The sequence below is a fragment of the Nothobranchius furzeri genome, chromosome 3, assembly GCF_043380555.1.
Source record: "Nothobranchius furzeri strain GRZ-AD chromosome 3, NfurGRZ-RIMD1, whole genome shotgun sequence".
Lineage (NCBI taxonomy): Eukaryota > Metazoa > Chordata > Actinopteri > Cyprinodontiformes > Nothobranchiidae > Nothobranchius > Nothobranchius furzeri.
The window spans coordinates 86,208,990-86,319,959 of NC_091743.1; the positions used below are offsets into that span (position 1 = coordinate 86,208,990).

General features: G+C 42.8%; 1 protein-coding gene across 1 annotated transcript; it reads left to right on the forward strand.

Annotated features, from left to right (window-relative positions):
- The first annotated feature begins 27,073 nt into the window (after positions 1–27,073).
- LOC107384695 (fibronectin type III domain-containing protein 5b) lies at positions 27,074–96,024 on the forward strand. Its single transcript, XM_054734308.2, has 7 exons — positions 27,074–27,292; positions 66,457–66,572; positions 85,084–85,185; positions 87,424–87,526; positions 91,251–91,340; positions 91,415–91,581; positions 95,818–96,024. The coding sequence occupies exons 1-7, from the start codon at positions 27,205–27,207 to the stop codon at positions 95,857–95,859; spliced, it is 708 nt and encodes a 235-aa protein (XP_054590283.1). The 5' UTR covers positions 27,074–27,204; the 3' UTR covers positions 95,860–96,024.
- Positions 96,025–110,970: the final 14,946 nt, after the last annotated feature.

Genomic DNA, 110,970 nt, shown 5'->3' on the forward strand with positions numbered 1-110,970 from the left:
TGCAACAAAAATAATAAAATCATACAGTATGTTGAGGTTTTTGCTCTATATCTTCTAAACCTTCCTGTATTATCTCTGGTCCTGCTGCCTTTTAATCTGCTTCCATCCAGATTTTCCAATCCAGCCCAAATCCACTCCTCATGTCAGATGGACAGTTGTGCAGAGCTTAATCTGACATTATTAGGGTTGGACGGCAGCAGCCGAATGTTTAAGGGAGCTGCCAGCAGAGCTGGATTAGGGGCGATGCAAACAATAACGACCATCTTTCACCTCATTGTTGATTGTTCTCACAACGCCGAATCCACGAATAATAAAATAACCAGACAGTAATATAGGGCTTTCATTTGTCTACCTACACTAAACAAGCCTTTACCTATCCACTCGAGTGTAAAACCGCCCATGGGATAAACTACAAATAGAGCATTAAATGTGTTCCACATTGAATCATAAGAGTGCCACGTCACACAAAATCTGCTCTATATTCCAACAACGCCGCTGGCTTGTTACCAGAATCCCAGAAATATTGGTGGAAGCCATGGTAACAAGGATATTTTATGTAACATTCTTATAAAGCCATATTTTCATTGTTCAAGGCAAATATTCTCAATTCATGCTTTTCCTGACAAATTGACACATAATCTGTTAGAATTTGAACAGTGATGAACTCATGGAGAGGCCATGTTTGAGTTGTTACAAGATTAGATTTCAGATATTGGGAGGATGAAATGCAGCCCTCAGTCCATCTCAGATGAGTAAAATCTAAAATCATGGTGCCGAGAACAGCTTCATGGTCAAAGATTTTGGGAGAAGAAGCTGATTCTCAGTCTTGTTCTCCGGGTTTCTAAGCTGATCAACCCCCGACCTGCGGGAAGAAGGGTAAAAGTTGGTTTATGCTTGACGGGTCCGCGAGGTTCACACGGCTCCGCGCGGCGAAATTGCGTCATTTTAACAACCACGCCCCTCCGCCGCGCCTCCGCACGGCCCAAAATTTCCGCACCGCGCACCTAGGAAATTTTCTAACCACGCGGACAGTCGGACGCGGAAAAACATGGCGGACTGGCAAGAACTAGTATGGCAGAGGTTCGTAAATGCAGACATTTGTATGATTCAGCTCTCAGAGATCACCGTGATCAACATGTTGTTAATAATTCTTGGAGAGAAATAGCTCGCACTGTCGGAAAAGACGAGGACACTGTTAAAAAATGCTGGAATGCCATGTTGTAAACAACAGTAATTTTTACTTCTACTATGGTGTAGTGTTAGATGCATGCTGTAGAGCTCCATGCTGCCCCCTACAGTTTGGGAGAATATTGGCTCACCGCAGAGACAAGCCGCATGAACCATAAACGCTGCGAGTTGTGAAGCGCGTTCCATCCACGAGCCGCATCACCAAGCGGAAAGTAAATGCGTCAAGCATAAACCAAGCTTAAATGTGTGTGTGCTAAACAAAGGAGTAATACACAGGACATACACACCTGTGCCGTTCCTTTGTGCTTTCACGTCAAAATGTCTGCTGTTAAATGTTGATTCTTTGTGCACACACTTCATTTCTCTGTTCTCCTCTTTCTTAAGGTATAAAATCTCCGGAAGTGTGGACTCGAGTCACATGACTTGGACTCAAGTCATGTGACTCGAGTCATTATTTTAATGACTTTTGACTTGACTTGATAAAATCTATAAAGACTTGTGACTTGAATGATTTGCATCTGTTGACTCGATGATGACTTAAGCATATTTGATATTTTAGCATAAAAGTGGCACGACATGGACAAAAATCATGAATCATTCTCGGTTCTGGGTTTGATTTACTGCTAAATGCAGCAGAATGTTGTTTATAATCAGTTTCAGCTGCACTTTCTGCTTGTTTGAGCACATAAATGAAGCTTTAAGAAGCTTTATTTCTGGAATTTATTTATCATCATTTTCATTAAATTGAAGTTGGACAGATTACTTGATTATGGCTTGAAAATTCAAAGTTAAGGACTTGGATTTGACTTGGACTTCCACATCATATACTTTGGACTCGACTTGGACTTGATTGTCCTGTGACTTGGACTTTACTCGAGACTTGACTGGAAACACTTGTGACTTACTTGTGACTTGCAAAGCAGTGACTTGGTCACATCTCTAAAAAATCTCTGCCCTCCTGTACACAAACACACCATTGTTGGAAATTCAAACAACTACAGCAGCGTCATCTGCAAACAACTTCATAGATTTACCAGTAAAGTGTCTAAAATGGGAGTACTGTGTACAGGGATGGGCTAGGTCAGGGCTTTTCAATTCCGGGCCTCGAGGGCCGGTGTCCAGCACGTTTTAGTTTTGACCTGACAAAAAGGCCCCTTCAGAGATTGACAAAAGCTGTTGTCACCATTTCCGTATTAATGACCAAAAGCAACACACCTCATTCATGAACGTGCACCTCTAGCAAGGCAACAAAGCTAAAACATATAGTTTAACCTTTCTTATTTTATTCTTATTTTGTATATTCATCTAAATATATTTTTAAAGACTTATTTGTCAAAGAGAAAGGTTGCCAACTCTGCATCTAACTAAATATGTGCTCAAATGTGATTGACATACTGGATGTCAAATACTGTTGGCTAATCCTGAATGGTAGTCAACTGAAATTGCGTAGAGCATACAGGGCGGGCTTTGCAAAAAAAATAAAGCTGTATTGCCTACATTGTATTACAGCACAGGGTCAGACTATCACTTTAGAAATTCTAAAAAATTCGTACATAATTCCTTAAAGAGGGGAAATTCCTTGGGCGCACTTGGGAAGTTTAGGACCAAGATGGCAGACTGGGGGCACACTGAGTGATGGAGCAGCTTTAATAGAATACTGACGGCCCCCACCACCACCACCATCCAAATCTATCTATTTGGCCTCCAGCAAGGTGATTAACCCAGGCTGGTCACTTTCAATGCAACTTTACACACAAGTCCCATCAGACTAGCAGGGTCCTAATGAGACTAGATGGGCGTGAAGGAGAAACAGAGGGAGAAGACCATTATGGTCGATTTCTGATTGGTAGTGAGCTCCAAAGAATGCGACACATGAGGAAATTATTTTCACATGTTAATTTTGTGCAAGGCAGATAATGTTATGCTGATTTATTAGCAGTATTAATAGTTGGGGTCGCTAATTTGAATTTGTTGGTCAAAAGCTGAAAAGTTTGAGAACCCTAAATTTAAATGATAAATAAACAGAAATGTGGCGCAACAACAATTATGGAATAATTTTAAGTTTGAGCTCATGTAAGAAAATCCAGACAGAAGCAATCTACGTATGTAATCAATGGTTACTGGATTAGAAGGTCTTAGGAAAAGTAATTTAGAGAGCAATTCACCCCAAATCAATTTGATAAACTGCATAAATGAATATCTAATAGAGCTGTGTCATTATTTTGGCATTTTAGAGCATCTTGTTTAAAACATAAATATTCAGCTTAAAACTGCCAGCTTAAACCTCCTCAGGTTTGATAGTTTGCACAAGATCTTAATTTTAATCAGTTATTGCTATTGGCTAAGCGGTTAGCCAGTTAGCCAGTATTTATGACATGGCTGCAAAGCACTGCATGCCTCAAACTGGCTCAGCACTGGTTGCCTTGGCAACTTACAAGCCGAAATGAAATGATACAGCTCAGCTCCTCCAGTCACTGCCGCAGCCCTGCCCTCCCGATCCACCAGGCAATGCCTTCTTTCGCCAAATTTTTCAAACAAAAAGCGTGGTGAGAGTAAAGACCCCAATAGTAAGGCGGAGGGGGGTGATCTATTTTCTCACGAGTGGAGTGTTACAGACAAAGGATCACAGATGCAGCTATAATGCCTCGCCTGATATTAAAACTTTATTAGATTGGCTTTTGGTAATTTTTTATCCCAACGAAAATGGAGACAGTAATTAACTCATTCACTGCCAATGATGACTAAAGTCATCATTTGCATTTTTTTACTGTGTGGGCATCGAAACGAGACCCCGCACCGTGAGAACAAACATCTCAGCTCTAAAGCCGATCTTCATCCACATACGTCACACGTCACGTGATCAGGAAGCAGAAAATCCATGTGTTAGGAGATCGTTTTGGGCCGCTGCTGGAACAAAAAGTGAGGTGCGATCCAGAAAAGCTTCTGCCGATCACAATTCAACAACGGATTATGAAAGAACGGATAACGCTCGAAATGCGCAAATTCTTCCTGACGTAAGAGGTGAGTCTACTCTTTGGTTTGGCGTCGACATCATCCTAGCGCACAACGTTCTTTGACTCTTAAACAGTAAAAACAGTGAGAAACGCTGGCAGCGAAGGGTTTTACCGATCAGGAAACGGCTGGCAGCGAATGACTTAAGGGGGGAGAAGGGGGCATAGAGAAAACAGGGGGTTTAAAGTTTACAAAAAGAAACAAACACAAGAGGTTCAAAGATTTGCTCCTAAGGGCACACAAAAATACAACAAAACCAAGATATCACAGCACCAAACATCATATAGATATATATTAATAACAACGTTATTATTCATGGTGCATTTAGTGCCAACCACAGCCCAACATAGGTCTAATGTGTCAAAAACACCTGAGTCCATGCATGTGAGAACACTTTGTGCACTGTGACCTGTGTGTTTGTGTGTGTGTGCTCACATGCTTGTGTACAGGGTTTCTCCATATGAGTGTGCAATAGTGAGTGTGAGGGGCAACAAACCTGACCCCCAGGAACCAAGAAGACATGGAGAAGATCTGAGCCCAGACATCCAGAGGTCCCCCCGGAGTATGGGAGTGGGAAAGTATGGGAGTGCTCTTTAAACTAGACCTAATAGATATCAACAAAAAAAGATCAAATTTTTTTCCAGTATTCAACAATTTTTCCATTAGCTGAAGTCAAAACTGGTATCCCACTTCCTCTGTCTCTGACTTCATGCATTTTCTTTTAAAATCATTTCACTCCCACAAAACTTACAGAAACGTCTTTTTGTGACATCCTGGACATTGTTGGGATTTAGTTCAGCTACAAACTTTGGGTTTAAACATGGTGAGGGCCATTAGTTTAAAGCTTCATCATGTGCCGCCTCTCGTCACTCACTCAGCCCAGAAGGTTAACTGCTTAGGATTTGCCTTTGAGTGGTGTTACGTCCCCTCTGGCATCTAGGAGTGGCGAGGGAAGAACACAGAGTTAATAAAATAACGTGAGATAAAAGACTGATAAAAGCAACTAGTGTGATGTAAACAAGGAGTTGATGTTAAAATGTTAGTTGGTAATTTTTTGTAATCAATGTTGGATTTCCATCCGTGAACATGTGATCAGTCAGAGAGTAAAGCAATGTTGGTCAACTAAGAAAAAACACCAAATGAATCTGACACTACTGTCTAAATTTGGTCAGGATTATAAGAATGTACACAAACACAAAAACCTTTTCCATTAGAATTAGGAGGAGTAATGATTGTTTTATACTGCAATAATTTGGTGGATCAAACTGGCAAACAATGTGTTTTTCTTTTTTTTTATCTTGTTTGAGAAAAATGTCAACAAAATGCATCTGGAAAAAAGATTTGCTCTAAAAAATTAAAAATGTAGAGTTGTCATTATCTCAAATAGGACGCATACTAAAAAGGCTCACATAGTTAAATCTGTTTTTTCTTACTTGTGGGCTCCAACCGGGTCACTCTTGTGTCTCCGGAACAATGAATCTCTCTTAAAAGTGCATCCTCTAAAAGCCTCCAACTCTGAAACCCCTGCACACAAAAAACAACTCTGTGTTCCTAATGGAAAATATGGCCAGATGCTTTCTGTTCCTATGGTCAATGCAGTCAGTAATGGGAACATGTTGCCTCCTGGCCAAAACCAATGATGAATAGACTTCTGCTGGGTGAGGAACTTTGACCGTGGCTCCTCTGGGCTCAGACGCTGTGCCTTTATTAGCACACAAAGCAAAAGTAACATGGTTATACTGGTGAGTCTGGTTTAGCTGTTTATACTACCCACATATTACATATTTGTGACATTTAAATCATCTGCAAATATTTGCCAACTAAAGCTTTTGTATTATCCAGCTTTGCTCATTTCAGGTAGACATAAAAGTAGGAATTTACATGATAACAGAAGTGATGGAAGGAAACAAAGGAGCTGAAATAAAAGAGGAGACGAATAAAAAAACTAAATGTGCAAAAGTACTTCAAGAAATCAGGCTGCTAAAAACCCAATAATTTTCACCTTTATGTGACAGTTTTCTATGCCTATCAAAAGAAAAAAGATGAATTCCTAATTAATGTACAACAATAATATTCTTGTTTTAAGGAAACGGACTTGCCTTGTTTGGCTCATGTACAGTCTATGGTTTGGCTATAATAAGATCACGTTTGTGGAAATTAACATTGTTGCACGTCAGCATCTCTGAGGGCTTCAAGTCAAGGATTACCTTTGGCGCAATGAGTCACAGCAAATACTGCATGATCTATTTTTAATCACCGCATCCCATCGACACATGGAACAATCACGAAGGGATTTAGACTCAGACCCTCCAATGAGATGCTAAGATGTGGAGGAGATACAGCTGTGGAATCAGGCGAGGACGATGATGAGCAGGGTGAACTACAGCGATATGAGCCGAGGGATAATGGCTACAGGGACTGCAAGGCACAAGAATACACATCTGGAGCTGATTTTCATCACAGGGAGCTCATTATGGAGAAATCAATGGACAGATGGATTCATGAGCAAAAGGAGGGCAAAGAACATGGGTTCATAAGTGAATGGATGAGCGAGTAGATGATTACAGGAGTGAATGGATGACTGGTGCACTGCAGAGGCAGAACAACCAGTTTTCTTAGCCTGTCTGAGGAGAGCGGTGATAAAAATTGGACCTGACCATCCCAGAGGCTTAAGATGAGACACGCACATTTGGAGGAACATCATGGAACCTAAGGACAGTTTTTGATGCCAGCAAAGTTAGAGGCCCTCTATCGCACCAACACTCAGGGCTTTGAGTACAGGCGACACAGTCAGAGTGGATTTATGAAACGTCAAAAGGTTGTAATTTCATTTTGAAGGCGTGAAATTTAGCTAAATAAAAACAGCAGCCGACAAAAAAAATTGTTAAGTTTTAATCATTGTTCTTTGAAGGGAAGGCTCTTATCTTTTAAAGTAGATTCATGTGGAAAGATGAGAAAAAAATTATATTTGGAGAAACAAAGATTATTGTTGAGCTAACACAGTCACTGTAGGTGGTTAATGGCCATTTAACATAGTAGATTCCTGTTATCTGCAAAAAACTTCAGTTACAAAAGTTTTAGATGTTGTTGTTTTTTTTTTTGCAAAAGTTTTTTTTTACAAACCTTTGTGACGGTCATTGCAATTAAAAAAAATCATTAAATTCCTGCATCATGACAGCTATGGTTAGTTGCTGCTATTGCTGTTAGCGTTTGAAAATGAGTTTAATATAAATAACCACAAAGTAACATAGGCAAAAATGTAGAGATTTCTGAAACCAGGTTTACATCACAGTATTATATGTTTTTAGACTGATAGACTGGAGCTCTTTCACAATGACGCTACGCTGCGATCCCCACTAGCATTAGCCGTTAGCTCATTTATTTGCTGTGAACTCAGCTGTTTTTCTCATAGGTTCCTAAACATTTTAGATGCTGACCTCCAATTTTACAAAAAAGGCTTTTGATCCCAAATTTGTTTGGCTGAACTATACAGAAATTACTAAAACATTAGATTAATAAATTTACGTATCACTGGAGCAAAACAGGTAGTACATTTTATGTTCTTAGCTATTATCTTTACTTTTATATCAATTATTAATAAAATATTCTGTTAAATTTTTTGGATTTAAGTTTTATTTGATTTCTAGAGACTGGTTTTCCAACAGCACCACTCACAGTACAGTGTGGGTTAGATGGGGTTTAGTGGGTACGCTTATCATAGGGGGGGGGGGGGGGGGGGGGGGGGCTCGCGATCTTTGTCTGACACAAAAGTAGCTTGAGATGGTCAGTAAACAGCACACGGTCAATCGCTGACTTTTTTTCAGACTCCGAAACTTGAATCAGCTGCAAGCAGCAAAGCAACAACTGCCTCCACCCCCCCCCACCCCCCCCCCCCACCCCCCACCCCCACCTTTTTTTTTTTTTTACCGTGTCCTGTCTGGCTGTGAAGCAATCAGAATTAATGTCTGAATGCTGGTGACAAGCCTTACAGATTTACTCTCAGGTGGAGCATCAAAGCTTCTGCTTTTAATGTCACGCCTGATTCTTAAAACTTTATTGTTATTGTTTTTTGAATGCGTGTGATTCCAACTGGACACGGAGACAGAGGTGAAAGAGAAAGGAAGAGACAAAAAGGGGGGGGGGGGGTGATTCCACAAAAACAAACAATCAATGATGAACAAGAGTCTGCTTCTAGACCTGCAGAAGGAGAGAGAGAAAAAAAAGAAAAGGGACACTCAACAATACAACAGGAGCAAGCTATCACTGTGTCAACCTGATGAGGAAATATAAAACCATTGTTTTACTGAACAATCATGATAATAAATCACAGTGCATTAAGTGCCAACCACAGCCAACATGTGTTGAACGTGCCCAAGTCCATACTTATGAGAGCACCATGTGAGCACCTGTGTGTGTACACACGCTTGTTTATGTAAGGTTTCGCTATAGGAGCGTCCAATAGAGAGTGTGAGGGGCCACAGATCTGCCCCCTAAAGATTTGTAGGAGATGGAGGGAGCTCCAAGTCCCAGAGATCCAGGAGCTGCCCCAGAGCACAGGAACCCCAGGGCGACTGCGACCAGAAAACCCCCTGCCCCCCTCAAGAGGCGCAGAGGATTGCCCCGGAGGGCCACAACCAGCAGCCGGCAGAGTACCGGGGGATATCAGCGGCAAGCCCACAGGCCCGCCCGCCCGCAGCCTCCCACCCCCAAGCCGGCCGAGCCCGGAACCCAGAGACCCGGGACCCAGGGGCGACCAGCCCCGCTGAGAACCCAGCAGAGCCCGGGACCCAGATATCACCAGGCAGCCACCGGGATTGGTCAGGCAGATGCTAAAAATCTTAAACCCCCCTGACCTGGGAGCCGCGAACACTCAGGCAGACCAAGGCACCACACTCCACACCAGGTGTGGGGGGTGGGGGAAATGTATAGCTGCAAAAGAAGTCCCAGGAGAGGGGAGGAGTCAAAGGCCCCACCTGACATATACAGTCATACACAAACACAGTCACACACTCCCTCCCTCATGCTCACACATGCACATACAACCTAAGACTCACAAAAATGCACTCCAGACACCCACTCATGCTCCCCATACACACCCTATTCACTCTGGTCCCGGTACTGCTGCACAAAGGGTACAACCATCATCGGGTGCCAGAGTTCGATCCTTTCTGCTGGGGTGCTGATGAACAGGCTACCCCGCCCAACTCCAAGCAAAGCGACCCAGATCCCCCTCCTAGCCTCCAGCCCCGGGAAGCCAAGCGACAACAGAGGTCTCCACTCCTTAGCAGAACAGTGACCAACAGTCGCAGACGTTAGGGTTTTCGCAATGGCTCAGTACGCTATGAATCACAATGAAGTAAGTCCTAAAAGAGTCGGAGGAAAAAAACCAAACTGTGCTGTTAGCAAAGGCTTTCAAATCAATCCAAGTTACAGTGGGATGTGAAGGTTTGGGCAGCTTCATCTTCATGATTTTCCTCTATTAATCGTCGGTTGTTACAATCAAAAAGTTCAGTTAAATATGAGACACACACAGTGATGTTTGAGAAGTGAAACAAAGTTTATAGGATTTGTTTAAACTAAACTAGCCAGGTGCACAAATCTGGGCACCACAAAAAAGTGATTTCAATTTTTAGTAGATCCTCCTTTTGCAGCAATAACAGCCTCTAAACCCTCCTATAGCTTCCAATGAGAGTCTGGATTCTGGTTGAAGGTATTTTGGACCATTCTTCTTCATCAAACATCTCTAGTTCATTCAGGTCTGATGTCTTACAGGTCTGTGGACTGAGATGACCATTCTAGAATGTTCTACTTGTTCCTCTGCATGATTGCCTTAGTAGACTTTGAGCAGTGTTTAGGGTTTGTTGTCTTGTTGAAAGATCCAGCCCCGGCACAGCTTCAGCTTTGTCACTGATTCCTAGACACCCACCACCATGTTTTACTGTAGGTAGCAGGTGCTTTCCTGATAATGCTGTGTTCTTTTTCCTCCATGCATCACGCCCCTTGCTATGCTCAAATAACTCCGTTTTAAGTTAAAGTTAAAGTCCCATTAGTTATCACACACACAGGTGTGTGTGCGAAATTTGTTCTCCGCATTTGACCCATCCCCTGGGGGAGAGGTGAGCTGCAGACACGCCGCGCTAGGGAACTATTTGGTGGTTTAACCCCCCAATCCAACCCCTTAATGCTGAGTGTCAAGCAGGGAGGCATTGGGTCCCATTTTTTCAAAGTCTTTGGTATGACCCGACCAGGAATCGAACCCTGATCTCCCAGTCTCAGGGCGAACACTCTACCACTAGGCCACTAAGAAAGCTTCATCGGTCCACAGCACCTTATTCCAGAATGAAGCTGGCTTGTCCTGATGGCTTTAGCAAACCTCAAGCAGCTCTGTTTGTGCTGTGGGTGGAGAAAAGACTTCATCAGCATCACTCTCACATGCAGCATCTCCTTGTGTAAAGTGGACCGAATAGTTGAACGATGCACAGTGACTATCTGCAGCAAGATGTTAGTGTAGGTCATTGGTGCTGGTCTGTGGGTTGACTCTGACTGTTCTCCATTCTTCACTTCTGTTTATCTGAGATTTTTCTTGGTCTGCCACTTGGAGCCTAAACTAAAACTGTGCCTGTGGTTTTCTATTTCCTCAATATGTCCCTAACTGTGGAAAAAGACAGCTAACTCTCTGAGACAGCTTTCTGGATCCGTCCCCTAAACCATTGTAATGAATAAGATTACGTTTAATTAAGGACCATAAGACATTAAAAATCCATATCTAGTATGAATCCCATCTTACGGACACTGGGTTATTTAAATCAGAAGATTGGATCTTTTTATTACAGGGAAATTAAATAAACACTTTGCATTAACTGAGAGACAAGAGAAGAGAGAGAGACTTTCAACGTTTAAGTAAATTTATTACTAAATAATTTTGAACAATTTAACAAGACTAACTCTATCATGATGGATGTTCTGTTGGAATGAAGTGTGAGGTGAATGGTGTGTGTGAATGATGTTAAGTTCAGAACCTTCGCATCCGGAGAAGCAAAGTTTGAGTGGGAGATGGTGTTTTGCTCCTAACTGATCAGAGTTTGAGACTGGTAGTCATAAACACATGAGACGCCATATTTGTCGCATCCACATACCCTCAGTGAGACCTCCAACAATGGATCCAGAATGCCAGGTCCTCGGACCTTCCTTCCGGCACTGGAGCCGGTGGTACAGCGTCACAGCACGACAAACCAGTCTTTGGATTGTCTCCAGGTAAAAAGCGACAGGTGTTTCACAGCGTCTAAAAGAGACCCTCCTTGGGTCCGCGAGTTCAGCTTTTATTCTGAAGGAACCGTTGCTTGTTGGTAAAAACAACAGATTTTCCCAGCTTGAATGGTTCTCAGCTTAAAAAGAGAAGTATAGATGGCCGGTCCAATACTTCACTTAAATTGCGGTGAACTTAATGGGATCTTGAGAACTGCGTCTTGAGAACTGAACTTAAGATGACGTTGGAACTGTTTTATTAATCTGGATGTTTTTGATTCTGGACGAATCAAAGCTGACAGATTTATAAACACCACAGAGACTCTGCCACGCTTCAGACTAGGAAGGTTCTGATTGGATCAGTACAGCAATGTGTCATGTGATTATTTACCTTAGTGTGTCAGTGTGTCTAGTGACTAAAATGAGTCATTTACTTATTAAAACATATTAATCATAGTATTGTGATTTCACAGATCGGTCACATTGTATTATTGATTAACAGTTGTTTTGATTAGCTTTATTAAAAATAGAGTTCTTTGATTTTGATAAAAGAAAAGTCTTTTCATCTTCTGTCTTCATTGCTGGAAAGTAAACAGTTTAGAAGTGAATGCATGACCTTGAGGCTGTTTCATGCACTCTGGCGCTGTGTCAAAGGCAACTGTGGAAAAGGTTAAATAACCTTGAGGAATAGCTCCTTCATCACGTTACACCATGATGGAGAACAATCTTTGTTTGCAGCTCATGTGAGAGTTGTGAGGCCTCCATGTTGCTGCTCTTCAGAGAATATTCAGAGGATGGAATCTTACAATTGCCCCCCTTAAATACTCTCTCATAACTGGATTCACCAGTGTATGGAGGTCAAGGGTCACTGAGCTTTCCACACAATTGTGAGCTCCAATAATTAGATGTAAAAGTTTTGGAATCAATTAAATGAGTGACAAATTTGCCCAAATTCATGCACCTGTCTGATTTAGTTTGAACAATTATTGCACACTTTCTGTAAATCCTCTAAACTCAGTTTCACTTCTCAAACATCACTGTGTGCGTCTCCTATATGATAACTGAAACTTTTTATTGTAACAACCAACAGTTTATACAGAAAAGTTTAACAAGGCTGCCCAAATTTTAACATCCAACTGTTCTGCTGCTCCTGACACCAGCTTCGGAAAGCCAGTGGTATAAAATAATGTACGCTATTAAACGGTGGTGTCATTATAGATAACTTTCAATTGACAGTTTCAGAGATGAATTATATACATTTTATATCTATTTATTTCACCAGTCACTAATAATCAAGTTGAAGTTTTATGATTTCTTGTTTAAAACTCACCATCATCCAGTTTTAGGTGAGTTACTCGTCTGCTAAATATAGAGAGCACACAGATTTCCTTCTTTTTTCTTTCCTCAGATGTTTTTGAATCTTGATGAGACATAATAAAAATCAACAAGTCCATTAAAAATGAGGAGCCACAGAAGAAAAATGATCATTGAGTGTCTGCGAATAAAACGGGTGAGAAAGTGCATTAAGAGCTAATAAAAATCAACCTCATGTATGTTGCAGAGGCTGGGAAGGACTCACATTTTACACCAGGGCTCTGAATTCAAAAAGGTTTTTCCCTCTTAGATGATTAAATGTAAGATTTCCAACCTAAATAATTGTTTTTCAGTCTCCGCTGGGAGAATGTTCCTTTGGAGATGACAGATAAAGAGCTGATGCATCTCGTCTCCCTTGTTGCTAGGAGACACTGTGACTGAAGAATATGTGTTAATCAAATGTGAAGACTCTGAACACTTTAAGGTTTTATGTGGCTGAAGTTTGGCGGGTTTGATGATAATGTACGTATGCACACACACACACACACACACACACACACACACACACACACTGATCCAGCTGCCTCATAGCCAAGGCTGCCATTGCTGCAGAACCAGTTGCTTCGACAAAGGACAGACGTTCCCCTAGGTGTCAGTAGGAACGGAGCCTCACTGCCCTGACTATACCCAAAGTGTCACCGTTTGCATGTCTTGCTTCTTCGTTCCAGATGTAACAGATTCAAAGGAAGGGAAAACATGATGTAAATGATTAGACACTTAACTACAGCGTCATACACGTGCTCCTGCTCACGTGGGAATACCAAAGCATGTTTAAGCAGATTTATGGATTCTGATCTAACTGTGTAAAAACGGAAGGAAAATCCAGGATTTTAACAGATTAGGACAGTATTTTGATTTCCAGACATCAGCGGTGCAGTTTATTCAGTTTCATTTAACATTTTCCTGCACTTTCTTTTTTCCAGATGTGAGTGTAGCAGGAAGGTTGGCATTCTTCCTGTTGCATCTCATCAGCTGTTTTTCTGTTTGTTGATGTGGAGTAAGTAAACCACATGTGGATGTGTGATGAGATGATTTGTAAACTGGGTTTTGGTGGGAAAAAGGACTGTGGAATTCTGTCATAGACACATCACTCCCCAATAATAACAAAACCCTACCAAGCTAATAGGCTCTATGAAAAGAATTAGTATCTCAGACTCACCAGATAGTAACTTGTACTGGCCAGAGAGTATCATACTCTTACTTATATTTTGTACTTACTGTGAGTGGGTGTCTGGTGAGGACTAGCTGCTCACCACATATGGTCTGGTAACTTGAAAGTGCCAACTCCGGGTCGGGGGAGAGGTCCTACCTCAAGTGGAGGAGTTTAAGTATCTCGGGGTCTTGTTCACGAGTGAGGGTAGGAGGGATCGGGAGATCGACAGGTGGATTGGTTCGGCGTCTGCAGTGATGCGGACGCTGAGCCGATCTGTCGTGGTGAAGAGGGAGCTGAGCCAGAAATCCAGGCTCTCGATTTACCGGTCGATCTACGTCCCAATCCTCACCTATGGTCATGAGCTTTGGGTAATGACCGAAAGAACGAGATCGCAGATACAAGCGGCAGAAATTAGTTTCCTCCGTTGGGTATCCGGGCTCAGCCTTAGAGATAGGGTGAGGAGCTCGGACATTCGGGAGGGACTCGGAGTAGAACCGCTGCTCCTCCGGATCGAAAGGAGTCAGTTGAGGTGGTTTGGGCATCTGGTCAGGATGCCTCCTGGACGCCTCCCCGGGGAGGTGTTTCGGGCATGTCCTGCTGGCAGGAGGCCCCCGGGTCGACCCAGGACACGTTGGAGAGATTACATCTCCAATCTGGTCCGGGAACGCCTTGGGGTCCTGCCGGAGGAGCTGGTGGAGGTGGCCGGGGAGAGGACGGTCTGGAGCTCCCTAGTTGGGATGCTGCCCCCGCGACCCGGACCCGGATAAGCAGAGGAAGACGATGACGACGACTAACTTGAGAGTATCTTGGGCTCATCAAGCTGAAAGAATGTTACGCTCTCAATACACAGATTTTTTTCCCGGTGCCTCCCGAGAGGAGAGTTACTTCTCCTTATGTTTTTTTTTTTTACCTTTATTTAACCAGATGAGTTGATTGAGAACTCTCTCATTTACAACGACGATCTGGTCAAGAGGCAGCAGCAACAGATTCACAGTTAGCTTTACATCAAAGAAAACAGGTAAGATAAAAAAAAATACAAGACAAAAATAAGATAAAACATTTAGGCATGAAGACAATGGACTATTCTCATTTGCAATATGTACAAGCAGTCAAAACAGACTTTAAACAGTCTTTAAGTACTCAGAAGCACATTGATCACTATTGATTGTAATGAATTATTGAAGGTAGATGATGGAATAGTGAGTATTAGTGATTTTTGCTGCTTATTCTAGTCATTGGGAGCAGTAAACTGGAATGAGGAGCGGCCAAAGCAGGTGTGAGCTTTGGGAATAACCAAGATTAAGTTACTGGATGTAGGGTTATGAGATTGGGGTGTTAAATTATGAGCAATAAGATGCGATTATTCTAAATAAATATAGAATATCAACCTGAATGATCTTTGAATGTTTAACCAGAAGAATTTAGGATTTTTTGCTTATGCAGGGACCATAAACACACTTCGTATTAATTCAGACAGAGTCAGGTATATAATTAAAATAAACTTTATTTTCTAGACTAATTATAATACATGACAAGCTATGAATAATGATGTGTGATGATGGAATGTGATGTTTATAAGAACCTTTGTACCTGGAAGAAACTGCAAGTTCTGGGTGTAAAAGAATTAGTTGTATGCTATAAACTAGGGAGTTGATGATTTTTAGAACGGCATCAGACGCAATCTTGTTGTGTCGACGTACCCTTAGTATATGAACTGAAACCAATGTAACACCTGCAGGAATACAGTGATGGCCAGTTAACGGGTGAGTTGAGCGCAGATCACAATGATGAGTAGTGAAAGGGGCACCAGTGAGGAAACGGATTGCTGAGTGATAAATGACATGTCATGTTCTGGCTAAGGCCTAGTCCACACGTAGCCGGGTATTTTAAAAAACGAATATCCGCCCCTCCAAAAACTTGCATCCACACCACCTCGTTAAAGAAAACTGTCCACACGTACCCGGATAAATACGTTGTTAAGGACATGCCAGACCTGTAGGCGGCAGTACTTCCCCCGTTCTTAACCTCGTCCTTCGTCTGTGGTCTTCCGCAAGGAGCAGTAATTCCGCTTGCAAAAACAAACAAGCAGAAAGCGCTTGGACAATTGATAAAGCGAGCGCAGCTCTGAGGGCATCCATGATGTCGGCTAGTGTAAACACAGGTCGCACACGTGATGTCAGCATTTTTTGTCGCGGAAAGTGACGTTGCGGACCTTAAAACTCCGGTTTTGTCCGTCCACACGCAGACACCCAAAACGGAGAAAACGCAGATCTTCACTTTGGCCGGAGTTTTTAAAAAGATCCGTTTTCGTGTGAAAAAACTCCGTTTTCGTGTGGATGACAGGCCAAAACGTAGAAAAATATCTACGTTTTGGCAGATCCCCGGCTACGTGTGGACAGGGCCTAAGTCTCCTGAGGTGGGGTTGTCTCCCTTCTCCTTTTAAGCACAGACTGGTTGATGCAGAATCTGCTGCAGCTGCCCGCTCCTCGGCTCCACCCACCTGCAGTTGAGCACTCACACAGGTTATGGTAGATCCACTCACCTCAGATCCCGACAGACATCGAGTTTATAAAGGAATTTTTTGGAAGCAGTTCTATAAATGATGTCACCGTAATCTAAGATGGGAAGGGTTGTCATTTAGACCAAGGTATGCTTTGCAGAATGAGTGAAGGATGACCTGTTGTGGTATAGAAACCCAATTCTTGACTTGACGTAAGAACGTAATGAATTAATGTGAATGTCAAATGAAAGTGTGCTGTCAAGCCAGATACCCAGACACTTCTGGAACATCCAGAGAAACATACTTGGGTGGAAAGTTGTTAGTCGGACCCCGTGGCTAAATAAAACACTCATCATGTATCCATCCATCCGTTTTCTGGACTGGCTTGTCCATACGGTCTCGGGGGTCTGGTGCCTATCTCCAGCGACCTCTGGACAAAGCGGCGGGGTACACCCTGGACAGGTTGCCAGTCCATGGCAGGGCAACACACAGACACACAGGACAAACAGCCACGCACGCACAAGGGCAATTTAGAGGGACCAATCCACCTGACAGTCATGTTTTTGGACAGAGGGAGAAAGCCAGAGTACCCGACGACAACCCACGCGAGTACATGGAGAACATGTAAACTCCATGCTAGTGACCCCAGGTCAGGATGCGAACCCAGGAAGGATCCCCTTGCTGCAAGGCAACAGAGCTAGCCACTGCGCCACTGTGCAGCCCATAAACACTCATTTGACAAAAAAAAAACACCTCGTGTCTAGAAATGACTTCCAACAAGTTAGTTTGACATCACAAACCCCCAAAACACACTAAAACGCTGCTTCACAAGTTTTTAAAATGTTATTTAGGTGAAAGACGCATTTGTTTGAAAAGGACCTTGTCAGAATAAAAAAAATCTACAAATAAAAACATCAAAGAACCCGCCAAGGTTAGACGTTGCTGTGCTGAAAGTATAATCGATTCTAAAATAAGAAGCTGAGGTCACAGAAGTAGCCTTGGTCATTTTTCATCTTTCACCCCGAAGTTCTGCAGTCTGACTCAGGTTTCTCACAGAGCGTAGAGTTATTTTTATCGACCTTGATTCATCCAACTGATGAGCAGACCGGTGAGTCCTCCAGGATGGACATGGGCACAAAGAGCAGCGCTGCTCCCTGAGACTGACTCTCCTTGTGGCTGCAGCACCATATGTGGCGCTGCTCGCTCAGCCCATGCATGGCCGGCTCCCATCATTAGCAGAGAATTATAAGAGACAAACGAGGACTTGTCTTTGCCCTTGAGTGAAGATCCAGAGGTTTGGGATTGTGTTGGCTGCGTGAAAAAAATCAAAAAATGTTATTAAAAAATAGAAGTGATCTCATTAAAAATTCTAAGTTTGCATTGTTAAATTTCTTTATATTAACTCCTGAACAGTTTTGTATTAGAATGTATTGTTATGATGGACAATCTTTTTATAGGAGGACCCCTGGAGTTTTCTGTTTTTATTATATTCATATTTAATATCAAAGAGTTTTTTCTTAAACAGATAAATAAACATAACTAATCACAACCTCACGCCTTCAAGTTAATAACCCAGTCTGATCTGCTGGTTGATGGCGCCCCCTGCAGGGTGAAGCTTGCACTTGTAGAAAGTGTGGATTCAGTCAAGAAGATTGACAAAATGCATCATTTTGATGTTATTTAAGGCTAAATGTATTTTAATATTGATCATTAACACAGATTTGGTCTTTTTAACATAAAAACCTCCAATAAATACAGTCATAGATGTCATAGATGTGTAGTTATAATGACATTTTTGTTTTTAGACATTTTAAACTGCATCATAAAGCTTTTTCTGTCAGTCTATTTACTTCTGTTTTTACTATGTCGGCTCATAGAGCCAAGACCCTTCTCTTCCAAGACACATTCCCCAGCACATCCTGGAGGATCTCAAGGCCTTCACCAAATATAAAGTCACTCCAGAAGGTTCTGGACACACCTAACCCTGACCCTCCACAGGGAGGAGACGGGAAGCATTAGTTAAACATCACCACCACCTCAACTGGCTCCTATTGAAGAGGAGGAGCAGCAGCTTTACTGAGATGATGGATTTCTTCTGACCCCATGTGAGGCAAAAACTCACACCTAACCTCAAGGTAAAATAGGAAAGAGTCTATTTTGTTAACAGAATGATTGCTTTTAAAAACGTAAAGGTTTAGTTTCTTTAGATGTTTGAAGACTCCGTCTCTCTACCAACCTGATTATAAACATTGTTTTGCAGCAGGAAGTAATGTCACTGAGGACGCATTAGAATAAATCACACAATTCTAATAAAAAGCACCATTTCTGCTTCATTTTGTGACTGTAAATGAAACCTGAGGAAAGAAAAGCTCAGTCAGTCTCAAACACCAAAAGCAAACAAAAAAAAGCTTGAAAGACTTTGATTGTGTTTTTATTCTAAACGCAGGCTTCCTTAATCCTGTCTCTAAGTATTTTTGGCTCCAGGTCTTTTCTCTTCTGCTCGTTTCACAGCTTTATTCTGCACACGCGCATTTGCATTTTGACGTAAACGTGGAGGTTAGCTTTCATTTTGTTATTATTCCTGCAGAGATTTAGGGAAGCTCTATTTTATTCACAAAGCAGGATTTGAGTGTTTTCCACAGCTGCTGACTTTAAAATCTGTCTTATTGTAAAACATCATGTGTGTGTGTGTGTGTGTGTGTGTGTGTGTGTGTGTGTGTGTGTGTGTGTGTGTGTGTGTGTGTGTGTGTGTGTGTGTGTGTGTGTGTGTGTGTGTGTGTGTGTGTGTGTGTGTGTGTGTGTGCGTGCGTGTGTGTGTGTGTGCGTGTGTGTGTGCGTGCGTGCGTGCGTGCGTGTTTGTGTTTGTGTGTGTGCGTGCGTGCGTGTGTGTGTGTGTGCGTGCGTGTGTGTGTGTGTGTGTCGGAGGATGAGTGTTGTGAAGGGTTTTTATTGTCAGACTGTTCTTAAAATTCTGGGGGTGGGAGGAAATGTGGGCATGCGGGGTCTTTTGAATTTGTTAAGCACTTTGAGTTGCATGTATTGCATGATTAAGTGCTATATAAATAAAGTTTGATTGGTTGGTTGGTTGATTGATTGGTTGGTTGGTTGGTTGGTTGGTTGGTTGGTTGGTTGGTTGGTTGGTTGATTGATTAGGGGCAGCAGTAGCTCAACAGGTTGAGCGGGTTATCCAGTAATCGGAAGGTTGCAGGTTCGATCCCGGCTCCGGATAGAGAATTCTGCTGTTGTGTCCTTGGGCAAGACACTTAACCCACCTTGCCTGCTGGTGGTGGTCAGAGGGACCGGTAGCGCCTGTGCTCGGCAGCCTCGCCTCTGTCAGAGCGCCCCAGGGCAGCTGTGGCTACATTGTAGCTCATCACCTTCGGTGTGTGAATGGATGAATGATACACTGTAGTGTAAAGCGCTTTGGAGTCCTTACTCTGAGAGGCGCTATACAAGTGCGGGTCATTTATCATTTATCATTGATAGGGTGGAGGATGCATTGACTCCCAGACAGTTCCATGGCCTTCACCAAATCACAGTATCAACCAGGCTGGTGGGGAGGAGAGGGTTTCTCTTTCTGTCTCTTTCTGCAGTCACTGGTCTGTCCACATTCCCTCGGTGGGGACTTTTTTCTTCAGCCTCAGACTGAAGACTCAAGGGCACCAGATTCTGATATGATGAATTGTTTTGAGACAGGCAGAGATAAATTTCCTCCCTGCCTTACAGTTCCGTTGGTCTCACCTCCTCCAAAAATCTGAATAATGGTGTTTAAATTATTCCACGTCATGCAGGGGACCACTCTCTTCTGTCTCTCTCTTCTGAATCTTGTCGGTCGCGTTGTAAGACCAACAGACCAGATCCATGTTTTAATCATTTCCAGATTTCAGAAGCATTGCAGAGAAGCACTGTGGAGACAGGCGGGCAGGACAAAGAGCCTTAGGAAGATAAGGGAGGTGAAAGAAAAAGTGACTGCACCCTCCAAGAGGTGGAAGAGAAGAGTAATATTAATATATTTGTTTTAATATAAATAACATTTATAAATGGTGCAAAAGCAAGCTTATGATGAAGGATTGGAACAACTGGGTGCAAATTCCAATTTAAAGACCAAGTTCACTCATTTTGTCAACACATTTGCAGTGGTCTCTAGTATAAATGAATACCTTGTGAGTTTGCTTTGCAACATCAATGTTTTATCTCCTCAAATAACAAGCCAGGAGGAGTTCTGCCATGTTAGAAGTTGCTAATGCTAATGGTTAGCTTCTACTAGCTGAGACGCACTCTGCTCGCTCCAGGATACTAAGCAACAGCTTTCCACACAGCGAGCCAAGATGGGTGAGTCCATGAATGTTAATTTCTATGTGAAGTAGACCTGACCGGCTCATCTAATCTGAGCGTTTCCTCGTCTATTTTCTATCTACGAAAATGCAGGGAATAGGGATAGAAAGCTATTTTCACGTTTAGCCATCACATTAAACTCAAGAGTGACTGATCACAATTCAAATGATTTCTCAGTGAACTTGGCCTTTAATCAAAATTGGTCTTTAGTGAGGCTAAATAGAAAAAAATTGAACTTCCATATCTGTTGCACAGTTGGGGGACTGACCTGAAAACGCCCCTGCCTCCGTGGATCAGACCCATATTCTCCTGCAGATGACTCAGGTTTGTGCAGGAAAAATGGGGAAATTATCCCAAGGTGTTCCCAGAGCAGATGTACTATTTAAACCCTTCGGCATGTTCTTCATGTTGTTTTTCCCTGCTAGTGTTTCAGAATAACCGCCACAGGGAGGCATCCTGGAGGTGCCGTGAGCAGATGTCTGAGCATGTCTGCAGGCTTCTGTTAATAAGGACTCTGTAGAACATCTGCAGCAGAAACACTTACATTCAGCATCAAAATACTCAAGAACTATCAGGGAGAACGATCAGGCTGTGCTCCGATCCCCCTTCTCCACAGATTCCGTTCATTCACTTAGTAAAATATACATCAACTGTTGTATTAATATTAAACGCACCTGGATTTGAGTGTTCTGTTGAAGTAGGATGCGTTGCCAGTTAAAGTAGATCGTTGTTGATGTCTTGAGGTGTCAAACAACAAAACTAAAGTGTCATAGTTTGAGGTTTATTCAAAGAAATAGCTTTAAACTGTTCACGTTTACAGAGTGTTCAGAAAACAAACAAAAACAACAGAAATCTACAGCTACAATATGCATATTTTTTGTTTGTGAATAAATGTATTTGTGATCTAGATGCTCCAAGAAAAGGCAGGAACTGTAAAGGGCACATTTTAGTAATGAAAAATAATAACACTTAGTTTTTCTACTGTTTTATTTTTTATTGATTTGATTCCACTGAAATGAAGAAAGCTATATTTTGGCTTTCAGTAAAGCATTCAGATGGAGTGTCAGGGTTAGTACCTTAATCATATCGTCATATCCAGCCCTATGTGTGTATACTGCCCTCTGGTGGAGGATTGGCAGGTGGTGGTGGCCTGTTTGATGTCATTATTAGTTATTTGTTTGTTGTACAATTACATTTTAAAGTAAAAGTAATTATATCTTTACATTAAACAAAAAAATCTGTTTTTTTTTTTGTTTTGGCGAAGTCAGTGACACTTTACACATACTTGAGGACTTTTACTCAAGCCCCCACAATGCGGGTGAAAAATTGAATCCAACACGGAAGTGAAATAAATTGCAGTTCCAACCTCATCCACAGGACAGATGAGGCCCTGTAGATGGACGATGGAGTGGACAGTGAGAGGAAGCGTCCCAAAGCTCTCTCTGCAGACCGTCCTGTATGATGTTCCTCTGGCCAGAAACGTCCAGCCACGGGTCTGCTCCAGCCCTCCATCCACGTCTGGATCCTCCTGCAGCAGATCCAGCTGCACTGTTAAAGACTTCCTGCTCGCTCAGTTTAAATAAATGATCCAGGAAGAGTCACTCAGGTTAATCCTGCTTTAACCGTACAAAACTGGTCCATACTGGTTTTGATCTGTAAATAAGTGTAACTATTATAAATAATCTTGTCTCCTTACCATCTCTTCATTTTCTGTTCATTTGAAGATTAAATAGCAGCTGTAAGGTGGTTTTATAAGTATTTCCCCACACCTCTATACAATAATTGAGGTATGGCAGAATAAGTGAACAGTACAATGTATGCAACACGTTGATTTTTAGGAGATATTTAACTTTAGACAGTAATCCTATACTTCTTAATTTTGCAGTAACCTGTTTGATTTGTGGTTTCCAACAACTCGTGGTTTCATGCAATTCAGAGAGACAGATCAAAGTAAAAAAAGAACAGGTACTGCACGGGTTCTTACTGAACTGGCCTTTTAAACCATTTCCCCAAACTGAGCTCATTCAAAAAGCTATTGACAAAAGACAGTAGTCATAACCTTTCCATAAAAACCCCATTTCAAATATCTGAACAGACTTTCCACCACAGTATAAATTTGAAAATACAGATTTGGCAACTAAACAGCGATGAACTGCAGAACATCTTGACCTTGATGTTTATAATTTACTGAAGACATGCCTCTCAGCCCCCTGCAAGTCTTTTATTCCATGTCAACTGGCATTTATCCCAGATTTGAGTTGGTGTCGAACACTGATACCCACCTTCTAAAGTCCTGTAGGACACCAGCTCCGTCACACCTCCTGTACAGCATTTGATCTGAACATTATTTATTTATTTTTTGGTGCCTTCTCAAGCGTCTCACTGCAGCATCAGACATTATTAACACGGCGCTCTGACTGGAGATCAAAGGCAAAGTGAGATTTCCTGGTATCACACTGAAGTAAGTGTCATAAACTTTTTAAAAAAGGCAGCAAAGTAAAAGGCGACTTCCTTTTGTAAAAGCAGTTAGATGTACATGAAATCTGGAATGCCATTAAAGGGATACTATGCAACTTTTTCATATTTTAAAATAATTTTCTTGAGTCAGTATGTGCTAAAATGACCCTTTACGGGGTTATTGAAATGTCACCCAGACCCGCAACGCCCTCTCTAGCCAGAATACCGCACTTGCAACTTCTGGTCTGGTCCCTGTTGAACTTGGAAAAACTATGGAGCTGACATACTGCAGTCTGGTTTCAGCACATTTCCTGCATGTTTTAGATCATGAACACAGCTGATTTGTTTAATTTAGTGATGAATCACTCCTGTAGACACCAATGAAGACTGAGGAGGCAATTTAGCTGTTAAAAAGATGACCGCACAATGAGGAGATAAGTTTCACTTTTGTTTTGACCACAGAGAAATAACGACAGTCACTAGGGGGTGCTAACAGCAAGCAAAACTACCAAGTGTACCATTGGGAAGATGTTTGGGAATGCAACCTGGGTAAATTTACATGGTTTGGATGCTAATTAGCCTCAAATATGCTTCTTAGATACACAAGTTAAATCATATGGAATGTCATAATGAAATGTAACAGTGTAACTCAAATACATGGGGTAAAAGCATCAACATATAAATATTGGACAATGAGTTTCCATAGCCTCCAAAAACACGTTTTTGAAGAAAAATTGGAGGTGGCCACCACCGCCATTTTGACAGTGTCACAGGTTCCGTCAAGCCCAGACAATTCCACAAAAGGGAAGAGAGGTGGAGCTGAGGGTGGGGCTGTAAGGCTGGGATCAACTGACGACACCCGGTCGAACTAGCTACAAGCTAACCCGAAGCTAACCCAAAGCTAATACGGAGGTGGGAGCTAAGCTAACAGAGGTAGCAACCTAGCTACAACCGGAGTTAACTGTGCACAACACCAGAGGTTCTGAGTCAGAGATACGCCGGGCTGACCGCTGGGTAAAACCGGGTGGAACACAGAGGTCTCCTGAGAGCTCCACAAGCCGATAGTCGAAACCCAGCTCTACCAACATGTTATATTTCAACCCATTTTCTAAAGTGCAGCATTATGTTAAATGCACTGGGTTTTACCCTATTACATTTAAATTTCACGGTTAAACAGTACATGTTAAAATCTTAGCTCAGCTCGGCAGTGACCTAAAATACATAAATATAATTTTACTAACTGAAAAAAAATGAAGTGGAGACTCCTTGGACGCTCTATTAGTGCAATTAATACCACAGCAAGTCATTTTGTCCAACAATTGCACAAAATATATCCAAAAAAGAATACAAAAACACAGAGACTCAAAATCCCGGAACAGTTTCCAGGCCAGACCGAGGCTCTACTGAGGCCTTTCCACGTAGCTCTGTGGTCACGTGGGTCTGATGCTCATTAATTATACAGAATTTTAGGCTTTTAATACACTTAAACAGAAGAGTGAGAAAAAAATTCACCCCCCTCAGAGTTGTCATGAGTGTAAACTAGATCATTTAAACCAAAAACATGTTTTGGTACCAGGCTGTAAACATGTTTATTTCTGCTGTGAAATTGGTATTTTTAACATGGGAGTCAATGAGGATTTGCTCGCTTCTGACACCAGCCCCTAGTGGATGAGGGTGAAACTGCAATTTTTGGTACTTCCGGGATTGCTTCAATTTTTGAGCCGCATTGTGGGGGCCTGCACCACGGCTGTGACGGGACCTACGGGCCACCATAGAGGTGAAGGCTAGACTGTCCAAATTCAGAGCCGCTGGGTTCTAGTCTTAGCGAGACCGGCGAGGACCCGTACTCATAAGCATCCTGCCCGTGAATTCGGACACACCCATAGTCTCCTTTCCCCTAGCGTAGCTGCTACTTACCACATGACCAGATTTATGGCGGTTCTTTCCTCCTGTGGGAAGTTTGCTGAACTTACAGCCCTTTTCCCTCAGTTTTCTCCGTGTCTGGTTCGATGACGTCACTTTCGTGAAACGCATTTGTAGTGCTGGACTTATTTTCACACAAAACCTAAAATGTTGTCATTGTCGTCCCCTCCCCTCCATATAGGCTCTACGTCATGCCCATCTACTTCCGGACCATGGATCTCCTACTGCCTGGAAGTCTATGATGAGCCAATAAATTAATTTTCTGGTCCCATTTATTACGTGCCATGAATTTAACATATGATGTTGACGAATTTGAAAGATCACAAGAAGGTGCTTATTTTTGACAGGTGGAAAAGTTATTTTATATTTTGCCTCTGTCAGTGCGGCTGTGGCAACATCGTAGCTCATCCCCACCAGTGTGTGACTGTGTGTGGGAATGGGTGAATGACTGATTTTGTTTTTACACGTATATTTTTAAACGTATTATGTGTCACGTTCTGCCCCTGCCTTCCTGACTGTGTCTCTCTCCTGCCCTGATTAGCCCTTATTGTTCTCACCTGCCCCTCGTTAACCTGCCCATGTGTTCCTGATTTCCCTTTATACCTCCCTCCTTGTACCAGTCTTCGTCGGATCATTGTATGTGCATGTGCTTGTTTGTCCTGTCGTTCCCGTTCCACCATTAAAATCATTTTTATTTTTTCATCCGCGCCTGCTCTCCTGCCTCCTGAACTCTCCACCACACATGGTCTGCCATCTCCACTCCTCCCAACATGACATTTGTCAAATTTCTAATACATGCTCTTCTTGGAGAAGATTCTGGATTAGTTCAGCACACGAAACGCAGTCGGTGTGAATGACAGTCAGTCCAGCAGCCCCGAAAACTGGACTGCATCCAAACTGGACAGGCAGACAGAATATGGTGGATCTGACTAGCCTAGTGAACTAGACCAAATTCTTGCTTTGCAAAGTTTGGTCTAGGCATGCTCCACTGGAACCTCCGCAGCTCCTACCAGGACTCTGGCTAGCCAATCACAGCTCTCTAGAGGGGTTTCAAACACATAAAGAGCTGTGATTGGTCCATAATGGTGGGCCAATCATAGTGCTCTATCTGCTTAGTGAACAAATCACAGAGCTTTATCCGCTTTGTGAGCCAATCAGGGCACTCTATATGCCTGGTGGGTGGGATGATGCAACAGAGAGAAACAAGAGTATGTCACATTCATTGTCCAGTGGAATGCGGAGATCATTTGAAAGACAACGGTAGAACCCGCCCCACAACCGAGAGCCGTCAATGGAGCGTGGCCAGACTAAATAATACATTTATTTAGTCTGGCTTGCCAGGCTAGGATCTGACTGGAGTAGGAAATACTCCTGTTGATTGAATTGACTTTGATGAAAATAAACCTATTTATAGTAAAATGGGGTATTTGTGATGATTTAAAACCATTTTTGCAGTGACTTTTGATTACATAATCAACAGTTGGTTGAGGTGTGAGGACTCCTCCCTCCCTCTCCTGTCTTCTTCCTCCTCCTCCTCTTCCTCCTCCTCCACCATGCTGTGTTTGGTGACAGGATTTCAGTTCCGACCCGCTGTGTGTTTTTCAGACTGACTGGATGAGTTAACGAAGCTCCTGCAGACATTTTATCATCTTCAGAGCTTCCAGCAGACACGGACCACCTCATCGGCTCTCAGCGCTGACGACACCGACGTCTCCTCGCCTGTGAGCGCTGAACGCGGCGTTTTAACTCCGGTGGTTTCGCGGTCAGAGAGCCGAGGACAGGTGGAGCTGCTCGGGCTACCTGTTTGCTCCCCCCGACCCCCCACCAGGGCTGTCGGGTTCGGGTTTTGGGTCCTCCTGCTGCATACCTACTGACCCACTTCTCCGTGAGTTCATAAACACCGCGGTGTCTGCGTTTTAAGGAGATGAGTGGTGTTGTGGAAGCCGTGGTAACCCGGCGGGGAGAGCGCCAGTAAAAAGCACAGACGAAGAATCAGAAGGGAGGAGAAGAGCCAGCGATGACCGCATCTGCTCACCTGGAACCCGGGCTGCTGCTGCTGCTGCTGTTGGCCTGCTGCTGGCAGACACCCGGGAGGGTCGGTGGAAGTAAGTCTGCTGCTCTTAGTGGTTTTTCCTCATCCTTGATATTTATAATGTCATATCATAATTATATATGTATATATATATATATATATATATATATATATAAAATGTGAAATCCGTTCACAGAACGGGTCAAGATTTGGTATCTTGTTCATTTATGTTTTAATTCATAATTTAATATAGTTAATTATTTTTGTTTTATTCGTTGCTGTATTTATCTATTATTTATTTTTTACAAATTTAGTTCAGCTCTAGTTATTTTTTTAAAACTTATTTAGCTAAAGAACTAAATTATACACTTGAGGTAATTTTAATTCCTTTAATCAGAACCTGGGGTGTTATATAATAAAAAAAATACATCTGCTGGAGTCCTGAAGTTATTTATTTTGGGCTCATTTTAAACATGGAAATCAATAATTATTTTTCAACAATTTAAAATGTTAATTATTTTAAAACAATCGTTTTTATCCCCAGGGAGGACCAGACACTCTGGAGGTTAAATACCTTAGGGAAATCTGAAGAACTATTCATTAGGGCCATGGGACTCTGTTTTCTGAGGATATGTGGCACTTCAAAAGTCTTTTCCTTTTAAATCTTACTGAAAGAATGGAACCATGTTCAGGCTGCAGGTGGCAGAAGGCTTAATGATTTAGTAATAAAGCTGCAACATTCTGGGTTTCTTATCTGATTTCAACTATTTCACTGGATTAGTCATTTATTTTAAATAATCCGCTGGCTGCTTATGCTCAGTGTCACGTTATTAGCTTAAAGTTTAACGTTAAAGTCCCACTAGTTGTCACGCTGTGAAATTTGTTCTCTGCTTTTGACCCATCCCCGTGGGGAGCAGTGGCCCGCAGACACTGCTGCGTTCAGGAACTATTTGTTGGTTTAACCTCCCAATTGAAACCCTTAATGCTGAGTGTCAAGTGGGGAGGCATTGGGTCCCATTTTTAAAGTCTATGGTATGACCTTATTGTGGATTTGAACCCATGAACTCCCAGTTTTAAGGACAGACACTGAGCTGGGCAAAAACCTCGATCCTTTTTGGGACCACTTTAGTTCTTGGTATCATAGATTCATCAAGGTGTTGTAAAAGTTCCTCCAATGTTCTGGTCCATACTTACGTGACATCATCACACAGCTCCATCCATCATGGAAATCTTCAGTTCCACCACATCCCAAAGGTTCATGACTGGACTGAGATCTGGGGACTGTGGAGGTAGTTGGAGTTTGGTTAACTTAACCAACCTTACTTGCTGCTGGGGGTCGGAGGGACCGCTGTCGCCTGTGTACAGCAGACTCACCTCTGTCGGTGCGCCCCAGGGCAGCCATGGCTACAATGTAGCTCATCATCACCAGGGTGTGAATGGGTGAATAACTGATTGTGTTGTAAAGCACCTTGGGGGGTTCCAGGACTCTAGAAGGTGCTATATCAAATACAGGCCATTCACCATTTTCACCATGTGAATTTTTTTGTTCTAGAAACCAGTTAGAGATGATCCAAAATGGTTCAGATGAAAGCAACTGGACTTCTTTGGTTACTTGAGGATGTTTCGCTTCTCATCAGAGGAGCTTTGACAATTCTGCATAACCGAGCACCTTCACCAGAGATGATCTGAGTTTAGTGACATGGTGATTTATCCTGTTGGAAGTCGCCATCAGAAGATGGTTCCACTGTGGTCATTAAAGGGATGGATATGGTCAGCAACAGTACTCAGGTAGGCTGTGAGGTTTAAACCAGGCTCAGGTGGTAGTAAGGGGTCCAAAGTGGGTCAGCACCCCACCACCACCATTTTATCACCAGCAGCCTGAAGCATTGATACAAGACAGAATGGATCCATGCTTCATGTTGGTGACACCAATTTCCGACCCGACCATCAGAATGTTGCAGCTGAGATCCAGACTCATCAGATGAGGAAGGGTTTTTCCAGTTTCAATGGCCCCGTTCTGTAGCCTGGCATGCCACTCTATATGTCAATATGTAGTCTGGCCACAAGCCATTAAAAAGCACCCAGTTGTGGGGTGGAATCTACGGTGTCAAACTACTTTTCCATGCAGTTGGACAGCACTAGGACCAATCAGAGCAATGAACAACATGATATACTCAACACTACGAATGTCAGTCAATGGGGTAGTCCACCGTAGACTATTAAAAAACAAACAAATACTTTCTCTCAACTCATTCACTGCCAGCTGTTTCCTGATCGCTAAAGGCCGTCGCTGTCCGCGTTTCTCGCAGTTTTTACTTTTTTTTAAGAGTCACAGAATGTTGCGCGCTAGGATGATGTCGACGCCAAAACAACCAAAACAAAGTGGAGACTCACCTCTTACATCAGGAAGAATCCGCGCATTTCGGTTCTTTCAAAATCCGTTGTTGAATTGTGATCAGCAGAAGTTTTTCCAGTTTGTGCCTCACTCTTTTTTACAGGAACGGCCCAAAACGATCTCCTAACACATATATTTTCTGCTTCCTGATCATGTGACGTGTGATGTGTGCGGATAAAGATCGGCTTCAGAACTGAGATGTTTGTTCTCTTGGCGCGGGGGCTCGTTTCTGGTGCCCAAACGGTAAAAAAATGAAAATGACGACTAGTCGTCATTGGCAGTGAACGGTTGGATCTAAAATGACGACTAAAGTCGTCAATAGCAGTGAATGAGTTAAGTCTAAATCATTCAAAGTTGATGCCAGAGCCATTTTAAATGAGCGCCATTCCAAAGCCGACACCATCTTTGGAGGTTTTCTTCACCGTCGTTCTAGCGTTAAACCTGCCCAACAAACACAGAGCGCTGTGATTGGCAAGACACAAAACAGCTGGGTCCAATGGTAGAACTGCTGAGGCTAGACCAACCTACAGAGCTAAATCAGATAGTTCAATGTCCATTATTGGGATTTTGAGAGGTTGGGGACCAACAAACTGTAAAACAGAGAGGAAATGATCTCTGTTTGGCCCCAAAACAATTTCTAATCGGAATCTGGCGTCCTTGAGCCTGCAAGGCTCAAACGAAAACTCCCCTCTCAGAAGATATGTGGAATGTGCCGTCGCTATGGCAACTCAACTCTGTCTCCTTTCCCAGCCTGGGTGGGACTGCGGGAAGGCCGCTGAAACGTTCCAGGGTCACTGCAACCCTCCAACCCTCAATGCTCCTCCCCCTATCCACACTGAGGTGACATGCGCTGCTTCTATTGTGGCTGCAGGAACTGAACCAACCCACCACCCCACCTAGTGGACACTTATGTTGTGTGTTGTCTGAAGTCTGTTGCATATCTGTCTGAGGTGTTTTTTTGCAGAGCAAAGTTGCCCTCCTGGTGGACGGTAACTCTGAAGTGCCTTTTTTTTCCTCCACCTGACTCAATCCTCATGTAACCCTCTGATCTCTATTAAGGTAGCGCGACTCGGGGTTGCGAATGACCACAGTCACCAATTCTTGTCATGTGTCTTGCCCATGTATGTCTGATCTCTGAATTGTGTGTACTGTAACTCTTAATTTCCCTCTGGGATTAATAAAGTATATTTGATTGATTGATTGATACTGATATGGTTGGTCTAGATCTCTAGGCTACCAGTTCTGGTGATCCTGTGTGAATTGTATCCTCAGGTTCCTGTTCTTAGCTGATAGACATGACACCTGGTGTGGTCTCCTGCCGCTGGAGCCGATCTGGATCAGATGTTGTGCTTTAAAGATGCTGTTCTGCAGAACTTGGTAGGAGCCAGTGGTTATTAGGGCTGTTTTCCTATTATCTAGAAACAGTCTGACCTCTGAGCTCAGTATTGATCTGCTGCAGTGCAATTGGCTGATGAAATATTTGTGTTTACTAGCTATTGAACACATGAATCTAATAAATTGGCTATTGAGTGTGTGGTGTTTAAATGTGTTAAACAAAAGCCGAAGTTCAAAAGTTGAACTGTCGTTTAAGAGCTCTCTTTTGTGATTTAAACAAAAACATTATGAAGCCAGTCTTTTATTTGTTTGATTTATTTTTCTGTGGTTTTATTGCTAAATGATGCCATCGTAGAGCGGGTCGTGGAAACGGTTTAGTATTAAATCGAGCAGGTGCAGCGATCAGCCGTAAAACCATAACTGTTGGTCTGCTGAGGAAACCCTCGTCCTCACATGGATTTTATTTTGACACTCACCACCTACCTGAACCCTTTTAAAGATTAATCACACCCACACATGGCAACAGCACTCTACGCCAGCAGCAGCAGTTCACCCCCAGAAAATACAAGCCATAAATCCTTCTAGTCTCTGCGACTGTGCTTTAACAATCTCATTACTACACCAGCAGGACACAGACCGGCTTAGCGCTCGTTTTTTTAGACTGAATGTTGCTTCTATTTGTTTTTATTTGTTGTGTCATGAGATGCTTTTTTATGCGGCTTAAATTCGTCAAACCTCGTCTAACTTACAAAATATACTTTCAGGGACATTCTTCAGTTTTAAATATTTATTTATTTTTTTCAGCCTTTTCTGAGGTGTTAAACAAACCAGTCCCAGCCATGGAGTGGGCGATATTTTGTCTCCAGTGTTTCAGTAATTGGGAACTCTGTTAATGACATCAGCTTTTCCCAACTAGTACGTGTTAATAAGAGCTGTGCATGCCCTCTTCGCAGTCAGAAACACACTTTCGTGCCTTTTCCACACGCCACAAAGGTGGTCAGATTTCTAGACCACCTCAGCTGACTCAGTGAGGAGGAGGAGCTGCCCTTGGATAGTGGAGGTCCTATCTCTTATGGCCCCTTTCCAACTGCACCACTGAGCGTGACTCGGATTGGTGCATTTCAGTTTTTCCCCCTACTTTCCATCATCTTTTCATTCCAGGGTATCCGCGGGTCCTTAAAAAGTCTTAAATTAGCTTTTCCAAATTTAAGGCCTTAAAAATCCTTAAAAATGACAAATAATCCTTAAATAGAGTTTCCAAATGTCTTAAATTACCAAAGACCCAATAAACAAGATTTTTATTTCTATAAAATTTTCGTGAATTTCTAGTTGGTGTTCAGCATTTTCTGTGTATGATGTTGGCGTAAGCGGAACCGTACACATTCAGTTGGTTGTGAAAGGGGGCTATTTTTTAGATGAGCACATTAGCTGGTTAAGCTAGTGGGAGCTTGCGCCATGGGGAAGTGCAAGTTTAATGGTAACTGGATGGCTAATCCCACGTTCGTGACGTGGGATTAGCACCGTTTCCAGGCAATAGCTGTAAATTATAGCTTAAATTTAATTAAAAAAAATAGCTTAAATTTGGTCAAAGTGGCCTTAAAAAAGGTCTTAAAAAGTCTTAAATTTAGCTCCCTTAAACCTGCAGATACCCTGTCATTCGGTACTGCACAAAGACAGCTGGTGTGATCAGCTCTGGAAAGCATTGATTTGCAGATCACGTTTATTTTTCACGGAGATCGACCGCGGTCGGCATTCTAGGAATCGAAATAAAAAACTTTGAATGATTCCAGGAAAAACTAACAGTTGGAACCGGTTCCAATCGATGCTCGAGGCCAAACCCTAGTCAACCCACCCTGTACCGAGCAGTTAATGGCTAAGTAGTGCTGTTGGAAAAACTGCTTAAAGGTTGGTTTATGTTTGACGCGTCCGCGAGGTTTGCACGGCTCCGCGTGGCGAAATTGTGTAATTTTAACCACAGCGTCTCCGCACGGCCCAAAATTTCCACACCGCGCACCTAGGAAATTTTCTAACCACGAGGACGGTCGGACGTGGAAAAACATGGCGGACCGGCAAGAACTAGTATGGCAGAGGTTCGTAAATACAGACATTTGAATGATTCAGCTCTCAGAGATCACCGTGATCAACACGTTGTTAATAATTCTTGGAGAGAAATAGCTCGCACTGTCAGAAAAGACGAGGACGCTGATAAAAAATGCTGGAATGCCACGTTGTAAACAACAGTAATTTTTACTTCTACTGTGGTGTAGTGTTGGATGCATGCCGTAGAGCTCCATGCTGCCCCCTACAGTTTGGGAGAATATCGGCTCACCGCAGAGACAAGCCGCATGAACCATAAACGCTGCGAGTTGGGAAGCGTGTTCCATCCACGAGCTGCATCACCAAGTGGAAAGTAAATGTGTCAAGCATAAACCAAGCTCCTTAAAGCCTGGTTCACACATAATTTTTCAGCTGTCACAAAGAGCCACACTATGTCACACTCTGAGGACTTTAGAAAGGTTGCATCAGGTGTTGCTTTGCCAGGACATTTTCCATTTTTAACCTTAAATTTTTTTTTTTATCAGTGACGGAAAAATCTGAAGGCTGCCCATCATTTTGGACCAATTGCAATTCACACCCGAGGTGCACAGATATTTTAAACGTTACACACACAAAGTACATCTCAGAGGTACTTTCCAGAGGTCTGGAAGCCCAATTTCTGTTTATTTCATTTGGTGAAATGTTTCTGATTTTAAAACTTTGGCTGAAGTAGCACCTCATTTAAGCACCCATGAGCCTGCTGAGGAAAAAGTCCAGAACCTCATGACTGCAGCCTCTGCAGCAAACCCCCATAGACATGTGATTAGGCACAAGCAGAGGAATAGTTCAGGTATACGCCAGCAGAAGCAAGGTGAATGTTCCTTCTTTAATTGAAGTAATTGAAGGACATGTTCATTTGGGGCACTCTGGTGAGCTTCTTTTGTACATTCATTCTGTGTGTTTCATCTAACTGCATTACTTGGTTCTTTTATTTAACACCGCTGGAGTTGTTTTTACCTTGTTTTTGCCGACGTTTCGACTAACACTGTAGCCTTCCCCAGAGCTTTGCCACTGTTGGTGGCATCACTGTGGCCTAAAATCAATATCACGATATATTGAGGACTTCACCTCGATAACGATAAATAGACGATAACTACAGGTATGCTCAGAAACAAAAGTTGTCCACTAGATGGGGCTGTCACATGAATTGCATTGAGTCCCATTTTTACGTGACTCAAGGCGGTACAGCTTCTTAAAAGGACATGAACTTTGCCAACCTACCAAGCCCCCATAATTCAGGTCTGAAATAGAAGCCAACAAGGATGTGAAAAAATTAGCAGTTCCAACCTCATCCACTGGGGGCTGGTGTCAGAAGCGAGCAAATCCTCATTGACTCCCATGTTAAAAATACCAATTTCACAGCAGAAATAAACATGTTTACAGCCTGGTACCAAAACATGTTTTTGGTTTAAATGATCTAGTTTACACTCATGACAACTCTGAGGGGGGTGAATTTTTTTGTCATTCTTCTGTTTAAGTGTATTAAAAGCCTAAAATTCTGAATAATTAATGAGCGTCCGACCCACGTGACCACAGAGCTAGCTCCGGGGAAAGGCCTCAGCCTGAGCCTCGGCCTCGCCTTAAAACTGTTGCACAATTTTTAGTCTCTCAACTTAGACCATTAGTTGTAGCGTTTGTGCGTTCATTTTGGATATTATTTGTGCAATTGTTGGACAAAATGACTTGCTGCGGCATTAATTGCACTAATAGAGCGTCCAAGGAGTCTCCACTTCATTTTTTTCGGCAAGTAAATATTACCTCCCCGGCGCTCTAGGAGAGATGAGAAGGGGAGTAATAAAATTAGTTTGTGGGTGAAATAATAAAAGTGCTGTGTCGCTTAAAAACAAAGGATTTTATTACAAAATGAACGGAATATGTACAAAGAACCTAAAAACAATACTATATACAAAACCAAATGAGCAATATTTAAAAGGGAGAAATGAAAAACGCCACCCCAGAAGGGGGTGGGAAGAAAACTGAGAATAATAAATATATCTATACTTTCAAAAGGGGAGATCCTAAATCGAGGTCAAAAGCCGGTCCGAAGTCAAATTAGCCAAACGATCTACTGCCAAATCCAAATACCAAAAATGAGTGAAATATCAAAGTCTACCAAGCGAACAAGTTAACAGAGAACGAGAAGAAGAATAGTACAAACTCAGCCGAGTCTGTACTACCCTTGGACCTTCTCCAAGACTGAGGGAGGAGAGCAGCTTTTAACAGCTGCTCCCTGATTACGAGCAATTACAGACACCTGGTACACCGGGAGACAGGCAAGGCAAAGGCCACTGAGGCCATCTTGTGGCCGAAAAAGGACACAGTACGTAACAGTAAAATTCTAAACACAAAAATAAACAATTATGAACAAGAGTCTGCTTCTAGACCTGCAGAAAGAGAATAGAAATAAATGGGACACACATCAATACATCGGGAGCAAGCTATCACTGCGTCAACCTGATGATGAAATATAAAATCAACATCGTTTGACTGAACAATCACACGATAATAAATCATAGTGCATTTAGTGGCAATGACAGCCTTAAGACAAGTGTTGAACGTGCCCAAGCCCATACTTTTGAGAGCACCATGTGAGCACCTGTGTGTGTACCCGCGCTTGTTTATGTAGGGTTTCACTATAAAAGCATCCAATAGAGAGTGTGAGGGACCACAGATCTGCCCCCCCAAAGATGTGTAGGAGACGGGGGGAGATCCAAGTCCCAGAGATCCAGGCGCTGTCCCAGAACACAGGAACCCCAAGGAGACTGCAACCAGAAAGCCCCCCGCCCCCTCGAGAGGCACAGAGGATCGCCCCGGGGGCCACAACTAGCAGCCGGCAGAGTCCTGGGAGATATTCAGCGGCAAGCCCACAGGCCTGCCCCCAGCCTCCCACCCCCTAGCCTGCCGAGCCCGGGACCCAGGGGCGACCACCCCCACCGGGGACCCAGCAGAGCCCAGGGACCCAGACCCCACCAGGCAGCCACCGGGATTGATCAGGCAGACGCCAAAAATCTTAAACCCCCTGACCCGGGAGCCATGAACACTCAGGCAGACCAAGGCACCACACCAGGTGCGGCAGGGGGAGGGGAGACGAAGATCTATATCATCAAAAGAAGTCCCAGGAGAAGAGAGGAGTCAAAGGCCCCACCTGACATATACAGTCATACACAAACACAGTCACACACTCCCTCCCTTTTGCTCACACATACACATAAAACCAAAGACTTACAAAAATGCACGCAGGACACCCACTCATGCTTCCCATACACACCCTATTCACTCTGGTCCTGGTACTGCTGCACATTGGGTACAACCATCACCGGTTACCAGAGTTTGACCCTTTCTGCTGGGGTGCTGATGAGCAGGCTCCCCCACCCAACGCTGAGCACAGCAACCCACCACCCCAGATCCCAACCAGACGGCCAGATCTCCCTCCTTGCCTCCAACCCCAGGAAGCCAAGCAATAACAGAGGTGTGCTAAGACCCCTAGTCTCCCTCCGCCTGCTCCAATACAGTGTTGTGTATTGATGAGGTGTATTCCATGGCTGTGGTAAGCGGGCAGTGCGGGCATCGTCTGGCCTATGCCAGCTGATGCCACCGCACCACCCCACTTGCACCCACAGCCCTCAGTGTCTAAGTGCAGTTAAAAATTGGAAGTGGGCACCGGCACTCGGGAGGAGGCTGAGAAATCCCCCTGCCAAGTACCGTTGAATGTGCTCACTCCAAAGGCCCTAAGTGTGTGTTTGCGTGGAATGTCGTCGGTGGAACCGTATAAGGTGCAAATAAAATTGGGGGGCAGGTTGCCACAGGAATGCGGAAATGGGGTCCATACCCGCACTCCCTGGCTTGTCCACCCCCAAGGTCCTATGTGCATGTTTGTGTGATGATGTGAGGGACCAGGAGAAGAAAAATATGCGGGGATGGGGAGGAATGGCTGGTTGAGCTTAGCCCTCCAGGGAGCCAGCTCCCCCACTGGCCCCAATAGGCACCTCTGTTGTCAAATTGCCACCCAGGGCATGGAGACCCCTGCCCATCCTGCCAGGGCCCAAAGCAGCAGCATTGCAGAGCCTCATGGAGTCCGAGGGTACCAACCCAGCCCCACCCCAGCAGAATATCTATGCCCATCCCTGCATTTGCACAACTTCCAGAATATATAAGACATAGGACATCCAGGTAAGGTTGGGCCCTCCCCCTCCTGGACCTCCCCCTCCCCTGTGATGGGACAGCAGAGGAGCCAAGGTCTACCCAATGTCTACCCGAGGCCCCTGAACCCGGGCCAGGCACTGCTGCAGTGGAGCTTAGCTCCCACTTCCGCATTAGCTTTGGGTTAGCTTGTAGCTACACCGCTTCAGTTCGACGGGTGTTGTCATTTGATCCCAGCCTTACAGCCCCACCCTCAGCTCCACCACTTTTCCCTTTTGTGGAATTGTCTGGGCTTGACGGAACCTGTGACACGGTCAAAATGGCGGTGGTGGCCACCTCCCATTTTGGCTTAAAAACTTATTATTGGATCCTATGGAAACAAACTGTCCAGTATACATGTCGATGCAACCTACACACACCTTTTCTTTTTTTTAATCTATTGACATGGTAAAAATTATCCAGATGAGAGTCAGAAATTCCAAAAACGATACATTTTCGATTTATTACCCAGCTCTGAAAACTCTGATCTTAACCAAGATGGCACAGCGGAAAGAACACAGAAAGCACGACTCAGAGAAAGGATAAGAAACATCATAACCAAACAGAAACAAGTAGAAAACGAACTGGAAAGAAGACACCTGGTCCTCAAAAGAAATGACAAATTAGATGAAAAACAGAGGAACAAATAAAAGGACACATGATGGAACAACAAGAAAAAGAAATTACACAAGTAAAACAAAGACGCATGAGGAAGTTAACCATATTCATCAACAATGGGACTGTATCATCGGCGAGGACAGTGCGGGCAGCAGAGTGCGACATCGTCCTCTGCTGTCTGCCATAAACGGAGAAGGAAGTGAAGCTCCTGCCAACAGCAGTGAAGCTCTGAGGAATACTACAGCGTTAGTCAAATCGTCAGAGAAACAAGGTAAAAACAACTCTTGTTGTGTTTAAAAAACAAGTAATGCTCTCTGGTGAGCTTGATTGGACTATTACAAATTAATGAAAATTAAATTATATTGAATGTTTATTTATCATGATTTAAAAAGTGAAAGTGACCGGAAAACCCCCCCTGCAATCCTGACCATTTAATGTTTTTTAAACCATGTTGGTCAAAAAGACAGACAACAAAAATGTCTAGTGTGACCTCTGGGTGGCACTGTACAGTCCAAGATGTCAGTGAGCCAAATTGCACGACAATGTCTCACTTTAGCAAGACACGCCAATGTCGTGAGCATACTCGCTGAAAAGCAGACACCCATGACAACAATGATGAAAAGCGAAGGAAGCACTAGCGTGAACACTTCTTTTATTAGACTCTGAACTGAACTTTAAAAAGAAGTGGTCCATATTTCCTTGCGTGTTGCCTTTTCTGTTGCTAATGCTACCTCGGCATCTCTAACCACTAATTGTTTGTCTCACTTCCTGGGTGTATTTTCATTGGCCAATTGCAGACCAGAGTTGTAGTTTTTCTAACACAGCTGGAAGACTGTTGGAGGCCGAATTTGGTCGAGAGAGTACTCCATAAGGAACCTAAACCGGGCCCTTTGATTCAGCTTCTTCATTATCGGTTCATCCCTCACTCCATCCTATATTCATCCATAGGGAACCTAAGTCACGCCCATCTACTTCCGGACCACGGGTCCCCGGAAGAACGAAAGAATGAATGCAAGTCAACGGGGCTAAAAACACAATTTTCTAATCCCACTTGTAATGTGCCATGGATTTCACATATGATGTTTGTGTATTTTAGATAAGCTTTTTGTTACCAAGAACACTCTTATTTTCCAACAGGGGGAATTTCATTATAGGTTTTGTGTGAAAATAAGTCTAGGACGACAAATGCGCATCACGAAAGTGATGTCATCGAACCAGACATGGAGAAAACTGAGAGAAAAGGGCTGTAAGTTCAGCAAACTTCACACAGGAGGAAAGAACCACCATAAATCTGGTCATGTGGTAAGTAGCAGCTACGCTAGTGGAGAGGAGATTATGTGGTGACGTCACAAATGCGACGTTCCGATTTCTGGTGTGTAGTCATGCTAATTACAAACTTTTGCGAGCTGATAAATCTCAAAGTACGTGACAGGCATGGTCGAAACACCCATCATTACTTTTCATTTAAACTGAAGTACAGCGTATGTGCGATCCAGGGCGTAAGGCAAAGCGGATTAGAAAATAACGTTTTTAGCCCCGTTGACTTGCATTCTTTTTGTCGTTCTTCCGGGGACCCGTGAGCGGACCGGAAAGGGAGGAGACTTCTGTAGGTTCCCTATAGTGACACAGAACTGCACAATCTGACCCTGAGTGTTCCTAAACCAGACCACTCCATAAACCCTGGCTAAGGGAATTCTACATGAAGGACAGGAAACTCAAAAAACAGAACAGTTTTATTTGAACAAAACATAAGGTACACTTAATGTGCTAAAATCTTTATATATTCACACATTTGGTTAATAAAAGTAAAAGAAGATCCCCATTTTCTGGTCTAATAGAGTCATTATTGGGACGGCTTTATTTCTGGAGCATTGCTTTGCTTCTGTTTACGCCTCATGCTTCAAGCGGACAAACATCTGTGGTAAAAGTGTCAAATGGAGTTCCTATCAGCTGTTTGAACACAGCCTCTTCTTGGCTCTCTGGTTAATTATCTGTTGCAGGAATGCTTTTAAATCAGCTCAGTGCTCGTTCCTCCGCTGTAGAAGCTCACGTGAGGTTTAGTGCTAATCAGCCTTCGGAAAACAACGTTGAATCAACAGTCTTCCTTTATGGCTGAATAACAAGCAGGCTAATCAGACCTCACGAGGCTTTGCTTTGATTCATAAAGCAATGTGGACCTTTTATTTTCCCCTCAGCTTTAACCTCCTCCGCTCATGTCATAAACATCTCGTCTTTACTGCAGCTTATCGTCCTGCTGCTCGAGTTCAAATGCTTTTCCTGCAGGGAAAAATGAACATTCTCTCCATTATCTCTACTTAGATAAACCACAAACATCTGCTCGTACACGGCAGTTCAGGACAGAGTCATGGATTGGAAGCAGCTAATGCTATTACAGACTGAGAGCTTCCCATCTGACGATAGATTTGAACAGAAATGTTTATTTTATGAGTTTGTGTTCGGAAAATCTCATTTTTAATGCCTCAATAATACATCACCTGCAGCCAGGAGGCTGTAATCTATGAGTTGCCTTATTATTTATGTTACGTCCCCGACAGGAGTTGTTAAAATGTGAAGGATGGGGATAACATAAGAACTGGACAGTGGATATTAAAAGGGTTTTATTGTAACAAAAAGGTTCTAGAAACGTGCAAACAGATCTCTCTAAAAGGTTAACATCACAACGACAAATTATCAACTATAAAAACACCTGGTTAAAACTTTGTTAAAAGCTTAACCGTACGAAGGTGTTCTAAAAGCACGGCGAAGTTGATAAAAGTCTAAAACAATCTACTGACTAAAACACCTGGTAAAAACTTATAGTAAAAGTTTTACCACAACGAAGGTGTTTAAAAGCCCAAGTCAGTAAAATTGCACCACACCAAGTTAACCTTTAAAACCAAACTGCAAAGAGATCCCACTGGATCATCCAAAAAACTTATCACTAAGAGTTAAAAACTACCAAAGTTTAAAACTCATCCAAACGAAAGGGGTTGAAACCAAACAAAACCAGGAAGACAGCAGAAGCCCTGCACTGCTAGCCTGGCAAGCCAGACTAAATAAATGTATTATTTAGTCTGGCCACGCTCCATTGACGGCTCTCGGTTGTGGGGCGGGTTCTACCGTTGTCTTTCAAATGATCTCCGCATTCCACTGGACAATGAATGTGACATACTCTTGTTTCACTCTGTTGCATCATCCCACCCACCAGGCATATAGAGTGCCCTGATTGGCCCACAAAGCGGATAAAGCTCTGTGATTTGTTCACTAAGCAGATAGAGCACTATGATTGGCCAACCATTATGGACCAATCACAGCTCTTTATGTGTTTGAAACCCCTCTAGAGAGCTGTGATTGGCTAGCCAGAGTCCTGGTAGAAGCTGCTGAGGTTCCAATGGAGCATGCCTAGACCATTCTTTGCAGCAAGAATTTGGTCTAGTTCACTAGGCTACTGCACTGCTGCCTCCCAGACTGCTGAAGGCACAGCCTTTTTATGCAGGTGTTGGCTCATCAGGAAGATTCAGTTCAGCTGTGCTCCTCAGCAGCCCGGGAGAGAGAGGAGGAGGGGCGGTGTCAGGCTGTTTCTCTATAGCTGGGTGATCCTGGCTCCTGCGCTTCACTGGCCAGACTGGCAACCGTAACAATTTATGATCTTTTGGTTTTTTGGCATTGAAATCAATCTGATAATCTGACCCGTTGTTTAACTGGTATTGTTTCTTGGATGTGTTTCCTTTAAGCCTCAATTATCAGACGTGGGGTTAAACATATTGAGTTTATATGAATTTTAGGTTTATTCCAATGTGTCCAAATAGTTTCCAAAACTTTACAAATGTTAAAAATGTAACATTATAGTTGTGTGAACAGATTTTCCTTAGGCATTTGGAAGATGCTCAAGTCAAGAGGTTGGAGACGCAAAATTGTGAGAAATTCTACAGATTTCAGTTGAAATCGAACTGAATTGGACAGGGAAGCATTACGGCCATATGAAGAACAAAGGAGGAGAAAGGGTGAAATGTCCAGAAAACATTAAAAGTTGGCTTTCAAAAGAACAGTTAAAGGCAACTCTCACATATTGGTAGTAGTAGTAGTAGTAGTAGTAGTAGTAGTAGTAGTAGTAGTAGTAGTAGTAGTAGTAGTAGTAGTAGTAGTAGTAATTATAGTAGTAGTAATTATAGTAGTAGTAGTAGTGGTAGTACTAGTAGTAGAGGTAGTAGTTGAAGTAGTGGTAGTAGTAGTAATAGTTGTAGTAATAACAGTAGTAGTACTAGTAGTAGTAATAATAGTAGTACTATTAGTAGTAGTAGAGGTAGTAGTAGTAGTAGTAGTAGTAGTAGAGGTAGTAGTAGTAATAATAATAGTAGTAGTAGTATTAGTAATTATAGTAGTAGTAGTAATAGTTGTAGTAATAACAGTAGTAGTACTAGTAGTAGTAATAATAGTAGTACTATTAGTAGTAGTAGAGGTAGTAGCTGTAGTAGTGGTAGTAAGAATTGTAGAGGCAGAAGTAGTAATAATAATAGTAGTAGTAGTAATTATAGTAGTAGTAGTAGTAGTGGTAGTACTAGTAGTAGAGGTAGTAGTTGTAGTAATGGTAGTAGTTGTAGTAGTGGTAGTAGTAGTAGTAGTAATAGTTGTAGTTGTAGTTTATTATGTGAAGTGCCTTGAGACGATGCTTGTCGTGATTTGGCTCTATATAATTAAACTTGAATTTAGTTGAATAGTAGTAGTAATTGTAGTAGTAGTAGTAATAGTAATTGTAGTAGTAGTAGTAAGTAGTAAAAGTATTAGTAGTAGTAGTAATATTAATTGTAGTAGTAGTAGTAATAGTAGTAGCAGTAGTAGTAGAGGTAGTAGTTGTAGTAGTGGTAGTAAGAATAGTAGAGGTAGTAGTTGTAGTAGTGGTAGTAAGAATAGTAGAGGTAGTAGTAATTGTAGTAGTAGTAGTAATAGTAATTGTAGTAGTAGTAGTAATTGTAGTAGTAGTAGTAGTAGTAGCGCTCCTCTGTGAGAGCGGGGGTGGGGGTGGGGTGGTTGCACACGTTCCACTGTTGTTTCTCGGCAGTATCAGCTGATGGAGGGCTCTAGTTTCGTTGTGCAGTTCGTGTCAGCAGACATGGTAGGGTCGGGGAGGGGGGCAGGGCATGACGCTTAGCCTGGCGGGTGGGCAAGCAAAGCCTGACAGGTCGCCAGACTTATAAAACCCTGGAAGTGCTGTTACATGGGGCATTTGACATCGTTACAAGAAAGTTAGCAGCAGTCACGCAATTGTTCTTGTTGCAGTTTGTTCACAAACTGACCGAAATTTAGCCTAATTCACATATAATAAATTTTAAAAAACTGCTACGGGTGGCCTGAGGCGCCTTCTGGGCATCTCTGAAGACACCAAAGTGGTACTAAGGTTGGCCAATTGCCCCTGTTGCTACCTACTCCCAAGGTAGTTTTTGCCTTATCTGAAACCAGGTTGTTGAGGATTTCACATATGCATATTTTATTTGCCATTTCCATCTTTTACACAAGCTACATTTATTTGTGATGTTTAAAAAAAGTCAGTACAAGACTGAGGGTAGACCATCAATGCATACTGACCTAAAAACACGTGCTTCTGTTGTTACCATTATGACCCCCACATAGTCTGTGTTGTGGTGTGTATAAATATTACTCCATACAGTTCTATTTCCAAAAGTTATCAAAGTTTTTTTTAAACATTTACTCACTCCGTAGAAGCCTTTTCCCTGTTTTATTGACAAAACACAGTGCCCTCTATCTGCGATTGGCCCCAACTCTCCCATCTGGAGACTAGTTTCGTTAAAATGTGAACTCTAGATATTTTAGACGTTATATAATCAGAAAGTGTCCAGTGTTATCCAGACAAAGGCTATTGCTGGGAATTTCTGAGAAATACAACTAGATGAGAATGGAAAGGTGGTAAATCAATAACAGTCTTGCTTTGGGTATCTTCTTATTTTAAGCATTCCGTTTGTCGCCAACAATCGCAGCCCTGTGAGACACCTGTATTAATGAGAAAAACATAAAAGAACGTGATCATGGAAGTTTGTTCTACAGATGTTATGTAATGAAAACAAAGAACAAAACTGTTCAGCATGCCGGATTTTGTAAAGACAAACCTTCAGTGGATGCTGGAGGTCCGTATTGAAATGCAACAGCGTGAGGAGCATCCTCTTTTTCTGCAGGGAATCTTCTCTTTATCTTACCCGCCGCGGCTTCTCATCACTCTTTTGTTCTGTTTTGATTGTCACAATGTGCTCTGGCAACCTCTTAGCAGGTTCGTCCTTGTTTTTTATTTTTTCTACGAAATTTGTGTACCTTTTATTTAACAGCATGGGCTCCATGGGCTGCCAGCTTGTCGTGGTGGAGGGGTTTGAGTGTCTCAATGGTCCTTGGAGCTATTGAGGCTTTATGCCTCAGGCAGGGTCACCCATGGAAAACAGGTCATAGGTGAGGGATCAGACAAAGTGCTTTCCCAAGTGCCCCTTATGATGAATACTATGAATGGAAACAGTGGGCTCTTGGTATGTGACATGTCATCTCTGTGGTTGCGAAAGAGCCTGAGTTGGTGAGTGAGGTTGAGAGGTTCCAGCTAGATAGTCAGACTCACCTTGACGCGTGGCTCTGGCTCCAGAACAGCATCCCGGATAGGGGTTGGACACTACCACTCTGGAGTTGTGCCTACTGAGAGGCACCTAGCAGGGGTGGGCATACTTGTTGCCCCCCGTCTTGGTGCCTGTATGTTGAAGTTTACCCCGATTAGTGAGAGGGTAGCCTCCCTTCGCCTACGTGTGGGGGGATGGGCCCGAGCTGTTGTTTGTACTTATGCACCAATACGTGCTCATAAATTGTTGCTTTATAAAGGTAAAACTTGTAGTGGGATAAATCTACCTGCATGTTATTTTTCAAGAACTTTGTTTTGTTTTCTTGGTTTTTAATTTCCTATTTTCCTGTTGGGTCTGTCTCTGATCTTCCTGCATCTCCTCTCAGTCCTCCAGAAAAACCGCCACCTGACTTCCTACTTTTTCGCTTCACGGGTTACTTTTTAACTAAGCAGATCTAATAGATCTACGACGCAAAAATAGCGGAGTGTGCGCTGCCCGATGATTTCCGATTACTAGCGATGGGTACCGAATTCGGTACTTTTTAAGGTACTGACCGAATTCCATAGTACCAACTGAGCACCGATTCACGTCATTTGAAACGGTGCCTCGTCTCGGTACCCGTCCTTCATAACGAGAACTTGCCTAGACAGCTGCGCATGCGCAAGAGCGTTATGTCGTCGGTCGCTGCGAGCCAGTTGTAAACAGCAGCATGGTAGAAAGAACGCACGCTAAAGCTTGGGTCCACTTCACTAAATGTGATGGGTAACTGGGTGATGATGAAACCAGCAACAACGATCTAAGTGAGACATCCTCATCTTAATCTGCTCCGGTAAGTGATTAAAATGTTTAAGATAACATTAGCTTGATATGTTAGCTTCCGTTTCGCTAATGGTGCGTTCGCTTTCTCCTCGGAACTCCGAATTTCTGACTAGAAGAACATGAACCCGCTCTAAAGTTTGGCTTCACTTTACTAAATGCGACGGGTGATTGGGTGAAGATGAAACCAGTGACAACAATTTAAGTGTGAGGCATCATCGTTTTAATCTGCTCCAGCAGCTAAATAAACTGTTTAAGATAACGTTATTTTGATAAATTAGCTTCCATTGCCACCATTGTTATCAGCTAATGGTGTGTTTGCTTTCTCCTTGGAAATTCTAACTTCCCAGTAGGAAAAATCAAATGAAAAAGGAGGGCAAAAGGAATGAAGATACACAGTAAATTTAGTTCACAGTAAAGATGTTTGCTTCAGTTTAATTATCAGCTTATAAAACTACAAGGACGATTTTAAAATACAAACAGTTGAATGTTATTTATTGTAATATTCATCAAATATGGTTATATATTGAGAAAAATATATATTTAATTATAAAAGAGAATTAAAATATTAAACACTCAAAAGTATCGAAAATCGGTACCGTTAAGTACCGGTATCGATTCCTAGGTACCGGGAATTAGTACCGAATCGATTCAAATGTCAAAGGTACTCATGCCTACCGATTACATGATCGGATCTGGACATTCTGTCATGTTCTGTGTCCTGTTGGCCCCAGCTCCACCCATGTTTTCCCCTTCATGTCTCCCTTCCTTGTTAGGTCATTTATTTAAATGAGTCATTTTTATCCCCTGCCATTTAGTTTTGTAACCCTTTAGGTCTTGACTTCATTTTTCTCTTGTTCTCCAACTTCTTTTAGTTCTTTAGTGTTTAGAATTATTTGTGTTCATTATGTTTTACAGAGTTTCAGGTCTACTCTCCTCTGCTTTGTTTTACTCCCCCCACACACACTCAGTTAAAATAGTCTCACCTGCTCCTTGTTCCCTCAATCACCCAGCCCTCCAATGTCTCTAGCCTTGTAGTTTTTATTTGCAGGTTTTAGTTATTCTTTGAGTTCTATCCAGCCTTTAAATTTCCCCTTTTAGTTTTATCTTTACTTCCCTGTGTGATTTATGTATAGTTTGTCTCATATTCTGGTTTATTGTGTTTCCTCCCCACTCTGTTCACACCTGCTCCCTGTTTTCCCTGATTACTTCCCTCGGTGTATACAGCCCTGCCTTGCCCTTCAGCGTTGCTCCTTCTGTGCTCTCCAGGTTCCTACTCATAAGTTAGAGCTTTTGTTTTGACTTCCAGTGTTTTGTTTGCAAGGCTTAGATTCAGGTCCTTTGGATTTTTTGCAACTCCTCTTGAATAAATGATTAGTGTTTTATTTTTTATTTTTACTCAAACTCTGTCAGTCTGGGTTTCCTGCACTTTGAGTCCAATCCTCTACTCATCGTGACACATTCCTGATGCCATCACACATTATGCACTGCTCAAATAAGTAGAATGCAGCAAATGACATCATTCACAATAAGAGACGGACCAGCCTAGTCACGTGGACGCATTTTGACTAGTTAACACTGAACACAAAATAAGCAGCTGCACCAATTATGACGTTGAGCTAGGGTTTTGCTAACGCCGGAGAAAACCATAGATTTTTTAATACATTAATTAAATTTTTGCTCTTGAACCAGAAACACCCGCTGGAGCAGCAGGATGTAACGTTTTATGATCCCACACGAAAGCAAGTGTGAAGCGCATGGAGACACGTGCAAGTGTCCTGACACAGAGCACAAAACCCCAGAAAACACGAAACGGAAAGGGAGAAAATGATGGCACAAAGGCAAAAAAATGTTACAGGGTATCTGCGGGTCCTTAAAAAGTCTTAAAAAGTCTTAAATTTGGTTTTCCAAATTTAAGGCCTTAAAAATCCTTAAAAATGACAAATAATCCTTAAATACAGTTTCTAAAGGTCTTAAATTACCAAAGACCCAATAAACAAGATTCTTTTATTCCTATAAAATTTTCATGAATTTCTAGTTTGTGTCCAGCATTTTTTGTGTACGATGTTGCCGTAAGCGGAACCGTACACATTCAGTTGGTTGTGAAATGGGGCTATTTTTAGATGAGCACATTAGCTGGTTAAGCTAGTGGGAGCTTGCGCCATGGGGAAGGGCAAGTTTAACGGTAACTGGATGGCTAATCCCACGTTCGCGACAAGGTTAGCACCGGTTCCAGGCAATAGCTGGAAATTATAGCTTAAATTTAATTTTAAAAAATTGCTTACATTTGGTCAAAGTGGCCTTAAAAAGGTCTTAAAAGTCTTAAATTTGGCTCCCTTAAACCTGTAGATACCCTGAGAAAAAGCAACAAATGATGAGACAAACACAATAATCACTGAAAATGACACAGACACGTGTGTACACACACACACACACACACACAGAAAGAGGGAGAGTTTCTACAGGCTGGCAGTGTTTGACTTTGTGTTTGATTCTTAAGTGAAATAAAAGTGTTGATGGGTTTGGTGTTTCATAATCCACTCACAGGACTTTTAATCAGTATGCATATTGTCATTATAGTAGATTGAACGCACGCATGCACACCCACACACACACCTTGCCATCCATCTTCAAAAAATGGTGACCAGCCATTACCCAGATTATGCTGTCCAGGTCTATTAGCCAACTGTTACATCAGAGTGATTTACCTCTGACCATCCGGCTACTCTCGTATTTAGCAAAGTACACAACATCACCGTCAACATGTTTGTTCTCACGCTACCTCCGGCTGCGGGGAAACCCTCAGCTGATGGCCTTTTTCTGTGGATTTAATGTTACAAATAATGCATATAAAAGTGAACCATTTGCATGTGCAGAAGCTTAAAAGTCTTCAATTCTGGATTTGTGCATTTATTTGATTTATTAATGACAGAAATTAGTTCATTTGAGTTGAGTTTTGCTGTCATAACATCTGTCTGTTGTTTCTCATGAAGCAACAATGCATGAAATTTAAACAACCGTTACATCACATCAGGGTCAAATGACATAGATGACACCTCGGGGATAGGAAGAAGGGGTATTCATAGGTAGTTTCAGCTCGTTAAATAACAATAGACAGCTACAGTTTATAAAAGTGGCTGTCCCATAATGCAGTAAGAATTGACAGAGCTCTTCGGATGAGAAGTGACATGTTTTCAACAAACCAAAGAAGTCCAGTTGTCTTCATTCGAACCCCTTTGAATTTTTTTATTTGAATAAAGCACATATTATACACTTAAATTCACACCCAAAGCATCTGTTTTGTGCCAAAGCTGCAAATAAATTACAACATTCATGCAAGCTAGGGCTTGTTGATATTGGCTTTTTTACCGTTATCTACTACACTGATGTTGTCTGACTCTTGATTTCCAATAACGATAAGTGTTGTGTCCCCCTTTCATAAAAAAAGAAAAACTAAAACACTTTAGGTTACTAACGTCACATATCTTCCGGCTCTTGGAGGGTGCAGATGCTTTTCTTCTCCTCTCCTCCATATCTTATCCTCAAGGCCTTTGTCTGTCTGTGTGTGCTGGGTGCACGGCTGCTTCTGCATTTTTTCTGGAAACTGGAAACTGAAATTCACTAAAATGGATCTCGTCAGTAGGTCACTCAACGCGGTTGATAAAATTTTTTCAACGATGAGAACGGGAGAAGGGGCTCCCGGATGCCCCGCCGGGACAGACCAGCTGTCTGTGGAGGACTCTGAAGATGTGTGGATATTCGTGGTGTTGGTGTCGGGTTTCCTGCTCATTGGCCCTGGAGGTTACCTGGCTTACCAGAAAATAAACGAGCTGTCGAGGAATAGTGGCCGGATCCCGGAGCTCAGAGATGGATTGCACTGTGCTGTGAGTTCAGACTCACATAATTGTCGAGATGAATCGTAAGCTTGGAACTTTGGCCGAGATTCATTCATTGGCACAAAGATGGATGCCATCAAGGATAGAGTGGACAAATCGGCACGGATTGGGATAGATTAATGTCCATTATTGGGATTTTGAGAGGTTGAGGACCAACAAACTGTAAGACAGAGAGGAAATTATCTCTGTCTGGCCCCAAAACAATTTCTAATCGGAATTTGGTGCCCTTGAACCTGCAAGGCTCCAACGAAAACTCCCCCCTCAGAAGATATGTTGAATGTGCCGTCGCTATGGCAACTCAACTCTGTCTCCTATCCCAGCCTGGGCGGGACTGCGGGAAGGCCGCTGAAACGTTCCAGGGTCACTGCAACCCTCCAACCCTCAATGCTCCTCCCCCTATCCACACTGAGGTGACATGCGCTGCTTCATTGTGGCTGCAGGAACTGAAGTGGGGATAGTCCCAACCCACCACCCTACCTAGTGGACACTTGTGTTGTCTGAAGTCTGTTGCATATCTGTCTGAGGTGTTTTTGTTTTTGTTTTTTTTTTTTGCAGAGCAAAGCTGCCCTCCTGGTGGAGGGTAGCTCTGAAGTGCCTTTTTCCCTCCACCTGAACCAATCCTCATGTAACCCTCTTATCTCTATTAAGGTAGCGCAACTCAGGGTTGCGAATGACCACAGTCACCAATTCTTGTCATGTGTCTTGCCCGTGTATGTCTGATCTCTGAATTGTGTGTACTGAAACTCTAATTTCCCTCTGGGATTAATAAAGTATCTTTGATTTGATTGCTCTCCTATCATGCATGCTTAAACAGTTTCTGTGCAAAATGACTACCTCGATTTAAGTTAGTAATCGTAAAAGTTCAATATTTAATTTGACTACAGCAGCAGAATGTCGTTCTCCCCACGTGTGATACTAAGGTTTGCGTATTAGTTAGGAATGCTTTTTTTTCTCTTTTCAATAATTTGCAACGTGATAAAATATTTATAAAGATCTTCAAATAAGAAAAGCAAGCATTGGGCCATGAATCTTGTTTATGTTTTAGTCGTTTTTCAATGCAGTGCTAATTTCTACTTCACAAATTGTTGCAAATAAACTAAAATGACTCAAACATTTTACCTAAGATCTGTAATATTTTGACATTTTGGGAAAGAGGAAAAGCATTTGAAGAGTTTGATGTGTAACGTGTACATTAAATTGGGTATGGAAAGTATTTTTCACTTTTGTTATTTTGCAGCTATTTGTTAAAATCAGTTAAATTCATTTGTTCCTCATTAATGTACACACAGCACCCCTTAATGACAGAAAAACACAGAATTTTAGAAATTCAGTGTCCCAAGAATTCGGACCCTTTACTCAGTATTTAGTAGAAAACCCTTTGAGCTAAAACAGTCATGCGTCTTCTTGGTAAAGATGCAACAAGTTTCTTACACCTGGGTGTGGGATCTTCTGTCATTCCTCCTTGCAAATCCTCTCCAGTTCTGTAAGGTAAGGTTGGATGGTGAACGTTGGTGGACAGCCATTTTTAGGTCTCTCCAGAGATTCTCATTTGGGTTTAAGTCAGGGCTCTAGCTGGGCCATTCATGCTTAGGGTCATTGTCATGTTGGAAGGTAAACCTTCAGCTCAGTCCGAGGGCCTGAGCACTCTGGAGAAGGTTCTTGTCCAGGATATCCCTGTACTTGGCCGGTTTTGACTAATAAATGACTGGAGAAACCCAAAATAAGAAGTGGCTGTAACGGTCCGCTTAAAGCACTGCAGGGAGGCTGGATGTTCCCGTAGCCTGAGGGATTTCTGACAGGTGGGTTGGGGGGAAGGCCAACTCCGGTCACTGGCACTGAAGGCCCAGCTACCAAATACAAGGCCGCCACTGCTAAAATCATGTTATCATGACCTTAATTATTTGGGTTTAAAGGGCATTTGCTCCGCCCCCGGCCCGGCTCGGATTTGTTCTGCTAGTGTGACTGACTGAGCCTGTGTAGGGGAAACACTGCCATGGTTGCAAGATGGTTGGAACTTTACAGGCTGAAGCACAGCAGAGAGGGATGTATTTTTAATAGGGCTGCACGATATTAGGAAAACCTGCGATGTTCGATAACAGTGCTTAATATTGCGATATCGATATTACTCACGATAAATGAACAAATACTAAAGTATGCAGTGTTGATGTCGTCTGGCGTGTGACGTCTGCTCTGGGTTCAAAGCAAACAAAAACTAATGCATGAATTCCATTACAACATAACATTTTTATTGCAAACATATGCAGCTGCACCTGCTACTGTATTAGCAGCTGCACCTGCTACTGTATTAGCAGCTGCACCTGCTACTGTATTAGCAGCTGCACCTGCTACTGTATTAGCAGCTGCACCTGCTACTGTATTAGCAGCTGCACCTGCTACTGTATTAGCAGCAAAACAACAAACTGCAAGCATGCAGTTTCTCAGTGACTTTTAAACATCACCTCCACCATAAAACTTTTTCTGATGCTCCAAATACAGAAAAACATCCCTGACCAGGGTTTTTGAATAAATAAATAAAATCAGAAAATAAGTTTAAATGTTAAATAATAGTTAACATCACTTAAATGCAACAGCAAATTCTCTCATTGCTACTGAACATTTTCTCCACTTATGTGGTTATGATAGAAGGCTGTTGCTGTAATTGGGAAGTGAACTGTGCTGGGCCAAACTAGGAGAATATTAAGATTTTCTGAGGGAAAGAGAAAAACAATTGTCTACCTTTCAGAAGAGGAACTGGCAAAAAAAACTACATGGAAAATATGTGAAAACGTTTGTTTTTAACCCCAAATTGAACAAGTTTACCTAGATCTTAAAAAGCAGCTCAGATGATGAAACTGCAACTATGATTCTGATAACAAGCTAACACATTGAACTAGCTCCTCTAAGATAACCGGCTAGCAGAGCTTCTGACTGACAGTTTATGTGCAGCAGCAGCAAATCAACTATCCTGATTAACAAGGTTATAAAAGCTCATAAATGAAAAATCACTTTGATGTGTGGGGGAACTTTTCCAGACCCTCTTTAGCAGGGTGGGACTGGGAGGAGAGTGCTGTAGCCTTTTAGCTGGAAGCTAACCGGAGCCTGGGGCTAACATCACCACCCGGTGGAACACTAGCGACATGGAGGTAGGTGGGTTGGTTCACCGGCACGTGTCGGAGTCAGCCCGGTTATTATCAGCTGCTTAACGACACCGAGTGGACTCACGTTCACGTTTGAAAGCAGCGCTGATTCCAGAAACCTCAGCACAAAGTGCGTTCGTTGCTCTGAGCCAGCATGACGAACAAGGGAACGGCGCCGCTAATGTTCGGGTGTTGCGTTCCATCCTAAGGGTCTACGTAGGGGGCGGGCGTATTACGTGAACAGACCCATCTGATTGGCCGCATATCAGAAGGACTACATTTGATTGGTCAAATAATACTTCCGCGTAAAAAAACAGAGCTGGTTTACAAAAAGTTGATGTATGACACGGATGGAAATGTTTGAACCAAACATTTATCGCCATTTTTGACGTGCTTTGCGATGGGCCTATCACACGTCCTGTTATCGCGATGACGATAAGTTTTCGATATATTGTGCAGCCCTACTTTTTAAATAAATTTAATAATCACTTTCTCCTGTTATTTCAGTGTTTCCTATTGAATTTTTCTGATTGTTTCTTTAAACATAAAATTTAATGCAGTTAAATTTAGAATAGTGGCCTCAAAACTCCTCTCCTTCCTGTTTTTTATGTTTCCCTGCTCTGACAGATCTGGTTCAGATGGAATCGCCCCCTCAACGCCCCGTCGAGTTCTCCAGACTCCTCTTAATGACCTGTCGGTTTAGATGTGGTGTTTTAACGCAGGGAACCATTTAAAAATAAACAGGACAGCGGACCCTTGAGGACCAGGGTTAGGGAACACTTACTGACCTGACAAATGACGACATCTGTCCTGAAATCTTTAAAAAATTTTAACTGAAGCATTCTAAATATGTGACAGGATGCAGGCTGCAACACGAAGCACAAGTGTGAGCAGAATGAGCTCCAGAATCCACCCGAGTTGCTGTTTCATCCTTCAGTAATTTTTCTCCTCCTCTTTATTCTCTTCTTCTCATCTATGAAACTAGATGATTAAAACCATCATCTCCTGATATCTGCCGTGGATAATTACCAGTTCTCCTCATTCTCGCTCTCTTTCCCCCATCATCCCTCTCCATCATAATTCCATCATCCTCTGTCCGCCTGTATTTCATCTCCATCTGTTTTCCTCTGTCTTCCTGACTCCATCTCATCCTCCCCTCTCATCTCCTCTCACTGTGTGTGTAACGTAGTTGCCGAAGTCTATTGAGTGCTCTGTGGCAGCGCCAGTAGATGAAAGCAGGTGGGATTTAGCGGTCGTTTGGGAATTTGGAGGATTGGTGGTGGGGGGAGGGGGGTTCGGCGGTCGTTGGCAGAGACGAGGAAATGTGGCTTTGACTGCGTTTGTGCGTAGGAGAGAAATGTTCTCTTCACGCCTATTTGCATTATGTCTGCACATGTTTGCTTTGTGAATATTCACATGCCCTCTTTTCTGTTCAAAATCCTACTTTAGCTGAAAAAATTGATAAGAAAATTCTCCGTAAAGGAAATGGAGGCTAAGTTGAATGATTATGAGTTGTTGGGTTTATGTTTTTGACATTGGTAATTCATTCTAAAATATTTGCCAAAATATCTCCTACAACTGATTGACTCGTAGTCGAGTAATGAGCTCGACACACGGGAGGCGACAAACGACCGCGATCAGCAAAATTTGTCGCCGTCGCTTTTATTACCTGACACACGGGAGGCGACCCGCAGCAGCGTCCAGCGGCAAAGCCGTCTACGCGTTCCGTTCCATGGCGAAATCGAAACTTACGTTGTTTTGTTTGGCTGTGTCAGGTTGGAGGGAATTAAGGTTATTTAAGTGGTTCAGAGTTAAAAAAGAGTGGTAGATATGATGTTTCACAAGGTGCTGCTAGAGTTATGTGAAATCTTACTTCTGATTTTACTATAAAACAGAATAATAATCAACTTCTCCTCCATGTTTGCTCGGAGATGTACGGAGCATCCTGTCCGCTCATTGGTCAGTGAATGAAACCTCCGTTGATTGGTCCTCGTCCGAGCAACAGCGATGAAAAGTTGAAAATGTTTCAACTTTCTGGGATTGCGTCGCTGGGTCGCCTGTGCACGATACGTGCACGAGCGCAAAATTTCACACGCACGTTTTTCGCGTTTCGCTTAGTAGGAGGGAGACCCGCGATTATCGCTTTGTCGCGCATGTCTCATTGAAAATGAATGGAGGAGAGGCGATGTCGCCTCCCGTGTGTCAAGCCCATTAGGCAGATTCAAGATGGCGGCTGCAACTAATGTCACTGAAGAGTGAGCTACAGTCAGATGTAGCCGTAGCTAGGTGTGGTCATTAAAGCAGAAATCCAGAATTTTTTTGAGGACACACTGGAGGCGGAGAAAATGTATTGCACCTCCCCCTACTTTCGTGATTATGACAGGAAGCACCGCCTCTCGTTCATGAGTGTGCCCCTCAAGCTAGCCAACGGAGCTAAAACTTTATACAGGTTTTTTTGTAAATACTGTATACATTTTAAAGACTGATTTGTCCATAAGAAATGTCTTTACCATCAACATATCTACCGGACAAATAATGTCCATTGGCTCGATTAATATGTTTTCTTGGGAAATTGGACGTTCCTACCACCACCATTTTGGTCATGTCACACATCTCGTCACGCCCAGATAATCCACAAATGGAAAAAGAGGCGGAGCTGATGGCGGATGTGTTGGTTGGAACTATGGCTGGGCAATACGGCCTAAAATCAATATCACGACAAATTGAGGATTTCACCTCGATAACGATAAATGGACGATAACTACAGGAATGCGCAGAAACAAAGTTGTCCACTAGATGGAGCTGTCACATGTATAGGGTTGGGCATGGAGCATCGAGCATCTAGAACCAGTTCCAGCTGTTCATTTTTCCCGGAATAATGTCTGGAGCGCGTCAACAATCAGAGCTTTGCATGCGCAAGCCGGTTAAGGTTAGGACTCTCTTGGTCAGCTTGCTTCCCACACCAAACCTTCCGTCAGGAATCTTGGCGTGACCTTTGACCCAGCTCTCACCCTGGATTCTCATGTCAGTTCTCTTGTTTGCTCTTCCTTCTTCCATCTCAGGAACATTGCTGAGCTGGGTCCCATTCTGTCCCGCTCTGAACTTGAGACAGTTCTCCACTCCTTCATCTCCTCACGCTTAGACTACTGTAACTCTCTTTTCACGTGTCTGAGCAGAACCTCCCTGAACCGTCTACAGGTGGTTCAGAACGCCTGTGCTCGGCTTCTGACCAAGTCCTCCAAACACACCCACATCACCCCGCTTCTCCTCCAGCTTCACTGGCTGCCAGTCAACTTCAGGGTTCATTTCAAGATCCTGGTTCTGGTCTATAGGGCCTTACATGGACAAGCACCATCTTACATTGGTGATCTTCTTAGTCCCTACACCCCCAGCAGGTCCCTGAGGTCCAGTGATCAAAGCCTACTGGTTGTGCAGCACCAGGCTAAAGACTAAAGGTGACAGATCATTTGCTGCTGTGGCCCCCAGACTCTGGACCTCTCTCCCCCTGAGCCTGAGATCAGTGGACTCAGTGGTCTCCTTTAAAAAGCAGCTGAAGACTCACTTGTTCAAGCTGGCTTTTGTATGACCTTCTTCACCACTCTCTCTTTATTCTGCTCTCCCCACCTATTCCACCTTCCTCAGGATCCACTGATTTCCCTCTTTCCTGTTCACTCTCTCTCTTTCTTAACATTTTTTCTTTGAAATCCCAATTTTTGCTAATTTTAAATATGTTTTTAAACATTTTCTAAATGCTTTTTTATATTTTTACATTTGTTTTTGTTTTTGTGAAGCGCCTCGTGATTTTTATCTTCAGAGGCGCTATAGAAATGATATTTTCTTCTTCTTCTTCTTCTAGGATGGGGGTGAGGGGAAGGTTAAATTGCAAGAGGGTAAAGGTCACAATTTGGTTAAATGTCCGTTTTACGGTCGGTGTCAGTACCGACGCTCTGGCACAGTGCGTCGCCTCCCGACGCGCAGGAGCTTGTCACCTGCTGTCTTTTCCGAGGACTGTATCTTGCCAGTCATTATCACGTGACGGCGACTAGTCGATGACAAGCATGAAAAGTCACTACAGAGCAGTGAGGTCGACTAGTCGACTAGTTCATACAACCCCTACTCTCTACTGTCCACTCCTTGTTCCCTCCTCTCCATGATTGATGTCAAGTTGTTGTTAGTGTTGTTGTTAGCCTCAAGTGCAACACGCCGATTATTACCTGTAAGTCGCTTTGGACAAAAGCCTCTGCTAAATACATAAACATAAACATTTGCTCACACTCCATAAATAATAGCGCTTTTTCCATCTACACTTTTAAATATCTTCATGACGCACTACTAAAGTCCCACACTCGTTACATTTATGAACAAAAAGTAAAGAGAGAGTGGGATGACAGCTGGAATGTCCGTCACACTCAGAACTTGTTGTGCAGCACACCGTCTGGCATTAAATACACAAGGCTGCTTGCGATTGCGTGCTAATAAATGCATTCTGGGCGCCACGGTTAAAAAACCACATTTCTTACATTGAACTAAATAATTACACAAGACATTTCTTCATTTTGCTAGACAAATTAAGGAGTCAGACACAAGTAGCGCCACGACACACTGACCTTTTGCTGGTCTCGGTTCAGTTTGCTGCGCCGTGTTCTGCCAGGCTCAGCGCTTTGATGTGAGGCTTATTGTGTTCCAAGAATGAAATAACTAAGAATAAAGTGTACTAGTGCTGCCTTGTTGTTCACCGCTTGTGTTCGAGCATGTGCTGGTTTGGTCATGTGACAAGCTCATTTCTTCTTCCGCGGTCGCTCAGTAAACATATTGGATAGCGGCGCTCTTGCTCCCTCTGGTGGCACAGAATATATTACACCGATTACACCCAGCGCAGCAGGACTTTAAGCAGTTAAGCGGGAAAAACTAGTTTACCCGGTTACAACATTGACGGCAATTAACCGGTTAACTACGTACATCCCTACCAGATATGCATGTTTTCATTTATTAGCGTGATTTTTCCAACTTAAGCTCATTTACATTTTGCAGTGATGCGTTTCTATGTAATCACCTCTGCTGCATTTCATCCTGATTTATGTAACTGAACAGTTTCTCTTCATCTTGGTTCCAAATAGCTCTCAGATATGTTGGTGATGCTTCCACACTCTGTCGGCTGCTGAAAATTTAATCCCCAAAAAATTCAGTTTCATGTTTGGTGCTGAGATGTGGGAGCAGGAGGTTTTGATTGTGGAGCCACTGTGTCACAGAGACGTCCTTCTGTTAATAATGAGACGGAAAATGGACACAGATGGCCAGTTTCTACACCCACAGTACCAGGAAGCAGACCCACTGACAGAAGACGGCTCGGAAATCTTCCCAGTTTCTGCCTTTTCCTCAAACGAACGCCCCACCACCACCATCTTTATTCAGTCCACCTACTCACACAGGTTTTTAATCCTTCCCTTCCAGCTGAAAGACGAAACACAGAAAAACGTAGGAAGTCTTGGGGAAGTAGATGTCCTCAATTACAGTCTGATGCTTCTTTGGTGAAAGCTTCTGGGTTCTTGTTTAATTTCTCTGAAGACGTTTCTGCAGGCTGAGCTTGTTAGAGCCTGAGCTCGGCTTTGATGGTGGTACTTCACGGAGCTTTCTCTTTGGAATTAGACTGAATTCCTGTCAGTGAGTCACTGGATGTTGGGCGAGTTTGAGTAGGTGTTGTAGCTTCTGTCTGCCAGACTGGAAATGATTGTTCTAGTCTGTTTTTACACCAAAGGAGGGGTACCACTATATCTGTTATTAATATTGAGACTTTTTGTGCTCTACATTTTATTTATTTATTTCTACTCTGTACGGAAGAGGATTAGAGCCACTGGCAAGAAAGAAAAAGTGGACAGCAATGAATTTAAATTTAGTCAAACAATTGTTTGTTTAGAAGACTATTTTCAGATACAGGATACGAAAACTCAAAAAAACAAAATAAAATAAATAAAGAAATAAAAAAGAATTCTAACTTTTAATCTCAGAATTCTGACAGGGAATTCTGGGAAAAAAGTCAGAATTCTCTTTCTTTTCTTTATTTTTTTCTTTTCAGTGGCCCTAATCCTCTTCCGTACCTCTGACTTTACAGAGGGAACTGACCTTTGTTTAATACAAATTATTTTTCGTGAGGAAAATTTAACATCCAACTCTCCTGAACTTCTTCACTCTATCTACCTATCTACCGTAAATCCTCTAACACAGGCCCGGGCCTGTATTTGACTCAAGCTCATCAAGCTCCAGGCCTTTATTGGAAGGAGGACCAGAATTAGAGGCAGGCCTCTATTTTTATTTGAGCAAAATGAACTAATGGTTCGCTGGAGTTTTTGACAATTAAAATTGCGCCCACATTTTCAAAGTTAAACACATTTCTTTTAACAACGGTAGTTTCTGCTTCAGCCCTTTCCCCCCTCCCCCTGCGCAGCGGCCGCAAACTCACTGATGCGCCTGCAGCCTCTCAGAGTTCCTGCTGCTCTAAACATTAAAATAATTATTTCATTTTCTGTTCCTCACTTCTGATTACCTTCAATGGTGTCTGTTTGTTGCAACCACCAGGTACAAAAACTAACTTGTTTTTATTTGACTATTTTTCTGTCCTGTCTGTTTATTATCTTCCTGCATCTCCTCTCAATCCTATAGAAAAACTGCTACCTGGGTTCATATATATTCACCTCATGAGTTACCTTTGAACTGCAGTTCTAAAAGATCTACCGACCGCAAAAACAGCGGAGTGCTCTCTGCTTGCCGGCCGCATCAGTGATCGGTGCGTCACCGGATGACAAGGTGATGCGCCCCGCTCCACAGCAGCGAAACGCATCAGGCGCAAATAGAAGACAGAAAACATTAAAGGAAATGAACCGACATGAACGATCGCGTGTTAAATTAGTTTTTGAGGTGGCGACACCTGATTTGATAATGTTACTGTGGCCGTGCTCAGGACGCAGATCTACCGACCGCAAAAACAGCGGAGTGCTTGCTGCTTGGCGGCCGCATCAGTGATCAGTGCGTCGGAGGACAAGGTGATGCACCCCGTTCCACAGCAGCGAAACGCATCAGGCGCAAATAAAAGACAGAAAACATTAAAGGAAATGAACCGACATGAACGATTGCGTGTCAGTACCGACGCTCTGGCACAGCGCGTTGCCCCCCCGAGCCCAGGAGCTTGTCACCTGCTGACAGCAGGCTGCTGTCTTTTCCGAGGACTGCATCTTGCCGGTCATTATCACGTGACAGCGACTAGTCGATGACAGGCATAAAAAGTCACTATAGTGAAGTCGACTAGTTCATACAACCCCTGCTACTGCTCCCCAGTGTTCTGCAGCGCACGTTCTCTTTGAACTTGATATTGTAATGACCTGGCTGGGGTTGTAAGCCAGGTGCATTCTGGGTATTGTGTTATATGTGTTTCCTATCGTTCTGCTAGTTCCTATGTGTTGATTTGCGTGTTGTGTGAGTGTTATGTTAATGTAAGCCACAGGGAAGGTGATGTGTGTTCTGTGGAGCGGGTTGAATTAGCATGGTTAACTGACACCGTGACTCTGTGTGGTAGGAGCGTGATAGAGGATCGTGTCTGTAGCATTACAAAGGGTTGAAGAAAAAGCCTAATAAAGGTCTGTGTGAACCTCTACTGCCTCCTGCTGGTTGATCTGGGGACTATAAACCTGCCGCTGAGATGCTCGGTGTCCTACAATATCAAATTTTCGCCTCCTCTTCATCAAATTTTCGCCTCCTCTTCATCTCCGTACAGTTAAAGAACTATCACTGGCAAATCAAAAGTGAGACGATGAAACAACCGACCCCCATTAAAGTCCTCTTCTTCAGTGTCGGGGTTGAACAGTCTCAGAAGAGCTTCGTCACATACCTTTTCTGTGGCGAAGTCAGTGTCGCTGTCCGTGTTACTGTCATCATCCCCGGGTGAAGCTGGCTTGAATGAGTTCTTCCCGCTGCCGTCTCCAGCGCTGAACCATGGATTCATTCATGCCAAGCTTACGTGCAGCAGCACCGTTTCCCTCCTTTACTGCCAGATCGATGGCCTCCAACTTAAATGCGGCATCATATGAACTCATACGTGTAGTTACCATGATGAGGGGGTATGGATTTGAAAAAAAATTCTTCGTTGTGCCGGCTGCTTGCATGTGCTAAATTAAAATGAGCACTTTCTTCCATTTCCACTTTTGACTTCCACCTGTTTCACTTTCTGCTAAAGCGCCCCCTGGCAGGTGAAGGAAAATCTTCAGTAAAGCCGCACCTCATTATAAGCCGCACGGTTCAAAGCGTGGGGAAAAAGTAGCCGCTTATAGTCTGGAAAATACGGTACTTTTAATGTAGCTCACATTTTTAAAAATGTATCTAGTCATTAATTATTAAATAAAAGGTTTATTATTTTTGTTAAATAAAAATAAGTATGTTTTTTCTCCCTCACCCCGGCTTTCCACGGGAGCCGTCAGCAGCACGTTACTGCAGCAGCACGTCTTGCTCGCGTTAGCTGCTGCTTGGCCCTTCCCACGAGACGCGAAGCAGCAGGGGAGCAGCTGTCACCGACCGAGCACGAAGTCACACGAGTGACTTCGTCAGTAAACACAACAACAAGCAGGAGAAAACTACAACATGGTTTGTGTTTTATGTTCTGTCCGTTTTATAATCACCAATACGGACCTGAAAAACAAAGGAGACCGCTAGCTAGGTGATAACTTGTCACGGGGCCGCACAGTTAGTAACTTTTTTTTAAAGTAAAGCAACCGGAAGGCAGTACGTTCTTTATTCTGAAAATCTCGGGAGCTTCTCTCCATTTCCGCGTCTGATTTCCTGTCTTTCCTTCCCCCAAAAATGTCGAACTTGACCCGTTTCAGAGGCGTTGCGCGTAGAAAATAGAACCGGCGCGTAAAGGCCGCGACATGCTGCTCCTGAGACGCGGCCGGCTCGCGCTGCTGACGGCTCCGGTGGAAAAGGTTCTGTTGACCACAGCGGTTCCTATCAGCAGCTATGACGTGCTGCTGCAGTAACGTGCTGCTCATACGTTTTTTTGTTGTTGGCTTCTCCGTCAGCTTTGAAAAGCATCTATGCAAAAATACATGAAAACGCATGACTTATTCTGGAATAGGGTTGAGCATCGTTTGAATTTGAATGATTCCAATTCCTCGTTTCGATTCTGGTTCCTATCGATTCCTGATTCTGATTCTTTCAAGAGGCAGGTCGCAGCAAACCATAGGTTTTACTTAAAGCTTCTTTCCGGAGTATTTCTCATATCCGGTGGCACCATCTAGTGGCTGAAAAGCATATCACACTCCTTCCATTTTTTTAAGATGGCGACTTCACTTTTCTGTTCATAAATGTGCTTCTGTAGCCGACAAACAGCTAAAACACATTGTTTTTCGAGTATTACTCTCATGTCATGTTGTGTTCTCATATATTTATATTTTAAAGACTTACTTGTCCGTGAAAAGTTCATCAACTCTGTATCAATTCAATTCAATTCAATTTTATATATATAGCGCCAAATCACGACAAGAGTCGTCTCAAGGCACTTCACATAATAAACATTCCAATTCAGGTCAGTTCATTAAGCCAATCAGAAATAATGTTTCCTATATAAGGAACCCAGCAAATTGTATCAAGTCACTGACACTAGTCAGTGACTTTACAGCAATCCTCATACTAAGCAAGCATAAAGCGACAGTGGAGAGGAAAACTCCCTTTTAACAGGAAGAAACCTCCAGACGATCCTGGCTCAGTATAAGCAGCCATCCTCCACGACTCACTGGGGATTGAGAAGACAGAGCACACACACACACACACACACACACACAAGTAATGTGTCTATAGTTATATTGTGATTTCTTAGTAAATATTCATTCTATTTGGTGAGAGATAAACTTTATTGTATTTATCCTAGTGGATCTATAATTAAACGGATAAACTAGTAGTAGCACATCCAACGTCAAGGAAAGCAAAAAGTTATTATCAGGAGAGGGAGAACGTTTAAGCGGTTAGCAGCAGTGTGCTAGTCGATGGCCCCCTCCATGAGGCCACCACAGCTCAGCAGAACATTGTAGCTTCTTCTGGGGAGAAAAACACTGAGAGAGAAAATAAAGTTAACAGCTGAAATTGCAGAAAATAATACAGTTAAAGAGCAGATTGTAGAAGAAAGCAGTAGAGTGTGAAAAGTGGTCAGTGTATCCTCCAGCAGTCTAAGCCTATAGCAGCATAACTACAGAGATAACTCAGAATAATCTATCCTATTTAGATGGAGGCATGTTGGAGGCAGGGCAAGGGAGAGCCGTCTTTACCGACCGTACACTCCACCTCCCTGTACTCCCCCACTTGTCCAGATCTAAGCTAACATCAGATTTTAACCCTAAGCCTAGACTTAAAAGTAGACAAGGTGTCTGCCTCATGGACTAAAGCTGGGAGCTGGTTCCACTGGAGAGGAGCCTGATAACTAAAAGATCTGCCTCCCATCCTAATTTTAGATATTCTGGGAACCACCAGTAAACCTGCAGTCTGAGAGCAAAGTGCTCGGTTAGGAACGTATGGAACAATCAGATCACTGATGTATGATGGAGCTTGATTATTAAGAGCTTTTTATGTGAGGAGAAGGATCTTAAAATCTATTCTGAATTTAACAGGTAGCCTATGTAGGGAAGCTAAGACAGGAGAGATATGATCTCTCTGTTTAATTCTCATCAGAACTCTAGCTGCAGCATTTTGGACAAGCTGAAGACTTTTAACTACATTCTGTGGACTTCCTGAGAGTAATGAATTACAGTAATCCAGTCTTGATGTAATAAATGCATGAACTAGTTTTTCAGCATCACTCCTGGAAAGGATGCTTCTAATCTTAGCAATATTCCGAAGGTGGAAAAAGGAAATCCTACAAACCTGTTTAACCTGGGATTTGAATGACATGTCCTGGTCAAAGATAACACCAAGGTTCCTTACTTTGTTCTCGGAGATTAATGTAATGCCATTCAGGTCAGGTGATTGGCTAAGCAATTTCCTTTTCTGGATTTCTGGTCCAAATATGAGAACTTCAGTCTTGTCTTGATTTAAAAGCAAAAAGTTTAGTCATCCAATTTTTTATGTCCTCAAGACAAGCCTGTAATCTACCCAACCGATTAGGTTCATCAGGGTTAATGGATGAATATAACTGAGTATCGTCAGCATAACAGTGGAAGTTTATCCCATGCTGTCTAATTATTTTACCAATTGGGAGCATATACATAGTAAAAAGAATTGGTCCAAGCACTGAACCCTGTGGTACTCCACAAGTAACCCTGGAGTATGAAGATTATTTGTCATGTACATTTACAAAATGAAATCTGTCAGACAGGTAAGATTTAAACCAGCCTAGCGCTGTTCCTTTGATCCCTACAACATGTTCAAGTCTTTCTAAAAGAACATTGTGATCTACTGTGTCAAAGGCAGCACTGAGATCTAACAAGACTAGAACAGACACAAGATTCTTATCTGAGGCCATGAGAATATCATTTGTAACTCTCACTAATGCAGTTTCAGTGCTGTGATACTCTCTAAAACCAGACTGAAATTCCTCAAACAGAGCATTAGTGTTTAAATGCTCACATACTTGGATGGCCACTATTTTCTCCATGACTTTGGATAAAAATGGAAGGTCAACTTAAAGTTGCGCACATTTTTCCGCTAAGTTTTCTTTCATAAATCCCAAAGTTTGCGTGGAAAGTCGCCTACGCAGTTTTCCGACCCCGTTTTGTGCGTAAGCAAGCTTGATAAATGAGGCCCCAGGTCTGTTGGACTTAGAAAAAAAATTGCTCTGAAATACCTGGCACTGGAGTCTGCACGTCTCAGATCATGAACACAGCTGATTTGTTTCATTTGGTGATGAATCACTCCTGTAGACACTAATGAAGGCTGGGGAGACATTTCTGCTGCACAGCAAGGACATAAGTTTTGCTTTCAGTTCTACTAAACAGACATTAGGGCGTGCTAAAAGCAAGCCAAAACTGCCTAGTTCCCCTTTAAAAGACAAACTGAAACTTAAATGTGGCAGCTGTCAGTAACAATGTAACCGATTTAAACATCAAAACTCTCAACAGACTAAATTTGTCATAAATAATAACAACAATAATGTCACAACTTTGCGTGAGATTTATTATTATTATGGCCAGAACCCGGTGTCATCCACCACAGAGAGGGTTATTTGCTCAGTGTTCTGACGGTCACACTCATACAGACGAGTGAGTGGAGCTGCATTTGACAGTTGATGCTCTGTGTGTTTTTGTGTCGTTTCATGCAGTGAGCCATGAAAACTCGCCTTGCACCGCCCAGAGTTTGTATTTTAAAACTCGTATGAAGTCCACTGTGCTGACACAGTTTTACGAGCTTCCTCCGTGCCGTATTTTTCGCTGCAGTATGCAAACTTTACATCACGTCATAGCTCACGGAGTAAAAGTTTAGCAGATATTCACAGAGATCAGATTCTTCTTCTGGTCGGTGGACTGGAAATAAAAAAAATTGGAACAATTCCGGTAACAACTGACAGTCATTTTCAAATACAACTAACTCCAAACAGAACAACTCCGTAAATGTAAAATGTAAATGACAACCTGCTATGATTGATCTTATTCAACTTTTTTTTTTCTGACGGGGACCACTCCTCTGTGCCGACAGCATTTACAACCTCTGCAACCCAGGAAATCCCCACATGAGCTGAAGATGGTGTGACCAAATATGGTTAATTGAGGATGTTTCTGTATGTAAGTGACTGTGAACGGACATGGGCACCTGGGTACGGACAGGTGGGATTCATCAACAGCCGATTGCAGAGGAACGTGAGGCCACCGAAGGTTTTATAAATCAGGATTTTGACCATTTATACGAATATTCTAAATTTCTTTCATAGGAAGGAATATAGTTATATTTCCACAAAGGTTTGATGGCCTAGGAGTGGACTGGGGACTGGGGACGAAGATTCAGCACTGGAATAATTCCGTCTGTATGGCCAGCAGTCTGAGTTGCTAGCAGAAATCTCTCACGAACTTAGTTCTCCGTGACCTTAACAAGCCACTGGTTGTTACCATGACAACCCCAAATGTGACATTGGAAGCAGTTAGAACATTTCTGTCTTTCTAGGTTTTCTTTGCACTTCAATGTTATTTTCCATTATAACAAAAAAGTATTGAAAATTATTAGAAAATCCTGTGGAATTTCTCTCCTTTTTACTTGCCATAGGCGGTTTTCTCTTTTTTTCTAATCACAGGGTTGATTTATGTGCTCACCCTCGTTCTTTATGTTTTCATTTTGTAGTCATTTTACTTTCATAGCAAACACTCTTGTTTGCAATTTTAATGATGTTTATCATTAATAACATCATTTGACTTAATTAATTTTAGTTGCAGCAGTAGCTCAGGGGGTAAAGCTGGTTGTCTAGTGGTCCAAGGATCGTAGGATCGATCCCAGCTCTCGCGGGGACACAGCCGTTCACTAAACTTGCCTATGTTGGCGGTCAGAGCGAATGGCAGCCTCACTTCCATCAGACCACCCAGCTGTGGTAGCTTATCATGACAGCATGTAAATGTGTGAGTGAGTTTATAATAGAAAGTGCTCTGAGTGTCTAGAAGAGAGCTAAATCAATCTAATATATTGTTAATATAATTTTTATTATTAATAATGTTAATAATTAGCACATTGAGTTGTTTGCTTGACCTCCTCCAACAAACATTTCTGTCTTTTTAATTTTTTATATTTTGTTAAATTTTTTTTGAAAGTCTGCTTCGTTCTTCAGGCTTCCAGCCTCTAATAAATAGATTTCAGCTAAAACAGGACTAACTTCTTCATCCTGCGTCTTTATTAAAAGCCCATGAGGTCAGTGCTCGTTATTCACGTGCCATCTTTAATGGATGGATTTTCCCAGGAGAGGTAAAGTCGTTTCTAACTCGGCTGATGGAGGGATGTTTCATCTTCTAATGGTCTCCAACTGGAGACGTTTAATGATTCAGCACACAGGGACGTCTCTGTTAGAGTCGTACTGTAAGTGTCAGAGGTCCAATTCATCACCCATCTGTAACCGGACGTCAGAGTGGGATCAGAACAGGTCCCAACAGGCAGGTGGGATGGGGTCCTGTCCATCACACTGACACTTGTTTGTGTCTTTGTGCTTCCAGCCGTGCCAGCGGCACCCGTGAACATCTCTGTGACCCAGCTGAGGGCACACTCGGCCATGGTGACCTGGAACATCCCTCAGGGTGACATCGTCATTGGCTACGCCATCTCCCAGCAGGTACGGTGACTCTTCATTGTTTCTGAGCTCGTCCCGGTGCCACTTTTAACTTTACAGGAATCTTGGAGCGCTGCCACGCTCCGGCGGGCGGGGGAGGGCGGAACAGCTTTTCTAATAACTGAATTATAGATTTCTTTGTGATCATCTCTGTCTCACGAGGTTGTTCCTAATTTTGTTTGCAGAACTTTTTGTAAAACGCTGTGTCACTCACGAGGTCTGCAGGCAGCACTTTAGGAAACACTCTGAAAAGTTTGGGATGTCTCAGGAGAACCTGCCTATTAAACCTTTAAATGGCTTAAAGGCTTGTTAATGTTAAGGCTGCAGGTTGACGGAGTACAAACTAATAATAATAAAGAAGAAAAATCTCCTCAGTCAAACATATAACCCAGCTCAGACCTTTCTGGATCTAATTAGCAGGAAAAACTGAGCTGTTATTGCATCTTAAACCCGTTAAAACAGGCCGGGTTGGGTTCTGTCAGCAGACCAACACAGATCTTTATCCACCTAATGAGGGTGAACTGTGCTGTTCTTCAGCAATGAGTTAAAAAAACAGTTAATAGTAAAAATAAAATATAAACATGAGACTGAAGGTGATGGTTTTGTTACCTTTTATATGGCAAGAGGTCATATTTGATCATTTTTACAGCCTAAACCTTAAATTTTGTTTTAATTTAGAACTTTTCCAGAGGAAATGAGCTAAAAAGGTTTGAATTAAATCAAAATTGATAATCAAAGAGAAATTAAACTAAAAAGTTTTGGTTTTCTTTACAGGATTACATTTATTTCTAATATGTTAGGTATGCATATAATAAAGGATGTCCAATATTATTGGTCTACTATTAATATTGGTCAATATTGGCATTAAAGGGAAAATGTGTAGTTTTTACTGTTAATTTCATTGAAAAGTGGTTGAAAATTAATAAAATGATGTCCTGTTGCTGGAAAAATATTGGCGGCTTCGTAACGTACAACCATAAAAACGGGATCTAAGGTACATAGGGCGTGGGTCTAGCATATTTGGGGGAGGTCCTTATTAGACACTATGTTTCCTTCTTGCCGGCTCGGGGTCCTGCGCCTGTTGATGACGTTACGTTATTACGTTCAAAAACATTTAGCTAGTAAGAAACATGAATTTAATAACAAAACTGCTAAACTCTTTCCAAAACCTATGTGAAAGACAATAATGGAAAAAGAGATGCAATATATTTTGGCCAAGTGGTACTACCGTAGTATGTTGACGTAATCGGCAGGCGCAGGACCCCGAGCAGATCCCGAAACGACAGCGCCAGAAAACTAGATTCAGTGTTGCTCTCTTTCGATTGGATTAACTGAAGGACCATCGGAGTCTTGCAGAGGTGCATCATGCTTTCTGCTCCACAGGAAACAACATTTGCCATAATCTGTTTTAAACTAGCGACAGGCACGGTTAGCGATGGGTACCGAATTCGGTACTTTTTAAGGTACTGACCGAATTCCATAGTACCGACTGAGCACCGATTCACGTCATTTGAAACGGTGCCTCGTTTCGGTACCCGTCCTTCATAACGAGAACGTTCCTAGACAGCTGCGCATGCGCAAGAGCGTTACGTTGGTCGCTGCAAGCCAGTTGTAAACAGAGCAGCATGGTAGAAAGAACGCACGCTAAAGCTTGGGTCCACTTCACTAAATGTGATGGGTAACTGGGTGATGATGAAACCAGTGACAACGATCTAAGTGAGACATCCTCATCTTAATCTGCTCCGGTAGGTAAATAAAATGTTGACATGTTAGCTTCCGTTTCGCTAATGGTGTGTGCGCTTTCTCCTCGGAACTCCGAATTTCCGACTAGAACATGAACGCGCTCTAAAGTTTGGCTTCACTTTACTAAATGCACTTTACTAAAAGTAAATTTAGTTCACAGTAAAGACGTTTGCTTCAGTTTAATTATCAGCTTATAAAACTACAAGGACGATGTTAAAATACAAACAGTTGTATGTTATTTATCGTGATATTTGTCAAATATGGTTATATATTGAGAAAATTATGTATTTAATTATAAAAGAGAATTAAAATATTAAACACTCAAAAGTATCGAAAATTGGTACCGTTAAGTACCGGTATTGATTCCTAGGCACCGGGAATTAGTACCGAATCGATTCAAATGTCAAAGGTACCCATCCCTAGTCACCGTTAGGATTTGGTGTGAAACTACCCTAAAAGTGTAAGTATGTATTGTCCTCTAGCGCCAGGAAACTACACACTGTAATTTTAAACTTTAATATCGGAAATGATCAGTCACTCTGAGTTTTTCATGCAGGCTGACCATGAAAATAGTTCAATTCAATTCAATTCAAGTTTATTTATATAGCGCCAAATCACGACAAGAGTCGTCTCAAGGCACTTCACATAAAAAAGTCTCCTACACCTATCTCCTGCATTAGCGTCTGATAAAAAACAGGCGGTGAAACTCTAGGATTAGAAAATCCTGACGGATCTACGTCACACCGTCACTTAACATTCATGGACTCACCCATCTTGACACGTGACGGGGAAGGCTGTTGATGTTTTAGCATCCAGGTAACAGCAGAGGACGTCTCAGCTAATAGAAGCTAACTGTTAGCATTAGCAACACCACCACACAGCAGAACTCCTCCAGGATTGTGCTATTTGTGGAGATAAATCAACATTGCAGAGCAAATTGAGTCAGCGGTAAAGTTGTGTTGCTGTTCGCCAATCAGAGGTGAGATGTCCACATATCATGAAATAAGACTCCAAATCCTGCCGTCTGATGCTCATTTCTGTTGTAGCTCACTTCAAGTTCCTGGAACAGATGCACAGGAGCTATTTTTCCCCAAAGAACGACTTACAAGGCATCCGTTCTTACTAGAGAGCCTCGCAAATATATTAAAAATATGCAGTAAAGGACCTCTTTAATTCACTTATTTACCAATTTTAACAAACTTGGATGATCTTAATTCTAAAATTAGGTCTGATTGAATCCAGTCTGAGAGCATTATTTATTTTTTTAAGTAAAGCATTAGCCTGTCTGAAGTGATAACATTGTGATTTCCTGATGAATATAAAGCTTGTAGAAGCAGGGCATCCCAGCCCCACATCATGGTAGAACCTCTGCTGTGCTTTACTGTAAGAGGCCTAGGATTCAACTCCCTAAAATCTGCATAAGTTTAAAACCCAGAATGACTTAAATGTGAAGGATCAAATCCATGATTTTTGTCTTGCTTCACGATAGACACCTCGAACAATTTAACCCTCTAACTGGTTTAAAGGGGCATTATGGAAGTTTGACAGCCAAAACATGTATAGAAATAATAAATGTCTTCTTCATACTTTCTCCTGCAATGCCCTGGTCCTGTAGAATGAGCCCTGGCATTTTTACTGTGATTGCCTGTTTTTCTGTAAAATCACAGAAAAAGAGAGATGCTCGGGTCGAGCAGGCTGCTTCATGCGCGTTCACGCTCAGACATCACCCGTAGCATTTGCTATCCGTAGCTTTAGCAGCAGAGAGAGAGGCAGTGCCATTTGCTGATGTGGCCCCCAGATTCTGGACCTCTCTCCCCCTGAGCCTGAGATCAGTGGACTCAGTGGTCTCCTTTAAAAAGCAGCTGAAGACTCACCTGTTCAAGCTGGCTTTTGTATGACCTTCTTCACCTCTCTCCCTTTATTCTGCTCTCCCCACCTATTCCACCTTCCTCAGGATCCACTGATTTCCCTCTTTCCTGTTCCCTCTCTCTCTTTCTTTACATTTTTTCTTTTAAATCCCAATCGCCTATTTTTGCTTATTTTAAATATATTTTTAAACATTTTCTAAATGCTTTTTATAGTTTTACATTTTTTTGTTTTTGTGAAGCGCCTCGTGATTTAAGAGGCGCTATAGAAATGATATTTTCTTCTTCTTCTTCTTTGTCGCTGTTCCTAACGCCTAGTGACAAAGCTAGCTACATTTCTGAGGACCCTTAGCTACTTTCTGGAGAACTTTCTTCTAGATATTTCCTGCAAATTAGCAACAAAATAGACATTTTTGCTCCGAACCGTTCTTTGAACGTTGTTTCAGCTGTCATCAAGGATATAAATGTTACAGATACAAAAGACGTCACTGGTGCTATAGCTCACCTAGTAAGATGTCGGACTCTCGTGCAGAAGAACTGGGTTTGATTCTGGGTGTGAACATAGTTTATTTAGAGTTTCTTTTTTACATTAATGGTATATTTGTTTACAGTAAGATGCCCAAATTTTTATTTGAGACTCGCCGAACGGCATTGAATTCACAGATAAAAAAGATGTGGGTTCAACTCTCATTTTGGAACAATTTTTCAAGCAAGGGAAGGGAATGATCTGAGCATGCAGGAGGACTGACCCATCTTAAACCTTTGTCGGCTGTGCTGAAGAGAAAGGTACAGAACCAAATTATTTAATTAATTAGCTGCACGTTCTCCTGTCCTCTTTCCTCCAGGCCACACACACACACACACACACACACACACACACACACACACAAGGGACTGTCTCAGCTGTTATTTTCGTTAAGGAGTGTGCACGTACAGCATGCGCGCCTCGTGCACAGGCCTACTATTGAAACTGTCGTTATGCTTTTGGCCTGAGGGGGCAATCGCGAGCATAAAAATTCAAAAGTCTGTAAAGTCCCTTTAAATGAATGAAGCTGCACTGCAGTTTTTCAGAGCTTCACGTTGATTCTGCTGTTCCATCACCTCATCCGTTTCCTCAGCCTCACATCTCCCACAATCAGGGCTGCTAACTCAGCTTGCCTCATTCAATCAGTTTTCACCACCTACGGTTTTGGCAGTCAGAGCATCGGACATTAGCTGAGCTCTGAGTGGGAGCCGTCTCCATTAGCGGTAATGATTTGGCTCATACTTGTCTGAACAGCAAGAACATCTACGGCGGCGGCGATGCCAAACATCCTCTGACTCTTATTCCTGTGAGTCGCCTCTGGTCTGACGCAGAGTCCAACAAGCTGAAGAAAACACTAGAAAAGAAGGTAAAACATCTGCTGTAAGCTCAGAAAGCACTTATGTAAAAGTCAGAGTGAAATAATAACGGAGCAGAGCTGATGGGAGCAGGAGGATGCAGCAGGTTTCATCTGTTGAGCTCTTTTCTTTCTGCTGTTAGTCATCAGGAGCAGCAGAAGCTTTTACAAAAGGGCAGAGCTGCTGTTATACAAGAGGCTGCTCCGTCAGTCAAAGCTTTTGTTCTCTAAGAAAACTCCAGTTTCTTGTTCGGATGGGTCTCACATACGAGCTCCTCGTATGGGGTAGTTTCACCTGGCGTTGATGACGAGCTCAACCGTCTGAATTAGGGCGAGTGAACAATCTCTTCTCCCGTCTGAAGCAGGAAATCCCACAGCGCCGGCAAACAGGAAGTAACCCAGTTTAAAACTGTGCTTCTGAGACTCCCACAGAGCCTGATTCCTACACCTCACACCGTCAGAAGGGCAATGTTTGTCAATTAAACCCACGCTCGAGGCGCGTTGGGAGGGTTTTAATCTGCTACTTTACAGAGATTCTATTTGTGACAAGAAATCTATGAAGTTTGTTTATCTGGTGCTCCTTTTAAAATAATCACATATCCAGAGTTTACCGGTGTTTACCTGAAGACATTCAGGTCACGTTTCACCGAGGATACAACCTGTTCTGTACCATCCGGAGCTATAAATAACTCTACAGCAAAGTGCACACAGTAGGGTTCAGCCTCTGTGGGCTGTGAGTGATGGGAGACTAGATATGCTGCCAGCCAGTTATTGAAGATAAAGAAGCATGTTTTAGCCTTTAATCATGTTACCGTTTGGCCCTGAGTCACAATGCTAATCAACCCTTTGAAAGCGATATGATTAAGGCTGATAATCACGACTTTAATCATAATACAAATCTGCTTTTAATCTTCAAATAATTCGTCTTTAATTGCAAAATGATCCAACCTTTCATTGTGAAACAATTCAGTCCATAAAGGGGCGTTATATAAGTTTGACAGCCAAAACATGTATAGAAATAATAAATGTCTTCTTCATACATTCTCCTGCAATGCCCTGGTCCTGTAGAATGAGCCCTGGCATTTTTACTGTGATTGCCTGTTTTTCTGTAAAATCACAGAAAAAGAGAGATGCTCGGGTCGAGCAGGCTGCTTCACGCGCGTTCACGCTCAGGCATAGCCCGTAGCATTTGCTATCCGTAGCTTTAGCAGCAGAGAGAGAGGCAGTGCCACTTTGTCGCTGTTCCTAACGCCTAGTGACAAAGCTAGCTACATTTCTGAGGACCCTTAGCTACTTTCTGTAGAACTTTCTTCTAGATATTTCCTGCAAATTAGCAACAAAATAGCCATTTTCGCTCCAAACCGTTCTTTGAACGTTGTTTCAGCTGTCATCAAGGATATAAATGTTACAGATACCAAGGACATCACTGGTGCTTTAGCTCACCTAGTAAGACATCGGACTCTCGTGCTGAAGACCTGGGTGCGATTCTAGATGTAAAAATAGTTTACTTGAGAGTTTCTTTTTTACATTAATGGTATATTTTTTACAGTAAGATGCCCAAATTTGTATTTGAGACTCGCCGAACGGCATTGAATTCGCAGATAAAAAAGATGTGGGTTCAACTTTCATTTTGGAACAATTTTTCAAGCAAGAGAAGGGAATGATCTGAGCATGCAGGAGGACTGACCCATCATAAACCTTTGTTGGCTGTGCTGAAGAGAAAGGTACAGAACCAAATTATTTAATTAATTAGCTGCGTGTTCTCCTGTCCTCTGTCCTCTGGGCCACACACACACACACACACACACACACACACACAATGGACTGTCTCAGCTGTTATTTTCCTTAAGGAGTGTGCACGTACAGCATGCGCGCCTCGTGCACGAGCCTACTATTGAAGCTGCCGTTACGCTTTTGGCCTGAGGGGGCAATCGCGAGCATAAAAATTCAAAACTCCGTAAAGTCCCTTCAAAGTGGCAGTGTGTAGTTTCCTGGCACTAGGGGGGTATTATACATTTCAGGGTAGTTTTACATCATATCGTCGTGACTGTCATTAGTTTAAAAAAAATATGGTAAATGTTGTTACCTGTGGAGCAGAAAGCATGCAACCTCAGTGTGACTCTTCAGACTTCGATGGTCCTTGAGTTAATTCCATCAAGTCACACTACGGCAACACCACTCGGCCAAAATATATTGCATCTCGTTTTTTGATTCTGTTCTTTCACAAATGTTTTGGAAATAGTTTAGCAGTTTGTTGTTAAACTCATGGTCCTTAATGCCTAAATGTTTTCTTTGTAATTTGTTTTTTAAAGACTATTTGTAAAAGGTTTTGAATGCATTTACATAATTAGCAGCTCCTTTCTGTTTGCATGAATGAGGAATTCTATATATTTCATTAGGTCTTATATAAATAAAGCTATTTATTCATATAAAATGTTGTATACTTGTAATTTGTTCAATAAAGTTCTTTTAAATGTTGCCCCATTTCATCAAAATCACTCAAAAAATCAGTTTGTCAACTGATATTTTTGCTTGTGTTTTACATTTCATTTGGCATTAAAAGCATGTTTTCCTGAAATTTTTTTTGGTTCAAACAGGAAGTCAAACCAAGACAGAAGAGGCAGGCCGGTACATTTAACAAAATAAAAGAAATGTTTCAAAATAAAACTCGGTGATTGATAAACAAAATCATTTTTGTGTAACTAAACAGACTAGAGAGATGAAAATGAACAAACACTCACACACACACACACACACACTCCTGCGGAGAAATATGGCGTTTCCATAATTTTCAATGTAGTTTTTACTGCAAAAGATGAATTTAATAAATGTGAATACAAACAAATACACTGCAGCAGGATCAGCACAGTCTCTGATATCAACAAGCGAAGCAAACTGGTTACACATACACACACACACACACACACACACACACACACACACACACACACACACACACACACACACACAGCAAGAGGGTGGGGTGGGGGGTTTGGAAAACAGTAGGCGTGAGCAGAGGAGCAGACAGCGCACGAATTTCGTGAGCAATCCTCTTCGCGGCGCTTCGCAGCTGGTGTGTTTAGGCTGCTGCCCTCACGACCCGACCCCAGATAAGCAAAGTAAAACAGATGGATGATTTGGCCTTTAGTCATAATTTTATTCAGCCTTAAACCACAATAAAATCTGGCCTTTTATTAGAAAAACGTTTGGCTTCGAATCATGACACGATTGTGCCTTCAATCATAAATATATTAGTCCTTTAATCATGAAATGATTATGTATACAAATATGTTCTCAGTTCCTTTTCTAAAAACATGGTAAATTTTACTTTGATGACTTAAAGATCATCATAACATTACAGATGATGCAGTGTTTGGGAAACATAACTGTCATTACAGGTAGGGTTGGGCGTTGTTTGATTTTGAACGATTCTGATTCCTCGTTTCGATTCCGGTTCCTATCTATTCCCGATTCCGATTCTTTGAAGACATGACATGTTTCACATGAGCCAGCTATCCACAGGTCCTACTTGATGAAATAATCTTAACTTCAACATGAATTTTAACTCTATGAACAACAACATCGCCTTCATTTAGACAAAAACATGTTTTGGAGAAAAAAAGAAAAAGACTTGCAGCACAACCAGTGTGTTTGTTTCTGACCACAACCAAAGTCTGGAAGAAGCCTCTGGGACGAGAGGCTAAATATCTCCAACATATCCAGAAACGTCCAGCTATTTTCAGCTAAAACTCTCAGGATGATCATGTCCAGGATGACGGAGAACTACACCTCCATGCTGCAGCAGCATTCAGTCAGAACAGGAAGTGAAACTTAAACGTAGCTGCTGTCAGTAACAATCTAACAGATTTTAAACATTAAAACTCAACAGAAATAGTTCAGAAAGGAAATTAAAATGTTCACAACTGTGTGTGTGATTTATTATTATTATTATTATAATAAAGTGTTGGTGAGCGGCTGCATCTGACTGCTGATGCTCCGTGTGTGTTGTTATTTCTGCAGTGAGACAAACTCACCTCACACCGTCCAGAGTTTGTTCTTTAAAGCTTCTGTTAAATCCACCGTGTTGACGTATTTAACAAGTTTCCTCTACGCTGCAGGAGTTAAAGTTTACATCACAGAGTAAAAGTTCGGCAGACGCGTTTGTTTATATCTGGGTGGGCCGGACTCGGTGCTGCACACAGACAGCTGGTGTGATCAGCTCTGAAAAGCGTTGATCACAATTTGCTGATGACGTTTATTTTTCACGGAGATTCGCCGCGGATTCCTCTGCCGGTTGGCATTCTAGGAATCGAAACTAGGAATCGAAATAAAAAACTTCGAACGATTCCGGGAAAAACTAACAGTTGGAACCGGTTCCAGTCGATGCTCGATGCCCAACCGTAATTACCAAAGTCAAACATGTGGACCTACCTGCTTCCTCTCTTAAAGTCTCTTTCCGGAGTATTTCTCTTATCTGATGGCACCATCTAGTGGCTGAAAAGCACATCACACTCCTTCCATTTTTTTAAGATGGCGACTTAACGTTTCTGTTCAGAAATGTGCTTCTGTAGCCGACAAACAACTAAAACACGTTGTTTCACGAGTATTACTCTCATGTAGGGCTGCAACAAACGATTATTTGGATAATCGATTAATCGGATGGGGTCTCGACACGATTAATCGATTAATCGGATTACATAGGGACATTTTTAAAAACTGCTAGGGAAACGTTATTTTTCTCCTTCCTTCACTTTATTAAACACAACATTATTAGAAAACAGTTCAATAGCAGAAAAACAACATGCCATCACCTAAATTGTCTTATAAGGTGTATAGACAGAGACCCTAAGCTACACCTATCTGTGACCTAAAATGCTTGGTCCAAGTTAAACAGCTTAAAGAGCAAGTCAACCCCTACCAGAGTCTAACTCCACTCCCGCTTCATGTTTGAAAAATGCAACAAATGCTGTTGCCTGGCAGACCGAGAGGGCGGAGCTGCTAACAAATACACACACACTCAGGCTCACGACAGCGTTGTGACATCATAATGTACCAGTTTACATCATAGCATATTTCTTAGCCAATAGCGGTGGCAGATTTAAATTAAAATACAGTGCAGAGTTTTTACCTGACAACCGCACAACACTGCCAGTTTTAGGCAGAATATTTAAATTTTAACTAAGATGCACTGAAGTGCCAAATTATTGACGACACGTGTCTGCAGCACGATTAGATACTCGTTTATTTAGTTTATCAGCAAAAAAAAGTTTATTTGGGGGTGACTTGCTCTTTAAGGGCAATTCTCATCTGTTTTATTTGATCTCATCTGTAGACATTTATTATAATTGGGGATGTCAAACAACTAATTTTTAAATGTAATTAAACATAGGCTGTGAATTAATCAAAATTAATCACTATTTCCAAAAATGACTGAAAAATACCAAATAAAACAAAAGTAAATGAATGCCATCCTCCTTGTGATGATGCCCTGGGCAACTGCCATAAAGTCACATCAAGAAATGTTGCTGATCATTCCAATGATCCCAAATAGATTCACATTAGGCCACATGAAAGCAACTGAACCCAAAAATATATTAACCAGTATATAACTGCACTCTCACACAACACGCCTGCAGCAACAGTTAGGACGCCTCCCTCCCTTTTAAAAGCGTTTTCGCTTCTGAGGACATTGTGGTTGTAAAACCACATGTTAGTAGTCTGGCCCCAGTGTGATCAACCAGTTTAGCGTTGCGCTTACAATTTTATAGACTTTTTTTAACGAGCTTAGGGCATGTCTAGCGTGTGTAATAATCCGGGGCTTGGGTGAATCACTTTTGAAAAGTTTTTAACTTACCCGGACACCGAGCTCTCTCCTTCCTCGCTGATGATTCTGACATGCTTGCGTTTAAGACGCTGCATCATCACCATAGTCTCCCCGTGCCATGCTAAGTCTGACCTACAAACGTCGCATGTCTTCGCCTGATTTAACTGAAAATGCTCCCAAACTTTAGAAGTTTTTACTTTTTTGGGGTCTCGCTGCTTCTGCCATGTTCCTCTTACAAACACCTGCCGGCTCTCCACCGGTCTGCGCGCAACGGCGGGCGGGAGGGGAGGGGGCTTTTGGAAGAGTTGCGCAACACAACGAAACGATGACGCAATTCGTTGCCAACGCTTTTAGTAATCGATTTTCATCGAATTTATCGATTCGTTGTTGCAGCCCTACTCTCATGTCATGTTGTGTTCTCATATATTTATATTTTAAAGACTTACTTGTCTGTGAAAAGTTCATCAAGTCTGCATCAGCCGAGTTATTCCTTAAATTTGAAGCAAGTAAGCGGTAGTCTAACGCTATTGGTTAGTTCTGGTCGGCACTCAGTTTCGCCACGGAGCTCTGCGGGGCAGGGGGCGTGCTTTTTTAAAAAGACATATTGCTTACATTATATCACAGTACATGATAAGATCATCACTTTTACTGATTTCTGACAAATCATACATAATTTCTGAAAGGGGAAAACTCCGGAAAGATACTTTTAAGTGTCCAAAATGAAATGAACTTCCTGAAAACCACAAACTAAAGACTGTCAGACGGTCTCTGATCTGCAGCAGCCTTCAGGAACACTTCTGAGCATTTTGATTGATCTGCATGCCAGAAGTTTTCAGCAGCTGTATTATAAATGCAAGGTAACTCTTATTATCGTAACATTTGTGCAGAACTGAAACAAACAAAGACATTTTGCCCTTAACAGTAGCTTATTAGACAACAAACAGCATTCAAAACCTAGCTTGTTCTCTAAATTCACTGTAACAGCTTTAAAGGAACATTCACATTAGGCTACAACATCAATCACAATAACCCCTTATCGATCATTTCAATATTCAGACATATTTTCATAATGATTCCTAATAATTATATGATGAGCTCTAATAATTTAGTGATTTAAAATGTTCTGTCTAAACCTCATGGTTGCACAGCATTTTGCAGAAAATCACATTGATGGGTCTTTAAAAATATTATAATATGTAAAAGTCAGAGGTCACTAACAAACCCACTTTTATCTAGACACAGATCTGAAGCCCGCGAGGACGTTGTTCTATGGTTCAAAAACGTCCTGCGTGAGACTCTCTCATGTCTGCCAGTTTGGCGTGGCTCAAAGGTTTTCGCGAACACTGATCAATGATGCATTATGTGATTAAGTATACTTTTTCCCCTCTGTGCCCTGACATCCTAGCAGCACAATAATTAAATTAATTGGCAGACTCTTATAACTCCTGAGAATATGTTATGATTACCCTCGTCGCCTGTAACCCTGCTGGAGGAGCCAAACCAACTGCTCTGATTCAGACGTCTGTGGAGCGTCCAGCTTACTGCCAGACATTCGTTTATTGGCTTTACCTCAGATGTGACCACTTTACAGACACATTTATTGGCTGGGAAAACAGAGTTTCTGCTGGCCAGTAGAAGAAGGTTTTGTGAAGATTAACAACGTGCTTACCAAGCAGAAGGGTGCTTTCCTATCTAAATGTCATATAAAAAGACATCTTATTCACTTTGCAGTGCTGAGTAAGCAGAAAGCTTTTGGATTTAGTTTTATTCTGCTGACTGTTCACGGGAACCATCTTTGTTATCCTGTTTTATTTTTTCTCTGGGAGCTGTGAGGCTTTCTGGGAATCAGACATTTTCAGATCTTTGCTTTTTCATAGCCCAGTACAGGCGAAAGGGTATGGAAAATTTCTGTATCTCAATTATTAGAGATTAAATTTTGTTACATTTAGAAAAATATGGCAAAATGTACTGGGGGGGTTTACTGGGTTATTTTTCTTTTAAAATAGTTGTTTTTCATTAATATTTTTATTTTTTATTATTACTATAATTGGTTTGGTCTCATTTTTATCACATAAAATGTGTCAATTTCAGTGAGAAACCTCTAAAACCTGCTGTTTAATAACAGTAGTCTGCAAGACAAATAAATGATGCACCCAGCATCAGGTAGGTTGTGTTTGAGTGGAGAGGAGACCATCACAGGCGGCGTATCACAGCAGGTGTATCACAGCCGGCGTATCAAAGACATTGTATGACAGATGGCGTATCACAGGCAGCGTATCACAGCCCGCATATTACAGGCGGCGTATCACAGCCGGCGTATTACAGGCGGCATTTTACAGGCAGCGTATTACAGACAGTGTATCACAGCCGGCGTATCACAGACATTGTATTACAGATGGCATTTTACAGACGGCATGTCACAGGCAGCGTATCACAGCCAGGGGAACACAGACATTGTATTACAGGCGGCGTATCACGGCCATCATATCACAGGCAGCGTATCACAGGCGGCATATCAAAGGAGGCGTATTACAGGAGGCATATTACAGGCGGTGTATTACAGGTGGCGTATTGCAGGCGGCGTATCACAGCCAGCGTATCACAGGCGGCGTATTACAGGCGGTGTATCACAGGCGGCGTATTACAGGCGGCGTATTACAAGCGGCGAATCACAGCCGGCGTATTACAGACTGTGTATCACAGCCGGCGTATCACAGGCAGCGCATTACAGACTGTGTATCACAGCCGGCGTATCACAGACATTGTATTACAGATGGCATTTTACAGACGGCATGTCACAGGCAGCGTATCACAGCCAGGGGAACACAGACATTGTATTACAGGCGGCGTATCACGGCCATCATATCACAGGCAGCGTAGCACAGGCGGCATATCAAAGGAGGCGTATTACAGGAGGCATATTACAGGCGGTGTATTACAGGTGGCGTATTGCAGGCGGCGTATCACAGCCAGCGTATCACAGGCGGCGTATTACAGGCGGTGTATCACAGGCGGCGTATTACAGGCGGCGTATTACAAGCGGCGAATCACAGGCGGCGTATTACAGGCGGTGTATTACAGGCGGTGTATTACTGGTGGCGTATTACAGGTGGCGTATTGCAGGTGGCGTATTACAGGCAGCATATTACAGACGGTGTATTACAGGCGGTGTATTACTGGTGGCGTATTACAGGTGGCGTATTGCAGGTGGCATATTACAGGCAGCATATTACAGGCGGTGTATTACAGGTGGTGATTACTGGTGGCGTATTACAGGCGGCATATCACAGGCGGCATATCACAGACATTGTATCACAAGCGGCGTATCACAGACATTGTATTACAGCCAGCGTATCACAGGAGGTGTATTACAGGCGGCGTATTACAGGCGGCGTATTACAGGCAGTGTATTACAGGTGGCGTATTGCAGGCGTCGTATTACAGGCAGCGTATTACAGACGGTGTATCACAGCCGGCGTATCACAGACATTGTATCACAGGCGGCGTATCACGGCCATCGTATCACAGGCGGCGTATCACGGCCATCGTATCACGGCCATCGTATCACAGGCGGCGTATCACAGACATTGTATTACAGGCGGCGTATTACAGGCAGCATATTACAGACGGTGTATCACAGCCGACGTATCACAGGCGGCGTATCACAGACATTGTATTACAGCCAGCGGATCACAGGAGGTGTATTACAGGCGGCGTATTACAGGTTGTGTATTATAGGTGGCGTACTGCAGGCGTCGTATTACAGGCAGCGTATTACAGACGGTGTATCACAGCCGGCGTATCACATACATTGTATCACAGGCGGCGTATCACGGCCATCGTATCACAGGCGGCGTATCACGGCCATCGTATCACAGGCGGCGTATCACAGACATTGTATTACAGGCGGCGTATTACAGGCAGCATATTACAGACGGTGTATCACAGCCGGCGTATCACAGGCGGCGTATCACAGACATTGTATTACAGCCAGCGGATCACAGGAGGTGTATTACAGGCGGCGTATTACAGGTGGTGTATTACAGGTGGCGTATTGCAGGCGTCGTATTACAGGCAGCGTATTACAGAAGGTGTATCACAGCCGGCGGATCACAGACATTGTATCACAGGCGGCGTATCACGGCCATCGTATCACAGGCGGCGTATCACAGACATTGTATTACAGGCGGCGTATTACAGGCGGCATATTACAGGCAGCATATTACAGGCAGCGTATTACAGACGGCGTATCACAGACGGCATATTACAAGTGGCGTATTACAGGCGGCGTATTATAGGCGGCGTATTACAGGCGGTGTATTACAGGCGCCGTATTACAGGCGGCGTATTACAGGCGGCATATTACAGGCAGCATATTACAGGCAGCGTATTACAGGCGGCGTATCACAGACGGCATATTACAAGTGGCGTATTACAGGCGCCGTATTACAGGCGGCGTATTACAGGCGGCGGATCACAGGCGGTGGATCACGGACAGGATTCGACTTACACGGGAGCTAAGGGGAGCCCAGCTGACCTGAAAGGGTGACAGGCTCCCCTGGAAGCCCTACACTTCACCTCAAGTCACTGGCACGGCAGGTGTCAGTACCAGATCAGCTCGGGGTCCTGCGTCTGCCAAATACGCCATAGTAGATGATTGGCTGAGCCTTACGGAAGTTACGATACCACGTTTGTAAAAGTTACGTTAGCACGTTGACAATGATGATTGTGATTGGTCAGAACAAATACACGGTTGTAGTCTTGGCGGCTGTAGTCCTGTAGTCCCAAAATCAACACTTTTTGATGAAAATGTTAGAATTTTCAAAGGACATTTAAAATAAAAGCAAAGATATCAACTGATAAACGGTGACCCTCAAAAGCTCTTGATTTTGATTAAATGGGTCTATATAAAATAAAATAACTTTATTGAAAAGACAGTAAGCAACATTTTGACTGAATGCATGTATTTACATAACTAAGGAAATATACAGACAAATTCCACATTAATACAAACAGATATGGCTTCACATATAAGAACTGTTGTCTATTTTGGCAGTCTGATGTTGGTCTTACTATATGCAGTTTCACATTCTTTACAAAACAAAAATAATATGGTGCTTTATTCACAAGTTACAATTTTAAAGAAAACATTTAGGTGTAACAAAGAATTTATTAACACAACTGCTGATATCTTTCCAAAACTTGTAAAAAGCTGAGTGAATTGGCCGTGATGTGATGTCATCAGCAGGCGCCGGACCCCGAGCAAATCTGCTACCGACACCGGGCACGGCAGCGCGCACTCCATTTTTGCATCTGTAGATCCATTTGATCTGCTTAGTTAAAAAGTTTCTCACGAGTTGTAAAAGGAGGAAGCCAGGCAGCAGTTGTGCTGTAGGGTTGAGAGGAGATGCAGGAAGATCAGAGACAGACAGGACAGGAAAATAGTCAAATTAAAAAATAAGAAAACAAAACTAAGTGTTTGAAAAGGAAAATGTAAGATTTATCCACACGTTTTTAACTTTCCAAAGCAATAATTTATAAGCATGTAGTATTTTTAGATTTGATACAATTCACACCCAGGGCCATTTCTAGGCATTTCGGGGGCCAAGGCAAGAATATTTGCATGGTGACGCAGTGGTTAGCACTGTTGCCTCGCAGCACGAAGGTTGCAGGTTCGGAACGCGGCTGCGGCCTTTCTGTGTGGAGTTGCGTGTTCTCTCCATGCATGCGTGGGTTTCCTCCGGGTACTCCGGTTTCCCCCACAGATCACAACATGCCCTATAGTAGGGATGAGCCGTATCCGGTACAGATAAAGCGTTTTTGACGAGTACGAGCATGCAATGAGTATAACTCGTAAATATCTGTAATCGTGCTGAAGGAAAATCCTCATTGGGTAAGTGACTGTCTTCTCGCTCTGTGATTGGCCAGTCAAATAGAGCGCCTGCCCCTCCCTACACACAAAACTCTGCAGCCGGGAGCTCACAGCTCAGTCTGCGTACGGTCCTTACACACACACACACAGACAGTAACAGCTCTCTGTGCTTGCTTCACTGTTCACGTTTCTTCAGTACTTCCTAGGTTTCCTTCGGTTTGCTTCTTTTAAAGTTACTTTAAAGTTACTTTAGTCGTAACGTACGTGGTGCATTTAACAAGACAGAGCTGAAAACGGCTCGTGCTGCGTCAGTCACTGCCTCCGCTCCGGTCGGGTTTTTATTTCCTCTCTCTCTTTCTCCTCTTCCTCAGGATCCGCTCCCTCTTTCCTATTCACTCTCTCTCTTTCTTTACATTTTTAATCACAATTGTCTATTTTTTGCTCATTTTAAATATATTTTAATCATTTTCTAAATTCTTTTTTCTATTTTACATGTTTTGTTTTTGTGAAGCGCCCCGTGATTTTTATCTTGAGAGGCGCTATAGAAAAGATCTTTTCTTCTCTCTCTCTCTTAATTCATGCACTTAAATATTAATGTTCTGATTTTATTGAAAAACTTGTTCTGTAATAGTTCCTTTACTATTGTGATCAAAAACATTTCATCTCAACTCTGAGGCTGCTCTGTAAATAGTTTTCAAATAAACGATACACATAGCAACTTCTGATCAGACTTAAAATAACGTCTTGATGTAAACCACACCCACTTCCGGTTAAACCACACCCACTTCCGGGTTAGGACACGCCCACTCCCGAGTACAGATACAGATCATTTAGATGGTTGAACAGATACAGATACAGATAGTGGTGTACTCGCTCATCCCTACCCTATAAGTTATTAAAAAAAATAATAATTGTAAGTCGCTTTGGATAAAAGCGTTTAATAAATGAATAAACATAAACATATTTGCTGAAGAGATTTCAGGTCTAATTTCTTCAGATTTAATGAGGATTCACTTTTTGAAAAAAATTTGTGTTTTTAGTTACCAAATTACTTAGAAATACATTTTTGTGAATCTTTGCTTTGTTTACCAAACCAAAAGTATCATTTAAAAATCCATTCACCTGCTTTACAAACAAAGCTTCTCTCTACACCTGACCTCAGTAATGGAATTATTAAATTATTAAAAACAAAAGAAGACCTAAACCTAAAGCTGATAGGTATTATTACATTTTTCTTTAGACGTGTGTTTTTTTTCTCCCACTTAAACCTGCAGACGCTGTGTCAGCCTGCATGTGGCTGAGCAGCTACAACCACGATGCGTTCACTCGACCAGAGAAAGAAAGAATTGGATCTGCCCTTCGTCAGTCAAGCTGAAAATCATCTGATTGCAGCTGAAGCATCTCTTATTAAAAACCCACAGCATCTTCTGAAAGCAGCTGTAGTGAAATTCATGGTTTCTGCTGCATTTCTGGTTCATTTCTGTTTTGGGGCGACGGTGGCACAGGAGTTAAGTGCTCGCCCCGTAATCTGAAGGTTGCAGGTTCGAGCCCTGCTCAGTCTGTCGCTGTCGTTGTGTCCTTGGGCAAGACACTTAACCCACGTTGCCTGCTGGTGGTGGTCGGAGGGACCGGTGGCGCCAGTGCTCGGCAGCCTCGCCTCTGTCAGTGCGCCCCAGGGCAGCTGTGGCTACATTGTAGCTCATCCCCACCAGTGTGTGAATGTGTGTGAAAGGGTGAATGACTGATTGCGTTGTAAAGCGCCTTGAGGGGTTCCAGGACTCTAGAAGGCCATTTACCATTTTGTCGTTTCATCTGGTGTGTTGTCCTCCAGAGGCAGGACGGCCTGATGCAGCGTTCCATACGGGAGGTGAATACATCCAGCCGCTGGTGTGTGCTGTGGGACCTGGATGAGGACACACACTACAGTGTCCAGGTGACTCTTTCTCTCTCTCTCTCTCACACACACACACACGTCTCACATGGAGACTGTTTTGTCAAAGTCCTGTTGTTGTTTATGGGAAAATTTCTGTTGTGTTTTTTTAACTAACGCCATATTGTTATAAAACATATTGGCTCACTATTTGTACCATAAATGTGATGCCAGTATTCTAATTTACTCTCATTTTATTCTCAAGATGGTCTCCAACCCTTCCTACGGTTGCTCTTTGGTGTTACGTGTTACAGACTTTCTATTATTTTGAAACAAATTGTTTAACCCAAATTTTTGGAAAGTACCTTCTCTCCAAATTGTGACTAGGGTCTGAGTGATGAGGAGGAGGTTTTTGTGTTTTTAAAGAGCAAGTCACCCCCTACCAGAGTCTTATTACACTCCCACTTCCTGTTAGAAAAATGCAACAAATGCTGTTGCCTGGCAAACCGAGAGGGCGGAGCCACTAACAAACACACACACACACACACACAGGCTCACAAAGACATTGTGACATCATATGGTACCAGTTTACATCGTAATGCACCTCTTGGAGCCTTTTAAGTGTAACTGTTTCTTTACTCGCTGTGAATTGGGTATAGAGCTCCGGGAGTTGACGTCACTTCTCCCGGCATGCAACAGTTCAAATTGAAACTGCGCCATCTTGGCAGGCAGAAGCCCGCAGCTGGACTATTTGTTATTGTCAGAAAACTCAATCAAACGGGAAATGTGGTAGATTCCTGTTGTGCCCTAGGATGCAGAACAGACGCGGACGACATAAGGAATGAGCCCTCTACAGGATTCCCCAAGATCCGGAGCGCCGCAAACGTTGGATCATTGTGCTAAAACGCGCTAGCCTCCGGGCTAAAATGAAACTGTGGGATCCCGAGAGTAAAGGTTTTCGCTTATGCAGCGACCGCTTCATATCAGGTACTTAAACCAACGTTTCCTCAACTGTGTATGGTATTTATTTTAAATGCTTTTATTACGATTCTTAGTGGGCTTCCTAAACTTATTTTGGCGGGGCTTTTTCTGTCTTATTACTCATAGCAACAAGTAAACGTCACGTAAAACGTTGCCTCGTGATTTCTGCGTGCTGCCGTTTACGTGTTTTATGATCACAGCAAGTAACCGGCTAAGCTGTATTTACTTTTTAAGCAATGGCTGATCACTTGTCAGATCACACATAAAAAGCACTTTGGATTGCTGTTATCTGTCTCACCAAGACAGATCTCAGACAGATCCTGAGACGCTCCTGCCTGACATATTTATTTTATTCACGGAAAAAAATCAGACTAGTGGTTTCTCTTGGCGTTCAGTTTATACATTCAAACAGCACAGCACTCTATTTAAACTACTTACATGTAAGTCTATGTTATTTGTCCATCCATCCATTTTCATCTGCTTATCCGGAGTCGGGTTGCGGGGGCAGTAGCCTAAGTCGAGAGGCCCAGACTTCCCTCTCCCCAGCCACTTGGGCCAGCTCCTTCGGGGGAATCCCAAGGCGTTCCCTGGCCAGGTCCGGTAAGAAGTCCGCTACGACAGCTTCTGGCGTTTTTAAAAAGTATCCCAGGGGCACAGTAAGGGTCGGAGATGTTTAGTCTATTTAATTTCTGACTATATAAAATGATTTCTTCAGTTTTAAAGTGTGAAGTAAACTCCGACGAAGTAAAATCCAAGCCGATCCCGTTCATTTTGTTTACCTTTGTTGCCTGCCAACATGGCGTCTACTCTCTGAGAGTCACGTGATGTCCGGAGCTCTATACCTGATGACTGCTGAGCATCTACAGAGAAGCTGATGGTTTGAAAACCTGAACCTGAGATGTTTTTGAAGCTGATTTAGCTGATTGTCGCTCAGCTGAGTGGCTCCGTTTGTCCTTCAGCTGGAGGTTAAGTCTGTTAAGAGGTAAAAACAGCCGGATTTCCCTGTAGACGTCGGAGCTTTTGGCCTGAGTTAACCACTTCACATGAAAGTCCTCTCACATGTATGATAATCAAACTTGATTGTTTATTTGTTTATTTATTTGGGGGTTATTTGGCTAAATAAAATGCGCTCCAGCTCGTATTTCTACTCTGTCACAGTGACAGAGCAGCTGTGTCCTCCAAAAGGATCCTGGAACCAGACCAGAGAACCTTTTGTCTAATGAGTTTACCCTCCTTACACAACACCATCCTCAGTCATTCTTCCTTTTTAAATAAATGCTCCTATCTCTCCTCTAAACCTTGTTTTCTTATCTTCTGTAGGTGCAGTCCGTCGGTCTGCACGATGACAGCCAGCCCAGTCGACCCGTCCACTTCAGAACTCTGGAGAGAACCGACCAGTATCCAGCCAGAGTCCTGGACCACCGTAAATACGCACAAACACACTCAGCATTTATACTGAGTACTATTTTTCGACCGGAAAAAGGTGGCTTGCCAACTCTGGATCGGGACTCGGGAGAGAGGTCCTACCTCAAGTGGAGGAGTTTAAGTATCTCGGGGTCTTGTTCACGAGTGAGGGTAGGAGGGATCGGGAGATCGACAGGCGGATCGGTTCGGCGTCTGCAGTGATGCGGACGCTGAGCCGATCTGTCGTGGTGAAGAGGGAGCTGAGCCAGAAAGCCAGGCTCTCGATTTACCGGTCGATCTACGTCCCAATCCTCACCTATGGTCATGAGCTTTGGGTAATGACCGAAAGAACGAGATTGCGGATACAAGCGGCCGAAATGAGTTTCCTCCGTAGGGTGGCCGGGCTCAGCCTTAGAGATAGGGTGAGGAGCTCGGACATTCGGGAGGGGCTCGAAGTAGAACCGCTGCTCCTCCGGATCGAAAGGAGCCAGTTGAGGTGGTTTGGGCATCTGGTCAGGATGCCTCCTGGATGCCTCCCTGGGGAGGTGTTTTGGGCATGTCCTGCCGGCAGGAGGCCCCTGGGTCGACCCAGGACACGTTGGAGAGGTTACATCTCCAATCTGGTCCGGGAACGCCTTGGGGTACTGCCGGAGGAGCTGGTGGAGGTGGCCGGGGAGAGGACGGTCTGGAGCTCCGTAGTTGGGATGCTGCCCCCGCGACCCGGATAAGCGGAGGAAGACGACGACGAGACTATTTAATGTTCCGAGTGCGTCACATCCCCTTTCCTCCCTCGCCTCCATTGGATGGTTCACACAGTCCTGAAGCATATTTGTCGTTTCTCCCACAGACGTACTCACCCTCATCTTTTTTTATGATTTTTTTTATCTCAACATTTTATATTTCCTCACAGCAATCTCTTTCCTTTTTTTCAATCAACATTTTGAGTTTATTTAGGCCTCATTCTCAATGTTTAGCCTTTTTTCTTCACCTTTTCTTCATTGTTGATATTTTATAATTTCTTTCAACGGTGAAATGTCGCAACCTGTTGACTTCATTCTCAGCATTACAACTTTGACAGTGAGGCTTTTGGTAAGTACACAGCTCAAAAATACAACGAACATCCTAGATCTGAATCAGTCAAATATCTTTATTAAACACTTTGTTCTTTAGCGGAACGCGCTGACAACACAATCAACAAATATCAATGGAAATCAAATTTACAGCCCTTGGAGGTCTGGATTTGGACTTGAAGCCACATTCAAAATGAAAGTGTGAAGACACACTACAGGCTATCTAACTCTGATGTAATGTACTTAAAGGGACATTATGGAAGTTTGACAGACAAAACATGTATAGAAATAATAAATGTCTTCTTCATACATTCTCCTGCAATGCCCTGGTCCTGTAGAATGAGCCCTGGCATTTTTACTGTGATTGCCTGTTTTTCTGTAAAATCACAGAAAAAGAGAGATGCTCGGGTCGAGCAGGCTGCTTCATGCGCGTTCACGCTCAGGCATCGCCCGTAGCATTTGCTATCCGTAGCTTTAGCAGCAGAGAGAGAGGCAGTGCCACTTTGTCGCTGTTCCTAACGCCTAGTGACAAAGCTAGCTACATTTCTGAGGACCCTTAGCTACTTTCTGTAGAACTTTCTTCTAGATATTTCCTGCAAATTAGCAACAAAATAGCCATTTTCGCTCCGAACTGTTCTTTGAACGTTGTTTCAGCTGTCATCAAGGATATAAATGTTACAGATACAGTGAATGTTACTAGAGTGTAGCTCACCTAGTAAGATGTCGGACTCTCGTGCAAAAGACCTGGGTTTGATTCTGGATGTGAACATAGTTTATTTAGAGTTTCTTTTTTACATTAATGGTATATTTTTTTACAGTAAGATGCCCAAATTTTTATTTGAGACTCGCCGAACGGCATTGAATTCACAGATAAAAAAGATGTGGGTTCAACTTTCATTTTGGAACAATTTTTCAAGCAAGGGAAGGGAATGATCTGAGCATGCAGGAGGACTGACCCATCATAAACCTTTGTCGGCTGTGCTGAAGAGAAAGGTACAGAACCAAATTATTTAATTAATTAGCTGCACGTTCTCCTGTCCTCTGTCCTCTGGGCCACACACACACACACACACACACACAGGGCTGTCTCAGCTGTTATTTTTGTTAAGGAGTGTGCACGTACAGCATGCGCACCTTGTGCACGAGCCTACTATTGAAGCTGTCATTACGCTTTTGGCCTGATGGGGCAATCGCGAGCATAAAAATTCAAAAGTCCGTAAAGTCCCTTTAAAACAAGTCAAACTGAGGCTCAGAAGTGTGTGTGGCCTCCATACAACAAGAGTTTAAGATCCTGGTTTTTGTGTTTAAATCCCTAAATAACTTAGCACCTGGCTACTTGTCTGAGCTCATTCACCCATATGTCCCTACAAGATCCCTCCGATCAGCTGACCAACACCTCCTACATGTCCCTAGCTCTCGCTGTAAGTCCCGCGGGGAGCGCGCCTTTTCAGTTTGTGCACCGAAGCTCTGGAACCACTTGCCCCTCCCGATCAGACTCTCTTCCTCTCTTTCCCTTTTTAAGTCTCGTTTAAAAACTCACTTTTATTCTTTGGCTTTTAATTCTGTCTAACTTATTCCCTTTCTACCTTTCCTTTTAGGGTTGGATTACTTGATTTTAATGGATTTAGTTTTTATTTTTGATTGTTTTTATTGTGTGTTTTGTTCAGCACTTTGGTCGGCTCTCATGCCGTGTTTAAATGTGCTATATAAATAAAATTGGTATGGTATGGTATACAACACCTGGGCATGCTCCTGACGAGGCGGCGGATGGTCTCCTTAGGGATCTCCTCCCAGACCTGGACAAAAGCATCCACAAACTCCTGGGCAGTCTGTGGTGTAACATGGCGTTGGTGGCTGGGGGGGGGGGGGGGGGGGGGGGGGGGGGGGGGTGATGTCCAGATGTGCTCAGCTGGATTCAGGTCTGGGTAATGGGCAGGCCAGTCCATAGCATCAATGCCTTTGTCTTCTCACTAACTGCTGACACACTCCAGCCACATGGGATCTAGCATTGCGTATTAGGAGGGGCGCAGGACCAACTGCACCAGCACATGTTCTCACAAGGGGTCTGAGGTTCTCACCTCGGTACCTCATGGCAATCAGGCTAGCTCTGGTGAGCACACGGAGGCTGTGCAGCCACCCACTGCCAAACCAGTCAAGCTGGAGGGTGTTGCAGGCAGCAGAACGTTCTCCAGACTCTGTCACTTTTGTCACATGTGCTGTGTATGACTGTTTGAACAGACGCATGCACATTTGTGAACAATGAAGGTCATTCTGCAGGGTTCTGACAGTGCTCCTCCTGCTCCTCTTTGCACAAACGTGGAGGTAGTGGTCCTGCTGCTGGGTTGTTGCCCTCCTATGGCCTTCTCCACATCTCCTGGGACCTGTCTCCTGGTAGCACCTCCATGCTCTGGACGCTACACAGACAGACACAGCAAACCTTGCCACAGCTCGCGTTGATGTGGCAAATAGTAAATCAACCATTGATTGATCTGTGCTCCTTTGGGTTGCTGCAACAAATCATCTGTAATTTATTTACAGGCCAGATGAGGCCTGAGGGCCACCGGTTAGTGATCACCGGGGGATAAAATAAACCGGGGGGTCTTTATCTTCCTATTTCTGATTATTTATTGCAAGAGTTTTAGTGCAGCTCATCAGCGCTGCGCGTGTCCACAGACGAACCAGCGATGGAGGGCTTAGGTATGACTACTCACCTGCAGACAGGAGAGCTGCTCATCATCACCACGGTGCTGCTGCTGTGGGCAGGTGAGTCCCGTCACCTCTTCCAACATCCCAACGCTCCGTGTTCTCGTCTCGTAACCCCCACTGTGTGCCGCCAGCCGTCATCGCCCTCTTCTGCCGGCAGTACGACATCATCAAAGACAACGATTCCAACGGCGCCAAGGAGAAAGCCAAGAGGCCGCTGGTCCGATCCAGCTCGTCCTACTACAACGCGTCGGCCGGCAGCTCACCGCTCTACCACAACGGCGCCGTCCGCAGCAGCAGGGTGAGCCACAACATTCTTGTCTTCTTCTATAATTCATGCCTTTTCTGGATGACAGAATCATTCTGTGTCCTCTGAGGTCTCCTAGCAACCATGGCTGCTGCCAACATGGCTAAATATAAAACAAGCCAAGCTTACTGTATTTGCAGAGCGCCTTACGACAGTATAAACCCGACCAAAGTGCTTCACTGAATTCAAATTGAATTAAAAATCAAAACACACAATGAAGCACATGGTAAAATACATGAAAACTGAGATGAACAAAGACTCGTGCCGTGTTAAAACAAACATTCTGGACACAGAAGTTTTTACGTTCAAAGCAGCGTCCAAGACTGAAGCGCCCCCTCCTGGACAGATCTGTTCTCAGAGAGCAAATTCTCTCTTTAACAGGAGTTCTCAGTCCTGGTATCCAGCCTGTTTTCATTCTTCCTCTACCCCAACACAGTCGTTGGATCACCTGTTCAGCAGCTCATCAAGCCCTGCAGAAGCCTGTTAATCACCTGCTGCTGCAGGTGTGTTAGAGCAGGGAAACAACTATAACATCCCCTATAACCCCATCTCTATCTTCTCATCCTCTTTTGTTCCAAATGATCCCTCAAATCTAGATAACAGGAAGTGAACCTTCTGAGAAGTTACTAATAAAACAGCAGACTTTCATGCTTTCATGAGGTCATGTCCAAGAAAAAAAAACACACCGTTGCACTTCTCGAATGATACTGGTAGTAAATAAGCCGTGAGGTCACGCGTGTAGATGTTATCTGCATAGATGAAATATTGCATATCTGCAATAGACTTTTATTTTGAAAGTTACTGATGTTTTACACTGATTCCTTGTGTGATTTCCTGCCTAGCCCTATGTTAATTGCGAAAATTGACACATCCCGGAAGCAGCTCGCACAAAAAATAGAACAAAACCGTATTTCAGTCAGTGGCTTTCCGCGCCGCTGCCTGAAGACTTCCACGCTGCGACCATTTTGGATCAATCCATGGTCCATAATGAATGATTTTTGAAACAACGACTTTCCGTTGCCCCAGCGTGGACCCAGGGTCACAATAAAGACAAAAAATCATCACTAAACGTATTCTGTCAAATTACGCTTTGCAAGCATGCAAAAGCAAATCACACAGGTGGTATTGCATAAATGTGACCCCCGCATGTTAGTGTCCATTGATATTTAGTATTTTTCCATACAGTTCTTTTCCAATCTTCAACTCCCTTTGGAAAAAAAATATGATTTCATGCTGGCTTCCTGCTTGGACCTCTAGGCTCCTGTAGTGTCTCCCCGTCCTTTATAGCAGTCTGCTCGAGCAAGTAGAAAACTACTTTGGATAGTTATGTGTCTGAGATGTATGTATGTATGTATGTGTGTTTGTGTGTGTGTGTGTGTGTGTGTGTGTATATATATATATATATATATATATATATATATATATATATATATATATATATTAGGGGTGGGCGATATAGCCTAAAATCTATATTGCGATATAATTTGAAAAATGTAATGAAAAGCGGTAACGGTATATATTGCGATATATGACTTTCTTTTGTATATATGTCAAAAACGACTGTTTCTAAACATACTCACATACCAGATACATTGCAGCAGTAACGTGGATCGAGTGTCTTAATCATGTCCCGAAAGCCGCTTTTCTCCACTGTAAGAAACGGCACCGTGTCCTTCCACAGGTACGTGGTAATGGCATTTGTAAGATCAATCCACCGTTTATTATTTCTCTCATACTGAGTGCCTTTAGCTAATGCTTGTAAAATATCCGTCTGCTGGTGTGTAAGACCACCTTTTTTCTTACCGCTCGACTGACTGGGCGTTTGTTGAGGACGCAGATTTGGCTTTCTTCGTATTCCACAACATGCTTCGTTTTGACGTGGTAAAACAAATTAGATGTATTCCCTCTATTCGCTAATACTTTCTTCCGGCATACTTTGCAGATATATTGTTCTGCTCCACATCCGACTCCTTAAAGCCAAACCAAGTCCAAAGGACCGATGTTGCACCGGTCTTCTTTACGAGAACCTCCTCCTCCTCCTCCACCACAGGCTCCATGCTTTCAGCCTCAACAGATGTCGCTTGATGACATCATCAACATGCGCTACCGCGATAGGCCGATAGAGTCAAAATCTCTACCGTTGGCCAAATTAATATCATTTCTACCGTATACCGTTTATACCGCCCACCCCTAGTGTGTGTGTGTGTGTATATATATATATATATATATATATATATATATATATATATATATATATATAAAATGTGTGTGTGTGTGTATCAGTGTTGGGCAAGTTACTTCAAAACTGTAATGCATTGTTTATTACTTGTTACCCTCATTTTAAAGTAATTCATTACATTACAATACTACTGATTTTAAAATGTAAGGCATTACACTACTTTTGCATTACTTTAAGTTACTTTCACCAAAACAACTTCAATATGAATCTGGTCATGTGACGCTCTGTGAGCTCATGACATATATGTGGAAGGTGATGTGGTGTCTGAGCTAGGATTGCTGTTAAAAACAGTCAGATATAATAACAGTGCTTTAAAATGATTGTTTATTAAATGAAAGCAACAACAATCTGTACTGTCAGCATGCTGCCATCTTATATTAACTGAACAGGGAGTGAGGTGGTGGGGGCTCCAAGCCTATATTTGCCTTGGTCCCCAAATGCCTTGATACGGCCCTGGATGTGGGACTGACTTCTGGGGTGATCTGATTCTATCACATGTATAAATATTAAATGCTTATATATTATTGCTTTTCACTGGTAAAAATGTGTATTGGGGATAAATCTACCTACTTTTTTTCTTTTCAAGCACTTTGTTTTGTTTTCTTGATTTTGAATAACTTCCTGCCCTTTCTCTCTCTAACCTTCCTGCATGCTGCATGTTTTCTCCGTCTTCCAGAAAAACTGTTTCCTAGATTTCCTACTTTCTAACTAATCAGCCAAAGGGATCTACCGAACGCAAAAACAGCTTAACATGCGCTGCACTCCAGCAGCAATGAGTTGAAATCACCGGGGCACAGATTATGAACTCAGCTGAAAAGTACATGAAGTACCAGAGAATATGAGCTGATATAAACCATCGTAAACGAATTACTTTGTTTTGGTGGAGCGATTTTGTGAATATAACGGCGGCCGCGTGCAGGACGCAGCTGGAGTATTTGAGCCATCACCGCTGCGTCCTCTCCGCTCATAGAATGCCCGCAAAGCTGAGTCCATAAATGACGTCATATATGTGGATACTGGATCTTTTTTCAGGCTTCCCGCAATTTGAATTTTTAGGAAACCCACATCTTGATTCTGGGTTTAAAAATGCGTTGTAATTACCGCGTTACTGACAATTGTACCGAGTAAATATTACCATTTTCATTCCCTGTAATGCCTTACATTACCACATTACAGCAAAAAGCAATGCATTACAGTAGTTAATTACTTTTGTACCGCATTACTCCCAACACTGGTGTGTGTGTGTATATATATATATATATATATATATATATATGTGTGTGTGTGTGTGTGTGTGTGTGTGTGTGTGTGTGTGTGTGTGTGTGTGTTAAACAGCTCCAATCTGCCGCCAACTGGCACAAATCATCATCTGCATCCTCCTTAAAATGTGAGCTCTGGATTAGTAATTGGACAGTTGCGATGGTCCAAATTTTGGTTCTTCTCGGGGAAACTTCTTCTTCGAACAGAGTCAGATTCTTATTGTGGCGTTGCTTAAATGTTTGCTGGTTTTAATGTCTTCCTTTAAACCTGTTTTCATATTTACCGTTTTTCTTCCACGATTTGAATAACATTATTAAATTGGTACATTATATCCCAAATAATACGTTTTTATTTGAAATTATGATTGCAAACATCTCTGACTACATTGACAGGAGATGTTTTGAATGAAGTTCTGGTTTTTCAGATGTTAAATATGAAAACAAAAATAAAGAGGCAGTTTTAGGATGTTTTTAAATGTTTCTTGTGACTCCATTGTAGAGACCTTAAGAAATAAAAAGGCTGATTGTTATTGGAGAACGCTGATCATTAGACTACTGGGAGATTTAATTTTTTTCTTTTTACTCCTTTAAAATTTTGTTTGTTTAAATGAGTAAAAACACAGTTTCTGTCTCTAAATAAATGAAGCCCTGGCTGGGATTTTACACCAAGTCACATTTGCCTCCTGAAGCCTTTGAATTATATTCCTGTCTGCTTATCTTCTTCTCTTGCAGCTGCACCGAGCCTCCTCCTCCATCAACATCATCAGAGTCTGATCTCTGAATCTGTTTTGGAGAATTTCTGCTTAGGAGGAACTTCAGCTGGATTACCATGATGAGGGGAGATTTTATAGACCTGCTGCTGTTACCAAGACTCTAATCTGCTGTAAAATATGATCAAAGTCAGAGGAGCTCCATGAGAACTGGGCAGTAGTTGGTGGGTGGATGCTGCCCTCTGCTGGCATGAGACGGAACGTCTAAAGACAGATGTGAATCTTTTCCAACATGTTTCCAGTCCTGTTCACCTCAGATTGGTTCATCTTCAGCCATCTGGTGTTTTCTGCTGATTCTTTTTGTCTTCTCAACAGAATGAACATTTAGAGCAGCTGTGTATGATCTTGGTCCTCGGGGGCCACCATACTTCGTATTTTAGATGTTTCTTTGCTCCAGATGTATGGGATGCCATTGTGCCAATTGGAAGGTAATACCTTTTAAAAATTACAGCTACACTCTTATCACATTTAGATTTTCAAAATGTTTAAAGTACTTTTTTTTACCACATTTAACCATTTTTGGTGTTATTTGTCAATGTTTAAGCCTGAATAAAAAAAAATTATGTCACAATAAATATTAAGAAACAAATCAAAATGTCAAAATATACTAAATATTTAGATTAACTGTATTAAGTCATTATTATTATATCATCATCATCATCATCATTATTATTATTATTATTGTTGTTGTTGTTGCTGTTGTTATTGTAAAATCTAAAGGTTAAACTTTAAACTTAAATATTTAGAAGAAAAAATACATTAACAAAGTCACATCCAAATGTTGCAATTGTTTGTGGCAATTTTAAACTATTTAGTCAAATCTAAATAACCTAACTGGGTATCTTACATCAAAACTAAATATATAAAGTTAAATCTGAGTTGTTAGAATTTACTTGAATTTAAAACCCAATTTAAACATTTACATTAACATCTTAAAAATTTTAAGTTCATTTTAAACATTTCAAATGAAGAGTAATTAAGTTTTAACTATATTCACATCATGGTCATTCTAAAAATAAATCACTAAGTTTCAACCAAATGCTGAATATATATATATATATATATATATATATATATATATATATATATATATATATATATATATATATAAGGTTTAAACAAAATGTGTAGTTAACATGCAAATTCGGACTGCAGTAGTACGGAAGTAACATACCAAAATAAAAGCACGGTGGAACAATTCCTCACATCAGGCACAGAAACTCGAAAAATTTGAATGACGTGCAAATTTCTTTTAGTTCAGAAATCCAGCTTAGACTGAAAGACCATCTAAAGGCTCAGGAACCTTTTGCAGGTGTTTTGGATTCATTAGCTGATTAGAGTGTGACACTTTGAGTCTAGAATATTAAAACTTTTCACAATATTCTAATTGTGTGAGATTTTGAATTTAGGATTTTCATAAGCTGTAAACCATAATCATCACAGTTATAACAAATACAGGCTTAGAATATCTGGATTTGTATGGATTATATGAATAAATACTCAGAATATCATGCCATCAAAGAGACTTTAAAATCTTAGAACTTTGGTTTTGGCAAATTTCATTTTTCGGCATCTTATGTTAATTTGTATGTTAGCTAAACAAATTAGTTTCAGGCCTTTTATCTTTAGATTTCAAGTTTTAGATCAAAACTTTTGCTTCCAAATATACAGATTTAAAAATATTGGACTAAAGATAAGTGAAACTTAATTTATTTAAAATAAGTCAGGTTTCACTTAACTTAAATTTTCAATCAATCAATACTTTATTAATCCCAGAGGGAAATTAGAGCTTCAGTACACACAATTCAGAGATCAGACATACATGGGCAAGACACATGACAAGAATTGGTGACTGTGGTCATTCGCAACCCGAGTCGCACTACCTGAAAAGAGATCAGAAGGTTTTATATATGAGGATTGAGTCAGGTGGAGGGAAAAAAGGCACTTCAGAGTTACCCTCCACAGGGAGGGCAGCTTTGCTCTGCAAAAAAACACCTCAGACAGATTTGCAACAGACTTCAGACAACACACAACATAAGTGTCCACTAGGTGGGGTGGTGGGTTGAGACTATCCCTACTTCAGTTCCTGCAGCCACGATAAGCAGCGCATGTCACCTCAGTGTGGATAGGGGGAGGAGCATTGAGAGTTGGAGGGTTGCAGTGACCTTGGAACGTTTCAGCGGCCTTCCCAGTCCCGCCCAGGCTGGGAAAGGAGACAGAGTTGAGTTGCCATAGCGACAACACATTCCACAGGTTTTCACAGCATCTGTCTGCATTCCTTTGTGGGGGTTTTAGTTACTTGCAGCTCAAGGCTACCAGGTCGTCAGATTCAGATAACAAGAATTTGTTTGGGTCAGGTTGAGATAATTTTCCTCTCTGCCTTCAGTCTTTAAACTGATCACTCCAGTCCTTCAGTGAAGCCAATTTTGGGTTTTTAAGCTTGTCCATACTGTCCGGTGACTCTCTCCGAGATGACATAAATTTTGCGCTCCCGTCTTCCCAAATTTCCAGAAAACCAGATATCCTCCCACTCCAATCAGGAGAAATCCAGTGATCATCAGACCAAATATCCACACGTCTTCGATGTCCTCAATGGACAGCTGAGAGAGGCATATGATCTTCCACTCTTTCCAGGAATCCAACATATATCCCACTGGGTGTGTCCCCTGTGGACATGTGGGAGCCCCCTGCTCCGTTCTCATTGCTGAAAAAATCTTATCGATCACATTGAATGACCAATTTATCAAATCCATGGTTAGTAAAAAAAATAGAGTTTTTCAGAAGAAATGCAGAGAAGGGCTCTGTGGACAGACAGGACAAAGAGCCTTGGGGAAAAAAAAGATAAGGGAGCAAAAGAGGGAAGCGTCTGTGCTATGTGTACTATGTGTAATATGTATCATACATATTAATTTATATATAGTAATCTTAAAAAAATCTACATATAATTTAACAATTGGTGCTTCATACAAAAGACCTGAACTGAATCAGTGGTTTATAAACAAACTTCTGCAGAACTTAAAGTGTTGGAGCAGAGAAACATCTGGAACATAAAAACTAGTTTAAACCCGTTTTTCTAACAAGGTTCCTGTGATTTTTATCACGTTCCTTCAACTTTCATCTCATGATCATTGATTTGATGTTGAGACCATCATCAGGATTTAGTTAGAAATCAAAGTGTTTGTGATAAGCTTTAAATGTCATGTTTAAGGTGGTGAATTTACACTGTAAAATTTTCATTAAAAGTTTTAATTAAATGAGCTCCAAGTTGTTGTTTTTTACTTTAAGTTTTTCTGGAATCTGAGAACATTTATTTTCCATCCATCCATCCATTTTCATCCACATATCCAGAGTCTGGTCGCGGGGACAGTAGCCTAAGGTGAGAGGCCCAGACTTCCCTCTCCCCAGCCACTTGGGCCAGCTCCTCCGGGGGAATCTCAAGGCGTTCCCTGGCCAGGTGAGAGACATAGTCCCTCCACCGTGTCCTGGGTCTATCTTTAGGTCTCCTCCCGGTTGGACGTGCCCGGAAAACCTCACCAGGGAGGCGTCCAGGAGGCATCCTGACCAGATGCCTGAGCCACCTCAACTGGCTCCTCTCGATGTGGAGGAGCAGCGGGTCTACTCCGAGCCCCTCCCGAATGACCGAGGTTCTCACCCAATCTCTAAGGGAGAGCCCAGCCACTCTTCGGAGAAAAATCATTTCGGCCGCTTGTATCCGCGATATCGTTCTTTCGGTCACTACCATACCATAGGTGAGGGTAGGAACGCGATATCGTTCTTTCGGTCACTACCATACCATAGGTGAGGGTAGGAACGTAGATCGACCGGTAAATCGAGAGCTTCGCCTTCTGACTCAGCTCTCTCTTCACCACGACAGACCGGTACAACGCCTACATCACTGCAGATGCAGCACCAATCTGCCTATCGATCTCATGCTCCAGTTTTCCCTCACTCGTGAGCAAGACCACGAGATACTTAAACTCCTCCACTTGGGGCAGGAACTCATCCCTGATCCGGAGAAGGCATTCTACCCTTTTCCGAATCAAGACCATTGTCTCAGAGCTGCTTCACTTTCGGCTGCGAACCGCTCCAGCGAAAGCTGAAGATCTCGTTCCGATGAGGCCAACAGGACAATGTCATCTGCTAAAAGCAGAGACTTGATCCTCACCAAAACGGATGCCCTCCACACCTTGGCTGCGCCTAGAAATCCTGTCCATAAAGGTTATGAACAGAATCGGTGATAAAGGGCAGCCTTGGCGGAGTCCAACTCTCACTGGGAACGAGCCCGACTTACTGCCGGCAATGCAGACCAAGCTCTGACACCGGTCATACAGGGACCTAACAGCCCGTATCAGAGGGCCTGGTACCCCATACTCCCTGAGTACCCCCCACAGGGCCCCCCCGAGGGATGCGGTCAACTTCTCCAAATCCACAAAACACATGTAGACTGGTTGGGCAAATTCCCACACACCCTCCAGGATCCCCTAAGGGTATAGAGCTGGTCCAGTGTTCCACGGCCAGGATGAAAACCAAATTGCTCTTCCTGAATCTGAGGTTCAACAATCCGATGGACCCTCCTGTCCAGAACCCCTGAATAGACCTTACCAGGAAGGCTCAGGAGTGTGATCCCCTTGTTGTTGGAACACACCCTGCGGTCCCCCTTTTTAAATAAGGGGACCACCACCCCGGTCTGCCAGTCCAGTGGGACTGCCCCCGATGTCCACGCGATATTGCAGAGCTGCGTCAGTCAACACAGCCCCACAACATCCAGAGCCTTAAGGAACTCCGGGCAGATCTCATCCACCGCTGGAGCCTTGCCACAGAGGAGCTTTTTAACCACCTCAGTGACCTCAGCACCAGAGATTTGAGAGGCCAACCCAAAGTCCCCAGACTCTGCTTCCTCACTGGAAGACGTGTCGGTGGGATTGAGGAGGTCTTCAAAGTATTCTGCCCACCAATCCACAACGTCCTGAGTAGAGGTCAGCAGCACACCATCCCCACTGTAGATAGTGTTGGTAGCACACTGCTAAGGTCTGTCGGAGGTGGGAATTGAACCTCTTTCTGACAGGAGACTCTGCCAGACGTTCCCAGCAGACTCTCGTGATACGTTTGGGTCTGCCTGGTCTGACCGGCATCCTCCCCCACCATCTGAGCCAACTCACCACCAGGTAGTGGTCAGTTGACAGCTCCGCCCCTCTCTTCACCTTAGTGTCCAAGACATGCGGCCGTAGGTCAGATGAAACAACAACAAAGTTGATCATCGAGCTGCGACCTAAGGTATCCTGGTGCCAAGAGCACATATGGACACCTTTATGTCTGAACATGATGCTCATTATGGACAATTCATGACTGGCACAGAAGTCCAATAACAAAACACCACTCGAATTCAGATCGGGGGGGCCGTTCCTCCCAACCACACCTCTCCAGGTCTCACTGTCGTTGCCCACGTGAGCGTTAAAGTCCCCCAGCAGAACGAGGGAGTCACCGGAAGGAGCGCTTTCCAGCACCTCCTCCAAGGTCTCCAAAAAGGGTGGGTAGTCGTTTGGTGCATAAGCACAGACCACACTCAGAACCCGTCCCCCCACACGTAGGCGGAGGGAGGCTACCCTCTCATTCACCGGGGTAAACCCCAGTGTACAGGCACCAAGATGGGGGGCAACTAGTATGCCCACCCCTGCTCGGCGCCTCTCAGTGGGAGCAACTCCAGAGTGGTAGAAAGTCCAACCCCTCTCAAGGAAACTGGTTCCAGAGCCAGAGCCATACGTTGAGGTGAGTCCGACTATATCTAGTCGGAACCTCTCAACCTCACACACCAACTCAGGCTCCTTCCCCACCAGAGAGGTGACATTCCATGTGCCAAGAGCCAGCTTCTGTAGCCGAGGATCAGACCGTCAAGGTCCACGCCCTCGACTACCACCCGTCACACACTGCACCCGACCTCTTTGGCCCCTCCCACGAGTGGTGAGCCCAGGGAAAGGGGGACCCACGTTTCTTCTTCGGGCTATGCCCGGCCAGGCTCCATGGGTGAAAGCCCGGCCACCAGGCGCTCGCCAACGTGCCCCACCTCCAGGCCTGGCTCCAGAGGGGGCCCCGGTGACCCACGTCCAGGCGAGGGAACACGGTTTCCATTTATATAATTCATCATAAGAGGTCTTTAAATTAAAACCCTAAAAAAAATTAATTAATAAATAGTCTTTAATTAAGGTGGGGAGGAATTTACTATACATTCTATATAATGAATCTGAATTGAATAAGCAGAACAAAAAAATTTTTTACTTATTTTTGAAAATGTTCAGTTTACATCCAGGATGAATGTGAAAATAGTCCCCATATCTCTGCATTAGCTTCTGATAGAAATAGACGTAAAAATGCTCAGTTCAGAAAATCCTGACAGGTCTACGTCACACTGTGTCTTAATATTCATGGAAAACCATCTTGACTCATGATGGGGAAGGCTGTTGTTGGTTTAGTGTCCAGGAAACAGCAGACAGCGTCTCAGCTTGTACAAGCTAACCGTTAGCATTAGCAATTTCATTTCCACCACACAGCAGAACTCCTTGAGACTTGTGTTATTTGTGGAGATAGACCATCAACGTTGCAGAGTAAATGGAGACAGTGGTAGAGTTGTGTTGCTGTTAACAAAAAAATACACATGATGAAGTATCAAGAAATGACATAAATTCTTTATTCATGTAAAATGTACTTCTTTTTTAAAAGAAAATAATTTAGTTGAATCTGTGTTTAAATGATCAGTTTGTCTTTCTAGGTGAGTAGAAAGAGTAGATGTAATGGTGTGTAAATAATGTAATGGGTTTCATTTTAACGACGGGGGCGTCAAAACTCAGCTGAAGCACGTTTTCGTCCCACATCTGCTTCAAAACCAGAAAAAGCTTCTGACGCCTTTATTTTTAATTATAAGCTATTATGAATGAGAAATGGTTTGATAAATATGTTTAGAGAGACCTTGTGTATAGAAGGGAAGTCGAACAAGTTCTCTGGCAACATAATTTATAAGAAACTTTTCAATCAAATCAAAGATACTTTATTAATCCCAGAGGGAAATTAGAGTTTCAGTACACACAATTCAGAGATCAGACATACATGGGCAAGACACATGACAAGAATTGGTGACCGTGGTCATTCGCAACCCTGAGTTGCGCTACCTTAATAGAGATCAGAGGGTTACATGAGGATTGGTTCAGGTGGAGGGAAAAAAAGACACTTCAGAGCTACCCTCCCACCAGGAGGGCAGCTTTGCTCTGCAAAAAAACACCTCAGACAGATATGCAACAGACTTCAGACATCACACAACATAAGTGTCCACTAGGTGGGGGTGGTGGGTTGGGACTATCCCTACTTCAGTTCCTGCAGCCACGATAAGCAGCGCATGTCACCTCAGTGTGGATAGGGGGAGGAGCATTGAGGGTTGGAGGGTTGCAGTGACCCTGGAACGTTTCAGCGGCCTTCCCGCAGTCCCGCCCAGGCTGGGAAAGGAGACAGAGTTGAGTTGCCATAGCGACGGCACATTCCACATATCTTCTGAAGGGGGAGTTTTCGTTGGAGCCTTGCTGGCTCAAGGACGCCAGATTCCGATTAGAAATTGTTTTGATTCAACGATGGATTATCGATCAGCTGTGATCTGTACAATACTTGGAAATAAAAACAAACATCCTGCAACAGAATACATTCCTTTATTTAATAAAGTTTTATGATTTTAGATCAGATACAGGTAAAAATCTCAGGCTTGTTTATTTCAGGCTGAACTAAAATTAGGTGGACTTCCATAGAACGTTCCCTCACAGGAAACTGGGTTTCAGTGGGGTCAAAGGTCACAGGAAGACCCTCAGCACTTAAGATCCGGGTCCTAAATATTTTCCAGTTGTCTTTTTGTCTGTTTTCTTTATCTTGAAACTAAAGGCGGCGGGCAGGAGGAATCTTCTGTGATGCGTGAGGTAAAGGCCGTGTCACAGCCTGCTCGGGGCTCGCTGGACCCCCAGAACCTCCAGTGGAGAAGCTGGGGCAGGTGTGGGAGGAGGCTGAAGCTCCTTTAACTGAATCTTTTGTTCACTAGTTTTGAGTTGATGAGGTTTTAATCTGCTGCATGACACAGAATCTCAACTGTGACATTAAAGGTCCGACCGGATGGGCTTTTTGTCCCCTGACAGGACAAAGTTGGGTTTTATTTTTAAATTATGGGGCTGCTTCACTTTGACAAACATGCTGATTTTTGTTGGAATCTCACTGAATTGGTATATAACTGTAAATCTTCGTGCACCAACATCCAGATGACTGGGAATAAAAGCTCCATTGGACCAGTTTCCTTTGACTTTGTCGCTGTTGATGACTTCATGTTCCAGTAACATCTCCAACAAGCCCATAAGCAATGGAGGATTTGGTTCCTTTATTAATTTATTCAACAAGAAATGAGTGGCAACACAAACTTCAGACTGCTAATCAATGTGTGTGGGATGCCACGAATGAATTGATGATGGCCAAACCAAAAAAGATCACTCAGGAGGATTTGCAGGAAGATATCAAGAGATCTGGCTGAAAAAAAGACTCAAAGAGATGCTGAGGGTTGTGGAAAGTGGCAGAATGGATCCTAATCAACCTCGTGGAATCATGTTGGACAAGCTTTTGGGACTTCAAAGTAAATTTACTTTCAATTAATGAGACAATGTGTATTTTTAATGATAATCTCTGGAAATATTCATTGCAATTTTGATGAAAATGAATAAAATGATGTCCAGTCATTGAAAAGTATTGTCAGCTTCTTAACATATAACCATAAAAATTGAGTCTAAAGTACATGTGTGTACAAGGTGTAGCGTCTTTGGAGGGCGCCATGTTTCATTCTGGGGTCCTGCGCCTGTTAATGACGTTAGATGATTTGCTGGATTAGCTAGATACTGGACTTATAGAAGTTACGTTACCATGTTGAGAAACATTTAGGCAGTGAGAAACATGAATTTAATGACAAAACTGCTTAACTCTTTCCAAAACCTGCGTGAAAGAAGAGAATCGAAAAAGAGATGCTATATATTTTGGCCGAGCGGCACTGCCATAGTGTGATGTCATCGGCAGGCACAGGACCCCGAGCCGATCCTGAAACTACAGCGTCAGAAAACTGCAATCACACTTGAAATGTTCAGCAAAACCACAGAACAGGGGTATGTTTTAGTTTTAACACACCTGATTTCAATCAGCAGGTGATTAACAGGCTTCTGCAGCGCCTGATGAGCTGCTGCATTGTTGATTCAACCTCTAAACCGAGTGTTTTGGAGCAGAGGAACAACTAAAATGTGCTGGATACTGGGTCTCCAGGACCGCAGCTGCACACCATAGAAAATGTATAAAATCCTAACAGAGGGTTTGTGAACTAGCTGACATTGATGTCCAGCCCTTTGACTTCCAAACACACCCACATCACCCCGCTTCTCCTCCAGCTTCACTGGCTGCCAGTCAACTTCAGGGTTCATTTCAAGATCCTGGTTCTGGTCTATAGGGCCTTACATGGACAAGCACCATCTTACATTGGTGATCTTCTTAGTCCCTACACCCCCAGCAGGTCCCTGAGGTCCAGTGACCAAAGCCTACTGGTTGTGCAGCACCAGGGTAAAGACCAAAGGTGACAGATCATTTGCTGCTGTGGCCCCCAGACTGGAACTCTCTCCCCCTGAGCCTGAGATCAGTGGACTCAGTGGTCTCCTTTAAAAAGCAGCTGAAGACTCACTTGTTCAAGCTGGCTTTTGTATGACCTTCTTCACCACTCTCTCTTTATTCTGCTCTCCCCACCTTTTCCACCTTCCTCAGGATCCACTGATTTCCTTCTTTCCTGTTCACTCTCTCTCTTTCTTAACATTTTTTAATCACAATTGCCTATTTTTGCTCATTTTAATATATTTTTAAACATTTTCTAAATGCTTTTTATATTTTTACATTTTTTTTGTTTTTGAGAGGCGGTATAGAAATGATACTTTCTTCTTCTTCTTCTTTGTGGTGCGGTTAGGGTGTTAGGCGTGGCGGAACTGGAAAACAATTTTGTGAAAGTTGTGCAAATTTTCTTTTTGCAATTTATTTTGTACCAATTTGTTCTCAATAACAGTCGTGTTTACAATTTCGTCTCCAACTCCTCACACTTCTGACACTTTCAGACTAGCAGAAATGAATCTGGGACCTGTCCGTCAGTGTTCCAGAATCTCTTGCACTTTTTTGTCTCCAAATATTTAAGAATTCAGATGAAAAACTCTTTTATCTTTGGTTGGGTAGAATAATACCGTAATTAAACTCCCCAAAGCAACTGTTGCCTGAAGCCACAGGAATTTCCCTTCAAATTCTTCAGTATTTTATGGAAAACCTGATGATTCCCAACAGAATTTCACCAGACTAACAGCTTTTTACACTCATTTTGCAACACTTCTCACTGCCAAGCCGGCGACATTTAGCTGAAAGGCTCCGTTTGGACAGCATTGTGAAAGGAAGTCGTGTTGCTAGGCAACAGATCATCAGCCTAAAGTGAGATTAGTCCCGTCTTCATGATGGACAAAACTGAAGAAGCTGGCTCAAATAAAACGCGATGTTTAAGATTTGAGCAGAAAATGCCCTGTTTTATAGAAATATATAGAATTTTAAAAATTACATTTATTATTCTGTTTTGAGAATTGCTGCCACTGGGTTGATTGGCAGGTGTCCATTGACATGCAGCAGAAAGGGCTTCCTGTGTACACGCTGAAAGGCACAAAGCCTGCGAATGACCCAGGTAAATGTCAGGACACCTCACAGATGGATGTTTTGTTCCATGGAGGAGGTTCTAGAAAGGTCTGAGCCATCACTTCCTCCCAGAAATATCCGATTCCTTCTCTTCTTCTGAAAGCCCTCTCCTTTTAATGCTCCCTCACCAAAAATAACCCAAACAGATTTAATTATTTAGCAAACACTAATAAATTAATTAATCATATTTGAACTTTCCTTCTACAGAGCAGGTCAATGTGATCGTGGTCTCAAAGCATCAGTTAATGATCTTATTTACTATATTGGCTGCTCCAACATCTAATTATAACTCATCATTATTCTCCAACATCTTGTTTGTTGGGGGAATAATTCCCTTATGTTTTTAATTACTGACTCCAACAGTTGAGTTTGGGTTGGAGGGGTAAACACTAGTTACTGATGTCATTTTAATTATGGATAATAATTAAGACAAAGCATTTAGTGGAAGGTTGTCCAAAATTCCTGTGTTTAGATCAGGAATTTCCTTGTGAATTCTGGGAGCAGCGGTGAGAAAATGCAGCCGAAGCCTCCAATGGATGTTCCAATCCTCGAGAGAGGAAGGTGGTAGGTTAGCAGCCGTCTGCCGACCAGATTTGGTCCGTTATTCACGACAGCTAATTGCTCCCCGGTGCTCACGGCCTTTCCCTGGAAGACGCCTCTGCTGCTGGTTCTAACACAAGCGGACAACTTAAAGCTGTCACTCAAAGCTCACCGTGACCTTTTCTGGAGGAAAGGGATGTTTTTTCAGCCGGTTTCCACCCCCCCGTGTGTGTGTGTGTGTGTGTGTGTGTGTGTGTGTGTGTGTGTGTGTGTGTGTGTGTGTGTGTGTGTGTGTGTGTGTGTGTGTGTGTGTTTGTATATAATACATTGTGGGACCCTTTCTTCTAACCAGTAAAGTGGGGACATTTGGTCCCCGCCTTACTGTTTTCATGAGGATGCAAAAACGTCTAATACTTGGTTTTAGAAGTTTGGTGTGAATTAGCTTTTACGTTATGGGGAAAGGTATAGATTAGTGCATGTGTGTTTAGGAGCCAGCTTGATTCTCAATTAACTGATAAAATTACAAATTTCAAACAATTGTAGAGTTGTTAATCTACATAACTAGAATTTAATGCTGTTGCTATGCAGCTCTGCTAAAGAGAAAAATCAAACAAATTGGCAATGAAACTTATATTACACACACACACACACACACACACATATATATATATCCACGGATATTTATATAATCGATAGAAGTTCATACACCAACTGACTTGGTCTATATTTAATCCAAAGATTAATATTTAATTTAAGAGATTTAAATTAATAGCAAAAGTTTATTAATTCAGAAGATTTAAAGAGATTTTTGCTCATTCAGTGACCAAATATACACCATTCTGTGTTTTATTTCAAAGAAGAGTCAGGTTTAAAAAGTTAAGAATTTATTACTAACAATTTAAAGATGACAATTTAAAAGACAATTCATAAATGACAATTTATAAAAGCTTTGATATTAAAACTTGGTGTTAAAGTAATCTGTGTCTGGATAAACTAAAAATGAAGTGTGTGTGTTTGGATGTGTGAATGGAAGTCTCAGGTTTCTATCTCAGAGAGAGAAAATGCGCTCTGGGTGAAAGAGTTTGGTTTGCAGCTAAGCTAAATTATTTCTTAATAAAAGGCATTCAGACGCAATTTGTTGGAAGTGTCTATCTCACCCAGTTAGGAGAAACCCCTTTTGGATCCGAGATGTCAGGAGGACTGGATGACCCCAAGCACGAGGTGGGTAGTAGAACCTTAGTGCGACCAAATCGGTCCTGAGATGTCTCCGGGTCACAATGACTGATGAAATTGGTTGCGTCTCAAAAATCAATAACTCTGAAGGAGTTTTGCGTCAGCTTGTTGCAGATGGCGTTTCTGTGAATCAATTCCATCAGCGTGACAGAAAAACTTTGGTAGAGGTTTCGAGCGGCCGACCCGATCCTCTGGACTCTCTCGTGCCACGGAGAGAATTTTGGTGAGCTCAAGAACTGAACTTGAACTGAGGAGTTTTGGTTTTACATACCTCAGGACACGCCCTCTCAGAGATAGAAAGCTTTGGTGTTATGGAACAAAGACACGTGAATGCAGTTACCTTTAACCCTGATGTCTGTGTCCTGCATGGTGTGTATAAGTGCACATGATCTTCTTGTAACTGTTAAACATTACTGATTATCATAAATAATTATTATTATTAACCAAAGGATAATAATTCATTTCAGTAATTACATACCTTTATAATGAACCTTGATGATTATTTATGAACATTGTAATAGACAGTGAAAAGAGTTTATTAAAAATGATTCTTTTGAATCTTGAAGTGTCCTTCATCTTGCGGATGGAACATCAGTCAGATAAAAGATGGTTTACAGCAGACTTTGTGTCTCCTGCAACGGATAATCTGTAGATAGAATTACAGCCAGGACAGCTTGACTCAGCTGAGGAAGTGTGACCTTTGGGTCACGAATGAGGCCATTCATGTCGCTACACAATAAAAGTATGAACCACATCAGATACTAGAAATGTAACAGAGTAGCTAAATTTATCTTTGATTTAAATATTTTGAGGCTTTTTCATAGTCAAGATGTATTTAATTAAAATATATCGGTTTTGATCATTACTTAACACTCCTGTAATGCTTCCCTTTTTTAAATTTGACCTGAAATGAACTTGTTTAGTCCATCCATTTTTAGCCGCTTATCCGGAGTCGGGTCGTGGGGGCAGCAGCCTAAGTCGAGAGGCCTAGACTTTCCTCTCCCCATCCACTTGGGCCAGCTCTTCCAAGTGAATTCCAAGGTGTTCCCTGGCTAGCTGAGAGACATAGTCCCTCTATCGTGTCCTGGGTCTCCCTTTAGGCCTCATCCCGGTTGGACGTGCCCGGAAGACCTCACCAGGGAGGCATCATGACCAGATGCTTGAGCCACCTCAACTGGCTCCTCTCGATGTGGGGGAGCAGCGGGTCTACTCCGAGCCCCTCCCGGATGACCGAGCTTCTCACACTTGTTTTACTGAACAATCACACAATAATAAATCACAGTGCATTTAGTGCCAACCACAGCCTTAAGACATGTGTTGAATGTGCCCAAGTTCATACTTCTGAGAGCACCTGTGTGTGTACACGCGCTTGTTTATGTAAGGTTTCTCTATAGGAGCATCCAATAGAGTGTGAGGGGCCACAGATCTGCCCCCCAAAGATGCGTAGGAGATGGAGGGAGCTCCAAGTCCCAGAGATCCAGGAGCTGCCCCAGAGCGCAGGGACCCCAGGGAGACTGCAACCAGAAAAGCCCCTGCCCCCCTCGAGAGGCGCAGAGGATTGCCCCGGGGGGCCACAACCAGCAGCCGGCAGAGTCCCAGGAGATATTGGCGGCAAGCCCACAGGCCCGCCCGCAGCAGCTCCAACCCCCAGCCGGCCGAGCCCGGGACCCAGCGACCCAGGACCCAGGGGCGACCACCCTCGCCAGGGACCCAGCAGAGCCCAGGGACCTAGACCTCACCCTATCTCTAAGGAAGAGCCCAGACACCCTGCGGAGAAAAGTCATTTTGGCCGCTCGTACCCACAATCTTGTTCTTTCAGTCACTACCCAAAGCTCATGACCACAAGTGAGGGTAGGAACGTAGAGCAAACAGTAAATGGAGAGCTTTGCCTTCTGGGCCAGCTCTCTCTTCACCACAACAGACCTGTACAACGCCCACATCACTGCAGACGCAGCACCAATCAGCCTGTCGATCTCACGATCCAGCTTTCCCTCACTCATGAACAAGACACAGAGATACTTAAACTCCTCACTTGGGGCAGGACCTCATCCCTCACCTGGAGAAGTTATTCTACCCTGACCATGGTCTCAGATTTAGAGGAGCTGATTCTCATCCCAGCTGCTTTACTTGTTCAGTTTTAGAGTTAATTCTGTCTTTTCACAGGTCACTCATACATATTTGAATGACGTTCACAAGAAGCACAAATCCTGGTGAGCTACCAGACACACTGATTAGATAGTGTTTTGTTTCTTCTCTCTCTGGCTGACTGCGTGTTTGCAGTCAGATTATCCTTGAGCACAGATTAAGCTGTAAATTCATCCCAAGGAGACGATCACACAGCAGGAATTCCTGACAGGTAGTGCTGGTGGCTTCAGGCGTTCAACACCTTGAGTTATAGTGAAGCCCTCATGTGATCACTGTTATATACAGTAGTGACTGACGGGACAGGGAAGGAAACCTCACCTGCAGGTTGGGTTTGTGGTGCTCTAAAGCCTAAAATAAGTAGAAGGTATTCTTGAAGCTGACAGAAAAAGTCAAACGTTCTTGTTGGAAACATTTGGACTTAGTTACTGTG

Bases quoted from the DNA above. Each gene is read 5' to 3' on its own strand.
- LOC107384695 (XM_054734308.2), top strand. From the start codon at position 27,205: ATGACCGCATCTGCTCACCTGGAACCCGGGCTGCTGCTGCTGCTGCTG. The intron at 27,293-66,456 runs GTAAGTCTGCTG...TTGTGCTTCCAG, and splicing joins ACCCGGGAGGGTCGGTGGAA to CCGTGCCAGCGGCACCCGTG. The intron at 85,186-87,423 runs GTGACTCTTTCT...TATCTTCTGTAG, and splicing joins ACACACACTACAGTGTCCAG to GTGCAGTCCGTCGGTCTGCA.